At 39.4% G+C, this 144,179-nt stretch overlaps 2 protein-coding genes across 2 annotated transcripts; both read right to left on the minus strand.

Moving 5' to 3' along the window:
- Window positions 1–2,121: 2,121 nt before the first annotated feature.
- Window positions 2,122–86,542, minus strand: C5 (complement C5). The gene is made up of 41 exons (XM_047099723.1): window positions 86,478–86,542; window positions 82,646–82,838; window positions 79,753–79,915; window positions 75,660–75,730; window positions 72,429–72,520; window positions 69,103–69,185; window positions 66,362–66,452; window positions 63,996–64,110; window positions 62,072–62,198; window positions 59,900–60,015; window positions 58,340–58,525; window positions 56,857–57,060; window positions 54,890–55,099; window positions 54,611–54,763; window positions 53,426–53,555; window positions 52,102–52,164; window positions 50,498–50,695; window positions 48,059–48,149; window positions 45,980–46,053; window positions 45,143–45,282; window positions 42,927–43,154; window positions 41,421–41,481; window positions 37,272–37,361; window positions 35,183–35,395; window positions 34,639–34,714; window positions 31,119–31,278; window positions 28,840–28,935; window positions 27,388–27,559; window positions 24,708–24,913; window positions 23,264–23,416; window positions 20,813–20,875; window positions 18,942–19,023; window positions 18,359–18,416; window positions 13,319–13,421; window positions 12,847–12,921; window positions 12,625–12,730; window positions 11,690–11,773; window positions 10,673–10,762; window positions 8,411–8,494; window positions 2,842–2,980; window positions 2,122–2,260 (listed from the first exon to the last, which is right to left on the minus strand). The coding sequence occupies exons 1-41, from the start codon at window positions 86,540–86,542 to the stop codon at window positions 2,122–2,124; spliced, it is 5,043 nt and encodes a 1,680-aa protein (XP_046955679.1).
- Window positions 86,543–100,104: 13,562 nt separating this feature from the next.
- LOC124524586 (complement C5-like) lies at window positions 100,105–139,068 on the minus strand. The gene is made up of 20 exons (XM_047096912.1): window positions 139,004–139,068; window positions 138,235–138,427; window positions 136,677–136,839; window positions 134,803–134,873; window positions 133,229–133,320; window positions 131,282–131,364; window positions 126,378–126,468; window positions 125,336–125,450; window positions 124,683–124,809; window positions 123,788–123,903; window positions 123,160–123,345; window positions 120,581–120,784; window positions 119,363–119,572; window positions 119,119–119,268; window positions 117,535–117,664; window positions 109,946–110,008; window positions 107,260–107,454; window positions 104,276–104,360; window positions 102,282–102,355; window positions 100,105–100,190 (listed from the first exon to the last, which is right to left on the minus strand). Exons 1-20 carry the CDS (start codon window positions 139,066–139,068, stop codon window positions 100,105–100,107), a joined length of 2,499 nt encoding a protein of 832 aa, XP_046952868.1.
- Between the last annotated feature and the right edge of the window lie 5,111 nt (window positions 139,069–144,179).

The following is a 144,179-nucleotide window of genomic DNA, read 5'->3' on the forward strand; positions in this document are numbered from 1 at the left end:
AAGTCCCTGCAGGGGCAAAGCCAAGACTAGAATTTGGGCTTTCTGATGCCCCATACTCGGCGGGAATCCGCAGATACTTAATGAGTCCCTGTGACACGTCCAGCATTGTGCCAGGCACCAGAGACAGCGGTGAACAGAACAGATCCAGACTTGCCCACACAGAGCTGACGGTGGAGCTAGGAAGCTGCACGCTGAATAAACAATATACCTGCTTGGAGACATAGTTGCAAGTGCCTTGGAAGAGCTGCTCAGGGTGGAGCAGGGACCCCAGCCCGTTTGGGGGGTTGTGAAAGCCTCACTAAAGAAGTATGCTGGTGGATTTCTAAAGGGTGGCGGGCTAACTCAGAAAGTTTTGATTTGATGTTTGAAAGCTCTGAGGTATCGTGGGTTAATTAGGCCACTGTGGCCCAACCTATTTGCCACAGTGCTTGGGGAAGAGAGAGACCCGTGCCTCCCAGCACTGCAGCGGTCGGCTCCATACATCCTGCATTGGGCAGGAGGGGGACAGGAGACGCTTCAGGTCAGCTCCGGAGGGGGGCCTCATCCCTTGCTGGCAGAGTCGGGGCATGGTTGTTTTTGCCAAGGGAGTGCCCACAATGTGAGCCTTGACATTAACGAAAATAAATTCTCAGCTCCTGGAAGTGGAAAATCTTAGTATTACTTACAAGGCACACTGCAAGCCTCGTGTAGTTCTGCCTAACTGGCAAAATGCAGATTTTACAAAAAGGGAATGTGTTACAGTCATTGTTACTGTTACAGCCAGAGTTTATCTTCCTGTTTCCTGGTGAGATTTCAATGGAGTTCGTTAAACTATACCTAAGAAACTCCAACTGCATCCTACCTTGGTCTTAGAAAATTAAACCTGACAAGCAATGTGATGGTCATGATGTGGAAGAGGGATGTGTCTGGACAGAGGGAAAGCCTTGGGGCTTGGTCTCCACTGCTGCCCCTTACCAGGCTGGGAAAATTGCTTCACTTTTCTGAGCTTCCATTTCCTCCTCCATAAATTGGGGATAATAATAATCCCTGTACCTTGTGAGATTATTGAGACATTAAATGGGAATCTATTGGGAAAATTCTTTCCTAAGATCTAAAGGTCACTTAGGGGCACCTGGGTGGCTCAGTCGGTTAAGCGGGCCACTTTGGCTCAGGTCATGATCTCTCAGATCGTGGGTTCGAGCCCCATGTCGGGCTCTGTGCTGACAGCTCGGAATCTGGAGCCTGTTTCGGATTCTGTGTCTCCCTCTGTCTCTACCCCTCCCCTGCTTGTGCTCTGTCTCTTTCTCTCTCAAAAAATAGACATTAAAAAAGAAAAAAAAGAAATGAACATCCTGTTATAGACCCTCTTTTAGAAAAGCTCAAACACGGCTCCAAGACCTGGTTAGGGCCCAGCAGGAAGGTCTCCTGATCACCACTTGGCTTCTCCTCACCAGGTGCTGCACTACGGGCTGCCTCCCAGGGTGATTATTGCTGAGGGAGACCCTGGGGGAAACGGACAGGTGCTGGGAGGGAGCGGAGGGAGTCGTGGGACCCCCACGGGGGGAAGGGGAGCCACAGGGGCAAATGCTCCCACCTTCTCAGTTTGCTGAGGACTCTGAGGCTGGGCCTTCTCAGGTCTCTGCCTCTCAACTTGCCCATCTGTGTGGGTCCAGCTGGCCTCGCATAAAATAATAGGCCTCTTCGCTTTTTCCCACATTTTGAAAGCAAAGTCAGGTTTTAATGACCAGCTCTCTGCCCCTCGGTATTTTCTTTCAAGCAAAGGCCATGTTATTGTAAGATACTCCATTTCAATGGGGGCTATTCTTTGGTCCCCGGCAGACATTCCTGAGCGGTAGGTTTTAGGAGGTGGTCCAATTTTTATTGCTTCTGGTGTCCGATAACCTTGGAACGGGTGTCTGTCTCCATGCCCCCTAAGGCCGTGTTTTTTCAGAAAGTTACAGCTCTTAAAATCATCCTCTACTAAAAGTAAAGTGCCACTAATTCTAAGTAAAGTGAGCTTTCCAAATAAGACCAGCTGTGAATGTTAAAAAGAAGAAGAAGAAGAAGAAGAAGAAACAAAAGAAAAGGAAGACACTTCCACAACAGGAGTCCACAGCGAAAACCCTACATGGTTGAACTTCCTCAGGGGTTTTCGCAGCCATTTAGAAAAATGTCTTCAGCAAACTCATCTAAATTAGCCAAGAACGCCTGGCATGATGGGCACATTGCGTTTGTAGGCCAATATTCAATCCAGGTGGACGAATCCAAAGGGTAGAGGTACCTGCCGAGAAAAAGGGAAAATGAATAGCGAAGAGCCCAATTCAAAGGCACTCAGGCTACTCACCCCATGTGTCAGCCGGACTCTGCTGGGCCGGCCTCCCCCCGGGAAGGGCCACAAACCCTCAAATCTCATGAAGCTGCTTGGGGCCCCACGATTAAAGGCGGGAATGGCATCTGTTTCAAGATCTATTTTTTTAAGAAGAGATCATAAGATGCATATTTAAACATCTCCCTCTGTACAAACAGAACAGTCTGAGAACTTATTGAGGGGGCAGATGTGGCGGAGAGGGGATCGGAGGGGCGCCTTCAGAAACACCTACACACCCAGGTGCTCACTCGGTTTATCCATCAGTGAGTTCCCAGCTACCCTGATGGTTATAAGTAGTTCTTTGTTTCCAATTCTCATTGTTTCATTGCTTCTTGGCCTTTTGGCTAAGGTCAAGTGTAAATTCACGTTATTTTATTTATGCTCCTAATGGTTTGTTGGTTAACAGCAGGACACATGAGAAACATATAGTGTATTTAAGAATAAATTACACCTAGTTTTGAAGGAAAGATCAAAGGGACTCCAAAATGACTTACTTGAAACTGAAATTGTATTTTATCTGGAGGGCTTCTTTACCCATAATCAAATATTGTCTTCCTTTTTCCAGATCAGCGTTAGCACATGTTGCCTTTTTAATGAAGGTGACTTCAGAGTCTTTCTGGGCAACAGCTTCTCCTGAGAGGCACACACATGTACGGTTATCACATTCATGTTATAATGTCACGATTATAAACTCTCGCAATTCCAGTACCTCGTGGCTATTTATCAAGAGTATATGTTTATCTCGAGTGGCAATTGGAAAGTGACAATGTCTATATGGTTAAGACTCTGGAATCTGGAATCAGGCTCTCTGGGACAAACCTCAGCTCTGCTACTTGCTGGCTGTGTGGACCTGGACAAATGAGGCTCAGATCCCTCATCTGAAAGATGGGAGTGACGATAAAACCCACCTTGGGAAACTGATGTGAGATTAAATGGGTTAACATATATATGAAAAGTGATTAGAACACAACAAGTGCTATATAAGTGCTTGTTACTGTAACTCCTGTAGAAACAGGAATTAAAAGAACGTCTCTATAGTTAAACAATATTAATCCCCAAAATACCAAAAAAGTATTTGGTAGCTGGCAATGGACAACTTTGTAGAAAAATGTAAGACGTGTGAAGGACTTGGAAAATTTTAAGGAGGATAACTTGGGATTCCCAAAGAACTCAAAGATTGGCAAGAAGCTATCTCTCCTACCTGGAATGCATTCCTCCCCATGTTGTCCTGTTAAGTTTCTACCCATCCTCAAACACATCATCAATTCTTAAGGTTTCCAGTAAACACTCCCAGAGGCTCTTTCTCATAAATATCTCTCTGTCTCTCCCTTACTCCCATTATACTTGAGCTTCTATCACAGTATTTCACCCCACATGTATCTTTAGCTAGGCTGGAAGCTTCTTGAAGCAGGGACTGGGCCTGATTCATTGCTATAGATTCAGGACTGATGATCAGTTATTAAACTCTGGCAGAGTTATCCTGTACATAATAGCACATACATCATAATACATAATGTACATAATAGTAACTACATCAATAGCAAACTTTAATTAGTGTTCTTTAACTAGTGTGCACACATCAGCTATCCTGATGACCATTAAAACATACATGACTTCCCCTGGCAGCAATATCTAAACAATATTCCCAGCACTGTTTACCAACTCAGCCCCTGTCACGGCCTTATCATTATTTTTAAAAGCCTCTGGTTATGGAAAGTTTCAAGCATATTCAGAAAGGGAATAATTAACCTTGGCTCAACAATCACTGATCTTTTTTTTTTTTTTTTCCATTTATATCTTCACTCCAAGCACCCTGTGTTTTAGGGGAAACACCAACTTGTCATTATCCTTGAACTGTATAATTGCTCTCTGTTTTAAATAGTTTAGGTCTTAGTTTGGCTTATTGTTAGTGTGCAGCAATTCTTGGGTAAGTGGTAAATGTGTGATGTTTTGATATTTATAGACATTTAAAATTTGTATATATTAAAAAATAAACACCCAGAAAGAAGAGATAATAAATTATGCAAAATTTTCTTAACATTTCCTTTTAAATGTCATAAATGTGAATCTTCTGAATGGACAGGACAACAGAAAAGAAATGATATTAAAAAGAACTACAGCTTGGGGGGCACCTGGGTGGCTCAGTTAGTTAAGTGCCTGACTTTGGCTCAGGTTATGGTCTCATCAGGCTCTGTGCTGACAGCTTAGAGCCTGGAGCTGTTTCGGATTCTGTGTCTCCCTCTCTCTCTCATTGCTCTCTGCCTCTCAAAAATAAACATTAGGGGCACCTGGGTGGCTCAGTTGGTATTGTGTCTGACTTGGGCTCAGGTCATGGTCTTGTGGTCCGTGAGTTTGAGCCCTGCATTGGGCTCTGCTCTGTGCTGACAGCTCAGAGCCTGGAGCCTACTTTGGATTCTGTGTCTCCCTCTTTCTCTGCCTCTCCCCGCTTATGCTCTGTCTCTGTCTCTGTCTCTCTCAAAAATAAATGTAAAAAACAAAAAAAAATTTAAATAAATAAGAATAAATAAACATTAAAAAAATTTAAAAGAACTATAGCTTGGGAATCATCTGAAACTGCACAAAATTGAGAACAGTCTGGAATGTCTTTTGATTCTGTGCAAGAATCGGTGCAAAATAAAACATATAACTTGCATTTCTGGAATGAAAAGCACTTGATTATTTCAGTAAAAATAGGAATGGCTTATTATTGCTTATAATGTGAAAGCTGGATGCAATTGGTGCTCAAAAGTTGGGCTGTGAAACGATTGAAGTGCTAAACACCTGTTTTGTCAGAATGACGATCATGGTTCAAATAAACAAACTTTGTGATCATCAATGAGAAAAAAACAGAATAACATGCTAAATCAATTTCATACAGTGAAATATTTGAAACAATAAAAACCAGAAAAGCATTTTATCAGAGTATTGATCTACCAAATAAATATTTGGAAAGTATTATTAGAATCCAACTCTAGTCTATGGCTAACAATGATCAACCATTTTCAGACTCAAAACTCTTGATAGAATATCAAAAGAGAAAGAAAATCAATATAAACATATTGCAATTTAGATTTATGGTCCTACTTATTGTAAAATTTATATCTACTGAAATGAGAGCACAGCTTTTTGGAAAATCTAAATAAGGTGATAAAATTAAATTCCAATATTTTTTTATTAAACTCTTTTTTAAAATGTTAGTTAATTAATTAATTAATTAATTAATTTAGAGAGCACATGAGAGTGGGGGAGGGGCAGAGAGAGAGGGAGACTCCCAAGCAGACTTTGCACTGTCAGCACACAGCCCGATGTGGGGCTTGATCCCATGAAACATGAGATCATGACTTGAGCTGAAATCAAGAGTCAGACGCTTAACTGACTGAGCCACCCAGGCGCCCCTTAAATTTCAATAATTATTGAGAAAATCAAGTACTTAACATCAAAAGTGTTTAACATAATGTAAAAAAAAAACCTGCCGACTTCGAAGACTGCTTAATGGGTTTTATTGCTATCAAGGTACTGGAAGGAATAACTGAACAACTGTTTGAGAGAATGGAGTCAATGAGGAATATTCATGTGAACTCCTTACTGGTGCAGATGCAATGCCAAAGAGGAGTCTGGGCTTCAGCAAAAATTTGGAAGTTCCCAGCTGTTCAATTTGGCTTTGACTGAATTATGTATCAAGTAGATATCAAGTGTCTCTGGACAATATAAAGATACGAGCCAAGCAAAAGATCACTTTAAATATTGTCTTGATAAATTTAGTGTTTACTACCACATATCTAATACACACTAGACAGAAGTAAGTAATAAGAAAGCTTTAAAAATTGTAATAATGAAAACAATTGCAATAATCAAAATTGGAAAAATATTGGGATTTTGATGGGCAGCTGGTAGTGCTAGAATCGTGAAGGCAGTTTGGAAATTATGAGTTTGATAGATTCACTTTGATACATAATTATGTACACAATTGTGTTATAGGAGCAAATATTTAGAAAGTGGATAGATATACTTTTTGGTGATTTGCTTATGATAGTCTAGCAATTTTGTCAATACCATCTTTAGCTGTTCAAGAAAAGATATTTCAGTTTTGATAAGCTCACAGATTACAGAATGATAAAACCATATAAAAATAAGTAAAGGAAGCTACAAAAGTGGAACAAGAGCTGTTATAAAATCAAGAATGATCATAAATTTGATATAAAACAAAATAAAGTCAACTTAAGGGAAAAGCAAATTTATGAAAATATTTTTGTTTTAGTGACAAGAGTTAAAAATATGACAAACTTTTCAGTTTTTTAAAAAGTTTATGAAGTCTACATTTTTTGCCTTTGACATTTGGAAAACTGAGGGTTGAAGGGGAATAAAAATGAAGAAAATTGGGAAAGCTAAATATGGCATTTCAATAAATTGTTTTTATGATTTAGCTGATAATAGAGATATGTTGAATATGTAAAAATGTCAGACAGTATCCAAAGGACTAGAAACATTTTGAATGTAATTACTACCAATTTAGCTTGAGCTGAGAGAGACTTCATTACCATGAACAATACTGTCACTATAGGAGAAATTACTTATTGAGATTATAGGTTGTGTAAAGACTATCAATGCAATAAAGATGTAATTGGAAATGTTTGAGGTGGTTCCTCATTGTCAAATCAAAGCTCAGATGGGCAATTCTGTAGTGAGGCAAGCAAAATAAAACTGACAATTTCTAAAAATAAAAAACTTATTTGGAATTATTAGAATGATTTAATGGGGGCGCCTGTGTGGCTCAGTTGGTTAAGCATCCACTCTTGATTTCGGCTCAGGTCATGATCTCACGGTCCTGAGGTTGAGCCCCACATCAGATTCTGAGCTGATAGCACAGAGCCTGCTTGGGATTCTCTCTCTCCCTCTCTCTGCTCCTCCTCAGCTTGTGCGTGTGCACATACTCTCACTTTCTCTCTCAAAATAAATAAATAAACATTTAAAAAAGAATGATTTAATGAATCATTTGTGTGGTAATTTATGTAATCTGACAAGCAGCATTATAACATTTATAGCTTAGTTTAATTAGAGAATAAAAGGGAACATATTTTTAAATGTTTTATGTGTTATTTTACATACAAGTTCATTTTATTCTATTGGTTATTGAAACTCTCATTTATCTTCACTGAGCCTCTAACCCAAGCCTTTGCACTTCACAGATGTCCTTAACTGGTTTCCCTCTTTCTATTTGTGTTCCCTCCAACAGAAGAAAGCCAGAGTTATCTTTTCTTTTCTTTTTTTTTTTCAATTTTTTAAATGTTTATTTATTTTTGAGAGAGAGAGAGAGCCAGAAACAGAGTATAAGCAGGGGAGGGGCAGAGAGAGCCAGAGACGCAGAATCTGAAACAGGCTCCAGGCTCTGAGTTGTCAGCACAGAGCCTGACACAGGCTTGAACTCACAAACAGTGAGATCATGACCTGAGCCGAAGTCGGATGCTCAACCGACTGAGCCACCCAGGCACCCCCAGAGTGATCTTTTAAAATCATAAATCAGATCATGCTATTTGCCTACCTCAAACCTTTTATTAGCTTCCCTTTGGACTTCTAGAATAAAATCCAAATTTCTTGCCATGCCTTATAAATCCCTGTATGACCCAGCTCCTGCCCATCTCTCAGCGTCTTCTCACGCTAGGCTCTCCCTGTCTCATTATAGCCCAGTCACCCCCTGGGGTTCATCAGTTCCCTGATGGTGCCTAGTTGCTTGCTGTCTCGGGCCTTTGCATATTTGGTTCCCTCTCTGCCCCATCACTTTAATGGCTACACCCCTAAACGATGCCGTCTGTTATCACAATACAGAAGCTTCCCACACTAATTCCATATCTCAAATATAGTGCTGGCTATGATTAATAATTGTTTAATTTGTTTTTTTCATTTCCTTTTTAAAAACACGTGTCTCCTTATATTATGGAATATAAGGTTTATGAAGGCAGGAACTCTGGTTGTGTTATTCAAGTTGTTTTCTCTGTGTCTAATAAAATGGCCCATAGTAAGTACTAAATATTGGTGGAGTGAAAGAATAAATGAATGAATTCTCACCAGCTTTGTAGATATCCAGGAGGGTTGCCGTGTACTTAACAAAGACATTTTCTTTGGTGATGGATGTGATACGAACTTTATAAGCTGGTAGAAGAAACAACACAAGAATTCGTGCTTAATATCACTAATGCCGTGTCCAGTAGAAGCCAGAGTTTGTCAAACAAATGAGAAAGGAAGCACAGCAAGCTTTTACGGGCACCCTGAGGTAAATCTCATTTCTTCCAAAAGCCCTTCCTAGATTCTGATAATGACTCATGGTTCCATTCTACTTAGAACCATTTGCCCTTGCCACTGTTACAGAACGGGCTGATTGGGATAAGAGCAATATTAAATTAAAAGACAGAAGCACACTAAACAGACAAAAATATGCCTTTGTTAGATGGAGTGTTCAGATTCTGATCCTTTACGATTAGTGGGATCATGCCCATGGGGAACGTGGAGGAGATCCTTCTCCATAGGCCCACAGAGGGTTTATCTACCATTCAGGCCTGCCCTGTGGGCCTCCTGTCTCCTTGCCTTGATCCCTTGCCTACCTCCACTGGCTTTGATCTTTGGGTTTTGACAGGATTCCGTTTTCTGACTCATCTTTGCTTCTGACACGAGACATTCTCTATCCTGGTTTCTCTTCCTTCAGGCATTACCTTTTAATCCATGGTATTTGATCTCACTTTTGGAATGGGAAGCTTAAAGAGATCTATCCCATCTATGTGGCCTAAGAAAAGATCTCATTTTTGCTTTGGGTGGGGTTGAAGTGAATGATCTGAAAGGTTTGCCCATTTTGGGGATTCTAGCTAGTGAGCTAGATGAACGAACTCATTGTGCCAGAACAAAAGCTGAGTGAAATAGTAGTTTAAAACAGATTTTAAAATGTCCCGAATTTCAGATTTATGTCTCTATGGTGCATATGGGCAACGTACCTGCTCTGGACATAGGTGGAGAGAGGGAAATATTTTATTTCGTTTTTATTTTATTATTCTAATATCAACCCATAGTCTTCAAAAAAGCCAGATAAGCCTTTTCTTGAGAATAATAAACTACATCCAGATTGCATTTATTCTATGTGTTAAAACAGGTTTTTGATATTCAAGAGTTAAAATAGTTCTAAAATGGAGGGAAGAAATAATTTGGTGAAATTTTTATTTATTAAACAATATAGTATTCAAATCTTAATGTGTTTTAAAACCTGCAGTGGGTCTTGGCTGAGTTAGGCAGCTTTTTTCGCTTTTTTAAAAAATCAAGGTGAATTCTAAAAAAAGAAAGACTATAAACCATACCCAATTCATCCTGAGATGCTGCATTTCCACTAAGAGAGGTCAGTATAATATAATGGAAATGACACTGGAGACCAGGATGCATCCTCATTTTCCTACTGACTTCTTGCATAAATTTGAACAAATTACTGAGCCTCCCTGAGCCTCAGTTTCTTCACTGGCAAAATATAGATAATTCTCTGTTACCTCAAAGAAGTCTTAGGGGGCCCCACTGAGGAGCCATATATGAAAACAGTTGGTAAACACAAAATGCTGAATTAGATGTACTTATCTTTCATTTATAAATAACACCCTACTTACACACACACATGGTTTGAGATAGTGTACAAAATGCTCTCTTTCTCTCTCAAAACACACACACACACACACACACACACACACACACCAGAAATAAATAAACATTAGAAACTATGGATAGAAAACAAGACTACAACCATACTGGGCATCAGATTTAGCTCTGTGCTCCGGGTTACCAGAAGGAGATGCTCCTTTTGAAGTGAAAGATTGCAGTTCTGCATACATTTAAAATGATTTAGTACCGATATTTTTACCTTGTCTTTAAAGGGAGTTTGAAAAAACTCCAAGCCCCCGAACCACCTTTGTCTCTCCCTCTGCTCTATTGACTGGAAGAATATGCTAGTGAAATCTTACATCTTCCTGGCTTCTCAAAAGTTTTCTTTAACTATATTTTAGTTCAGTTTAATTCAATATGTTTAATTCAATGTGATCTATTGGAGTAAAGTGTCTTGGCCAGGTGTGTACATCACTCCAATCATTTTAAATGAAAGTTACATTTCTTTCCTGAAGGATGAATGATTTTGCATGTTAATGCCAAAAATCGATGGCATTTTCCTTCAAGGGAACACATGGAGTACAGTATTCACAGATATAATCATTGTGAAAGGTTGTTGATCTTTCTAACTGATCACGTATTCCTAACATCTCATGTTTAATGGAACATTAAACCTCTACATTGAACCTTTGAACTTACCATAGGCAATGTCTGGTTTACATGCTGTTTCTTTTCTAGTATCTGCAGAGATTGTCAGATCCAATTCTGTCTGCATCTGTCCGCAGTCAGCTGGATTTTGCGAAAAGTGCTAAAAGTTAGGTTAACGTAAAGAAGCAGCCACTCCCTTTGCATTAAACACAGTTCTCATGAGTCCTGAGACAATCCAGTATAACCTTACAAATACCAGACACCTACAACCTGTCCATTTTCTCCTCTTCCACAAAGTAAAACATTATGCAAAGCAAAAACAAAACAGACACAAGCACAAACAAAATCTTGAACATGAAGGCTTAGAATGGGCAGTCACTCCACATTCAGTTCTTTAGAAATGTATATGTTTTCACGGAAGAAAGGAGGAAAATTTTCCCATTCCCTTCCTGCCTTGAAGGAACCAAGATGATATCTGGACTGATTTACGGTTATAAAATGGTATAGTAGGTACCTAAGAAATGTATAGATGTTAAGGTTTCTGAAAAACAAAATTAACCCCAAACCAGCTCAGACCCACATGGAATCGGTTGTTGACTGTTGTTGGGTTCTGGGTCTTTTTCTTGACCAAGAAGACTGTCTTAGGTTTACAGAAGACTGAAGGTAACTGAACAATAAACAGAGATGTCACAAAGTGGGAAGGACAAGGGAAAAAAAAAGAAAGAGGAGCTAGTGGCTCAGTCTTGAGCCTCTGTTCTCTTAGGTTGTGGTCCTATTACATTAAAAAGACCATGTGAAAAGTAAAAATTTCGCATCATGCTATCCTCTGATATCCAACAATTGTCTAGATGGTGTTTCTCCCGCTCTGTACAGTAGAAGCTATCAGGATGTTCACGAGTTGCTGAGAAGTAGTTTTATCATATTAAAGGAATCAGCTTTCGGTCAGCTGAGATTATATGTCTACTTCTGAGAAATGAGTTTGTCAAATAGCTTCCCCCAGATTAGCCCTGGATTATGAGTGGCTGCTTTAAATAAGCATGCAGCCTAAACATGTTAAATGAAGTTTACCTTCTATGCATTTGCATGTTACTCCTTCACAGACTTTCTGCAGTCTGGCATCGAATGGGTTATAGAACATGGTGCACTGCTTATCTGTGGCAATGAAAACATAGTTAGTTAGGAGAGGTGGCTTGATTAACTCTCAATACATTCATGGATCAGTGAGTCTCCCATGGGAACTTGGAGATCACGTATCCCAAACCTTTCGATTTTGTAACTTAGGTGCAGGGAGGTTAAATTGTGAATTGCCTCTCCTGGCATGGGCCCCTTCCACCCTCCCTCAAAGACTTCCCTTTCTATGCTTGAAACTTACTGTTCCATATTTATTTCTTAGAATTAAAATATTTGGTGCTTCCATAAATGAGAGGAAATAAATTGTGTTACACGAGAGCCAGTCGAAAGAGCTGTAATTGTTTAGGCTGGAGAAGAACAGGGGAAGTGGGGCTTAGTATGTTCCATGTGATTCCAGAAGACACAACTAGAATGAATGGATATGAGAGTTTGGTTCATTTTAAGTTTTTTTTTTTTTTGGAATAAGTAGAACTGCTTAATGTGGACTTGTCTGCCCTGTGACCCAAAGAGCTCTCCAATCACTTAGTATTAGAGGCTGAGTGATCAAAAGTGGGGGTCATTCACTCAACATTTATCAATATGTGTTATATACTGAACACTGAGTTAGATGCTAGGGGCACAAGGACGAAAGCCTTCCATCTGGGTTTGGTGAGAAAGACATGCAAACAGATAACAACAAAGCAATGTGACAACTGCTACAACGGAGCCCTTGGCAAAATGTGATGAGAATATCAGTGGACAAGGTGATTCTTGGAGGATGAAAGTAATAGGGGGGCGGGGGAAATGGGCTTCTCCAAAAACGAGAGATGCGGTGAGTAGTGTAACGAAGGCAAAGTCATCCTCTGCAGAAATCTTCGAGTCAAGCTGATTACCTGGTCTGTGGTATTCATACACCGTGAAAGTAGCAGGATTCAGAAACCCAACTTGAAACAGCTCAAATATCCGGAACCGAACACAAAGGAACTCATCAGAAGGAATCTGTCCGACAAATTCAAGGTTTGAGGAAATTAATGGGAGAGAAGAGACTCAGCATTTTTAGCCTGTAGATTTTGGATAGTGATTGGAAACGGAGAACGGTGGGAGGTGGAACTTACCGAATTCAGTTGCAGGATAATATGTCCATCTTTGATTTGGTAATCAGCTAATAGTTGGTCTACCCTTTCCACAAGCTAAGAGAGGAAAGGGAAGGCTTGAATTTAATTTCATGATCTTTAAAAAAATTTTTTTCTCAAAGTTGATCTTTTTGTTTAAATGCTTTCATCCAATATTGGGATGTTAGACATGGGGATGTAATCCACTATTCAAAAAAGCTGAAAAGCAGCTCCTCTTCTTGAAGAAGTCTGGACATGTTATCATATGAACTCACATTTTGTTCAGACCATGCACACATATGTCCCCACTTTACTTCGGAAAATCAAAGCTTAGGTAGATTGTTGGTTTGGAAAGAATATTCTAGGTGGTTCCATGAAAGTGATATATTAAAAGGAAAGAAAATAGCTTTATCTGTAAAATAATGCAGTAAAGAAAACCAAACATCCATAACCATATGTAAAAGACAACATTTACAGCTTTTAAGTCTTCCTGGTTTGCACCGATTCCAGTAGGCAAAGAGATATCCATCACTGCATGGGAAGATCCCGATGATGATTCTTCTTTGCTGGGCTTGTAGCTAAAACAAATTAGAGATTAGGAAATGCAATAGATATGTGGACAAGATTCTTCAAGAAAAGGTCTTATTTCTTAGTAGGCTTTACTTTTTAATTTGGGTCTCCACTTCCTTGCCTCTCTATAATACATGCGTTGCAATCTCTAAAGTTTAGAGTTGCAAGAGACTTTTGAGTCATCTATTCTAACTTTTGCTCACTTGGCAAATACTTTAAATGGACCACCATTCTGGAGCTGGAAAACATCATAGAAGTCATTCAGTCCAAGCTCTTTAACTAGTTGAGGAAACTGAGGATGAGAGTAAGGTACTTGTTCAAGGTCACATGACTAGTTCACCCCAGAGCTGCATAAACCTTTTGATTTCTATTCTAGTTCTTTTTTTCTAACAGAGCACATTTGAAAAAGAAAATTAGTTCTATATTGGAAAAAGAGTCAATAAGCATGTTTAGGAAAAGACTGGAAGGAAATACCTAAAATGTTAGCAGCTACTTTCTCTGGATGGTGAGATTGTAAGTGATGATCTCTTTTTCTTACCCATGCTTTTCTGTGTTTTCTAAATTTTCCACAATAGATAATTTATTCTTTAAAAAATTTTTTAATGTGCATTCATTTTTAAGAGAGAGAGAGAGAGAGAGAGAGCGCACAAGCATGGGAGGGGCAGAGAGAGGGAGACACAGAATCTGAAGCAGGCTCCAGGCTCTGAGCTGTCAGCATAGAGCCTGATGCATGGCTCAAACCCATAAACCACGAGATCATGACCTGAGCTGAAGTCAGGTGCTTAACCAACTGAGCCACTCAGGTGCCCCAATAGATAATTTATTTTAAAAAAGTGTTTGAGGACTATCCTTTGCTAGGAATTGTGTTTGGGAGGAAGCTAAGGAAAAAGGCAAAGGGGGTAAAATGGGAGATTTAGTGTTTAAGTTTTTTTTGTTTTTCTGATAAGAGAGAGAGAAAAAAAACACTGAACTGGGGAATCAGGAAACTTGGGATTCACCCAGTTCTGCTGAGACATTTCCACAAATTGTTCTCCCTTTCTAGAGCTCATTTTCTTATTTGTAAAATAAACTGTGAAGAAGAATGAACTTGTGTGTTAGTTTTATCTTTATAATTCCAAGGCTTCATTTTGAGTGGCAGAGGTTGATGCTACCATTAAGCAGAATTAGAAGATTTAAAAGGGGCAAGTTGGCAGGTCCGGGACTGGGGCCCAGGGACAGGGGCAGAGTGTGGTTCTGCAAAGGTTGAGTTTCAGGTCCCGGCTTCACCTCAAGATGCTTGACAGGTAGCCAGACTTTTGAGAGTGGAGCTTAAAGATCAATCAGGATTAAAGGAAGAAACAGGGGACACAGTGTCGTAGGGGGGCAGATAAATTGATCTCACCTGAAGGAATGAGTTTTAATTAAATGGGAGGTTTTATTTGAGATAGAGGTGGTAAGGGATCTCTTTCCCCCACTTGCACCTAATCAGGGCAGACCCCATTAGATGTCTTGCATGTAATAGTTACTGTAAAAGATATTATAAAATCTCTGGTTAAAGAAATTTAACCCCATTCTTCACCAAATTAACAATTAACAACAGACTGTAAGACAATGTGGAATTGTAAAATGATATCTGGACATCTCCCCGTAACTGGGCGGGTGAGTATCACCAGAAGCAGAGACCTCTTGCTCACAGATGCAAATACTCTGTCAACAGAATGGAAAAGGGCCTCCTGAATGGAGAATGTCTATGAAAAGTTGCTGGAGCCTTGATGACTGGTTGCCATGGTGACTGTTTCAACCACGGAACAGAAACCTTCCTTTCAAGAAGCCCCTTGCCTGCTGCCAAAGACAGCAATCTCCCCCAAAGGCATTTTGTTCAGAGAGGAGAGAAGAGAAATCCTTTTTTTCTTCTCTTATGGATACAACAGAGAGGTTGTAAGAAGCTAAATACAGGAAAGAGACCCCCTGAATACAGAAACTGTATGCTGGTGTGTTTTTTTTTGTTTGTTTGTTTTGTTTTGTTTTTTGTTTTTAATCAGGAGAGAGAATATTGGATGGCAGAGAATTTTTCACATAAATAAGTACTACACAGTTACTTTTGGACTTTATCCAACCTAACTTCAGCTTTACAGAGCCAAAGCATATTCCACCTGGCTTTTTTGAACATTCTGTTCCGAATTTGTAAAAGTCAAAAAATAGAAAATTCAATATTACATCTCCATTTGCCTTCTTTTGTATATTAGCAATCTGGAATTAGGCCTCCTGTCAATGAATTCAAATGAGTGAGTTTGGTTTTTTTAAGTTTAAATTTTTGAAAGTGAGAGAGAAAGCACGAGCAGGGGAGAGGGACAGAGAGAGAGAGGGAGAGAGAGAGTCCCAAGCAGGCTCCATGGTATCAGTGCAGAGCCTGATGTGGGGCTTGAACCCACAAACTGTGAGATCACGACCTGAGCTGAAATCAAGAGTCGGAAGCTTACCGGACTGAGCCACACAGGTGCCCCTCTAATGAATGAGGTTTTGATAAGAGCCTCTGTAGGTATTGCACAGCTGTGGAACATAAGAACTGGAAAACACTTGGGGATGAGCTAGTTCAGTATCCTTGCCCTACAGAAGAGGCCCAGAGAAGTGAGCTGGTTTGCTACAGGTCACACGAGGACTTTGCAGCAGAGGCTACCCTCCCCCAGGTGGCCTCCTCCACTATCAGAGAGCCCTCCTTTGCGCCCACTATAGGGTCCCACGCCGTGACTCTGGCTTTGCCCTGAACAAGTTTGCTCACCTCTCCCTGTGACAAGTATTGTGAATATAAAGACAACTCCCCCAGAAGAGAGGTACCCAAGAGCAGAAATGGCAGTTAGGAGGAAGGGAAAGGGGAACGTTCTTAGCAGAAAGACATGAGGGAATGAGGAAGGATGTTTGAGAGGGAACAGAGGGCAGAGACTGGACAGGGATGGAAGGAGATATCGTGAGCAGACTGGCCAGGGAGGGAATCCTGAAGAGAGAGAGATTGGGCAAGCATTGGCAATGGCTGGGAAAGAGGCAGTGGGAAGCAGTGTGCTGTTCCCTGAGGTCAGTGGGCTCAGGTTATACTGATTGGAGGAGGTGGCTCAGATCCTGGACTGGGTGTCAGGGTCTGCGGCTTGAGGCCCTGGCTTTGCCACCAACTCTGTGACAACTTGGCGGGTTACCTCACCTCTTTGTGTCTCTGTCTCTTTATTTCTAAACTTTTTTTTAAGTTAATTTATTTATTTGGAGAGAAAGAGAGAGAGCATGAGCAGGGGAGGGGCAGAGAGAGAGAGAGAGAGAGAGAGAGAGAGAGAGAGAGAGAGAGAATCCCAAGCAGGCCCAGCACTGTCAGTGCAGAGCCTGATGCAGGGCTCAAAGTCACAAACCGTGAGATCATGACCTGAGTCGAAACCAAGAGTCGGAGGCTTAACGGACAGAGCCACCCAGGTGCCCCTCTTTATTTCTAAAATAAGGGATTACGATATCATCCCTAAAATCCTTTACATCTCAAATCTATAACACAACTCGATGGAATTTCTGAGTTATCCATACTGAGTGCTTTGACATCACATGTGATGATCAGTAAAATCAGCAGAGTACCAACCACAGAAATCAGTTATTGAGAATATGAAGAATAAGGAAACAGAGCCCAACAGGAAGTGCTGATGGGGTAATGAAAGGAAGAAGGCAGAAGCCTGCGCTCTAACATGGCTTTGCCACTGACTGATTCACTCTATGTGAGCACTAAGATACGTACACATATTCTCAAAAGCCTACACTTTTAGAAGTGTTTTAGGATGGTGGATGTGGTGAGCAGAATAATGGCCCCTGAAGATGTCCACGTCCTAATTCCCTGAACCTGTGAATACGTTACCTTATGCAGCAAAAGGGACTTGCAGATGTGATTAATTTAAGGGTCTTGCAATCAAGAGATTATTCTGGATTATCTGGGGGGGGGGCAGTGTAATCACTAGGGTCTTTATAAGGGAAAGAAGCAGGGGAGATGGTTGCCTCCAGCATCTGGAAGAGGCGAGGAAGTGGATTCTCCCCTAGAGCCTCTAGGAGGAAGGTAGCCCATTGATTTCAGGCAGGACTTCTGACCTCCAGAATTGTAAGAGGAATAAATCTGGGCTTCGTAACCATTAAGTTTCTGGTAAATTGTTACCAAGGAGCAACAGGAAACTGTTACAGTGGCCAGTTCGGGGCTCTGGAGTTAGCCTGTGGAGGGCTGGTGGCTCTCGACGCTGGCTGCCATCAGGATAACCTCTGGGGGTGAGGCTAGAGTTTTGGATAGTTCTTTTTTTTTTTTTTTAATTTTTTTTTAACGTTTATTTATTTTTGAGACAGAGAGAGACAGAGCATGAACAGGGGAGGGACAGAGAGAGAGGGAGACACAGAATCTGAAGCAGGCTCCAGGCTCTGAGCCGTCAGCCCAGAGCCCGACGCGGGGCTTGAACTCATGGGCCGTGAGATCATGACCTGAGTCGAAGTCGGACGCTTAACCGACCAAGCCACCCAGGCGCCCCGAGTTTTGGATAGTTCTAAAAGCTCTCCAGCTGACTTCCATGTGCAGCCTGAGTTGAGAACCACTGGCTGATAATGGCTAGGGAATTTTCTGGGGGAATGGGATCTAAGTAAGAGAGTAGAAGCTGCTTATAAGAAAATCTTTTGCTTTTTCTTTTCCTCATCCTTCTATCTCCTCTCTACCTTTCTGGAAGACAGAAAAAATCGCTATTATACTGTTTGAATTAGAAGAAGGCCAAATGTGGGAGGGAAAACTATGAGCAAAAATGAAGCTGTTCTACAAAGTAGCTAAGAATACCCATTATGTTCTGCATTTTAACAAGCGCACAATTTTGCATCTTCCGGCCATCTTAAAACTCCAAAAGATGTAAAGAGATAATACCACGGCACAAGTGAGGCCCTGAGTCTGTGCTCCCCTCTGTGGAAACAGGCTTACCTGGCACATGCTACTATGCGTTTGTAATCTGAGTCGCTGTAGCGTCTGTAGCTGGAAGCTGCGCATACAAAAAACAAGCAAACAAAAAATGAGAGTAAACCATTCTTAGCTGTTTTGTGCCCTGTCGCAACCGAATAATTAACGAAAAGGTCCCTGAACACATTTAAACATGAGTTTTGATTTGGAAGCTGGCGCTGCTGGTGAGTTTAATGGCAATTCATGGCTGCTGACAATACCAATAGCCGTAACAGTTCCCTGCTCTCAAAGAAGTTATGATTTAAGGAAGGAGTTATTGAAGGTAACGTGTTTGCAGAAGGTTGGAGGGAGAAAGGGCCGATGCTTGGATTCACTGGTGGCCGGAAAGTGTCCTGGAGGAACAGGCCTTTGAGCCGCAAATGGAAGCTATCAGGGCAGAGGAGAGCAGGTACCCTGACCCCAGAGCCAAGGTTAGAGGGGTACTTCAGGGTGCAAGGGGGCTTGCTTCTGGAGTGGAGGAGAGAACCAACCCACCAGGAGAGGGATGTGAAGGCCACAGGTAGAAAAAAAAAGGCACACAATTACAGCGTGTATCGTTCTGTTTTACCTTCTATGTCTTGGGCTTCAATTTTCAAATGAAAGCTGCAGATTTCCTCAGAAGTACTGGTTTTCTGAACCACAGTTGTTACCTACGTTGGGACATGTGAACAACAGTCTATTTAAAACAGGACAGGGCAGCCACTCTGGAAAACAGTGTAGAGGTTCTTCCAAAAATTAAAACGAGAACTACCCTATGCCCCAGCAATTGCACTACTAGGAATTCATCCAAAGGGATGAATTCATCCAAAGGGATACAGGAGTGCTGATTCAAAGGGGCATATGCACCCCAATGTTTATAGAAGCACTATCAACAATAGCCAAAGTACAGAAAGGGCCCAAATGTCTATCAACTGATAAAGAAGATGTGGTATGTATACACACACACACACACACACACACACACAAATATATATAATGGAATACTACTTGGTGATGAAAAAGAATGAAATCTTGCCATTTGCAACAACATGGATGGAACTGGAGGATATTATGCTAAGTGAAATAAGTCAGAGAAAGACATATATCACATGACTTCACTCAAATGTGGAATTTGAGAAACTTAACAGATGACTATGGGGGAAAGGGAAGGAAAAATAAGATAAAAACAGAGAGGGAGGCAAACCATAAGAGAGACTCTTAAATACAGAGAACAAACTGAGGGTTGATGGGGATGGGCTAAATGGGTGATGGGCATTAAGGAGGACACTTGTGTCGTATGTAAGTGGGATCACTGGGTTCTACTCCTGAAGCCAAGACTACACTGTATGTTAACTAACTTAAGAATAAAAAACAAAAAACAGGACAGTGGGGAAGGCATCATGGCTGTACTGTTGCTGCAGGTGAAATGCCCAAAGTATTGATTCCACAATCCAGTACAAATGGGGTATGGCAAAGACTCATTTCCCAACAGCTGGACTTTCAGCGAACTCTATAATTTGAAACATACCTGAGAAGCCCAAGTAGGCAAAAAAAAAAAAAAAAAAAAAAAAAAAAGATGACATCTAGCCAGGCAGAATCTTGCCAAATCCCATGTGGTCAAATCTGAGTACTTTACTGTATAGAAAAGTTCCTAAGCCTCTTGTCCTGGAACCTGTTTACTCTAATTTCATGCAAAACACTTCAAGGCCAGGAAGTATGGTTTTCTCCTAACCCCCATGCCACCGTAGTAAATGACAAATTACAGGTGTGCAGGGAAGGACAGAGGTGCTTCCAGAAGTAGATAAACTGAGAGCAACTAGAAGTGACAGAGAAATGCACAGTCTGTCTCCCCCACCAACCCAACCATGCAATCTCATAAAGTCTTAGACGGAATGGACATGCCAAAGATAAGAGCGTAACTGAAATCATAAGTAGAGTGTTAATTGATGCTTAGAATATGTAGTTCATCTTAGCCATTCGGCAGTCAGTCACACGTTTCTCTAAGCTGTTTGTGTATGTGCATGCAGTCTGCAGTTAAAATAATAGAAACTTAAGTCCTTACATATATTCATCAATCTGCAATGATGCTGGAGAATTGCGATGTGACTATGTTACTAACCATAGAAAGCAGGGATATGTATGTGTGTATAATCACACACATGCGTCATACGCACATACAACTACAGAACCATAAAATTATATATATATGTATAATTATATATATAATTTCCACAAATACAAAGACTATATACGTACAAGGATTAATGTAGCCATCTGCAAAAAGAAATTGTGAGGATTGCTACTGAGACAGCTAAAAAGAACGAGTAAATGAATCCTACTTTAGTCCTGGTTGCCCAAGCCTAGATCTCTGTAACTTTGTGGCAAAGTCCCTAACTTTCTTTCATGTTACTTAGTACAAGCAGACATATGGTTGAAATCGGCTCTCAATGAAATACTTACGTGCACCGTAGCCACACCATTGTTATACCCAGTACTGACGACGAGGTCATCATCGAGGGGCACCTGGAAAGGTGGATGAGAAACTGTGCTTTGTTTTCTTCTTCAATAGGGAGGGAGGACAGAACAATGAAAAGTAGCCTGACACCTGCCAGCTTCCTCTCTCTGGGCTTCTGTGAGATTCAATGGGTAAGACAGTGGAGATCCTGTGCACACAGACGCTAGAAGTGCTGGAAATTCCTTTTCCCTTGTCCGTATGAATACCACGTCTTGAGCTCTCCTGAGCAAGCCCGCAAAACCAACACAGCAGAGGCCACTTTGGGTTATGTTTTCATTTATATATGGTTATGATAGAACTGGATCTTCATCTCCTTTTGCCAATGGAATAAATCCCTTTCAGTGCCTCAGGAGGAGGCTCATCTCCTCCACTTCCACTGGTCTTTTATTCAAACCCCGTTGCCCCATCCGGCACCTCACTTAAGCCTGCCAGATCCTTAGGTGCTGACACTCTTCTTCTGTCCTTCCAGGAGGAGAGCGAAGGTCAGGACTGGGTTAAGAAAGCCTCCCCTCCGGAGAAGCTCTGTTGTACAAAGCTCCCTGATGTGTGGACGGCGTGGGAGAGGCCATCCTGAGCAAGAGGCCCAAAGAGTAGGTTTCTTGCTCGCTCCAAGGCTGCGGGCTGCCCCTTCCCTCACTTAGCACACTAGTGCAAAGGGGATTCAGTGTGCATGAAGAGTTGTCAGCCCTTCCTCTAGATTTTAGTAAATGTAGATAACAAGGCAATTCTCTTGTTCTCCCTGATGGAAGATAGCAGCATTTACTGAAAAGCCAGTGCATCAAGATGCTGCATGAGGAATGGGTTCTATGAACTTGAGTGACAGGTTTGGGAAATGAATACTGTTGCCCTGCCCCCATCCCCATGTCCCTCCATTGCCCGTTCTTCCCCAGGGTCACCACAATTACTCATATACATATGAAGGGTGGGGTAGGAATCCTCTATGAACAAACTTGATTAACTTCATTTAAACTAGAGTGTCCCACACTAACTTGACCACCAAACCTTTGTTAGGTAATGCATTTCAGGAAATGCTGGCATAGAGATATTCCAGACTAGATACTCATAGCCTGAGTTTTATACAAAGACAGCGTCATGGGCTGAGTTTTAGTTATTTAAAAATGGCAAGAGGCCCTTACAGCATTAGCCCTGTAGAGAAGAATTAACTGCAGTTACATCTCCGGTGGGCCTACCTTGCCGCTCAGGTCAAGAACTCCTCATGAGATCTTAGACCATTGGCTTGGAATGTGAACCTCTGGTGAAGTCTACACGCTCCCAGAGAAAGGAGACACATTACCAACCCTGGGGCCATAAGCACACGTGCCTGCAGAGGCCCAGGCACCAAGCAAGGGCACACAAAGGACACACACACACACACACACACACACACACACACGTCACGTGACTGCCGGAAACTGGGACCAACTGAAGAGTGCTTGCTGTGGCCAACACCCTGTTGCCTGATTGTCCGGTTTTTTAAGAGTTTGGAGGCAGATTTTTATTTGAGGTCTCTGGACTTTCAAGTGTTGGAATATGTCTATATCTCTGTCTATATATCCATATCCATACCTATCTTTTTTTTTTTATCTGTGGGCCAATTGTTTTTAATTTTCACGTTCAATTTTATTTCTCATGCCTACTTACTTCTCCCAAACATGGATTTGTAGAGCATGTAGACAGTTAAAAACTATTTCCAGTCATCTGTGTATTTAAATATGACCTAAAATAATCTGAAATGTGGTAATTAGAAAAATATATGTTGGCAGCCGTTTACTAGCAGCTACTCTTATTGACACAGAAACTAGTTCTTCCAACGTGTCCTTTACTTTGGGAAATTTTCACAGGCCATTGAGGTTTTCATAAAAAAAAAAATCCAGCAGGGGTACATGGGGTAAGCTGTCAGGGGACCGAAAGGCCAATCCCTCAGTTTGGCCATACTTTGTGTGTATGACAGGCCCACGTGGAACCACTGGTGGATGTCCACGCGTGTCTTCCCTCTCACTCCTACCACTGCACCTTTGTGCATACTGTTCTCTTTGACTAGAATGTTTTCCCCCTTTTCTTCACCTTGCTAACTCATCCTGATTCTCCCAGATTTAACCTGTGCATCTGGACGCACTTGACAAATTCCTACCTCTCACCTTGGGTCAGGAGACCCTGCTCTGTCCTTCCATGTCCCTACCAAGGCTCTTATTTTTTTTCTGTCTGTTAAAACAGCAGTCTCCCCGAGTACCCAGTTTCTTCATACACTTTGCTTTTGAATTCCCAGTGCCCGGGACATAGCAGGTACTCAATGTATTTTTAAGTAGTAAATAGATACATTTGTAAAGTAAGAGGGGAACACATGACTTCAAAGGGCCCACCCAGTTATAAAATTTTATAAAAAGTCCTTAATTTACCTCTATTGGCCTCCCAAGGAAATTCGTCTCTGTCATCTTATAACGGTGGAGGTCACCTTTATGCTTGTAAGAGACATTGATGTCCATGTTCAAGTGGAGTTGTTTCACCAGGAGTGAATATTCCGTCAGGCCCTCGATGGCATTAATCGTATCCTGTCAGCAATCAGCAAGGCACAAAAACAGGTTTAGCTCATTTATACCTTCCCTGTATTTACAAATCTGCTTTCTTATGAGAGAGTGAGGATGCACTGACCAGTGGGGAAACTCCAGCTGACTGAGTGAAATTGGTGAAGGGCTCCTAGGTGGAGGTCTCTCCCTCCCCAGTAAGGATGCTGCTGTTGGCAGGGAGAGGAAGGAAGTGTGGCCTCAGTTCCAGGCTCTCCAGGTGTCCTGGGTGCATGACCTCAGGCCAGTCACTCTTTGCAGAATGCCTCCTAATCCTTGCATGACTGTCTCCTTTTTATCCTTAAGTCTCACCTTAGATAACTCCACAGTGAGGCCATAAATACGTTCTCCCTCTCTATTATTCTGTTTTCATTTTCTGCTTCTACCACTGTAATGTAAGATTTCTTGGCATCCATTACATTTAGTAGCTACTGAACAAGTATTTGTTGAAGGAATGAATGGGTGAACTTTATTTTTCTAGGTCTCATCTTCCTCATGTGCAAGATTGGGAAATGTGACTGACTAGATCAGAGGCGTCAAACACGTGGCTACTCCGTCTGCCTGTGACATGGCATGATGATCAATGGGACACTCTTCCCTGCTAAGCCTACACTTGTCTCCAAGATGAAATTCATTTGCCTCCTCAGATTAGATAATCACTAAAGTAACCTTAAAGGACCCCTCTAGCTCTAAATTTTATAAACACATAGAAACACATTCTACGATCATCCAAACATTCAAGGAACAGAGAAGATGCTAACGTTTGAGCTCATCTTTGAAAACAGAGCACATTATACAACTACATAATAACTACAAAACATACATACATAAATGAGTTTACACTGGTAGCTAGGCAAACCGTAACAGTCAGTATTTGTCTCACTTTTTACTCATTTTGGGGGGGGAGGGAATATCAGTACTTTGGTCCACACGGTGGCCTCTGTTCATTACATAGGATGTGATGGAATCACTGATAACCTTACTAGCCCTTCGTGATCATTAAGAATCATAGAGGAAGTACTGGATTTAGAGTCAGGAGATGTGAGTTTTGATTTTGGCTGTGCCACTAACTCCATGAACGAACCTCTTGGGGCTGACTTCCTCCGATGTAGGAGAAGGGTGTCACTGCAGATAATCTCTAAGGGTCTTTTGACTCTAGTCATTTATTCAGATCTTGGCGGGAGGACGAAAGCATGGGCGACAGAATGAATGTGGCACATGTCGTGCAGGAGGAGGGCAAATGTCTTCAGGAGGGTAAAACCAGACAGAGAAATGTTACCTGGGTTGAATAAAAGCCGCCTCCGTACCTCTGCTCTTCAGATAGCCATCTGATGATTGGGTTAACGTAATTTATGTCTTTCAAGCTCAGACTGGTGAGTAAAGCGTAGGCAGTGGTTTCTACCACGTGTGCTGTACTGGGGTTAGGTGTGGATGTGCTTTCCTGTTGAAGATCATCTTTCCAAAAGCGATAAATGACTGGATCGCCTGAACATCAACAAATCACATTCATTAATGTGATTAAAAATGTGAATTTGAGGGGTGCCTGGGTGGCTCAGTTAGTTAAGTGTCTGACTCTTGATTTTAGCTCAGGTCATGATCTCACAGTTTGTGAGATGAAGCCCCACGTCGGGCTCTGTGCTGACAGTGCGGAGCCTGCTTGGGATTCTCTCTCTCCCTCTCTCTCTCTGCCCCTCTCCTACTCATGCTTGTGCTCTCTCGCTCTCTCTCCCTCTCTCAAAATAAATAAATAAATTTAAAAAAATACATGTGAATTTGATATACTTCTAGCAGGTTTCTAGATGTTTTTACTGGTAGTGGCCTTCTGATTTCTAGAAGTTTCTTACTCTTTTGTAAGAAGAACTTCTTCAAGGTGACCAGTACATAATAAGATCTCTTAATACAGTGCTCTCTGTCTTTACTCAAAAAGGTCATCATGCAAAGTCCGCATGTACTGGGGAGAAGCAGTACTGTAAAGGGAGAAGTGTAACCAACTGGTAACCGGTACACCCAGGTTCTAGTCTCTGCTCTACTAGGAAATGACCATGTCATTTTGGAAGAATTCTGTTTTGTTCTGTGGGACTCATTTTCTAATACCTTAAAGTGTACGTAGTACTTATTTCCTTGCAGTGAAACTCAGATGAGATACCAAATGTAACTTTTGTCAACCAGAGAGCACCATACACATAGAAAGCTTTATTGTTATTATTGACACGGTGAGATAAATTGGAGAACTTTTCTCCCTGACAGAAAAAAAATCTACAACCTAGAAATTGAGATCACACCCAAAATCTTAGTTCATTCTTTTTTAATCTCTTCGAGTTTAAAGCACTAAAGATAATTTCATATATGTAGCACTTTTCATAAATTAGGTTCTAAATTATATTTGTTATTACTGTAGTAATTTAAACTGTCACTTTAAGTCCTTTTTTGCGCAAATTATATTCTAAAAAACAGTGAGGCATATTTGGAAATTATTTTTGAAGATTAGTCAAAATTTTGATGTATCTGTTTACAATTCATAATTACATTATTTACATGACTTTGGGTAATGCTTCCCCTCCCTCTCAGAGACTCATATTTGCTGTATTCAGAATAAAAGATTTGGTTTTTAAAGATACTTGCAGCTCAAACATTATTTGAATTATTAAGATCTCTTCTAGCTCTTCAATTCTATGATTTTATGATCCCTATCTTACAAGACCCAAGACATTTCTTTTGTGTTATTTTAAAAGCACTGTACAAGTGGTTTCGAGGTATATTTTATGATTCAGTCATTTTTAAACGATGACAGAAATAAAATCTTGTAAACAGTGACACACCTCGTGTTAGATTTATTAAGCTTTCAGAAAACCTCAGCCAGAAGAGGGCTCAGAAGTACCCAATCATATCCATGCTGGTACGGGCACACTGGCCAATGATCACTGCTACCCTCTTTCCATTTCTTTACTCTTGACCTATAGGAAGTGGTATCTTTATGTTTCAAAATGAAATACATATATAGCCAACTCAGTACAATATAAGCCAGAGTGGAAAGTGCAATAAACTGGTAATCAGTACACCTCTGATAAAAAATCCTCCAATGCCTTCCCTTTTCACTCAAAGCAGAAGTTAAAGGTTTAGTGCTTCCACTGCCCCCCTCCCCTCCACCCACCCAGTACCTTGATGTGAATGAGACACAGGCACCTTTTGCTCTGGGCAGAAGCAGACCCAAACTAGGATGCATGGCTAGGGGGATGCACGGGCTGGATTTCAGCCTCAGTTCACTGGCTTGGGTGGGGGCTGTCTACATTGCACAACTGTATACAGGGGTCTTGCAGAGCTCCTGTGATGACCTCCAAGGCTGTATATGACCTTCCTTGTCATTCATGGAGCTCCAGGCACCCTCCTGCCTCAGGCATTTGCACATGCGGCTTCTCCATCAGGAACATTCCTCAAGATATCCACCAGCTTGCTTCCTCACCTCCTTCAGGTCTCTACTCAAGTACCACCTTCTCAGTGAGGCTCAAGCCTGACCACTGTATCTAAAATTACAACCTACCCCTTCTCCTTGTCTCCTTTCCCTGCTTTATTTTGCTTCCTATCAATCATCCAACCTATTCACTGTATGCAGTATTTTACTTACCATGTTTGTCTGTCTCTCCATAACTAGAATGTAAGTTTCACAAGGACCTGGATTTTTTTTTTTTTGCTTTGTTTTGTTTTATTATGGTCTGTTGCTTTATCCCCAGAACCTGGAACAGTATCTGGTACATAGGAGGTACTCAGTACATAAGCTGCGTGAATGAATAACAGCACTTAATATATCGTATTGTGATGGTTGGTTTCTCGAGGGCAGACACCATGCCTTACTCAACTTTGCCTGCCCTAACCTCCTTCACAGAATTAGCATGCTTAAACGCTTACTGAAAATCTACATGCTTAAACGCTTGCTGAAAAAAATTGTGTGAAATAAGTCATACCTTTAACCAAAGCTTTCTTCTTCAGGGCTGAGACAATTGAACGAAACTGCGGGTGGGTTTTATCTCCCAGGGAAAGAGCGTAAGCAGCAATGGCCAGTGTAAAGGTGCTCTGGGCTGAGAGGGTATTTTCAAGCAGAAAGGTGTCAGCTTTAGTGATAGCCGTGTTGATTTTCTGGAAACAAGAGCAGAGGGTACCTAAGTTTGTCAAGCCTCAACCTGTCAACTGATGCGAACCACCCCCGGGGTGGGGGCACCATCCTGGGGCAGGCAAGGCGAAGGGTGGAAAGAAGACTGTCCTCATAGAAGTGGATGGTGTCTCACTGGAACAAATCCCTCTGGGAGAAGGAGCAGAGCCTAATCTCAGAAGGGAAAACGTGCTCGTCCAAACTGGGTTAGGCCTTTTGCCCCTGGCAAAGGGCATCTCTGGAGACGTTTTCGCCTTTAGTTTCTGCTTCCCGCAGCAGATGCAGCCCCTGGGAAGGAGAAGCCAGGCCTAGACTTTCACCACTCCGCCTCGGCAGAGCTGGGACAGACTCACATTTTCAAACAGAGTTTTACTAAAGAAAACCATAAATAGCAGGAAAAGAACCAAAAGCTACCAAAGTGCTTTTTGATCCTAAGAATTCCTGGGAACATCGTCTCTATTACTCGGTCCCGACTTAAGTGCGTGAGGAGGAAGCCGGAGTGATGTCGTGGTCATCTCTCCTGGCTCCTCCCGTCCCAGCTCCACTGCCCCTCCCTCACGCACCAGTGGGTGTCAGCTTGTCCTCTAGGCCCCTGGGAACTTGTCCTTGTTGACTGTTTTGCCTCGTTAAGTATAAATAACAATTCTCTTGGAAAAAACTACAAACATTATTTTGTTCTGTGGCTGAGACCCTATAACTCCCTTTGGGATTTTCCATGTCTGTTCTCTATGCTGGTTTGAAGGACATGTCTCATTCGCTTCCGATTTGTAAGCAGGCACATTTGACCTCAGTGTGGGATGGTCTCTCCCCCGATCAGGGAAGCTCCTGCTCCCTTGGAGTCCTTCACATTGATCCACGGAGGCGAATCCTCTCCTCTCTCCCCACAACTTCCAAGCAAATGAAATGGCACAGCCCAAAGAAGCAGACAGGCTATCGTGTGTTCTCAGAGGTTCCACAATACGAGATGCCTTGGGTGTAGGGTAACAGTCACATCCGCATCAGAACATTACCAGAGATGCAGGCAGGAGGCAGAGGAGACACCGCCATTTTCCCATGTCAGCCAAAAGTTACTGGTTCTACTGTCAGCTCCACAGTTTGCTGGCCTGTGACACTGGACAACTGAATTCACCTTACCCAGGGTCTCTACTACCTATCATAATTCTGAAATCCTTTGATCCTGAAACTAAATTTATTTTCAAGGTGGCCCCTCCCACTAAATGGTTAGGAAACAGAGGATGGGTGTTGGAGAAAGGAAACTCTTACTTACCACCAGGGAGCATATATCAAAAGCCTTTCTAATTCCAATCACAGCAAAGGCTGTCAGATATAAGGTGTTCTCCCGGGCTTCGACAGGCAAGGTACCCTACAAGTAAGCAATGTTTTAAAAACAGAATGAAATGGCATCCTCACAGTAAAATGACCTGGGTCTAATCTCCGTTTTGAGCCTAATCTCGCCCTCTCCCTTCATCATCAGTCCTGCAGGACTGCTTGCCATTTCTCAGCAAGATCTGGGTCTTTCTTACTTGCATATGTTCACGTGACTTTCTCCTCCTCATCTCCCCCCTCTGAAGCTCCAATTCATACCTCTTCACCACAAACTCTCCCCCTCCTTCAAGACTCTGTGAGGGACACCTGGGTGGCTTGGTTGCTTGAGTGACCGACTTGAGCTCAGGTCATGATCTTGCGATTCATGGGTTTGAGCCCAGCGTTGGGCTCTGTGCTGACAGCTCAGAGCCTGGAGCCTGCTTCGGATTCTGTGTCTCTCTCTTTCTGCCCCCTCTCCGCCCCGCTCGCACTCTGTGTGTGTGTGTCTCTCTCTCTCAAAACAATAAACATTGAAAAAAAAGTTAATGGGGCGCCTGGGTGGCTCAGTCGAGTAAGCATCGGCTTTGGCTCAGGTCATGATTTCATGGTTGGTGAGTTCGAGCCCCATGTCTAGCTGTGTGCGGACAGCTCAGAGCCTGGAGCCTGCTTCAGATTCTGTGTCTCCCTCTCTGCCCCTCCCCTGCTTACACTCTGTTTCTCTCTCTCTCTCTCTCAAAAATAAATAAACATTAGAAAAATTTCAAAAACTATTTAAAAAAAAAAGACCCTGTGAAAATGCCACCTCCTCTCTGCGGCACTATCCAGCCTCTGTTCTCCCATGCTATTTCCTCTTAGGGCAGTAACATTCCAATGCGATGCTTATAAGACCTTCCAAAGTGCCCTCTATTTACCTCTCCAGCATTATTTCACGCCACTCACCCCCTAGCTCTCTCAGCCCCAGTTATTTGGGTGAACCTCCCTCCCTCTCCACCTCAAAATGCCAGGCACACTGTTTGCGTCAGATGGAACATTCTTCCTGCCTCCCTCCTACGTATTTCCCAGGGTCCTGGCCAAGTCATTTTCTTCAATTCCCCCACACCAGATTAGATCCCCGGCTTTCAGTGAAACTGTATTTCCCTTTTCTTAACATGCATCACACACTTGAAATAACTTGCTCGTGTCTGACTTCTCTGCTAGACCATAAGCTTTATGGCCTCAGCGACCACATTAGTTTAGTTCACTGTTGTGTCTCTACCATGCAGCCCTTAGTTCCCATTCAGTAAGTGTTTCTCGTATGAATAAATGAACACACACAGTTATATGTAGATTAGTGTTGTGAGTATGTAGAGCCTACTTTCCTTACCAGCGTGTGAGCTTCTCTGTGGCGGGCCATCCTTCCCACACCTCCTCCCAGATTGTGCTCAAAATAGACCCTTGCCTGTATTAGGTGCTCAGTGAATGGTTGTCGAATAAATATGGATAGATGGATGGATGGATGGATAGGTGGGCATCTTAAGTAAAACATTGTTGTAGTATTTTACTCTTCAAATAGCACCTGCATGGTGTCAGTTGCCCTCCATTTCTTGTGGGAGTCCTAATCTGCTATTGGTGCAGCAGAGTACCATTATGAGCCCCATGTTAGCCAGGGAGGGATTGGGTTAGGGCAGGCAAAAAAATATAAAATAAAATAAAATAAAATAAAAAAAAGGCTGTTGAATCTTAAAGGAACATTCTAAGGAGCAGAAGATACTGTAATGACATTTTGGAGAGATACTATAATTGCTTTGTAATTCAAGTTTATAAGTAGATTCTAATCTTAAACAACACTTTTGTTGCAGTTTAACAAACTGACCCCAATCTCTCTTACTAACAGGATGTAAATAGAGTCTCGCCTTTCATGACAACACCTTGCAGCCTTGACCTGTAAGAGGGCTCTGAACTTCACATACAGGTTCTCTACCAAGGGTGTGGGGACATATTAGTACATTTTACCTGTTCTGAGATCTCTAGCACTTACACCCCATGAGCCACCAATGCCTGTTGCACAAGATGATGTCAAAGACATCACTCACGTGACCTATACTGAATTTTCTGAACTTTCATATTCTTTGCTTGTACATGACAGGAGTTTCTTAAAGGGTTACGTATGTTTTCTCTTCTTGAAACTCCTAAAATAGGATGAGAACAAAACTCAAACTTGTAAATTAAACTGTTGCTAATCTGTATACTTGGTTTCCTTACCTGTAATTTTATTGGTTGATAGTCCGAATTCTCCTTGAAAGATCCATTTTCTAGTTGACAATTCTCCACCAGCCACAATAAAGTATTACAAATTGAATTTTGGTTCTGTTCTATGTATTTATTTAATTGTCCAAGCACTCTTAAAGCAAAGGCTGTTAACCTTTAAGACAAAATCACATGACGAATATTTAGATGTTCAATCCCTATGGGCTCCCAATTTATAGTGTGTTTTAGTTAATACAATATTTATTCTTTAAAAGAAAATAATATTTTTAGTCATACAGTTCTGAAGTAAGTTGTCACCATTGCACAGAGGAAGAGAAGATTTTAGGAAGATCTCCAAAAGCATTCAGTCAACAAATGTGAACAGCACATCTTTTGTGATTGCAATATTGTTGACCAGCACACAAACTAAAAAGTGGTGCCTGATGATTAAAAACAAAATTACTCTAAAGTTAAAGACAATAGTGGTGAAGCAAATAGTTTTGAGTCAGGGCATGGACACATGAACTTGAGACATTGAGGAGCAAAATCCTAAAACTCTAGATTGTAAAATGGGTAAAGCTGTCTAATCTAAAGTCTTGTCCAAAGCCTGAATTTTCCTCCTCAACATTCATGGGAGTGTTTGCCTCGCTTCTCCTTGAGCCATGCCATTGATGCAGAACTCACCACCTCACAAGGAATCTTGAACTATCATGATCACTGAGGTGTTTTGGTTTTTTTGTTTTGTTTTGTTTTTGCTTTTTGAAGCAATGTCAGTCTTTACTAAGATCTCTCAAATAATACGTAAGAGTATCTAATTCATAAGCCCACAACGCCTCTACTCCCTCCTCCCGCTCCCGTTCTCTCTCTCCGAGCTGCCAAGAGCTGCCCACTCTTCGGCCCCTCAGGTGCTTTTGAAAGTCAGCCCACTTGACTTTCACCCTCACTTAAGAAATTTATTTTCATTTTTCTTTCTACAAGGAATGATGCATTATTTATTCTACATACTTTTTTTGTATCTTCGTTATATTTCTCAAAAAAATATTTTGAAAGTATTCAAGTACTGACCATTTTCTTCTGTGTATATGTTTCTCTCAAGGAACTTGTAGAGTTGGGTCTGGGAAAGTACCCAAATATTTTTGTGTTTCTGGCTGAACTCAGGCTTGCCTAGAACTCTTGAGAGGTATTTACTGAGAGGTGTCTACTGAGAGGTTATTGTATCTTCTGGGGGGAAAGGGGATTTTCTGTTCTCCAGGCATTTAGTCCCCAGCTGCTGCTGTGCTGGTTTCCAGTCTCACCAACACCAACCCCTTGCATCCTGGTTGGTATCCTCCAGTCGGCATGTTCCAGGGGTCTATGTGTCTTTTAAAATGTGCCACCCACACATGGTTAGACCCACTTCTAAGGTACAATCCATGGGACTTGATCACTGATTGGATATAGAACAAAAAGGAAAGGGAAGATTCAAACTTTAGTATAGAGTATTGCTGCCCACATATTAAGGAAACAAAAACAAAAGAATAAATTTGGCATGGATTATGTCTGAAGGGCTTTGATTCCCAGATCCCTAGAAATATGGATCTGGAGCTTAGGAAAAAAGTTAGGCCTTGAGACATTAATTAGGGAATCACCTGTGTAGAAATTATGGAAATCATGGGTTAGGATGAGATTGCACAATGAGAAACTACAGAAAATAAGAGGGTCAAGAATGAAATCCTGGGGACTGTCAGTAGTTAAAAGGGCATAATATAAAAGTCAGTTATTCCAGATTGTAAAGTTCTTTTTTTTTAATTTTTAAATGTTTATTTATTTTTGAGAGAGAGAAGACAGAGTGTGAGCAGGGGAGGGGCAGAGAGGGAAGGAGACACAGAATTGGAAGCAGGCTCCAGGCTCCAAGCTGTCAGCACAGAACCCATGAACCGTGAGATCATGACCTGAGCAAAAGTTGGACACTTGACAGACTGAGCCACCCAGGCGCCCCGTAGATTGTCAGATCCTTAAAAGTGTTTCACACAGTTGAATCTACAAGGCACCTGGAACACCATGTTTTCATTAAATATTTCGTCAGCACATGATAGCATTTTTTTGAAAGCAGATTGCCTTGTAGCCTTTCAATTAATTTCAATGGTCTTTCCTTCAAATCATCAGAAATAAGGAGGTTATCATGCTTCACTAAATAAGCACTTCGTGAGCACCTGCTATGTGTCAGGTATGTACCAGGCACGAAGAACACTTGGAACTGCCCATGTGGAGAGTACATTCTAGCGGCAAGATAGACTACACGTGAGATAAGTAAGAGTGTTAGTGACAAATTTTAAGGAGAAAAGGAAAGCTTGGGATGAAATGTTGGGATGAGAATGAGATTAGAATGATTAGCAGAGGCCTCGCTGAGAAGGTGACTTTTGGTAAAGACCTGAGGGAGGTAAGGGAACTAGGCACTGATGCCTGGGGAGGAGCATCTCAGACAGAGGGAACAGTCAGTGCAAAGGCCCTAAAGTGGAAGCATCCCGCTAGGTTCAAGGAACATCGAAGAGGCCAGTAGGGCTTGCGTGGAATAAAAGAGAGAAGTGAGGGATGCAGTTGGAGAGGTGAGGCGAGGCCAGACCAGGTAGGGTAGTTCACAGTAAGAAGTCTGGTTTTTACCCAGGGTAAGTTGGGAAGCTCCTGAACCGTTTCGAGTGATGTGACCTAACTTATGTTTTAACAGGGTCACTCCAGCAGCTGTGTTCAGCATAGACAAAGAAGGGCAAGGGCTGAAGACAAAAGACAAGGGGAGGCTAGTGCAATAACCCAGGTAAGAAATGATATATTACTTGGTCATCAAAAAGAATGAAATCTTGCCATTTGCAACAACATGGATGGAACTAGAGTGTATCATGCTAAGCAAATTAAGTCAGAGAAGAGTAAATATTGTATGATTTCACTCATATGTGGAATTTAAGAAACACAACAGATGAACATAGGGGAAGGGAAGGAAAATTCAGATAAAAACAGAGAGGGAGGCAAACCATGAGAGACACTTGAATACAGAGAACAAACTGAGGGTTGTTGGAGGGGAGGTGGGTGAGGGGATGGGCATTAAGGAGGGCACTTGTTGGGATGAGCACTGGGGGTCGTACATAAGTGATGAATCACTAAATTCTACTCCTGAAACCATTATTACACTATATGTTAACTAACTTGGATTTAAATAAAGTTAGAAAAAGAAAGAAAGAAAGAAAGAAAGAAAGAAAGAAAGAAAGAAAGAAAGAAAGGAAGGAAGGAAGAAAGAAAGAAAGAAAGAAAGAAACAAGAGTGGCTTGGACCAGGATGGTGTGATGGGGTTGGTGAGAAGCAGCCAACTTCAGGATATGTTTTGAAGGTACAGCCAAAAGTATTTGCTGGATCGGATGTGGCTTGTAAGAGAAAGAGGGCAATGAAAAATTACTAGACTTTTAGCCTGAGCAACTGGATGAATGGACTTTCCATTAAGACCGTTATTCTTTAGTTAGTTAGGCAACCATTTTATGAAAATGCAAATCAAAACCTTTATACTCACCAAGTGCTAGCACTGCCACCCTTCCACATGCTGTAAGAAGAGTCAGCATTTCTGTAGGACATGATGCTCACCATCCCTACGAGGCACCAGAGAAAGAACACAGTGCTTCACTGACCTCTATCTCTACTCACAGAGTGCTTTATTAGCTCCTGGGAATGGTAAACTTCCTTCGGTGTTGGGCAGCACGCATGTGCTCTGTGGCCAACGTTAAATTTCTCAAAAGAAGTATGTGAACTGCTTGAATGGGGAATTATTAAGTAGAACATTCTGAGCTCATTCAAGAAGTAAGGAAGTGCTCTGTAGAGGTTGGAAGGCAGATGTCTTGTCTCTCGTCCAGGCATTTTGGTAAGTTAAGCCAAAATGCTACAGAAAATAGTGTTTATTTATGTAGTTGCATCTACCTCACGATTCTCTTTTTGTAGAAATGCTTTTACAATCATGTGTTTGTATAATTCATAAAATTATATATTGGTTTAATGGCACCATTGGTTTAAGAACCACAAGATGTTTAGGTATAATGTGTAAAATGGATTTTTTTTTTTACCTTCTTTTAATTTTTTCCTCAGGTTCTGGTTTTGAATAAGTGAATTAGTAGAAAAAATGTTCCAATTTTTTCCTGCTTCCAGGTAGTGAAAAACATAGAATACTGGGACAATGCTCATCAGTTCTGCTTCTGCATTCCCCTTGGGGAGGTGGGTAAGAATGTCAATGCCTTCCTGACTCAGAACTGTAGACATGACCTCTCCTATAAGCAGTCCTGTAATAGACAAACAAACAAAAACTCAAGGTAGACGAAATCAATTGCTATCAACTTCTGAGTAATGGTATATTTTAAACAGAGAGCAGACTTGGGGTGTCTGGGTGGCTCAGTAGGTTAAGCGTCCAACTTCGGTTCAGGTCATGATTTCATGATTCATGAATTTGAGCCCCATGTCGAGCTCTGTGCTGACAGTTCAGAGCCTGGAGCCTGCTTTAGGATCTGTGTCTCCCTCTTTCTTTCTCTCCCCCTCCCCCCACACACTCTGTCTCTCTCTCTCTCTCAAAAATAAACACTAAAATTAAAAAAAATTTTTTTTAAATACAGAGAAGAGCAACTCTCTCTGTTCTTTCCTTTTTATCTAAGCAATTGAATTCCTTCTTAGCTGGGGAGAGACAAAAAAGATCTGGTCAGGAATATGGATTTAAAAGAAACACCAAGGAGCACCCAGGTGGCTCAGGTGATTGAGTGTCCGACTCTTGATTTTGTCTCAGGTCATGATCCCAGGGTCATGGGATTGAGCCCCACCTGGGGCTCTACTGAACATAGAGCCTGCTTAAGATTCTCTCTCTGCCCCTCCCCTGCTCTCTCTTTAAAATAAAATACATTAAAAAAATTAAAAAAGAAAGAAACATGAAGAATAGCCTTAAAAATAACCACTCAAATATGGTGGTAAGATGGTATAATGTAGTGGGCAGATTACTGCATAGAGGACATGGAAAATTAGTTGTCGTTCAACCTGATAGCTTTAGACATTGTAGACCCTATTAATCAATTGCTCCCACAAAGGAAAGCAAAAGCCTGGACTGTGAGGGCTTTGTCCATAACTCACCATGCAATGTTGGGCAAACCAGTATTTACACATCCAATAGGATCGCACATGATTAGAAAAGTTGTTCCCTGGGGTGCCTGGGTAGCTCAGTCTGTTAAACATCTGACTTTTTTTTTTCTTTTAATGTTTATTTATTTTTGAGATAAATAAAGAGAGAGAAAGACAGACATACAGACAGACAGAATCCAAAGCAGGCTCTAGGCTCTGAGCTGTCAGCACAGAGCCCGATGCGGGGCTTGAACTCATGTACTACAAGATCATGACCTGAGCCAAAGTTGGAAGCTTAACCGACTGAGCCACCCATGTGCCCCTAAACATCTGACTCTTGATTTCAGCTCAGGTCATGATCTCAAGTTTTGTGAGATTGAGCCCTGTGTCGGTGCTGATAGCGTGGAGCCTGCTTGGGATTCTCTCTCTCTCTCTCTCTCTCTCTCTCTCTCTCTCTCTCTGCCCTTCCCACCCTCACACTCACTTGCACGCTCTCTCTCTCTCAAAATAAATAAATAAACTTAAAAGTTTTCTCCAGTACTAACATTCTGTGAGTCCAGGGCTCTCTCTGAGCTAAAATGTAGTCGGAACATTCTATTATTTTAATGATATGTTATTGACTTATAAAGGCTAGGGACGAGGGAAAGCCCACCAAAGCTTCCCCTTCCGCCAATGTACCAGAAGGAAGAGAACCCCTTTGGGACTGATGTTGTGTTTCAGTAGAGCAGTGCACCCCTGGTGAGGCCACGTGTATGTCGAAGAGCCTTGTCTGGTGCAAGAGTGGTCGCTAAGATCATGGAAAGTTTTAGAGAAGTCTTTGGGTCAATGACAGCCCCCCCACCCTCCATCATGGGAGCATGAACCTCTATTTAAATCAGGCCAGTGGAAGAAGACGGTTGGAAAAGTGGTTGGAGGTTTGAAGGTGGAAGGGGTAGAGATGGATTTGTATATGCTGCTGAGGATAGAGGAGGAGAAACAGAATAATCACGAGGATATTTGATGGTAGTGCGAAGCATAAAGTGAAATGAGAAATAAAAATGGCATATGTCAATTTACCTTTTACGCTCACGATCCTTTTGACTTTTGTTTTGGGGACCAAATCTAACGGTATCCTGTATGGGAACTCTTTTCGTCTACTAACGACACCTGAAAATTAAAAAAAAAAAAAAATTAGATTGGGGTGGTTGGGCGGATCAGCTAGTTAAGCATCTGACTCTTGATTTTGGCTTAGTTTGTGATCCCATGGTTCATGACATTGAGTTCTGCATTGGGCTCTCTCTCTGCCCCTCCCTCCCTCTCTCTCTCAAAATAAATAAATAAACATTTAAAAAAATTATTGGATTTACACAGAATTCCTGAGGGAGCACCAGTAGCAGATTATTTATAATATACCAGCTTCCAAGGAATTGTTTTAAAAGACTCTTTTATAATAACATTAAAATCTAAAAAGGAAATTAAAAATAATCAAGGATTTTTATCAAACCCTAGGCTTATATAATCTCTTTAAATAGAGCATTCAATTTAACTGTAAGCTTCCTGGTCATTACAAGATAGGAAATAAATAGGATATATAAATTTTATCCACCAGAAAAAAGGAGCACGCCGTTTTGTCCAAAGAGAGAAAATTATTCTCAGAACTGAAAGCTAAAAATAACTAAAGTAATTCCTTAGTCAAGGGTACATGAGATTATCTCCTTTGGGAAACATGCCCTGAAATTCTTTCCAATCTCGCTTGATTTAACTTAGACACTTTTGCTCTATGCGCAATAACAGAGTTTTAGCATACCTGTATCAGAGCATTTTTCTACTTTAATCGTTGGTTTATTTCACAAAAATGACATTTATCATTCTATTGGTAGAACAAGCACTCTGCCGAGCTCTTAAATGCATTGTTATACTGGATCTTACAACAATCCTGTATGCCAAGTCTATTGTCATTATTTTTATTTTATAGATGAGGAAACTGAGGTTTGGAAAGCAACTTGCTCAAGGTCACAGAGCTGTGCAGATGGGGCTTGGATCTGAGCTCAGGAAGTTTTACTGCAGAGCCCACAGCAGTCACCACAAAGAGACCCCCACCCCCCGACACACACACACTATTGTCTTTCCAAGAAAGCTCTGAGGGCAGGAACCATCTCTTATTATAAATGTTGTAATCCCAGCATTTAGCACAGTCCCTGGCACAGGGCAGATGTTAACAGAAAATAGTGACCTTTTGCCATTCAATGGACAAGCCAGAGGACTTTGCAGAAGAGACAGGAATGTTCCTCAGGTAACTTCTTTCTTCACTAACCTTTAATAAATGCCGAGGATATAATATTGAAATAAAACTCAGTGAAGACATTTAAGAGGTTTGCGGTGTGGTTGAAAGAGCATGGGGTTCAGAAGGAGCTCACTCTATACGTGACACCGGGCAGGACACTTCAGCTTTCTATGCCTCACTGTGCTCCTCAGTTCAACAGAGGCAATCACATTTTCCTCCAAGGGTTTTTATGAGGGCGAAAGTAATACAGACAAAGAGCCTGGCAAACAGTTCATGCTCAATACATTGTACTTAATGACAGTAGGCTCTCTGAAATTATCTAAATTCGATCCCCCACTATTTTTCCACTGATGCCCACTCTTGACTATGTCAATTCTCATTAGCAACTGTGCTCCCAGATGGAAAAGGTACAGAAGAGAAAACTAAAACTAAGAGAAGTAAATTTTACTCTTTGTCAGAAAGCATGATAGAAGACTCATCAAGACATCACATAAGAAGCTGGATGCCAGAGGTGGGGCCCCTGGGAGGCACAGTCGGTTAAGCGTCCTACTTCAGCTCAGATAGTGATCACAGTTCCTGAGTTCGAGCCCTGCGTCAGGCTCTGTGCTGACAGCTCAGAGCCTGGAGCTGTTTTGGATTCTGTGTCTCCCTTTCTCTCTGCACCTCCCCCACTTGTGCTCTGTCTCTCTCAAAACTAAATAAACATTAGAAAAATTGTAAAAAAAAAAAAAAAAAAGGTAGATGCCAGAGAGATTAAAACATTTACGAGTTAAATCTGTAAAACCAATAGGATACAACATTATCTTTGTGAACTAAGGGTGGGGAAAGACTTCTTAAAGATTACCCCCCAAATATATAACAGCCTTAAGGTAAAATTATAATGAATTTGACCGTATCAGAGTAAAGGATTCCTGTTAAAATTATTGCTCAAAAAAGTACACCAGGGACAAAAATCTTAGTATATGTGCTACCAAAGCAAGCACATCAGAGACAAAAATCAATAGACGAGAAAACCCAAATGGCAAATAGGAAATAGGGCAAAAGATAAGAATAGGTAATTCACAGAATAGGAAGCGCAAATGGCCCATAAACATATGGAGAAAGGTTAAAAATCATTTGTAATCAGAAGACTCCACATTAAAGCAACGAGATATTGTATGCCCAAGCGGCACATTTTATAGATGCAGGTAATAATACCAAGTGTTGGTAAGGATATAGGCAGATGACAAGCTCTATGCAATGCTGGTGGATCTGAAAGCAGCACAGTGGTTCTGAAGACCGATATGACAGCCGTAAATAATATTCAGGATATGTATGCCCTTTGACAAACAAACAAACACTTAAAAAATGGAATTCTATAAAGTATCATACTGGTATAGAAATTCCAATATATAAATATTGGAAGTATTTAATAAAATCTCCAAACTCAACTGGACAGAATTACTTGTCATCTTTACCCTATTTAGCTCTCCAGAAAGTAACAAAGCTGCTTAAATCTAAATTGTCTCAAACAATAAGGGAAAAAAATCAGATGGCAAGATTGGAAAGAGACATAGACATATTATATATTTGATCAAGATGTTTGATGGAGAGATTTATCTCCAGATAAAAGATCATTCCCATCGTGTGGCCCTGATGTCCATGCCTGGGATGTGTAAGACAGGGCCATTTTGGGTACAGGAGGCATTAAAGGTACAAAGGAAGGAAAGCCCAAGGACACAGTGGCTCTGAGGCTTGATTTATCTGCACGAGGCCCCAAACCTCAGGATTTGTAATATCTCTACCCACAGATCCTTCACAATGGACAGGCTGGAAGAAGGTCTGTGGGAAGATAAAATTAAAGAAAAAAGTTAGCATATGCATGTAGGATGAATTTTTCTTTTTGTTACTCTGTTGAAGTCATCCTTAGTATGCTTATGATTCTCAGCTGATTTAAATGTAAACGTCTGAATTCTTTGCTTTCTCAGAGGAAATGGCTTTCTTGATGTGTAAGTAAACTTTTTTTCTCATTGCTATATCACTGAAAGAAAAGGAAAATGATTTGATGCAATAATAAGGTAAATTTTAACCATTTACTAAGGACTATGGAAGGCTGTCTTCTTTGTTGTTGAAAAGAATTGTTAGTTGAACACATTCTAAATTTCATATATATATATTATAAATATAAGTATTTATATTTACATATTTATTTCATGTATGTATATACTTAGGCCTTGATTAGATGCTCAAATGTTTGCAAAATTCTAACTGTGAGAAGATTCAGAATATCTTTATTGATGGGTAAAATCAGGGAAGCAGGAACAACGAGGAATGGGTTAGTTAAGTGATTAATCAGCATTTTTGTGTTTTCACATCATGCATGTTAAATTAGCACATAGATGACTTTTTCTTAGGTGTTCTTTGGGTTGATGGCTCTATAAGAAGGTATTGTAAATTATTATTGTGATAGATACAAAATGACTAATATATAAGAGAAATCATGCAATTATTACTATTTCAATGCTTTGCACTAAAACGAATGGAATTATTTTTCTTTGTTCTAAACACGTTCAGATTACAGTATAACACATGCTATCAAGAATGTCAATGAACTAAGAAGTGGTATTTCTGATCCCAGACAATTAACATTAAAAAAATTTTTTTAATGTTTATTTTTGAGAGACAGAGTGCAAGCAGGAGAGGGGCAGAGAGAGAGGGAGACACAGAATCTGAAGCAGGATCCAGGCTCTGCACTACCAGCACAGAGCCCGACGTGGGGCTCGAACTCACAAATTGTGAGATCGTGAGATCGTGACCTGAGCCGAAGTCGGTTGCTCAAACAACTGAGCCACCCAGGAACCCCCAGACAATTAACATTTTAAAAAACAGTGTTTCAGGTTACCTATACACTTGAATTTCTAGGGCAAAAGATAACATATAAAATACAAAATCATTTTGCCTACCATAAATACCCCTTGGGTCCAGAGTAACACCAGCATAACTTTCCTTTTTGACACCTTCTGGCTAAAAAGGCAGAAAACATTCAGTCAAGAATATAATTAAACTTAACTCCCTCAGTTAACTTGTTCCTCATTTAACTGTAACTTAATTTGTTCACTGGATTTTGGATGCCCCCTTCAAATGACAAAACAACATAATTAAATATATATGACCTGAATTCGTGGATCAACTTGACCACTTTCTGATTGAAAAATCATTTTTAAAGGTCAAATATGCTTAAATATTTACATTCATACATGCAAGGATAAGATTTTCTGGCTATTTTCATAATAGAGCAAATACGTAAATAGAAGTTATTATAAGCCAGGTAATTGATCTAAGTGCTTTGTATGTATTAGCTCATTTAACCTCAAAAAATACTCTATGAAGTAGATGATATTATTACTCCCATTTGATAGATGAGGAAAATGACACATAGAGAAATCAAGAAACTTATCCAATGTCACACCGCTTGTAAGCAGTAGAGCCAGGATTCAAACCCAGAGAGCCTGTCTTCAGAGTCTGTGCATGGAAACACCATGCAAGGATGCATAGAGCATGCCTTGGACAAAATAGGTCAGTACATGTTTACTGAAGTGATTTCATGGCTTAAAACAGAAATCAGAGAATGAAGACCCAAGAAGGCCCAGTTCTGTCATTAACTAGCCATGTGACTCTTGGTGAGAATCTTAATCTTAGGAAAATAACATGAAAATATTCAACAGACTATGTGGGTAAATAGTACTTTAATAAATGATAGTTTCCTTTTTTACCCTGTTTACTCATTTGTAAATGGAAAATTTCTGTAGACTATAAATCCTAAACTGTAAATGCATGGGCTGTATCTTATCTACTGTTATATCTCCAATACCTGGCATAATGTCTGGCACATAGATTTTAAGACCTTCTGAATGTGCTAGGGGGAAAAAGCTTGAAAGGCTATATACCAAATTGTTAAAGCTGTATATCTCTGGGTGTGGGAGTTATCAGTGATTTAATTTTCTTCTCTGTGGTTTTTCAGTATTCTATATTTTCTACAATAAGCAAGTATCATTGTTTTCTTTACATTTTAAAACACTATGTCAGACTTAAGGAAAAGTTATGATAATAGTAAAAAAAAAATCTGAGATAACCTCCCCCCCAGTTTCCCACAAATGTTACCATTTTATTACATTTACATTATTCTTCTCTGTGTTCTTTCTGAACCACTTAGTGATAAGTTGCTGACATTTTTTTTCAGACTGAAAAAAGTTGGTTTTTTTTGTTGTTATTGTTCTTTTCCTTTCTTTTTAAAAATTTTAATTCCAGTGTAATCAACATACATCATTATATTAGTTCCAGGTGTACAATATAGTGATTCAACAATTCTATACATTACTCAGTGCTCATCACGGTTAAATGTACTCTTAATTCCCTTTCTATGAAAAAAGTGTTTTTAAAAAGAATCAGAAAAAGCGTATTTTTCTTACCACCACTCGTAATGTTTTTACTAAGATTTCTTTTCCAAGTGAAGTCTCCAGTGAAAAGTTGATGTTGTGGAGGCCGATTTCCAGGGGAAGCACGCTGAAGGTCACCAAATGACTGGAGGAACCTTCTACTCTCTGGGACAGACATTTGGAGGGATTTATGCCCTGGTGGCCAATGGCTTGGCTTCCGGATGTACAGATTCCCTCCACGGTAGACATTTTAACACAGAACTGAAATATCACCAGTAAACAGTTACATTAAAACACTTTATGATAAGGAAAGTATGCCTGGACCATGTTTGTCTGGATACAAACTCTCCCTGATATTTTTACAGTGTTAAATAATCCCTTAGATTCTAAGGCAGAGGAGAAATGTGTATCAAAATCCTTATACAATTTAAACTAAATCCTCAAGCAATTACTTGACACTTGGGGTCTTATAATCATAGAATTTAAATATATTTCAATGTCAGCGGCACCTGGGTGGCTCAGTTGGTTAATCTTGGTTTCAGCTTGGGTCTTGATCTCATGGCTCATGAGTTCTAGCCCCCATTGGGCTCCATGCTGACAGTGTGGAGCCTGCTTGGGATTGTCTCTCTCTCCCTCTCTCTGCTCCCTCACAGCTTGTGCTCACTGTCTCTCTTTCTCTGCCTCTGCCCCTACCCTGCTCATGCTCTCTCTCCCTCAAAATAAATAAATAAACTTAAAAAAATATTTTGATTTCAAATATCTACTTTTTTTGCATCATAGTATGAGGGTGATCAATAGAAAACATTCAAGCATAGCATATACAACATTAGGAGAGTGAAATGGAAATATGTGTTCACAGAGGAATTGGTATTTAATCTGTTGGTAATTACAGTTTATTTGGGTATATTAAAACGGAATTTTATGGCATTTAGATTCTGCTATATACATTTAGAAATTTGATATAACCATTTAATTAAAATATTAATATTTAAATATTCCAAAAGTTATAGATTAGCATATTTTTTGAACTTATGATAAAAAATTTTAGAAGCTAATTCAAAATATGTCAATGGGGTACATAGCTTTCCCCTCAGCATTTAGAGAGCATGTAAGCAAACTTTTTGGAAACCGCTGAGAATGAAATTAGAGCTTTTTAAAAAATATAGTTATTATGTGGATGGAACTGGAGGGTATCATGCTAAGCAAAATTAGTCAGAGAAAGACAAATACATGACTTCACTCATATGAGGAATTTAAAATACAAAACAGATGAACATAAGAGAAAGGAAACAAAAATGATATAAAAACAGGGAAGGGGACAAAACATAAAAGACTCTTAAATATAGAGAACAAACAGGGTTACTGGAGGGGTTTGGGGAGGGGGGATGGGCTAAATGGGTAAGGGGCATTCAGGAATCTACTCCTGTAATCACTGTTGCACCATATGCTAACTAACTTGGATGCAAATTAAATAATACATAAATTTAAAAAAATAAATAAAAACTATAGTTAGATTTTTGGACACATTGAGTTCCCATATAAAGTTTTGTGACTGTGATTTTCAAATGAAATCAGTCACCCTATTGCGTAATTCTCTATTTAGCTGTGTGCTGGCAAAAGGAAGAGAAATGGTGGGTCCAACCATGGTTGGAGTTTTTCAGGGAGTGTACCCAGGAGTGAGAGAGAATTAAGGGAATTAACATGACTTTAACTAGTGTGGTTTATGATTATAGTGGTAGTTTATGGATTCTAACCTGAACAAGGAGCGAAGTAAAGACAGCAGAGGGCTAATGGATAACAAAGGAGTGACGAAGTCAAGGGATTGGAGGTTTCAGTGATGTGCAGACCTGTAGCTACAAAGTAACGGTGCGATGTCTGAAATAACTTTCAGAGGGGACCCGGACATCTACAAAGCAAAGATGAGCATGACTGGTAAAGACAGAGAGAGGGAAAGGGCTGTTAGATGCAAGACGATGAAGAAACTCAGAATCCAGGGACATAAATGAACTGCCTGTGAAGCCCTTTCTCTGAGCCTCCACAGTATACTGATTATCTTACAGACTTGTATTCCTCTTTAAATTGGAGTTATAAGAATACGTGTCTTAAGTCTGCCTTTCTTCATCCCTTCACTGAGCTGAATTTTTCTGTTTTTGTGTGTGTATGTGATCATTCCATGAATAGAATTCATATAAAATCAGAGAATTCTTCCTTTTTCCATTTATCTGAACATACCATAAATACCTACTCACCCGCATACCAGACATTCTATAGTTGTAAACAGTTCCTTTCAACTGGATCTGCTCCCCTCGTACAACAGAATATGGTATATTCATTTCCAGGAAGACGTCTTTGAACACCTGTGCCTTGAGAGTATCAGCAACACATATACCTTTGGTCCAAAGGGAAAGCAAAGTAGAGGCATATTAGGGAATTCCTATTAATGCCTTATTAGTACTACTACGTCTAAGAATTGCTTTCCTTCAAGGAAAAAGGAATACTGTATCATATTTTTCTCTGTACTGTCATGTCCTTGAATTTTCCACTCATTGATCTTTATTTCAATAATTGTTGGTATTAACAGAAAACTTCATTTCCCCAACAAATATTTAATTCTATTTAAGGCATGAGGATGTTTATCAACTCAAGTACCAAATCTCTTTTTGGATATGCATTATTGGCTCTATTTAATGGGTATAAAATTTTGATTGTGGAAACCACGATTTTAAAGAAATAAAAAATACAAACAGATGAAACCAACCCTGAAGTGATTTATAAAGTACCTCCACTAAATCACCACAAAAGGGAATTAGCCCAAGGGAAAAGTAATACATTTGCTTCTAACTCTACTCAAGCTCCCAGTCACTGAGAAAAACAAAGGAAATGGGAAATAGACATTAGCATTTATAAAATGCTCGTCAATATGGTCAGAGATATGGGCATATCCAAGTCTTTTTGTAGTATATTAAAAAGATATTTAACAAATGACACCACTGAAGTCCTGGGTGAGTTTATAAATTATAACAAAAAAACCACATTTTGCTAACAAAATCACTCCTTAAATGAGCATACAACTTAAGTTTGCTTACCACTATTTGAAATGCCAACACCTTGAATTTCCCAGGTGGTTAGAGAATCAGGTAGCACAAATTGCAATTGGCTTCTGAAAATTAATGTGTTAATATTCAAATACAGTGAAACATTGAGTAGCCCAATTTGCCCCCATTCGCTAAACAGAATGTTTGCTGCCTACTATTTTAGAAGAAAGAAAAAATTCACAATAAAGCAAAATGACATCAGGTGTTAAGGAAAAATCAAACCAGAAAAATAGATTCATTAACTCTCCTACTTGTTGCTTGTTTTTAAATATTTCACTTGTATGAGAATTCAAATTCAGAAAGATGCCTTGGCAACACCGCAAACTCAAAACATACAGAAAAAATATTTATCGTGTGCTATGTTCTAAAATAGGGAAGAAAGGTAATGCATCTTAACGGTGCTCATAACAAAGTCAACATAAGTAAGAATTTCTTTTTTTAATATATATTTAGGGAGAGAGGGCAGGGTGGGGGAGGGAGGTAGAGAGAATCCCAAACAGGCTCTGCTGTGTCAACATGGAGCTCGACTAGGGCCCAATCCTGAACCATGCATGACCTGAGCTGAACTCAAGAGTCAGATGCCCCACCGACTGAGCCACCCAGGTGCCCCCATAATGAAAACATTCTGATTAAGATTAAGCTTATACATTTATTTCTTTGACCCAACAAACAGCTGTTGTCCACCAACTTTGAGTCAGGCATAGCACTAAATACTGAATATGCAGCACTTACGAGATAAAAACCTATTCTCAAATAGTTTATAGTCTAGTAGAAGAAACAGTTAAGTGAATACATTGTAGTTCATTGTAATAACTGTACCAATAAATCATTTAAAAAGTTCAGAGCCAGTGTGCATTGATTCAACACATTTGTTTGAGTGCCTCTAACAAGCTGGACCCTATGCCAGGTCTGGAATATAAAACAGTAATCTGAATTTAGTCTTTGCCCTGAAAGAATCCTTCTCATGTGGGAGACAGCAGGTAGACAGGCCATTATAACACTGTATGATATAGGCAACAGGGTTGATTGGGAGGGGTAATTACCCCAGTCACTGATAGGGTGGGGGAGAGTGGTGGGAAGGCTTACCAGAGGAAGTGCTAGCCCCGGGGGAATGTCAGCTGCAATGGGTGACGCTGTGGAGGGAAAATTAGAGAAGACGAGGGTAGAGACGAGGAGACCCATTTTAAGACTGATGCCAGTGTTGGGCCTTGGGGCTTGAAAAGTCGATGCCTTGAGCCCCCAAGGAACAGTGATGCTCAGGGACTCAGCACTGTTCATCACTGTTTCCAATGCCTGGGATAGAGTAGGCATTCCCTAAGAGTGTGTTGAAAAACAAGAAGAGAATCTTTCTTCTTATTAATCAGTATTTATTTCCTAATACAGATATTTCAGGATGAAAATGCCTGCTTAATTCTCTCTCTGCCTCTCCTCTATTCTCTCTCTCTCTCTCTCTGTCACAAAAATAAATATAAAGAAAGAAAGAAAGAAAGAAAGAAAGAAAGAAAGAAAGAAAGAAAATGGGGCACCTGGGTGGCTCAGTTAGTTAAGCATCTGACTCTTGATTTCAGCTCAGGTCATGATCTCAGGGTTTGTGAGTTTGAGCCCCGTGTTGGGCTCTGCACTGTCAGCATGGAGCCTGCTTGGGATTCTCTCTCTCTTTCTCTATCTGTCTCTTCCCTGCTCTCTCCCCGCCCCCCCAAAAAAAAGAAGAGGGAGAAGAAGAAGAAAAAGAAGAAAGAAAGAACAGAAAAGAAAAGACAAGACAAGATGATGGCTGCTCACTGCAGCATATAGCACACATTTGAGCAAAGGCTTACTGAAGCGGGATGAAATTAAATAGAATAGTACCCTTCCTTACCAAGAGTTAATTTTGCCCTGGAAGTAATGACTAGAGCAAAGCACACAGTTAAAAAAAAAAAAAGGTAAAGCAAATAAAACAAAATTTAACCAAATGGTAATATTGCCTTAACTCTTAAATAAACTATTCGGAAATGGGTAGTTTCCAGATTTTTGGCCATAATATTTGCATTTTCCCACATTTTTCAGAGGAAAGTCAAAGAAGTATAATACCTTCTGGGGACATGATGAACTTCCCATAACCAGCTTTCTGGAAAATAGCTCCTTATTTCTGGCTTGCTCACTGGTAACAGGGTCTTTATATCTGGGGGGGAAAAGTATATGTGATTATGAAAAAACAACACGCATTTTATTTAGAGCCAAATTTTAAAACGTGGACAGACATTAATCTATAACTTAAATACTTTTTGAAAGGTCAATGAAACATTTTGTTTAGCGATTTTCAAATAGAGCTTTATTAATTTTTTTAATGCTTATTTATTTTTGAGAGAGAGAGAGAAAGAGAGACAGAAAGCAAGCGGGGAAGGGACAGAGAAAGAGGGAGACACAGAATCTGAAGCAGGCCCCAGGCTCTGAGCTGTCAGCCCAGAGCCCAACACAGGGCTTGAACCCACAAACCGTGAGATCATGACCTGAGCCAGTCAGACGCTTAACCAAGTGAGCCACCCAGGTGCCCCCCAAAATAGAACTTTATTTATTTTTTAATAAAGTTCATTCATTTATTTTGAGAAAGAGAGGGTGCAAGCAGGGTAGGCACAGAGAGAGAGAGGAGAGAGAGAGAATCCCAAGCAGGCTCTGCACTGTCAGCACAGAGCCCAATGCAAGGCTTGAACTCATGAACCGTGAGATCGTGACCTGAGCTGAAGTTGGACGTTTAATGGGCTGAGCCATCCGGGCGCCCCACAAAATAGAACTTTAAAGGTCTTGGAATTTCTCCACTAATAGTACTGAGAGAACAAATAAAGCACAAAAATATCTTCAATGATTTGTTTCTTAAATTGCTAAATGTTTAGTGTTCCTGAGATTATAGAAGATACTCATCAATCTATAAAGTTATTTGCATTTTTACTATTACAGTAATTGTGTTTATATTATAAAGTAAAGAAGGTTTACCTAAGGGAAATTTATTTCTACTTCCCTTAATAAAATGGACAGAATTTCTGCTTCTGTCCAAGATGCACTGATAAGAGTTACTCTTTTGCCTTAAAAAAATAAAATCAAGAAAGAAAAAAACCCCAGGAACTAAAAACACCAGGCACGTTATATAAAACAACAGTTTTCAGACATTAGAGCATAAGTGACCCAGGGCCATGATTCCTGAGAGAAGGGACACTGGGTTGGTGAACCCTGAAATTGTCTGGGTTTACTGTCTGCAGGCAGTTTTCAGGCTGCAGAGCAGGGGAAGAAACCCATGTAGACCTTTGCAGAGTTGCAAAACCCATAGGAGTTTTGGGAGGCCAACCTGTCTAGAATGAGGGGCAGAGCGGAGCACCAGAGAGGTGGGGTGGATTGCGGGCAATAGCAGAAACTCAGTTCCATGCAGTGGAAGTCCAACCAGATGGTTATAGTTGAAAAACCGGACGATGAAAAATATGTGTACTAGGTGGCTTGTGAAAATGCTCCTTGAAATAAGCAAACATCTGAAAACAACCTAAATATATCTAATAACACGGTTTTTAAGAAATGACCACAAAAATTTACGTTTGCAGAAATATATCCATTCGGATGGACGCTGTTGAAGACACACTGTTAAGAGAAACAGATTCTGAAAACAGGAGCTGTCATTCTGCTTTTGTTCCTTTTGTTTTGATTAGATATAGATGCAGTGAAAGTCCTGAAAGTTCTGGAAACATATCAGTGAGAGTTTTCTAAATCCTGAAAATATATTTTATTGAAATGGAAGATTTAATCTTTTGTGTAAGTACACTTAACCTCATGCTAGGTTTAGAAATTATTTGCTATATTTGGTCAACATAGGCATCAACAAAATTTTTAATGGTTGTAATATCACAGAACCCTAGAATTCTAGAACTCAAAGGCATGTTGGAGATCATCTAAGCCTACACTTCTTGCTTTAAAAATGAGGAGGTTGAGGCTCAGAGGAGATACATAATGATTCAAGTTTATAGAAAGAGCTGGCCTTACACTTGCCCTTGGGTCTTGACTGTGGCCCTGTGCGCTCTGTTCTCTACTACATATGCCTCCTTTGATTCCCCAAAACAATAACTGATTTTCTTCTAATGGGCATTTTTTTTCCTAATTTCAATTAAAAATTTTGTTCTTTTTTTATGTTTATTTATTTTTGAGAGAGAGGGAGAGAGAGAGAGAGAGAGCATGAGCAGGGGAGGGGCAGAGAGAGAGAGAGAGAGAGAGCATGAGCAGGGGTGGGGTTAGAGAGAGAGGGAGACCCAGAATCTGAAACACGCTCCAGGCTCCCAGATGTCAGCACAGAGCCCAACGTGGGGCTCAAACTCATGAGCTGTGAGATAGTGACTTGAGCCAAAGTTGGCCGCTTAACTGACTGAGCCACCCAGGAGCCCCAGTCTAATTTCAATTTTAAATAAAACATGAAAACTGTCCTTTTTTAGCAGAACAGGATCACACAAGATTCCCCATACTGAGCAGAATTCTGCTAGAAAATGTCAAACTCACGCAGCCTTCCCAGCTGGATGTTTTTAAGAGGATCCTCATCACGGTGCTTCTTTGCAATAAGACAACATTCCTTGAAGATCCTGACGCATCTGGGACCTATTGTAATGCGGGCAGCACGCTGCTCACAGTCCTCATCTTCGTTACGGTAGGCTCCGTCGTAGCAACATTTCTTCATTACTGTGTGTTTGTATTTAGCAACTGAAATAGTAATGATGCAAAGTCCTTGATTATGCACAGAGTCGTAGCACCCCAGGGGCAGAAGGGATCCTGAGGGGTCCTTGGGTCTACGGCCACATGACCCTGCCCCCACCCCCGGACCCCTAGCAACAGCCAAGGCTAGGTGAGTGACCCCCCACACTCAGCTGGGTACTCCAGGAATGGGGAGAATGTGGTCTCATAAGGCAGATCATTCTCATTCATATTAAATGTTTTTAAAGAGCTTCTTGCAATTAAGCTAAATACTGACTTTTGACACTGGCACCTTGGGTTCAGCACCCTTTGAGTGAAATAAGTTAATGGAGAAGCCTTCAAATGTTTGAAGATGGCTATCAGCACTGTATAAGTGCTTCCTTCTTTAAGCCACATATCCTGCTTTTTAAAACTTTTCTTATAGGATGTGGTTTGTGGAACTCCACTGGTGGCATCGTAAGAGCTAATATTTAAAAAAATATTTTTAATGAATATAAATTTGAATGTATAAAAATGAATATGAATAAAAATGTTTTAATGTTTATTTATTTTTGAGAGAGACAGAGCATGAGGTGGGGGGGGGGGTGGCGGTGCAGAGGGAGAGGGAGACACAGAATCTGAAGCAGGCTCCAGGCTCTGAGCTGTCAGCACAGAGCTCGCCTTGGGGCTTGAACTCACCAACCATGAGATCGTGACCTGAGCCGAAGTTGGACACTTAACCAACTGAGCCATGCAGGCGTCCCAATAAGTGCTCATATTTTATCATAAGTGCCCAAACTACTCAGTGTCTTTCATATTGTTAGAACTTAGAACTAGGGTTGGAATTAAAATAACTCCTATATAGATGGAAGGAATTCTTATCTTACCCTAAGCATGATTATTAGTTGAACTCTGGCCACCGACTTTCAGTTCAACATTCTTCCTCTTTTAATATCACCAGTGATCATATTTCCATTTAAATAATTGTTCAAAAATAATTTCTGTTAGACTGATTTCCCAAAGAATAATCCAAAATACTATCAGCTGTTAAATACACGGAATAGAAGAAATAGGTTTCTAGGTACACTCCAAAGTTAATCAAATCATGATTTTGGTCAGAAGAAAATGGAAGAATATAATTTTAATTGCCAAATGAAGTCTATGCAGAGGAAATATTTGTAACAAGTAAAAAGTTAACCTTTTAACTTTAGAGATAGAAATAATACTTATTTTCCTCAGACTGAGGTTATGCCAAATGAAGTTGTAGAGTTATTTGGATTAATATTTCTGAGAGAGGTAAGCTAAGACATCTGTACATATCTTTCTTTTCATCCATTCCATTTGGATTAGGAATAATTAGATAATGGTTCGTTCTCTCCAGCTTTTGAATAATAGGATCATAACCTTTTTATAATTGCATCAAACTTTTAGAGTACCTTCCTCCTGTATTTTCTTTTGCAGCATTCTCTTTGGCCTGAGAATTTCTTTGCAGGGCTTATCTGTTAAAGGAAGAAGAAGAAGGAGAAGGAGAAGGAGGAGAAGAAGGAGGAGAAGGAGAAGGAGAAGGAGAAGGAGAAGGAGAAGAAAAAGAAGAAGAAGACAAGAAGAAGAAGACAAGAAGAAGAAAAGAAGAAGAAGAAGAAGAAGAAGAAGAAGAAGAAGAAGACAAGAAGAAGAAGAAGAAGAGAAGAAGAAGAAGAAGAAGAAGAAGAAGAAGAGGAAGAAGAAGAAGAAGGAAAAGGAGAAGGAGGAGGAGGAGAAGGAGGAGGGGAAGAAGAAGAAGGAAAAAAGAGTTAAAATGACAAAAAAGAAAATTCCATGAAATTCTTTAAGTACTTAAAACATTCATAAGTCATTCATGTATTCCACAAATTCTGAGAGCCTGTGTTTGACTAGGCACCGTACACAACACATCTTAACATTTATCTTACCTTAGAGGAGCTCATGATCTAGTGTCCTCTAGTTTGACTTGTTTGATCCAAGTTTGGCTTTGAATCCTGCAACCTCTTTGACCCACTGATTACAGAGAAATATCTAAGCATTTAAAGTGAGCAAAGTTTTTGTTGGGTATGCTACTTTTATTATTTGCTCTTTGTGCTCTGTTATTATGAATAATAGGTCAAATATAATTATGAACAGTTTTATAGCCACAGAAAGAATATGATTAAGATGTGGTCCTTGTCCTTCAAGAGCTCACAGTGCATTGGCTGAGGCAAAATACATAACGAAATGGAAGAATATTCAGTGATGCCCTGCTACTGTGTTACTTATAAATAGAGCTAGTCCCCACAGTATTCTCTCTGTGAAAGGAGGAGGGAATGATCAATTCTGTATGGGGAAGAAACCTTATTGAGGAGGGGATTCTTTTATCGGCTTCTCCAGGCTAATACAAGGGAAAGCAGTCCTGATGGGGAAAGGCCTAAAGGTATAAAATAAAATAGCAGAGAGCCACCCCTAGAACTACACTTGGGTCTGCACAGCTTAAACCTCAGGTAAGATAGAGCAAGACAAAAGATAATTGGAGAGAGCTGGGGAGAAGACCGTGGAAGATCCCTGAGGACTACACTAAAGATTTTGTACTTTATCTTGATGGCCAGTAAAACATTTTGTACTGGGGCGTTACGTAGTCATGTCTCTCTAAGATCAGTGTAGAGAATTTGTGGAAGACAATTACAAAAATGGTATCAATGTGAATTGATCAATGTAAATTTCAGTAATCATTTTGAAGAATAAACCAAAAAAAAAAGCTGAACATTTTACCATCTTCTCGGGTGTCATCTACATTTGCGTTGGTGAGAAAGAGGAGTCCAGCCAGATGGAATACATCTGCATTGTTGCGGCCACCACCTGCCCCACAGCCCAGGTCGCTCGTCTCTAAGACTTGAAATACCTGTCCAGAGGTGGTTAGCTAATTTAATAATTCTTAGGAATTAACTCAAGGCAAAATGTGGAGTCTACTTAGATGTATAAATTGTTTCCCTGAAGAATTAAAGGTACTGGCTGTCACATGGGTAGAACAAATCAGGCCATCGTTCATCTGTCAAATGGCCAAAGACCAGATTTCCCAATTTCATTATTTTAGTGTGTCCTTTTATATTTATAAATACACACACATTCAATATTAAAACAAGAACTAAGTTTTACGCTTTGGTGAGAAGATTCTTAGGAACTAACCCATGGTGTGTTGGACATAGAATGAATGCTGTGGTCAATATAAGATCCAAACAAACAAACAAATAAATAAATGCATGAATGACTAAATTAACAGACAAATTAATTTTTAAGTTGCTAAAAAGAAATGAGCACAACCTCTTATGTTTAGAGGAAGAAGGCTCTAGGTTCTAAGTGGGTGAGAACTTGTTTGGGGAAGCTTATTCCAGTTTTAATTTTGATCCCAAATGTTTTTTTTTTTCTTTTCTGAATAGTTTTAACTGTATACTTATCTTTGTTTTTTGTTCAAAGAAATTCAAGCCTACAAAATAGTTAGCAGGGCATAGGGGAGATAAATGGGAACTTAGGGGAAGTGAATAATTCTCACATTCTTTTGTTCCAGATTTTAATGAGAGTAAAAAAGAAAACAAAAAACAGAAAAGTCTCCATAGGCTGCCTATCCAGTCTTCCATTATGCTGCCACTTTATAAAGCCCCCCGCCTCCAGGTTCAATCTCAAAATCGTCCAAATTGATGGCACTTTTGCCCCAGGAATATAATTGCCATTATGGTCATATGCTACACTTGGAAAAACAAAAAAGGATGAATCAACGTTTTAGAGACTAACATGAGGATAGCTTACCTTCCTAAGAGCCATTGTTTTGAGTATATTTACAGAAGAGCAGATCCAGTCTTCCCTAATTCTTCCCCACAACCTACCCTTGGGGCCACACTTTGTGAAGCATTATACAGAGCCACCCCAAGACCCAGCAACCAAGGCCATGCACCACTTAACTCTTTCCAGAGGTTTCTTGGCTCTTCTCTGGACTCCATATATAGCACTGTCCACTGCTGATAAAGCCACCCAGGAATTTGACTCAGTTGCCATATTAAGAGATACATGTTGGCTTGGAGAATACGACGCATCTGCACTTGGAGACAGATGAACCTAAAAGATCATTTGAAAAAGAAAAGACAAGGTTATTTGCATGAGACAAAACTTCACAAGTAGTTATATTTATAGTCTCCTTTATTCAGAAGAAAATTTGATTGTGACTCATAATTTGTGGCTTACCTGGAGCTGATTGCCACACTTTTCTTCGATATTTAACCAGACTGAATCAGACACCAACTCTGCTGTCTGCTCTCCTGTGACGATGTAATAGACCAGGAGACGGGCTGAAGGAACCATGTTTTGTGTCACTGGAATGTTTATGTTTTGATAGGATGAATCTGGAAGTTTCTCTCTTGTGCCAAAGTGGACAATTTTGCCCTTAGATAAAATCTAAAAATAAACAGCAGTAGTGACCATGTTAAAAAACAAAAGTTTTGCTTTCAATATGGAGCTTGGAGATGGAGTAGAAAGTATGTTAAAGAGAAAGAAAGGTTCCTGGTTGACAGGAACCAGGAAAGGTCAGGAACCTTTCCGTTTACTTAATTCTTTTCTTTCTCACAAGTCAGTTGGATAGGAATATTACGCCCACTGTGTAGATAGATAAAGGGACTGGGGCTTGGGAATTAACTAAATGTCATACTGATTTTAGCTCAAAATCACATAACTAGGAAATCAGAGAGCTAAGAGTTGACCCCAAATCTATTTAAAGTCATCATGCTGTCACTAAAATCTCTTTTGTTTTATTGATTAAAACAAAATAGATGCATGAATAGAGTGCATCTTATTTGGGACTTAAGGGTTTTTTTTTAATTAAAAAAATTTTTCTTTTAATGTTTATTTATTTTTGAGAAAAAGAGAGAGACAGTGCAAGTAGGGGAGGGGCAAAGGGAGGGAGACAGAATTTGAAACAGGCACCAGGCTCTGAGCTATCAACACAGAGCCTGATGCTGGGCTGGAACTCGGGAACGGTGAGATCATGACCTAGGCCGAAATTGGATGCTTAACCAACTGAGCCACTCAGGCGCCCTTTTTTAAAAATTTTTTAATGTTATTTACTTTTGAGACAGAGAGACAGACAGAGTGCAAGCAGCGGAGGGGCAGAGAGAGAGGGAAACACAGAATCCCAAGCGGACTCCAAGCTCTGTGCTGTCAGCACGGAGCCTGATGCGGGGTCCGAACCCATAAGCCGTGAGATCATGACCTGAGCCAAAGTCGAATGCTTAATCAACTGAACCACCCAGGCACCCCTGGGAATTAAGTTTTAAAGCCAGAGATTAGGTTCTGTATTGGAGGCATATGGCTAAAAAACAAGTTACAAATCACATGAACCCAAAATGTTCTCAAACTTAAATTGTCCTCAAACTTAAATAGACTGCATATGTGGTTTTGGTACATAGTTCCTAAACAGGTCCCATAATTCTTCATCCATCAATATGATCTGTGTTCCTCATTTATTTTTTTAAACTTCTTTCTCAAAAATGTTGAAAAAGCTATCACCACCTGTTTGGCCTGGCCACTGGAATAATTCATTCCATTTCTTTGGCAATGTCAGGAAGCCCTTAAGATCTCCCCCACCTTCTGTCCTAGGTTTCACCTGTAGGCTTGATTGGCCACCTTTGTTTAATATAAGGGATGTAATAGGGCTGTTGCTAAAGGGTAGAATTGGGGTAGATATCATATGACTCAACTCTTAAGAGCAGGATTTGAGTCTCCCTTTTATGCCAATGAAATGCACATACTTGAAATAGGTTTAGGCCTGTAATCTTTGGCCATGAAATAGAGCAGAGGTAATGTGAAAATTTAATCAGTCTCTGTGGAGTAATCAGGCTCTCTTAGGCGAAGGGCATATCAGATAAGGAGTCAGAGGTTCCCAGTTCAAATAAAAAAATATTCCTCTTCCAAGCTGAGTGACCATGGTGAGCGTTTTAACCTCTCCGTTCCTCAGTTTCCTCATCTGGGAAATGGTCATGAAAATCATGACCCATCTCAAAGGTTTTTGAAAAAACTGATTATCAAATTGAATTATGTCCTTGAAAGTACCTTGTAAAAACAAATATAAGGGGTCATTCTAGTGTTCCTCTGTAAGCAAAGAGAAATGTTCAAGGTAGGGGAATAGATAGTTTTAAATCTATCATTACTGTACTTACCAAGTAATTATAGTGAGTTATTTTGTTAATATATGGACTTCTGGGGGTAACAATAATATTCAGATATTCTCCCACAAGCAAAGGTTTATAGTTTCCAGTCCAGTCAATATAAAGGTAACTTTGGCTGAGAGATGAATATGCTATTGCTTGGTAAACTTTGCCGGCTTGATTTTCTTCTGGAAGATCTGGGTCATCAGTCTTGACCTGAAAAGGGAAATTTCAAAAAAGATATGTGGACTGTGATGAAATATTTTTTTTGAAACATACCTTGTAAATTTCTCTCTTTGCTTTATAAATTTCTAACTTTCACAACACCAGATGCTAAAGAGGAAAAAAACAAAACCCTCCACTACTCCAATGTTTGTACAGCTGTGATATCAAGTAACTTTACAAAGACTATGGACAATAATTGGAATAATATGGGGTTATGAGCCATGGTGGGAAAGTCTGGTGAAGGGGAGAGGCAAAGATGCTTCCGGAACAAATATTGGCACCTTTCCTGAAATGTCCTGGCAAGTTGGGGACTCCTCTTCCCATGGGTTGGCAGGGATTGGGGGTAGGAGAAGGGTGGCAAGAGGAGGCCTTGAGGACTGGGGACAGGAGTGAACATCGCACAGACTTTCTGGTCCAGTTTCATTGTAAAGTAGCATCACGGAAGTGTACTTATAAATATGGAATGGGGCAGAAATGATATCATGGCTAATAACCCCTTTGCTATCAAAGGGGTTATTAGCTCACACTCTGGAGTGAGCTATGCATTGGTTTGCATCCCAGAGCCACCATTTATTAACTCTGGATAAGTTAATCACAAGAGAGGTTAGAAGCCTATATTTCCACAGCTGCAAAATGGCAAAAATAATATTCTCTAATTCATAGAGCTGACTAACTGGGTATTAAATGCGTTCAACAGAAAGCTCTTAGCATTTCCTAAGTGCTTTGTAGATGATAGTGAATGTATGCATGTCACTGTCATTAATGTGCATTAACCAATCATTTATGGGGCGGGGGCGGGGCGGATTGGGAACTTAAACATTAGTTGCTGAGAGAGAAGCCTGTTAACTGAGCTCTAAAGTAGAGTGGCTTATGCAGCTAGGAAAAAGGGAGACTTCCATGTGTGACCCCTTTGTGTCCTTGAAAAAAGATAAGAAGTGGGGGTGAGGGAGAGAATGTTTCTACCGCTGACTTCCACTGCTATACTTATTCCGAAGCTATACCTATTCTAATAAAGTCTTGCTAATGTAAGAGAAAATCATTAATTCCCAAATAGGAAATGATAGATTTATCTTCCTCAAGAACCAGGCAATGGATTAGCATATTGCCTCTGGTGCCTTCCCCCCCCCCCCCCCGCCTTTGAATGCAAAATTGCGATCTGTTCTCTGGACTCATGTTTAAAATCTGCTGCATCTGTTCTGCACACTAGCCAAAACACACAGTCAAAAAGCACACATTGTCCCAGAAAGTCCAACAGGAGAATTCAGCTCACGTTAAACTCCAACATCCTTGCTCCAGATGGAAGATTAACCATAAACGAAGCTACTCCATCACTGGAACGTGTTACACTTTTCTTCGACTCCAAGTTAGACATCTCTTGGTTTACATCGACCGTTTGTGCGCTCAGGGTCACCGGGACCCCTCCTACCAATTGGTCAAATGAATTCTTAACCTGCACCTGTTTGCCAGAACAGTCCAGATCCATTTCAGCAGCTCATCACTTTTTTTTTTTAAAGCGGAACAATTCTGAAATAATTTTTCTTCTTCCCCACCAAAGTATAAATTATTCACATTTAACTCAGTAGAGAGAGGCATGGCCTTAGATTATAGAACGGCGTAATTCTATTTAGATACTTTAAGCCATACAAAACTTGCTTTAGCTTGGTAAATCTTTCTCTCTTAAAAGCCAGTGACCCACAGTGAATATTAAGTAACACATTTTAATTATACTAAAGTTGATTTTTAATAGCAACACATTTTCAAAGAATAAAAAAGTAAAACACTCTGTTCTAGCTTTCTAAGCTAAGAACAGGGAACAAAAATTTTCATCTTAAAAATGATTATATTTTTTATATTATAAATGATAACATGTACTATATATAGTGAAATATAAAACACTAAATAAAATATAATTAGAAAGTCAAATGAACACATTAACGCTATACTACCAATAATTTAAAAAGGAAAAGTAGAGGGAGGAGAGAAAATAGTAAAAAGGAAGGAAGAAGCAAACAGAGAGAGAGAGAGAAAGAAACAGAGAAGCAAGGACAGAAAGAGCCAAAATGGAAAGGATGGCGAATAACACAGAGAGAGGTGAGACAGGTGTATACAAAGACCACAGGGGCAGACTGAAAAGCACAGAAATGCAAACTCAGATAAGACACATGGCAAGTAGAAAATGGGGAGAGAAAGGGGTTTTATTTTCAAGGAGTGATATTTCTGTTTTAAGGCTTTTGAAGAACATGCCACCAAATAATTTTAAATGTTAGCATTATTTTTACTTTTTAAAAATTTTTACTTTTTATTTATTTTTGAGAGAGAGAGAGAGAGAGAGGACATGAGCAGGGGAGGAGCAGAGAGAGGAAGACACAGAATGTGAAGCAGGCTCCAGGTTCCAGGAGCTCTGAGCTGTCAGTACAGAGCCTGACGTGGGTTTTGAACTCACGGACTCTGAGATCATGACCTGAGCTAAAGTCAGACACTTAACCTACTGAGTCACCCAGGCGCCCCAAATGTTGGCATTTTTTTTTAACTATAAACTTACGGTGTTTTATTTACATATAACTTAATGCAATGCTTTTTAAGGGAATGCCTAGCACAGGCTACCTGACTACATGCTAAATACCGGCACTTGCCCTACAGGCTGAAATCACTCTGAGGCTGAAGCTGGCCAGCATTTTCCCACCTTCTTGTGCATCTTAAGGAGCAGGTTTTACAAATGAATTCCCTCTGTGATTCCCTTCTCCAGCTTCCCTCCCCTGTTTGCCATCCCCATGCTCTCTGTAAACAGAAAAAGAGAACCATATTCAGCAACCTTCCCTCCTTCATCTACCTTGATAGAATATGGAATCCCGGGCTTCATGAAAAGAGGAGTAGCAACCAAATTCAGTTTGTAGGGAGAGAGGACATATTTGATGCCAGGAATTTCTGCCTCTTCAGAAAATCCACCTAAAGAAATGACATGCATCACGTTGACCTTTTTTAAGAATATGCCAATCCCTACGGGGGGGCGGGGATCTGTTTGACCTGTGTATGTCTCCACAGACTTATTCACTTCCTTGCTCCATTCCTGCACTCATTCATTTATCAGTAGTCTTGGTTCAAAGGGGGTAGTGCAGAGAAAAGTTTAGACCTCAGGTGTTTTCCAAAGCCTTATATCCAAGGCTTGTGCAAGGAGAGCTACAGGGTTGGACTGGGGAGGAAGGTGAGGAAGGGCCACCACTTTTTGTCAGTGGCCTGAGTTTCAGTTGAATATGTACAAGGGATTATGGAGAGAGGGAAAGGACTAGGCACTAAGCTTTGCAGGGATTCACCTGTAGAGCACAGGGATATGGAGAGATGTGGAGAGGAAAACAGAAAAAGAGTGCCTGAGGTAGAGGGAGTCCTGAGAGTCCACTGGCAGGGGCCCAATAACATACAAAGCTCCAGTATCCCCAAAGTCCTTTCCAATATTACATCCGTAACATCCATATGCATATCCTATACTTCGGCCAACTGGGCAATCAGCCAGATAATCTCAAAGATCAAGTCCTGCCTGCTACCTGTGGTATGTCCTCAATATGGATGGTGTCCCACGTCTCCCCATCTACCATCCCTGCCTCAAAACCCTACTTATCCTTCAAGAGTGATTACATTCAGGGTGCTATTCTTGGTTGCTCAGCAATCATCTAGGAGCTCACCTACCTCTGAAGGTCAGTAGCATTCAGAACTTTGCCTAGAGGGCAAATAGAATTCCTGCTTATAACAGAATTCTTCGTTTACCTGTCTTACAGCCGATGCTAGTTTGTAAGCCACTTGAATGCTGGGATTACACACATTCATATTTGTAAGCCTGTATGTTTAGCAACACTCTTTGAATATCTCATAAATGTAGCTTAAACTGAATTTATTTGAAATAAATTGAGAAAGAATAAAAGTAAAAAACAAACATTAAAATAACGGCAAAAGTAATATCCTGGGCAAGGAGTATCATTCTCCAACATCTATCAACCATTTGATAAATACAAGGTACTCAATAACTGGATAATTATTGCCATTCTTCATTCTACTACCCTTCAAGGACAAACACAAAGAGGCGGAAGGGGCCTTAGGGATCATGTGGTCTAACTCTCATTTCACCACAAAAAGGAGGGGCTAGTGCTGTTACATAACTTGTTCAAGTTAGTTTGGGGGTTTAATACAAACCTGAAAATATAAAGAACATCAGTAATCAAGACACCAGAAGTAAGACAAATTGACTGAATTTGGAGTAATAATTAATGACTATTACAAACCACTGGAGTCGGGGTTGAGAGCACTAGACAGTTTTAAGGATGCTAAGAAAGTAATAAGTGGAAAGAAGGAGGAGGAGGAGGAAAAGGAGAAGAGGGAGCAGGAGAGGAAGAAGGAGGGAGGGAGGAGAAAAGAAGATAGAGGGGAAGGGGGAGGAGGGGGGCTAACACCTTATATGGTATTCACTAGCTGACAGGTATTATTTTAAGTGCTTTGCATATATTGACTCTCTGATCCTCACCACAACCCTATATGTATGCTATTATTGTACCCATTTTAAAACCATTATCTCTGAGTTTAGATAGAATTCCTGAATATTACAGCTGAGAGGGGCTTTAGGTTGTATATAGTTCAACACCATCGTTGTACGGATAAGGAGACTAAATGATAATGCAGTATCTTCCATTTGCATAGCATTTTATCAAACATTTGTACATACCTAATGTCATTTAGATTTTTATTCTTACCAGGTGAGAACATTGGGGTGCTACATGTTCAAGTCACATAGCCTGCTAGGCTACTCAAGATGTCAACTGGGCAGTGCTATCCCATTTTTGCACATGGGGTGATAGAGACCCAATGATAGAGTGGCAGAGCTCTACTCTAATCTGTTTTTAATGATATGAAAAGGAATATTTAGCTATGGAAGAAAATAAAATATGAAAGAATTTTAGAAATTATTTATACTTTTAATATGCTGTCTAAATATTATTCAAGGAAAAAGAAAACTTACCTGTAGACTCTATGACTGTGACACCAATATAAAGGTACTTGTCGTTTAAATCTTCCAGACTTTCATAGGACAGTTCCTTAGTTGCCATTTCAGAGTTAAATGTGACTTGAGCAATTCCATTGATCAACTTTTTGAAAAGGGAAAATGAAAGAGGTATTTCAGAGAAGAAAGAGGTATTTCAGAGAAAATGAAAGAGGTATTTTCAGAAAGAGGTATTTCAGTTTGGTGGGGCACCTGGGTGGCTCAGTCAGTTAAGCGTCCGACATCAGAGAAGGGAAAAATTAACAAAATCTGCCTTTATTAGCTTCTAAATAGAAGGCAACTATCAGAGGAGTAGTTTATTGTCACCAGTAGAGTGAATGATTGAGTCTACAGTTGAGCCCAGAATACTATTTTCTAACTTAATTTGGGTAGACGTATAGCAAGAGTCTTAAACACTATATGGTTCAACAAGGTTGGTTGTTGTTGGTTTTTTGTTCTTTATACTAGCTGACACAGATTCCTTCTTCTAATCTTTGAGTTGTCACCCATGTTTCTGGGCCTGCTTTTAGTTCACTTTTGCTCCTGAGAGTTTGTTGGGTTCTATGATATTTAATTTGGACTTCACTGCGTACACATGGAAACACTAACTTAAAAACACCCAATGGGTAAAGGGACATAGAGTTAAGTCATATCATATTATTTAATTATTAACCACAACAGTGAAATAGATGTTGCCTTATTTTTCTTCTAAAATCCAGTAGCTTGAGGCCAGGGACTTTTGTCTTATTTACCTTCAAATCTCAGGGTCCAGCATAAAATCTTACATTAAAAAGAGGTGTCTGATTTATAACTTGAATAAATAGAACTCTTTGGAAAAACATAGGCTAAATACAAACCACAAGATGATACAAACCACAAGAATATACAAGAATGAGTAGAATGTATACAAGAATATACAAGAATCAGTAGAAAGACATGAGCCCTTATCATCTGAGGTATAGTGTCAAGAACACTGAACAAGGGATAACGGGACCAGGGCTCTAATCTGAGCTCCGGCAACCAGTAGCTCTTGACCATGAACAAATAACTTCCCAATGAGTTCATTCACTCAGAAATATTCATAGAGCACCTGCCATTTGCAAGGAACCAGGTTGGCTTTGGGCATATAATGGGAACAATTCAGACCCACAAAGGGTTCAGTGTAGAGGATGAGAGAGAAGCAACTAAACCATTGCAGTAAAGAAGGGCTTCTCAATCTCAGCCCTGTTGACATTTTGGACAGCATAACTTGTTGTTAGGGCTGCTCTGCACATTGCGGGAATTTGGCAACATGCTGGCCTCTATTCACTAAATGCCAGTAGTACCCCCCTCCTTCCCAGCTGTGACAACCACAAATGTTTTCTGGACATTGCCAAATGTGCCCTTGGGGGTAAACAACGTCTCTGGTTGAGAACACTGTAATAAAGTACAAAACATACTCCAGTAAGGGAGGCTCGAGAGCTGGCAGGGGCAGCCAACCTAATTGACGGGAGTCAGGGAAGACTTCTCAGAGAAAGGGTGTTAACACTGAGATTTAAAGAGTAGGAAGGGATTAGCCAGGCCACAAAGAGGCAGAAGCCACAAAGGGACAGAGCATTCCCAGGCAGGAGCGGCACTGCAAACACCTGGAGACAAGAGAGACTAGTGAGAGTTCCAGGAACTAGTGACCCGAACAGGAGAGAGGGAAAGGGGAAAGAGCAGGAGACAGGCTGGTGAGGGAGACTGATGTCACACAAAGTGGACTTCATCCTGAGGCCCAGGAGAAGCCAAGTGAGCATTTTAGCTTCGACTTGCACACCTGTGTAAAATGGGGGGTTGGACTAGATGATTTGGAAGTGACTTTTCTCCAGCCTTTGTGATGCATCTTTAGGTACGAGTGAACGCACGTGTCTTAACGTCTTACCATTGTGTTTTGCAAGGCTTTTTGCATCATTTCTTTTTGATCCTCTTTTAAGTCGTCTCTTATTCCGAAAGTGATATAAACTTCAGCCTCAGTGACAACTTTATTATAAAAATATCTGCCAAACAATAATGCCATAAAATTGTTTTGCTAACATGGTTACAATAATAAAATTCAGATCAAATGTAACAACTCGAAATTACATAAAGCACTCGATACACTTTAAAGTGTCTTCCATCCCCTATTATATCTCATCCTCATAAAGCTATAATAATAAAGCCGAAGTGCGGATTTTTATGACTCTGTGCTAGATGAAAAAAAACGGATCTTGCTTGAGGAGATCAAAAGACCTCAGGTCCGGGATCAGGAAACACTGCTTCCTTGATGATTTTGGTATCAGTGAAGCACTGTGCCCCACCTTCTTTTACACCTTTAGAAGCAGCACGCTCAATCTCATTGTTAGAGGAGATAAGTTCTTTTTTAACATTCTAACTTTGTATTTCCTTTTTTTTAGTTTAGAACTAAAGAGAGGCTAAAGGAAACTTGCTGCATAGAAAACAATACTATAGCTAGAGCTAACCTCCCTTATCTGTGGTCTGCACACATAAAGTAAGTTCCTCCATTAAAAGAAGTCAGTTTGTTGGGGCGCCCGGGTGGCTGAGTCAGTTAAGCGTCCGACATCAGCTCAGGTCATGATATCGCAGTTCATGGGTTCAAGCCCCACATAGGGTTCTGTGCTAACAGCTCGGAGCCTGCAGCCTGCTGTGGATTCCACATTTCCCTCTCTCTCTGCCCCTTCCCAGCTCGTACCCTGTCTCTCTGTCCCTCAAAAATAAATAAAACATTAAAAAAATAAACTACAAGAAGTCACTTTGTTAATTCTCTGTCAAATGAGTCTTTATGTTGGTTTAGACTAAGTAACACTCTATTTTAGGAATAAATGCTACCAAGAAAGGCAGTGTAGGATAGTGTTGAAAGGCCTGAACCCTGAAACCAGACAGACCATGGGACTTCCTAGCTGTGAGATCTTGGGCAAATTACTTAACAGTTATGTACCTCTGTTTCTTCATTTGTAATATGGGGACAGAAATAGTAACTATCTCATAGAGATTTCATAAGGATTAAGTAAGCTAATATATACAGAGTACTTAGAAAGATGCCCAACACATATAGTTATGCAAATTGGTTAATGATATTATATTGTCATTTTTAAATGACCTGAGCTTTTGTGGGAGATTGCTTGCAAAACTAACTCCAGTTCTCCACTGCCCCATATATCTACCACCTTTGGAGCTCCTTGTGGGTAAAAGGTATAAAAGAAATCTGTTTCCTTTGGGCTGGTCTTGTAACTTGCTTTGGACAAATAACGTGGTAGAAGTGATGGACTTTTATGCTTCTATATTCTTTCCCTGAGCATTGCTGCTACTACAGACAAACCTGCTGCATGATGAAAGATACACAGAGTCCAATTATCTTTGTACTTTCAGCCAATCTAAGTCAACTGCCAGGCATGAAAATAAGACCTCCCTAGACCAGCCAGCCCCCAGGTGAGCTGCCAACTGACCCCAGGCACACGGGTGAGCACCGCTTACATTCAGCCTGGCCCAGATCAGCAGAACTGCCCAGCTGTGTTGTAAATGGTTGTGGTTTTAAAGCATTGGGTCTTGAAGAGGTCATGCAGCATTAGCTGGTTGATTAAGCCATTAAAAAATGACGAGAGGGGCGCCTGGGTGGCGCAGTCGGTTAAGCGTCCGACTTCAGCCAGGTCACGATCTTGCGGTCCGTGAGTTCGAGCCCCGCGTCAGGCTCTGGGCTGATGGCTCGGAGCCTGGAGCCTGTTTCCGATTCTGTGTCTCCCTCTCTCTCTGTCCCTCCCCCGTTCATGCTCTGTCTCTCTCTGTCCCAAAAATAAATAAAAACGTTGAAAAAAAAATTTTAAAATAAAAAAAAAAATGACGAGAAATAAAGTCTTCACATTCAACCCCAATATCCTTATGTCACGCTGGTTCCTAAACACACACATTGAACTTAAAACTTTAGGAGTTTTTGCTGTTGAGTAACCAACAAAACTAAAATCAGAATCAGCAAAAAATCAAAACAAATAAACTATAGGCCCGATGTTTCCTCAGTCAATCCCAAAGTCACGAAAAACACTGCCAGTAAATCACAGATCTCTGCAATATATATGCAAATTAGATCAACACATTGTACACCTTAAACTTGCACAATGTTACATGTCAACAATATCTCAATAAAGTGGATGGAGGAATCACACTTCTCACTTCGGGCAACTATCACCAACAAGAGTTAGCACTCAATTTAAGTGGATAATCTGAAAAAAAAAAAAAGAAAAAAGAAAACTTTCTTACCTTGCTTTGATAGTAATTTCAAAATCATTGAAGTCCTTATAGCCAATGAAACTATTTTCTGGTTCTATTGAGACAGAAAAATGTGGCAACACTGAAAATAAAAACAAAGAGGCAATTTTACCATTTAAATTAGAGTAGCCTTCTTTCCGGTATAGTTAGACAAGCTGTGACATCAATACAACATCCACCTTGCCATCGTCATCCTCCTTCTCATCACTGTCAGCAATATCTCTGGGACACCTCCTACTCTACCCATCAGAGGTTTATCCAGCTCTGTGTACCACAAGCACTTTGTTTATACTTTGATTACAGCATTTATTCACTAAAGTATAAGGTCCTTGAAAACCGAAAAGGCTATACTCTATGTATCTTTGTATCTCTCCCCCTCCCACGCTTCTCATGAGTCTTAAACATAGTATATGCTCCATGAGTTTTGTTAAGTTTAAAATAGAAGAGGAAAATTCTGGCTGATTTAACAGTTCCCTTTTTTGTCTTATAGATAAACCCATCCAGTCTCCATATTCCAACATAAAACTTTGACTTTAGTCAAGAAGAGAAAGCTTATAATTAGCTAAAAGAAAGAACATTCATGCAAAATTTAAAATTAGGGTAGACAGGAAGGAGTTCTTTCCCTCTCTCTGTCTCTCTCTGTCTCTCTCTGGTATCTTGATTGCTCAAGAAAAAAGAATTTCACCTGTCAAAAGGGCACTGCCTTCTCTTTATACTAAAGCTGTGTACCAGGGCTTATGGATTCTTTATTAATTTTTTCTTGAGGGAGAGAGAAAGAGAGAGTGCTCGAGTGGGGGAGGAGCAGAGAGAGAGAGAGAGAGAGAGAGAGAGAGAGAGAGAGGGAGAGAGAGAATCCCAAGTAGGCTCTATGCCCAGTGCAGAGCCCAGTGTGGGGCTTGATCCCATGACCATGAGATAATGACCTGAGCTAAAATCAAGAGTTCAACGCTCAGCCAACTGAGCCACCCAGGGGTCCCATAGATTCTAGTTCTATTAACCAGTGAAACTGTTAATAGAAAATTGGGTAATTGGGGCGCCTGGGTGGCTCAGTCAGTTAAGTGTTCAACTCTCGGTTTCGGCTCAGATCATGATCTCATGGTTCATGGGATTGAGCCTGACGTTGGGCTCTGTGCTGACAACATGGAAATAAAGAGGAATGCACTTTGTTGCTCTAGGGTGCATTCCCTATTTTACCAAAGATGAAGGCAGGTGTGTTCTCTCTGATATGACGTGGAGGAAAACATTTCATCCTTTCATCTAATACCTACTTGCTATGTGGCAGGCATACTCCTATTGACAAGGATATCCCAGTGAACAGAAAGATACAAACCTTGTCCTTAATGAGCTCATTAGTCAAGCAGTAAAGACAGTGGTAAGCAAATAATTACACAGAAAAACACCTATACCACAGTTATGAAAACCAATATACATTACAGGGAATCCTTCCTAGGAAAGAGAAGTTAGGAACAGATTTGCTGAATAAATGGCTTTTCAGCTGAGACTTGAAACATGAGTAGGAGTTGGCTAGGTAGTGGGGGAGGGGAAGAGTGTTCTGGGCAGGTGGAACATTGTGTCCAAAGTCACCACTGCTGGAGGGAAATAAGAGGATGAATGGCATAAAATGAGGCTGCAGAGGAGGTAGGCAGGGGCCAGCTCAAAATAAGGATTTTGATTTCGATTAGCAAAGGAACGAGGAGCTGTTGGGGACTTTTCAATAGAGAAATAACATGATGAGATTTGCATTTCAAGATTATTTTGGCCAATACCAAGTGAGAATAGCTTGGAAGAAGGGACAGCAATTAGGAGACTTTTGCAGTAGTCGGGGGGGGGGGGGGGCGGGGGGAGGAGCCTGGTGATGAATGGATGAGGATGGCCTCAGATGGTAAGAGGTGGATGAATTCTAGATATACAGGAGAAGCAGCAAACATACTCGGAGGGAGTGGGACCAGGTAGGCTTATAGGTTATTGAGAGGCTAGAACCTTTGAAATTGTTTCAGCATAACAAGTTATTTTTTGTCACTGTTTTGTTTGCCAATTGTTAACATCTGTGGATTTATTCTCCATATTATTATGAGTCTCCTGGAGGAATAAAAAATGACTTCAAGCAAAACAAAGTTAAATTTGATATCAAAGCACATAAATACTCTAGTAAACAACCATAAGAATGGAAAGATAAGCTATTTATATGTTAATTATTAGTCCATTAATACGATTGATTCCGAAATAAGAATATCTTAAGTTTTCAGATAAATATATTAGGGATTAGTGAGCCAGAAGGAAAATAGCACTGAACTTGGGGGATGCAAACCCAATTGCTCTCGTTCTCGCACCAGTTGGTTTTAATGACTTGAGTAAATCATTCGTCTTACTGGGTTCTGCTCACTTCATCTCAGCCTACTTAAGTTTCTCCTAAAATCATAATTTTTGACTGTCATTAGTCAAGCTCCCTGGGGGACTAGGTCTCTTCTGGCTCTCTGATGAGGAACACAAGTCCAGAGAGGTTTGTGAGCTTATTGGAGGGTAACAAAGGCATGCTAGAGCCAGAGCCTAGGCCTTCCAACAATGAGCACACCCCCCCTCCCCCCACCCCCCTCCCCAGCCACTGTTTACAACCATGCCAGCCGGGCTGCCTCTTCATCTGGGACTGATTCTGCCGTAAGTTCACTAACGGAAAGCATTAGTGCACAAACACTAATTTTTTTACAGGTAAGCTTTTAATTATCACAAATTACCATATTCTTTAATCTCAAAATATGCGGTTGCAGTCGTTGAAAAGTCCTCTTTATATTTAGCTCGGATTGTCCACACACCGTATCTGTGGAAGCAAAATATTTAAAATTATGAAAGTCATCAGGTAGTTTTAATTTGCCCAGAGGAAATCCAATCGATTCGTGTTTTAAAGAGGAGAAAATGGGGCGCCTGGGTGGCTCAGTCAGTTAAGTGTCCGACTTTGGCTCAGGTCATGATCTCACGGTTTGTGAGTTTGAGCCCTGCGTGGGGCTCTGTGCTGACAGCTCAGAGCATGGAGCCTGCCTCAGATGCTGTGTCTCCCTCTCTCTCTGACCCTCCCCTGCTCATGCTCTGTCTCTCTCTGTCTCAAAAATAAATAAATGTTAAAAAAAAAAATAAAGAGGAGAAAGTAAGTAGAGATGCATTTAGCCTACGTAATGTATTTTATTTGTGTAGAACTTTAAGTAACAAACAAATAATTGAGCATTTTCAGGACAATAGAAATTGTTTGGTAATTAGTTCTTCATATATTGTTATTTTTTTCAGGAATTTTGTCTTAATCTAGTCAATGGCTTTGATTTGAAGAGCTTGTGAAACTTGAGGATTAACTTAATTAATCTAAACCATAATTATACTAACATAATACTAAAATCCGCACTATAGTAGGACAATGTTTGTAGAAAGATACAAGTCGAGCTTACCCAGATGATACCGCGCACACCTCACATAAAAGAAGTTATGGTTAGAGACAAAGCATGGTTCATTTAAAGAGGAAAATGACCTGGGTTTAATTAACAACCTCTATTTAAAAATATTTACTGAGCACTGGAGAAGCAACTGGAGATAAAAATGAACAAAATGGAAGAATTTGTCTTCATAGAGCTACAGTCCAAGAGATTTGTAATTCCCACTTTTCCATTTACTGGCAAATTGGATTTGGGCAAGTTGCTTAACCTCATTTGTGAAATGAGAAAAATGCTATTTATCTTGCATGTTGGTTATGTAATCAATGTACTTAATATTGTGACTATCATCATCATCATCATCATCGATTCAATGAATATTTGCCAAGTGCCTGTTATGTTGAAGTGCTAACGATGCAACAGTGGGCAAAAACAGACAATAAAGAGGCAAATAAATAAATGTAACATTGAGGTAAGTACCATGAAGTAAATAAATAAGAGAGTAAAAAAAAAAGAGAAAGAGAGAGGGACTACATTAGATGGTGCATCCAGGAATAGCCTCTTCGAAAAGGGAGCATTTACTTTGTGTCCCAAAGAATGAGAGGAAGCCAGCCTTGTGAAGAGCGAGGTGAAGCACATTCTAAGCAGAGGGAACACCATGTGCAAAGGTACTGGGGTAGAAAAGTAGTGATCGTGAGGGGCTACCATGTCTGATAGAAATAAAATCTGTTAGGGAGCAAATGGCACAAGATGAAGTTGGAGAAATGATAATAGTTATAAAATAATAAGATCAGTTCCGTGTGATAGAGCATGTAATATTTTCAAGGAAGTATGCATTATAAAAATTAAATCCCCAACTTCACTCACATTTCTAGAACATCTTCAGTGAATTAATTGCAAACAGCAAATTAACTGCAAACTCCCTTCCAGAGGTCAGAAAAATGACTATAAGGAGATTTTGCTTTAAAGTTATATTTAGCCATTTATTTTTTTTAACTTTCAAATTGATTTTATTTTTTTTAATATGAAATTTATTGTCAAATTGGTTTCCATACAACATCCAGTGATCCTCCCAACAGGTGCCCTCCTCAATGCCCATCACTCACCCTCCCCTCCCTCCCTCCCCCCCATCAACCCTCAGTTTATTCTCAGTTTTTAAGAGTCTCTTATGGTTTGACTCCCTCCCTCTCTAACTTTTTTTCTCCCCTTCCCCTCCCCCATGGTCTTCTGTCAAGTTTCTCAGGATCCACATAAGAGTGAAAATATAGGGTATCTGTCTTTCTCTGTATGACTTATTTCACTTAGCATCACACTCTCCAGTTCCATCCACGTTGCTACAAAGGGCCATATTTCATTCTTTCTCATTGCCAAGTAGTATTCCATTGTATATATAAACCACAACTTATTTATCCATTCATCAGTTGATGGACATTTAGGCTCTTTCCATAATTCGGCTACTGTTGAAAGGGCTGCTATAAACATTGGGGTACAAGTGCCCCTATGCATCAGCACTCCTGTATTCCTTGGGTAAATTCCTAGCAGTGCTATTGCTGGGTCATAGGGTGGATATAAGTACACTTATTTGTCTTACTCTATTATAATTTCCATGAAGACACGGACTGTGGATTATTCATTTCCATTTTGTGTATTCATTCTTTATGTGCTTTGCACATATCAGGAAGATGCTCACTAAATATTTATTACATTGAATTCATTTTATTACATTGAGCAGTTTAAACTGTTCTTACATCCATTTTTAAAATGTTTACTTATTTATTTTGAGAGAGAGAAAGAGAGAGAGGGAGCATGGGAGGAGAAGCAGAGAGAGAGAAGGAGAAACAGAGAATTCCAAGTAGGCTCTGCACATGGGGTTTGAACCCATGAACATGAGATCATGACCTGAGCTGAAATCAAGAGTCAGATGCTTAACCACCTGAGCCACCTAGGTGCCACCTTAAATCCTTTTCACATGAGGCCTAAATAAATAAAGAAAGAAAAGAAAAAAGAAAAGAAATGGCTCTGAGAACACTCTCCCTCTTGAAATCTGTCTTCTGGTAGTCTACACAGACAAAGACTACGGAGGACTAATATTTTTATAACTCTCAGAGCAAGGCAAGGGACCATACCAGCCTTTTAGACTGATAGTCTCTTAGGTTCCTTGAAGGGTAGAGGGTTGATGGTTTTAATGAAAAAAAAAAAAAAATCCTGGGGACTATTTTTGTCTCTCCCAAATTTTTATTTCTATATATAAAGAGGATTGATGAGAAGTGGGAGGTTTTTGTTTGCCAGAAACTGAGCCTCACTTCTCATTAGACTTACATTTTGTTTCAAACTTACGTTGTGCCCTTTTTGTTGAAGAACATTTTTTAGGGTCTTTCTACTTTTTCATTATTTATTTTATTTTAATTCCAGTTAGTTAACACGCAGCGTTATAGTAGTTTCAGTGTATAACATAGTGATTCAACACTTCCATGCATCACCCGGTGCTCATGACAAGGGCACTGTTTTGCACAGCCTCCTTTCTTTCACGCCTACGCCATTTGTTAGCACTAGGTGGCTCCATTTGACTGGTTATCTGCCTCACAACCAAAAGTTCCAGATGTGCTTTTTCGAGAAAACTTATATTAACAAATACTTTAAAGTACTTAGGATTGGACGGAATCTTGAAGTCAGGAAAAGAGATGATTCCGGTATAATCATTTTCTTCCATAATGTCCACTTCTGATCCTTCAGGATCCTTTGAATAAAAACAAACAAACTCAAATCACATAAGCCACATTAAACAAGTCAATTGATTTATATTATCTTTGACTTATGGAAATATTTACTAACGAATATCTATGTCTCCAAATTAAATATGAAGGAGGAAGATCACTTAAATGTTGTGAAAGGCAAATATGGTTCATTTAAGCTCCCTCTTTTTAACCTCTCCTCCATGTCCTGCCACAGGGAGAGGGAGGGAGGGAGAGAGGGAGAGAGAGTCAAAGAGAGAGAGGAAAGGAGGGAAAGAAGAGGGAGGGAGGACAGAGAGAGAGAGAGAGAGAGAGAGAGAGGTTTATATTGGTGTTCGGCATATCCTAGTCTCAATTATCTGGAAGAGATTCAACTTTCTGTTGTATAACTAAAAAAAGTGTAACAATAACTGATGTTATAACTAACCAAATGTGAACTTACAGGTTTTATAGGTACCACAACCCAAATTCCATATCTGTTCATGTGAAGTTTTCCAAAGCAAACATGCTATAAAATGCTTTTATTAGCAAGACATTTTAGAATTGTGCTCTATGGACATTTTGAACTTGATTAAACACCCAAAATGGTTAATCAAACTTGAAAGTTTTCGTAAAGCTTCCCCCATAAATTTCCTTCTATGTGTGGGTTTGAAAATTATTGAAAGGAGGTTTTTTTTATTTTCTTTGGACTACATGTAGAGGTCCATTTTGACCTTAATCCAGAAATTTACCACCATGTGCCATGACTGTGAAATTCACAGCCAGGATTTTAAGGTGTTTTTCCCTCGAGGTACAAAGGCCTAATCTGAACAAGAATCAGGATGGCAGCTAAATATCTTCTGCGTTGTTCTTTATCCCTGGAGTTCGCCCCACCCAGTGCTTCCATGATGATCTCTCTTGAGCACTATTTTCGGGACACTTCCTGTATACAGATTTTCTGTGGCTCTGGGATCAGATTCCTCAATCCTCTCTTCTTGGGGCAGCTCATACATGGGATGACTGGCATCCAGTCTCCCTTGTGCCAGGATTTTTCAGCACTGAAGCTCGACTGAGAGAAATAAAATAAAAAGCATCTGTCCACATCCTCTTGTGTTTTCTGACAGAAAAAGGGCATTTGAGCTGACACTGCCTCTCCTCACTCTGTCCCCTCCCAGACTCCCAATACCACTTGGCCAGTTTATTTGTGATCTCATTTCTTACTCCTTCCTGCTGCCATTGGAAAACTCATCCTGTTCCCTACCTAGGAAGTTCTCCACTACTTTTACAAATCTGTGTCTATTCTTTTAATTGAAACCTGTTCTATTCCAGAAAAGGATCACTTCAGCCCTCCCTCTCACCTCCATTTAGCCTTCCCTCTGATCTCATGTGCCATTGGCCCTACTGTATCATTAGTTTGGTTTATACTCCAGTGTGGTTTTGTCCTGTAGTATCTACTCAGTATGTATAGCTATTCCTCAAGTCTTGGTTCCAGAGGAAAAGGCTCATAGTTTTAGGACAAGCCAGCCCACACAGACCCATTATAAACTGGTAAATTCACATGGGCTTCCTAGTGGCTGTCAATGCCACTCTCACTGGCTTCCTCTCCTCACCCTCATTCAGGCAGTCTGAGGGGCCTCTCTCTGCATTTCTTCTACTGCTGCTACCACACCTCTCCCTGCACCTAGGTTTCTGCAGCAGCCCAGCCTGGGATTCTCTTACTGCACATCCCTTCACTTCTACTATAGTGGTGCTCATGACTACACATTTGCCCTCCATTCTTTTCCCTGGTCTCTTCAGTAAATCCGCAGGGGTTCCTCCCTACAACCTGCTACATCAACTCTCAACTTCCAGGTCTGGTTATTCAAGCCTCTGGTGCCCTGTTCTAACTTTCAGATCTTATTGACCCCTCTCTTCCCAGGGATGCCTCTGCTCTGGAATCAGATTGCTTTCTTCCTGTCCAATTCCTTTCACCTCTGATTCTGTTCTCGGTTGTTCCTTTCTAGCAACCTGCCCATGTCTTCTCCACCACTCTCAATTTGGCTCAATTGTTACAGGCCTAGTCCAAATCTCACTTCTTCCTTGACCCATCCCTTGGCCATCCTAAACTCTTTTCTGGACTGCTGGAGTTTACAGTCTATATCAATAGTTATCAGCCACAGTCTTGGCACACTCTGATGTTTCACAAGTAAATCATTATAACATAGTCAGAGGTTAAAGTTTATTAAAGGTTTATGATTTTTGTAAGCTATACAGCATTCCAAGTTATCCCTGTAGTTCACTCCTTCTTGTGTTCTGGTAAGGTTTTCATCTTACAGGGTTTTTTAGTAGGAGAAAAGGGGCTGCAGCCTACTGTGAAAGACCATGACTAATATACCTGCTGTTAATGGGTGAGTGTTACTTCCTCACAAAGGCTTTATAGGGCTGTGACACAAACTGGTAAGACCACAGGAGGCATGTCTTCTATTATGCATGTTATGGCTGATAAAGGGTTGATAACTACTGATCCTTACTTATCTCATGTTTTAACACGATTTTTTGCATGTGTTAGTATGTTACTAAACTCTAAGGTGTTTTTTTTTTTTTAATGTTTACCTATTTTGAGAGAGAGAGAGCAAGTTGTGGAGAGGCAAAGAGAGAGTGAGAGGGAGGATCCCAAGCAGTCTCCCCACTGCCAGCGCAGAGCCTGACGCGGGGCTCGATCTCACGAACCACGAGAGATCATGACCTGAGCTGAAATCCAGAGTTGAATGCTGAACTGACTGAGCCACCCACGCGCCCCTAAACTCTAAGTTTCTTAAGTGTAAGTGGCCCAGATTATAATTCTTTATCGTGAATGGTACAAATAAAAAATCTCAGATGTAATATTCAATTAATAGTCAACCAACTCTTAGTGGTTGATTGATGCTTTTTAAGAAAGGAATCATGAAGGATATATTTAAAGCGTTTAGCTCAAAGTCATAACTGCTGAAAGTTAATTTTCATGAGTTTTTTTTACATATATCTATTGTCGAGGTATAGACTTACAATGTGATACTTACAGACGATGTTCAATAACCGTTTACCAAACATTGAATGAGTTAGTGTGGGGTTAGGACAGAGTTTTGGAACCACATACCTAATCCTGAAGATGAGCTAAATTATTATTTAAATAAATAACATACTTACGATGTAAGTTAAGACAGTTTCTCTTTTGGCTGGTTTCAGGTCATCATTCAGTGAATAAACTCTAACCTTTACTGTAAGAATAATTGATATTATCAAAACTTCCATTAAACACAAGAGTATTTTGATTTTTTTACAATAATCATCCTTAAAAGAGATGAGTATAATGAAAAAAAACTCAATCACAAAAATCTACACAGAAAAAATCCATATTTAGAAGAAAGAAAAAGTTAGTTTACAGACATATACATTACTGAAGATTATTTTCTTTTAAAGAGAATTCTCTTGGATGTCTTTAAAGAGCTACTTTTCCTAGTGAAAGTAAAGTACAGGTCATTTTGTTAAAATATATATCCATACAACTTTTTGGGGAGCACACATTAGGCCACTGTTTATCAAGAATTTCATGGTAAATAAAAAAAGAATTTCATAGTGATCTCTACCATATGGTTATATGGGAATATAATGTCTCGTATAAGAGTTGAAGATTTCAGTGGAAAATGAGGTAGTTTGATTTCAACATTATACACTTTTGCACTTATAAAAACCAGCAAGGCCCCCAAAGTATCCCTGTTGCTAATGGCAGCTTTGAATTGTGTGGTATTATTAGATTCATTGAGCCAGATCCTACCATTGTTCTGTCATTGTTGAATGTGTAATGGCAAGGGCTCAGGAACAATTAGTTCTCTTCATTTGTTTCCACCAGCTAATAGATCCTTCCCTGCCTTTTAAGCAAATGCATCTGCTTAGAATTGAACTCTTAACTGCCTGAGACCTGCTGATCTAGTTCCTTCCCATACGACATATTGTAATTTCCCTGATGTTCATTTACTGATGCTCAAATCATTTCATGGCCAAAACTTTAGCCACAAAATAAAATTGAAGTGGAGCCATAATCCTTTTAAAGGGTTAGTATTATGCAAAGCTCTACATAAAGAAGCCACATTAAGCTCTCTAAAATTGGTTTCAATAAGGTCAAAGCAAAATGTTCAGTAAATCTGCCCCCCCCCGCCACCCCCCTCCCACCCCCCACCCCCCTACCCCCCCCCCCCCCCCCGCCATGCACACTCTGCTGTCCCCCTTGCCCTCATCCCCCTTCTGCCTCGTGTCCTCCCTTCTGCATTAGGGACATACCCAGTTCAGACTGAGTGTCACTGGGATGCTGCCAGATGCAGTATGTCACAAAAAGTTAAGAGCTCAGGCCCTGGAGACTCTGGGGGTCAAAACTTTGGTTTCATTCCTGGGAAGGTCGCTTCCTAGCACGCCCCGGAGTGAGAGACTTAATCCCTCTAAATCTTAGTTCCCTCATCTGTAAAACAGAACTGCTCGTATCCATTCTGTAGCATTGTGAGGGCCAAATGAGACAAAGCTGTTACACAGCCTGGAGCATCAAAACTACTCAACGAGTGCTTATTACTTTTATTTTAGTATTGTTATTTCTACAACTGCTACATATCTACTTTTTACCCAGTTGGAGTCTAGATTAGAAAATTAATCTTGTATTCATGGCAACAGTGTATTGGAGGCAAGATCAATATAATTCTTTAGTACCAAAGATAATGGCTTCTTAGGTTTTGAAAAAAGCGTATTGAATGCCTTCTATGTGTCGACACGATGCTAGACTTGGAGATAGGGCTGTAAGAAAATCAGACACGGAGTGGAGGAGAGAGCGAACCCGTGATATCACAAGTGTATGTGCAATCCAGGGTGAGAAGCACTACAAAGACACTGCCTGGCTTTCTGAGAGCATAGAAGAGGGGGATCTGAAGCAGTCATAGAGGTCAGAGAAGGCTGTGCTCTATGGATGACGTGTGGGAATCGAGTGGGTGTTAATAAGGCAGGCGGGGGCGAGGGGCATGCATGTACCAGGCAGAGATATACAGGCTTTAATACATACAGGCAGGAACGTAGTGTGAGAAAGCAGCTAGAAAGAGGTCAGTTTGACTGGTTTCCACAGATGAGGGGGAGCATGGTGGGTGATAAAGCTGGAGGGGAAGGCAGGACACAGGTTGTATGGAATTGAAGGATTTTTGTTAATATTCTGAAGTCCTTAACCTACAAAGCCTCGAAGACTTAAGCCTTTAGCCTTAAAGATGGTTACACTAAATCCCTCAAGGATCTTCAGATTAAATGTGTGGATCAAGACATGAGAGCTAGAAATAACAAGATTTAATCAGTTCTACTAAGAGAATGACTTAAGTAATTTTTTTTCTTCTGTGTAAATGAGGCTTTGTGCTATTCCACAGATCAAATAGTAATGGAAACACTTCCCTAGTGCTTACTCTGAGCTAGGCATTGTCTTAAGTGCTTTATCCATATGAATTCACTTATCTCTTACAACGATTCTGTGAGGTAAGTTCTAGTATTATCTCTATTCTACAGATGAGGAAAGTGGGGCTCAGAGAGGTTGAGTAACACGTGCAGGGTCATAGAGCTCACAACAGCCCAAGCTGGGGTTTGAACCCAGACAATCTGGCTCCAGAGTGTCTAATCTCCTAGATTAGTCCTTTGATATAAGAGGAGGACAAGGGCAAAGATATGTCTGTTTCTAGGTATGATTATGTTTTAAAGTTTGTTTTTGAGAGAGAGAGAGAGAGAGACAGAGTGTGAGCGGGTGAGGGGCAGAGAGAGAGGGAGACACAGAATTCGAAGCAGGCTCCAGGCTCCGAGCTTCTAGCACAGAGCCAGATGTGGGGCTCGAACTCACGGACTTCAAGATCATGACCTGAGCTGAAGTCGGTCGCTTAACCGACTGAGCCACCCAGGCACCCCAAGGTATGATTACGTTTTAAAGGGCCCAAGCTTTATGGGCTCTATGTACATACTAAGTCCTCTTCCTGGAGTCAAGAGATGCTATTACTCTGCCAATGACAATCTGTCCAAGCTGACAGCAATATCCCACCCTTTCTAGGCCTTTCCTTTCTGAGCTTGTCTGAACAGGAACTCCTGCTGCAGTGGTCATGGTTAGGCCTGTTCCTTCCTACTACTGTCATCACCAAAGTCAACCAACATTTAGCAAGTATGCACTGTGTGAAAAGTGTTTCCACAAAGCTGGCTGGTCCCTCTACCCTTCCCCCTGTCCTTCACCAACAATAACATTATTGAAAGTCCATAAACTCCCCTCCCACATGTAACTCTCTTATAATGCTATCTTTGATGTACTCAAAAGTTAACGATGGTGAGAAGAAGATACAGAGGAGTCAACTGACTGCAGACATGTGACCTTTATTCATTTTTGAGAGACAGAGCGCAAGCAGGGGTGGGGCAGAGAGAGAGGGAGACACAAAATCCGAAGCAGGCTCCAGGCTCTGAGCTGTCAGCACAGAGCCTGACACGGGGCTTGAACTCACGAGCTGTGAGATCATGACCTGAGCCAAAGTCAGACACCCAACCAAATGAGCCACTCAGGCACCCCTACACTTTTTTGAGTTTTACTTTTGGTTCACTGGGAATAAATCCAGTCATCTATCAGTCATAGAATGTTGCCTGCTATCCTGCCCTTTCTCCCACTAACAGAGGAACCACGAATATGAAGCAATATTCTATTAGAAACTTTCTTAAGTAGAGTCCCTCAGAAAATTAATATCCATATATCTGTTATCTAATTTATTCTTTGCTGAATCATCTGATTCCCTAGGGTTGGATTTGTTTTCTGAATTTGAGGAATAGCTCTAAAGTCAAAGGAACTTTTTAAAAAATGAACATGGCTCCATAATAAATTATTTTCTCATTTCCAAAATTATATTTGCAATTACATCTTCTACTTGTTTAATAAATAAAATATAACACAATATTTCGAAATTTTTAAAAAAGCTTTTTTCTCCATGGAAACAACTAATGGGGCAGATTATATAATGGTTCATTTTGTACTTTCCATACAAATTTAAAATTTATACTTACATGGTGTATTTAGTAATTTCTATATAAATTTTAGATTAAAATGCTATTTATAAGTATAGAAGTCATTGGGAATTGAGACTCTTTTGATCAAGTGGGAAACTTGTGTCCATTTAATTTCAAGTGTAAAAAAAAACTCTACAGTATAATGTTAATCCCCCCCTCTCCACCACAGAGGAAGAGGCATCTTATACCCTACCTGACTGTTGTGGAGTGTAAACAGGCTTGTCTGTATGAATGAAGAGAAATCCATTGTCATAGGTTATTGGCACTTTTTTTGATCTTGAAAAATGCTTCGATACAACTTCCAAATACACATGTGAAACTGGGTTCTGTCCTCCAGACAACTGTTTGGGTTGTACCTGTTAAAGAAAATGTTGATGGACTATAGTTTTTAGGTTATAAAAACTGTTGGTTTTCTGAGTCCTACTGTCATTTCAATAGAACAAAAAAATGGGTATGAGTATTAAACCATTTAAAAGTCGTAGAGGAGCCAGAATACTGAATAAATTTTACCCAAAGTGTGTCACTGTCAAATATCATAGTCAGGATTTAGCCTTAAGCAATTAAAAGTCTTTTGGTTTCCATGTTTCCTAAATTTTATATACCTTTAATAAAGCTGCTACTATAGAAGCTTCTTAACAAAACGTTCATTTCATCAGCTCACTGGATTAGCCCATGCTCTCCACTCCCTCAGTGCCACATCCTGCCTGATATTCAGGACACTTTGTACTCTCTCTATCCTTCTGCCCCCACGGGTTGACCTGCCTGCTTTCTCATTTGGTGTATGTAATTGTAATTACTTTACATACGTTTGCATGATATGCAAATATAATACATAAAGAGTAATAAAAGAAAGAAAAGTGTTTCTATGAAAACTCAGGCTTTGGTAACATGGGGTAAAAGTTAATCCCTAAAACCAACAGCCGTGGAATTAAATCTGTGAGATCACTGTCAAAGTTTGGAAGACAGTAAAAACCTATAAAGACTCTGCACTCAGATTGCTTTACAAGTGTCTTTACATTCTTTCTCCGCTTTAAAGAAACAGAAACTGTAAACAAAGATGATTTCTTAAAGGTGCAACGCATAATAAATAAGATTTGACACTCCAACCAGGGTGTCCATGCTTAAAGAAAAGACCTTGGCACAACATCAAACAATTGGCAAACAAAGATACATTACAATGTAAAATTAAATGCCGAAGATATGCATCAAGTTTTATGATTGCCTACTTAATCTACTCTTTCAATTAACTATCTAAGTCTGGTCAAGTCATGAGCACTTTCTGTGATGATGGAAATGTTCAATATCTACATTGTCCGATATGGTAGCCGCCAGTCACATGTGGCTATTTGAGCACTTGGAATGTGGTTATTGTGACTGATGAACTGAATTTTTTATTGCAGTTAAATTTGATTGATTTAAATTTAAAGGTAACAGCCACACATGTGTGGCCAGTGACATCAGATATAAGAGTGTCTACTGAAATTAATTGGGAAATTAATTTTAATTCTTAATAAACCTAGTAACTGGAAGTATTTAAGAGATTAGAGGATTTGCAATCAAGAACATTAATGAAAAACTTCCTACATTTGGTTACAATTTATTTAGATCAGTGTTTCTCAAATTTGAATAATATACAGACTCCATTTAAAGGATAAAATGTGGGGTGCCTGGGTGGCTCAGTCAGTTAAGCATCCAACTCTGTTTTGGCTCAGGTCATTATCTCATGGTTTGTGAGTTCAAGCCCCACATCGGGTTCCGTGCTGACAGTGCGGAGCCTGCTTGAGATTCTCTCTTTCCCTCTCTCTCTGTCCCTCCCCCTCTCACTCTCTCTGTCTCTCTGTCTCTCAAAAATAAATAAATAAACTTAAAAAATTTTATAACGGATAAAATGTTCTGGAGGACTCTCAGTGCTGACTTTTTATTGTTTATAATATAGAATATCAATATAATTCTCATCTTAAGCTCTTTTGTTTTTTATTTTTATTTTTTTTTAATTTTATTATTTTTAAGTAATCTCCACACCCAGCGTGGGGCTTGAACTCATAACCCCGAGACCACAAGTGCACAATCTACCGACCGAGCCAGCCAGGCACCCCTCTAATCTTAAGCTCTTTTAAAATTTCAAATATAGATTATTTTTTAAGGAGCTCATTTTAAAGAAACACTGGTCTAAATGAGCTTCAGAGCCCCTTCCATGTCTAGTTGTCTTTGATTTTCTGGTTGTTTACTTTTTTTTTTACTTTTTTTTTTCAACGTTTATTTATTTTTGGGACAGAGAGAGACAGAGCATGAATGGGGGAGAGGCAGAGAGAGGGAGACACAGAATGGGAAACAGGCTCCAGGCTCTGAGCCATCAGCCCAGAGCCTGACGCGGGGCTCGAACTCACGGACCGCGAGATCGTGACCTGGCTGAAGTCGGACGCTTAACCGACTGCGCCACCCAGGCGCCCCTGGTTGTTTACTTTTGAATCTATATCAGAATTTAAAACAGCATTTTGAGCAGGAAGTAATTTTTAGTTAGAATTTTAAATAAGAAATGGCTGCAAACACTACTCTAACCAAGGTACACTACAATATCTTCATAGAAGGAAAAGTTATTTGATCCAGAATGATACAGTTTGTCAATGGGAGCTGTTCACTCAGGTAACCAATAATTTTATTAGTTTGGGAAGCTATAATTGCAGAATATTGGAGTTCAAGCTAACAAATGTTCTATAGCATCGTTGGGGTTTTGTAGGCAGTGCATTACAGATCAAGATGCATATTCATATTTTTCAATTTCTTTGTAATGGTAATTTTCACAGTTAGCTAGTATTTTCACTTCATTTCCAAATATTTTTGCATTAGTACAATTTTACTTTTCAATACGATCATTACAATTTACATGCATTGCTCAAAAAGCAGATACAACTCTTCCATTTAGAGTTTTCTGTTTCATCTATATTATCAGGGGTGACTGACATCATTTAATAATTACACGGTGGTGAGTGATAATAAATGGCCAAATCTCTACAACATTCAAAGTTGGTACACATTTTGTTGAGAATATTCTGTATGTATAAAGAAGATGAAGAATAAATACATACTGTTAAGACTGCAGAGTTTTGGAATTTGTTCTCCATGGATAAAGTAACATAGCCTGAAGAGTAACTAAATTTTTTATCAGGATAACTTTTAAGAGAGATTGTTGCATCAAATGCTTCGGTGTATCCATAAACTTGAATTACAATATTTTCAGATGCTCCAACACGGAATATTTTTGGCGCTGAAATGACATACCTGTTGAAACAGGATAAAAAAAGGGCCGTTATCTTTAGGTGATTGCATTTTGTCGTGTTTCTTATTTTTTCATCTCACGTGAGAAATTCAAATAGGCACATTTTCTCAAAAGTGGTATTTTTAAATCAAAGTTTATTAGTGATCTATGATAATTTCAGCATGGCTTCCAAGAAGAAGCTTGGAATTAAGACTTGAGAAACAGAGCTGGAGATTTAGTTAGCATTTAGAAAGGTACTAATAACACTTTCCCTGAGCCGCGGTAGCAAAGAGAGACTTTGAATGCTGTTGGCTGGAATATGTACCTAAGGTCAATATATTTACTCAATGAAGAAGAAGGCGACAAAGGCACCAGGGATTGAATTCCAGTCTGTCATCTACTGGTTGAGTGACCATGGTAAAGTCACTAACCCTTTCTAAGACCAAAATAATTTACCTGTGAAAATATCACCTTCTTTACCAGCTTGCAGTAAGGACTAAATGAGAATATGTATATGAAAACACCTAGCATGCTTAGTACTCGATAAATGTTAAGTTTCCTTAATTTGACTAAAATGAGTTAAAAGCTATTCCCAGTATTTTTTTTCACATGGTTTATACAAGAATGCAAATGAGTCTATATAGGTTTTTGAAATAAATTGTTTAAATGTGTGTATTTTCATTGGTTTATTAAAAGAACACTTACAAATATAAACTCTTAGTTATATTTCATGAAAGTGGCTAATTTGGATAGTGAGAGCCATGTGTGTGATTACACAGGAAAAGAAAAGTGTGCTCCAACCCAAAAGGTCACAGTGACGGACTAATTCAAGTGGCCGAACAGGCCTGGAGGCCACCTGCCACGGCACCTGGCAGAATTATTGCGGGCCCCTGTCAACAATATGACGTTTAAAAAGTCAGGAAGTCTTTGGTAACAAATGAAATTAATTTGGAAACAATTAAGTCCTTTTAAAGCATCTGGCAGCAAACAAATTGTAAAAGAGGGAAAAGATCTCCAGATTTCCAACCATCATCTGAATTCCTCAAATGCTTACCCAGGAAGAGGAGGAAATGAGAAAAGTTAAGTTTTGCTGATAATAAGATACATTTCCTGAAATCTGTGCCAGGTACTGTTTTAACAACTAGATAGATAGATAGGTAGATAGATATACTCACTTTGTGCTACAACCACTCTGTGAGGAAGATCTTATTATTACTCCCATTTTACAGATGAAGAAACTGATAATTTACTTGCCGAAGGTCACACAGTTAAGTTACAGAATTAGGAATTGAACCCAAGCAGCCCGTTTCCTGGGTTAACAATTTCAATTGCTATACTAAACTAGATAGCAAGAGTCATGCAATCTGAAAAATCTAGAAAAATACGCTATTTTAATTTCAGCATTCTCGTAAGTTTTATCTTTTTCAGTTTAATATTGTTTTAATTTTGAATTGTCCATGTGGTGGTGGTGGTGGTGATAAAACATAAAGTATTCAGTATTTAGAAGTCCCTAAAAAATGGCTTTGGAATCACCCTTCATACAGATTCTAGTCTTTATTGGCTTATCAGTACCACAATCTGTTTACATAAAAAAATCATTCTTAAAAAAATATATCCTACTTTTCTTATTTTCTTTCAACAGTTTAAGAGGGTCAGGCCAGGGACGCCTGGGTGGCTCAATTGGTTAAGTGTCTGGCTCTTGGTTTTGGCCCAGGTCATGATCTCATGGTTTGTGAGTTTGAGCACCACATTGGACTCTCCACTGACAGTGGAGAGCCTGCTTGGGATTCTCTCTTCCCCTGCCACTACCCCACTCGCTCTCTCTGTCTCTCTCAAAATAAAGAAATTAATTGAAAATATTTTAAAAAGAAAAGAAGATCAGGCCACTGAGCTTGCAGAGAGGCAAAAATATGACTTTGGCCTCTACCTGGAATACTCTTTCCCCAGATATTTGCATAATTTGCTTCCTCTCACTTTCTACAACTTTGGGGTAAGGCCCCATCATTTCTTTATCCTCTGACTCTATTTTTTTCTTCCTTGTACTGATAGCCACCTAATATTATTCATTCATTCATTGGTTCATTCATCCACCCATCATTTGCTTCTCCCACTAGAATGCAAGCTTTATACCACCTATTACATCCCTAGTGCCTATCACATGGTAGGTGCTCAATAAATTTTGTTGAATCAATCAGTCAAATTAAGTATATTGTTCGCTATGCTGTAAATAGCACACTGTCATTTTTTCAGAGAAAGAGAGGAGGTGCTTATTAAGGGCCAGTACGGTGTAGTAGAAAGAATTCAGAATCATGAGACCCAGGTTCTAGTCCGAATTCTACTACTAATTTGAAGTCACTTAATCTCAATCTCCCTGAACTTTTGCCACTTGCCTCTCAAAAGCGAGTATATAAAAACTACCGAGGGAAGGGGGTAAGATTGTGGCCATGTAAGAAACTCAGATAGGGGTGGGAGAGTGTTGTAAATTTATGACATCCTGAGTATACATTTATATTTATATTTTCAATATTTATGTATACATTTATGACAAAATGAAAAAAAGGAAAAAGCAAACCAAAGTGGAAAAAAAAAAGAATCCTTAATACAAGCCCTGCTTTTGTCTCCCTCCAGCAGCATGATCTTTGGCAAGTCACTTTCCCCTCTGTCTGGGTTTATCCTTATATGTGAAATAAGTAGGTTCAATTAGATACTTTCCAGTTCCTTTTCAGTACTAAAATGCTATTTCTAGATACAAAATCATTTATTTATTCATTTATTTATTTATTTATTTAGAGGGAGTGAGAGTGAGCACGAGCGGGAGAGGGACAGAGAGGGAGACAGAATCCCAAGCAGGTTCCACGCTGTCAGTGCAGAGCCTGACCCATAACCTGAGTTGAAATCAAGAGTTGGATGCTTCACTGAGCCACCCAGGTGCCCCCAAAATCAGTATTTTTTTTTAACATTTATTTATTTTTGAGTGGCAGAGTGAGACAGAGCATGAGCAGGGGAGGGGAAAAAAGAGAGGGGGACACAGAATCTGAGGCAGGCTCCAGGCTCTGAGCTGTCAGCACAGAGCCTGACATGGGGCTTGAACGCATGAACCTCGAGATCGTGACCTGAGCCGAAGTCAGATGCTTTACTGAATGAGTCCCCCAGGCGCCCCCAAACCAGTATTTTTTAAGAAATACTTTAAAATGCACAATATTTCTATAACACCAAAATTTGTGAAGAATTAATTCATAAATTTAGAAACAGTTACAATAGGTTTTCAAATCATAGTATTAGAATTGACCTCAAAGTAACATGTGCTTTACTATGTACAATAAGTACATGGAATATACAAAGAAAATTATGAACCAAATAGAAATAAGCAATCAATGGCAAGAAAGTTTATTATCTTGAGTTTATTTTCTGCTCTTCTGAAGAGGAATTCAAACAATCACTTATGTAGATTTTTATAAATAACAATCCCATAAAGCTGCTGTGTTGTAAGCCACTCCTCAAATCAAAATGCTTCCATGACTTTCTCATTCAGAGGTGAGACTATTCACCAGGTGCTCTAGGAAGTAGAAAGTTATTTTCAAATTCGCACCATCTACTGAATTTATTTTTCACTCATCACAACTAAGATGCATTGATAAATGAAGATGGGTTCTTTTACTTACGTTTGTTCCTGTCCCCAACTTTTACCCAGGAAGATTAAAAAAACAAGTATGCCCCAAAGGCCCATGGCTGGAGGTATCAGTAAACCATGGATATAACCTTTTTGAAGATACTCTCCTTTTAAATAAACTGAGATTGAAGAATTTGGGTACATTAGTTTACTGGTTAATTATTAATGTCAGAAAGAGGGACTTTTAAGTCGGAAAACTAAAATCAGAACTGAAAAACACCCTTTAATGCCCAGATGCAGAGGTAGGAGATCTTTTAGAAAGGGATTTACACCTAGAGATTTATTTTGATTAATACAAATAAGGAGATTCTAACATGGGAATTTGACAGTAGAATGAATGGCTCAAAGCTAGAAGCCAGTAGATCTCTTTGCCTTTGGCCTTATTCCTTTTGACCAGGACACCTGCTCTGAAGTTGTATCAATCTGTGAGCATGCCTCTGATAAATCTATATGCTGTGATACTGACAGAGACCCACCAGGATTCAGTTTCAAAATGAGATGATTTTAGGATAGCTCTGGTTTACACAAGGCTCATGAAGTAATCTTTCTAGAGAAATCCTGAGTGGTCGTGTCATTGGCACTGGAAATGGCCTAAGGATAAGACAGATCTTCAGAGAAGCTCTATGGAATTGTTCCTTGGTCTGTCCCAGTCTACAGAAGATGCTGAACATTAGGTAGAGGAAAGATTGTGATAGGCAATGAAAATGCCATGCTGAGGACACTGGCATTGTTTTCTAGGAAATAACCCATCAAATACTTTTCTATTTAGCAGGGAATGGATATCCTCCAATATCTATTAATTCATATGACACAAATTCCAAATTTGCATTCATTCAGATGCAGAATATCTTTTTTTAAAAATAAACTCATGTTTATACCTTTCAATGAAGATTTTAATAATTTTAATAGAAGAGCTGAAGAAAAAAAAAGCTTCCTATAACAAACAAGTCTATTAACTTAGAATGAAATAAAATTTTATCCTTGAGATTTGTATGTTTTATGTTTGCTAGAAAAAATTTTATGTACAATCTTCCTTATATTTGTACTCATCTACCTTAGTACCTAATAGGTACTTTATTCTAAAGTAACAGAACCAATTTCTCTAGACATTTTTCAATTATTCAGATGTTTTAGGGTCACATTGGCATTCCTTGCTTTGAATTAATAAGGTTTTAACCTTACCAACATTTTAGTACTAAACTCATTAGAAAAATGTCACACAAAAGAGAATTTGATATACAAATTTCACTAAAGATATTTCTTGCATGTTATTGAGGTGATAAAAAAAATCTTCCATGATTGTCTGACAATCTAGTACATTTATTTCAAAAGGGAATCTGTGAAATGATTAAACTGGGTTACGAAAGATGGGTCAAGTTAAAACAAACAAAGTCCTTTTGCCATCATTTTCGGGAAAAGATACTTAGGAGAAAGCAAGAATACTCAAATCATTGTAGATATCTGTGTTTTAAGCCCAAGGAAGTTTGCTTGTATTATAGAATCAATAGTGATAAATGATATTTGCAAACATTTGCAAACATTTCCAAACATATTGGCATATTTCTGTGAAAGAAAACACTTTTTATTTTTTTTCAATTTAAAAAAAAATTTTTTTTAACCTTTATTTATTTTTGAGACAGAGAGAGACAGAGCATGAACAGGGGAGGGCCAGAGAGAGGGAGACACAGAATCCGAAGCAGGCTCCAGGCTCCGAGCTGTCAGCACAGAGCCCGACACGGGGCTCGAACCCACGGACCGTGAGATCATGACCTGAGCCGAAGTCAGATGCTTAACCGACTGAGCCACCCAGGCACCCTGAAAACGCTTTTTAAAATAATGGATCTCAGAGGTCCCCACTAAAACCAAAATTCAATTCACAGATTTTCAAGTGTGTTTGAAACTTTTTAACTGCCATTTAAACATGGCTCAGAGGTGGATTCTTCTTCACAATGTTGACTTTCGGGGGTAGTTTTTAGCTTTTATACAAATATGCAACTCTAAAAGAGGAGAATCCAAGTCTGGCAGAAACTTTGCTGGTCATCTGGGCTTCCTGCTAATGCCATGTTGATTCTACCCTCAGGACAGAGCCCACATGACTTCACTTAGTTCACAAGGCCCCTCCTGATCTGGATTCTACTTGATTCTTCAGCCTCAGTGTTGCCCTTCTTCACTCCAGTCAAATAGCGTAATTCCTTATTATTATTCTCGGAAGTCACCATGATATGAAGGTGTTCCTACCACCTAAATAGTCAGCCCAATACTATCACTATTATTCTTACCTTATTTATATCCTCAAGTTGGTGTGTCATCAGAAATATGGGATATATATGGGTTAGTGCTACCAGCACTGAAGAATGCAGCCCACTCAGTCTATTTATAACAGCCACGTGAGAGGGAATATTGGGGTACAAACTACAACTAATTGGGAACCTCATATATAAATATCCCTCCTTAGTCACTTGTCTTCCTATATATTTAAATGGATTTTTAAAAGTTTATTTATTTATTTTGAGAAAGAGAGAGAGTGAGCATGAGTGGGGAAGGGGCAGAGAGGAAGAGAGGGAGAATTCCAAGCAGATGTGGGGCTCGAACTCACAAGCCCTGAGATCGTGACCTGAGCTGAAACCAAGAGCTGGGCACTTAACTGACTGAGCCATCCAGGTGCTCCTACTTAAATGGATTAAAAAAAACCACTTAGCTACAATAGTTTACTGAAACAAAGTCTTGCCAAAAATTCCAATGTGTAAAATAGTTGGAGTAGAGGTGCTTTGAGAGAAGCACAGTGGGGTGCAGGCTGTCTGCCTGTCTCCCCCAGGTGCACCCCCAGGTGGCCCTTGAGGAGGCTTAATGGGAACTCTGGGGTCCCTGGGCACATGGTTTAAAAATTGTTGACTTGAAGTACCAACAACCTCTTCCAAGCGTTCTTGCTTCACTTGGTCCTTTCCCGTTACTTCTACTAACATCTCCAAGTCCAGCTTGAAATTAGTTTTTCAGTTGATCAGGCCAAAGGAGAAACTAATCTCTTTTTCATCTTGTGCCCAAGAGCCACTGCTTTAGCTGCAAATTAAAATTCCTCTCCCAAGTGACTTGGGCTGTCAACACCAAGTCCTCTATAAGTCCCTTGTTCCTTCACAATCTTGTGCTTGTATCCTACAGCCAAGACCCCAGTACCCCAACATTGCTCAGCAATTCACCACAAGCTCCAAGAGGCCTGGTAGAGGATAATGGAAAGGTCGAAACTCTAGGTATATACCCCAGAAAATGTGCACACATTTGCCTAAAGAGACTAGCACGGGAAGGCTCTTTGTAGCATTATTTGTCATAGCAAAATTTGGCAGCAACCTAGAACAATAGAAAAACGGTAAATACATGACTGTATTTTCATGCAATGGAAAGCAATGTTGGCTGATAAAACCAACCTACAAAATGACACAAAGACCATAATAACATGAACATAAATTAAAAAAAAATGCAAAGCAATGTTATGGCCTATAGACATTTACATCAGTAGTAATAACATAAACATGATTGTGAAAGATAAATACTGCATCAGGATAAACGGTAATGTCTGGGAAGGGAAGGAGAATGGGGGAAGGGGTAGGAAAAAGGTACACAGACTGTATCCCTTATGTTTTGTTTTAAAGGAAGATCTGAAGTCAGTATGGCAATATTTTACAAATAATTCAGGGGAGTTTTGCTGGTAGTTATACTGGTGTTTGATACATCACTCACTGTACTTTACTAAAAGTTTGAAATATTTCATTGAAAAAAAAGAAAGGATGGTTTGAAGTGAGGCAGGCTTGAACTCAAATCCTGACTGCCTATCTAGGGATGGGATCTTGACCAAATCAAGATCCACTTTCATTGCCTATAAAATCAAATGATAATTCTTCATAGAGCCGATGGGAGAATGATATGAAACATGTATGTAGTTCTTGACACATAGCGTGAATCCGAGAATGGTCACTGTTCTTCTTATTGGCTAGGACAGACTTATGACCCTCTACTCTTTTTTTGGAAATATGTGCACAGCATCATGGCAATCTGTATTTGATACAGTTTTATTTTCCTGGCCGCTGCTGGGCAGACCACAACACCAATGGTAGCATGACTCTCAGGATGAAAGGTTATCTTTATCATCGAACACAGCAGATTTTGCTTCCCACTTCTTTTGTTTGTCAACTGTCAATTAAAGGTCTGGGATTAGATGACTAACATCTTAAGAATCTATCTAATTGGGGCGCCTGGGTGGCGCAGTCGGTTAAGCGTCCGACTTCAGCCAGGTCACGATCTCGCGGTCCGTGAGTTCGAGCCCCGCGTCAGGCTCTGGGCTGATGGCTCAGAGCCTGGAGCCTGTTTCCGATTCTGTGTCTCCCTCTCTCTCTGCCCCTCCCCCGTTCATGCTCTGTCTCTCTCTGTCCCAAAAATAAATAAACGTTGAAAAAAAAATTAAAAAAAAAAAAAAGAATCTATCTAATTGCTACATCCTGAGAGTCTGATAGCCTAACTTAGTGAGCAAAGGAGCACAAAAAGGTTTCCATGGACCAGAACCTTTTTAGAAGGCATTTAAAGAAAATTTTCTTTTGTTTATGACATTGATTTCCATTAGCAGATTATGTGTACCCTACTATTTTCCTTATAAACCATAAGAAGTCTTTGCTCAAAAAGGTCCTCCTCACTGTGACCCTTATGAAAGATACTGTTTGAAGCATTTTCTTATTTCGCAGGAGGAGCTTTAGTAATTAAGAAGGAAAGCCATAGGGGCACCTGGGTGGCTCAGTTGGTTAAGTGTCCAACTCTTGATTTCGTCGGCTCAGGTCATGATCTAACAGGTTCATGAGATCGAGCTTCATGTCTCTCTCTCCCTCTCTCTCTGCGCTTCCCCCACCTGTGAGCATGCACACACTCTCTCTCTCTCTCTCAAAATAAGTAAATATTTTTTTTAAAAGGAAGGAAGGGCATAAATGTTAATTCACCATCTCAACAAGACCTATTGAACTCCAGTGAATTTTAATAGGTGCTTTGTGAGAGCCAGACATAGAGGACATGTTCTCAAATTTTAAAGAACTTATCCAAATAATGACAACGTAATAGCCACCGATTACTAGCTCCTAACGTGTATCCATTATTGTGATAATGAAGTTACACAAATGGTCTCTGATCTGCACAACCACTCTGAAGGGTGCTATAACCTTCAGGTCACCAATGAAGAAACTGAGGCTCAGAAAAATATAGTGGTTTGCCTCAGGGAACACATCTAATAACTAGCAGAGATGGGGATTTGATTGTGGTAGGGTCAGTAGGAAAAAGAAGACATACCAAACCAGGCTGCAGTCTTAGCTTCTCTTTGACCCCTCCTCCAGCTATTTGTAATTGATTCTCCATTTTATAAACTCTATAATACTTTATACAGCCTGATCCACACATTCTGATTTTTATTTACACACCATTGTAAATTCTAGACAAAGGCTCAAAGGTACTACATGGGAATAGGTATGACACTAAGTGAAGGACTAATCTGACTTCTGTCCGGTTCTCTCTTCCTCACGGGGTGCTGAGGTAAGACTAGCTGATCAGACAACCAGGCAGATGGTAGACTGGGGAGATGACCTGACAAGGCTAGAGGTAGGCACAGCCAGAGAACAACCAGGTAAGCCACACCCTAGGGAACACGGCGATTCAAATCCAAGGATGGATGATCTTGTATTTAGGTCCTTGAGAGAACCGAAGTCAAAATGACCCAGCTAAGGCATTCCTGAATCCCTGCCATTACCTAGCAACACTAAACTTGTACACTAGAATAGCTGTTTCTCTAAAGATACAATGCTGGGGAAAGCTCCTTGTGCTCAGTACCACCACTAATGGGCACTTGCTTACCAGTCAATAATTCCCAAGCATACTCTTGGGGTGGCTAGGTGGCTCAGTCGGTTAAGCGTTCGACTTCGGCTCAGGTCATGATCTCACAGTCTGTGAGTTCGAGCCCCGCATCGGGCTCTGTGCTGACAGCCTGGAGCCTGCTTTGGATTCTGTGTCTCCCTCTCTCTCTGACCCTACCCCGTTCATGCTCTGTCTCTGTCTCAAAAATAAATAAAAATTAAAAAATAAAAATTCTCAAGCATACTTTAAGTTCTTAAAGAGCAGCAGGTTCAGACAGCTCCTTGAAAGCGCCACCTGCTGGTAGTAACTTAACCGCATCCCAAAGCAGACTGGAATAATTTGTGCTGTGCTGATGGCCAGTGCTAACACATAACACCTTCTCCCAGGTAGATTCAGACTTCCCTTTTCTCGTCCCTTCTGAGAACTAGTTTCTTCAGTTCCTGGAGAGAGCAATGCCTATCTTGCCTTCTTATAGGAATGCTGAAATGTGATATCCCTGAGCATTGGAAAGCATATAAACATGTAAGGAGTTCTTATGATTATTTTTTTAAGCATCTTATCTCTCCTGCTTTATCAACTTCTTTCTTTCTGCCTGCAAACATGCAGAAGTCTCCATTAATTGGACAAAAAAAAAAAAAGCCAAATATCACAGAACTTTTCAATGGATTTTTCTCCAAAAATCACTGCTAAACCTCTCAAAGGCTTAGTCTGCTCCCTTTTTAGAATTTTCTTTTCCTCCATTTATCCATGGACTCCCCCTCACCAGACTGCTGCACAGATATCTTCATGGAAGTTATTTAGAAAGAAAATAAGGAATGAATAAAATGATTGCTCAGCAGCAGAGGCCACTTGATGTTGGTTGGCATGATTTGGCATTGTTCTCATTTTACACACAAAGACCCTGATGATCAGAAAGGGCTCAAAGGAAGGAAGGGGGCCTAGAATCACACAGAAAGAAGTAGCCAAGGCCACCTGTACAATTTGAGGGTCCCAGTGTAAGATGAAAATGTAGACCTGCTTATTCAAAAAGTAAGAAAAGGTGCGGTATTAAAACATAAAAACCTTTTCATTTCTTCTGTGGTCTCTTGCTCAACTTGCAATGGTGTTTTTTACTTGCTATTTTTAATGTCATTCTAAGTCAAGGAAAATCAAAGGTTTAAATTAATGGTGTGAATTTTACCATTCATCTTCATTTAGTGCGATGCTAGTTTTAAATGCTAATACAAGGGCACTTAATTCATATGTGGAATCACCAAGACCACACAGTTTGTTTTTCAGATCTCATACATGCATATATACTTTGTTCTTATCAGAACATTGGAAATGCAGTGCAAAACAAACTCGATTGTTATTTTACTTTTTGACATGTGTGTATTCTACCAACACTCTCTACCTTTGCTTACTGAAGAGTAAGAAAAGCCTGAATGGAAAAGGAGCTATGGGTTATCCTGCATTTCCCCTTCCTTCTGTGTCATCATATTTAGTTTAAGTCATTGGCTAATAACATGAACAAGAAAGAATATGATGAGTTTCCTCTGTCATTTGTGTTTCTTAGAATGCCATTGTGGTTGTTGTTTTTGCATTCAAACCAAGTTCTGGCTCCAAAGGAATATATGGCCTCTAAAGGCTGTCAGCACCCTGCTTGTTGAGTCATAGACATGACATACTTACTTTGTATTCACTTTGAGTCTCCCTAAACTGCATTGTGGGTCCACTGGTATTCTGTGTTCATGGGGTATCGTGAATGCTCTATGTGAATGGGGTGAAAAGGAATGGTGGGCACATGTGTTTGCACATATCTCCTCTGTTCACCTACATGCTCCATTTCCCCATCAGACTTATAAGACACAGGTTCAAAGATATAACTATTAATAAATTCAGAAGTGTGGGCCCTTCTGAGTGCTGGGCCCTCTGTGACTGCACAAGCTGCATGTCCACGAAGCCAGCTCTGGAGTAGCGAAGCCAGGAGCAGAGCCATATATGACTCCAAAGTCTCTTAACATCACATGGAGTCTCTTCAAATAACACAGGGCAAGTAGCAAAGGGATTGCAATCTGGGAGGAGAATGATAAGGATGGGAAGATGGTTGTCAAAAGGACACAATAGCTCAGTTACTTTAGGCAGACGTACAGACTGGCATGAGCTAGGAGATATGACCTGGAAGCAAGCCAGCTCCTACAAGGGTGGAACAGACAGTGTCCTAGCTTGTAGATGCTTAGAAAGCATTCCTTTTGGCAGCCAGCATCTACAGGGCACTTTCAAAACGAGGCAAAAGAGAGGCAGCCAGTATCAGGGGTCTAAGAAAGTAATATCTTAACAGGTAGGTCATGTTGGGATGCGTTCCTCAAGAGGCCAGGCAGAAAATCACATTAAGATGGACTATTGGCAGATAGGTAGGACCTACCTAACTATACGGCTGAGGTCAGGGGATGGCCATGATGGAAGAAGGGTCTCTGATCAAGAAACAGACCAGGAGGGGGAGTCATCATTTAATGGGCACAGAGTTTTTGTTACAAATCATGAAAAGGTTTGGGGTATAAATGATATTGATGGTTACACAACATTGTGAATGTATTTAATGCCACTAGGTTGTATACTTATGAGTGGTTAAAATAATATTATGTTATATATATTTTACTATAATTTTTTTAAGCTGCAAAGAAAAAAGAAAGATAGACCAGGGAGGAGGCAGACATTCAAAGATCAGAATTGAGGCATATGTAATATGAGCAAGGAGAAGTAGATGCCAAATCCTATACCACATGTACTCAGCATTTAATAACATCTTGCCTCTAGACCACATAGAATCACTTCTGGGAGTTCTGCACTTTTCCCTTAAGAAAATAAGATCTTGGGGGATGATGGATGTGATCTGGCTGGGGTGAGGGTAGGGCCTCAAGCTTTTCCCTACTCTGTTAGGGGAGCAAGAAAGGCAGTTCAGTGTGGACATCTCTGGTGTCCTCTTCACTTGCTTGGACAGGTTTCCTCATCTGAGCAGCTACTATGCCAGCTACTGTGGGACAGAACCTGGGGCTGAGACCATAGGGATCTGGGAAAGAGGGAGGGCTAATTCTGCCACATAAGGGGGGGATCCTGTGCACCAAGCCCTGGCACAGGCCATGGGTAAGGGGCACCTTGAGAACTGCTAAGACCATGGTTTGGGCTTGGAATTGTCTCTCAGAATTCCCCAAGGGTCCTTGGAACCCCAGCCCCAGGTGCCACATGGGATCTAGCTTCAAGTGCACTTGGCGAGAAGGCCTGTATTAGCATCCTAGCTCTCCCTTTTAAGAATAATGTCCTTCACCCTTGTGAAATTGGTGGAGTGCACCCCAGGTATCCCTGGCTTAGGAATGAAGGATGTGGTGGACAGGGATGGGAATGTTGCAGGGGGTGGCGAGAGGCTGGGATGAGATAGAGAAATGGCTGGGCTGTCATTAGGGATGGAGAGAGATGAATGATGGCTTAATCAGATGGAGAAGTCTGATAGCAGGAATAATCTATAAAGGATGGAGAAGAGAAAGAGAGAAGAGAGAATTGAGATTTAGGTGTGCCTGCAGTCAACCATTCAACAAATGTTCACTGGGCACCTAAAATGTACCAGACAGTGGTTGGGGCAGCAATGGGGAACTAGACAGGATGTTCAAGGAACTTGGAGTCTAGTGTTGAAGACAGACCATCAAATGAACAGTTGAACCAAACTGTGATGAGCGTTATGACAGGGGAGCTACACAGGGCCAGAGAAAGAAAATGAGTTTATAATAATCAGAATTAGGTTCTGCTGTATATAACACGCAATCAAAATCACTGTTGCCCAAATGAGGTATATGTTTATTTCTTTCTCACATAAAAGAAGTCCAAGGCTACAATGGCATTTCCATATGTCCTCAGAGGCAGGGGCCGTTATTTTTTTGTTCCACCATGCTATCACCTAGCTTCCATCTTCAGTGTTACCTCATGGTCCATGTTGGCTGCTGGAACTCCAGCCATTGTTTGTAGGATGAGGGCTGCAAAAAGGAAGGCAGAAAAGAGACCCCTCCCTGTTGAATCCACTTGCTTTGAGCAGCCTTCTCCAAAGTCCCATACATACATTTCATGAAGAGACTTGGGAATAGGCTGTGCCCAACTTCAAGGGAAATGAAGGCCAGCTAAAATTCAGGTTTTGATAATGAGGAAAGAAAGAATGAATTCCAGGTTAGTTAGTACTCTCTGACACAAGTGTTTTCATCTTTTGCATTCCATATTCCTGAATATCAAAACATGATGTTGAATTCTAGCAGAACTCCCAAAGATTATTATTTTTGGCAATGCAGAGTATTCTTTTGTAAGGAAAGGCAGAATTCATAAATATATTTAAATATTTCATTTTAAGACCTTGAGCTTATGGGGGGTGGGGGGAAGGTGAATTTTTCTGCCGAATGTACTCAACTAAGGAGATCTTTTCTCTGGCCATCAGTAACCAGAGATGAGCAAACCACCACAAAGATACTCAAGGCAAGGGCAAGGACCCGGGGCCAAACAGTACAAATCAGGGTATCAGGTCAAGTTTGGTCAAGCATACCTTGCTATTACAAAATTATCTCAGTTGCAGAAAAAAGGAAATTTCTATATTGACAACAGTGGTAGGTGGTGTTGCGGAATTTTTCTGTTTTTCTGCTTCAGCAGTCACTTCTTATTGCCATCTCAGTGCCCGCCACCTGAGTCAATGCTAATAACTGTGGGCTGAATGAACACTGGCAATGAATTTGTCTGTGAGAGATTCCCTCTTTTTACTTGCTTTAATATAGAATGACTTGAAATCTGTAACTTCAAGTTGCCATAGTATTTCAAAGGAGTCAAGGAGCTGAGTACAAACCTGAAGGTTTAGTTATGGTGCCAGAATTTGGGGTTGATGTCTAGGTTTGGATCTCTACTACAGGGCTTGCTCCAGGGCCCTCACTTCTAATAAAAGCATTAGAAATAAATTAGAAATAAAAGTGGGCACCATAAATAAGAGCAGTTCACTGCTTTTGATTCATCTGTTTAATAACCTCTTTCTTTTTTTAGGTAACCATTTATTTAGTGGGTTTATAATTGGGACAGCCAATCAAAAATGAGTGACCCCATTACTGTTTTTAAAATGGAAATCAATTCCCAAGTAAGGTTAAGTGTGCTTTTATTCTACTTGAGGCCTTAATTAAAAGCATAAATAATACACATAAATCTTGTGAATGCTGAACTCTGAAGGAAATGAAACTGAGCCTATTCCAATATATGAAGGAAGAAGTTAAGATCTATGTGAAGCCTCTGTCCAAAAGGCAATTAGCTATCATTGCTGGCAGGTTACTCAAGCCAGTGAGAATTGTTACCAAATAATGCGTCTCATTGAGACAAATCGTGCCACTGAAAAAGACTTCTATCTGAACTTTTCTTAAAATGCTTTTTTGAGGGGCGCCTGGGTGGTGCAGTCGGTTAAGCGTCCGAATTCAGCCAGGTCACGATTTCGCGGTCTGTGAGTTTGAGCCCCACGTCAGGCTCTGGGCTGATGGCTCAGAGCCTGGAGCCTGTTTCCGATTCTGTGTCTCCCTCTCTCTCTGCCCCTCCCCCATTCATGCTCTGTCTCTCTCTGTCCCAAAAATAAATAAACGTTGAAGGAAAAAAAAAAATTAAAAAAAAATGCTTTTTGAACAAAAGTGAATCCAAATCTATGATTCTCTCAAATAATTAAAGTATTTAGAAGAATACAATTTATGAAGCATCCTTACTATGTCATCCTGTACATTTGTATTTATTTAAACATTCATTCTTGGGGCGCCTGGGTGGCGCAGTCGGTTAAGCGTCCGACTTCAGCCAGGTCACGATCTCGCGGTCTGTGAGTTCGAGCCCCGCGTCAGGCTCTGGGCTGATGGCTCAGAGCCTGGAGCCTGTTTCCGATTCTGTGTCTCCCTCTCTCTCTGCCCCTCCCCTGTTCATGCTCTGTCTCTCTCTGTCCCAAAAATAAATAAACGTTGAAAAAAAAAAATTAAAAAAAAAAAACATTCATTCTTGTCCAAGGTGTTTTCACATCCATGATCTCATTTGGGCTTTACAACTCTAAACATGGTGGTTAGGATAAATGTTGAGTTCAGAGAAGCCAGGTGACTTGCTCAGGCTACACAGCCAAGTATGAGCCATTCCTGAGCTCGCATTGAGACCATGCGTTTGTTTGACAGTCGTGCACACGCTCTGGGCAGGCAGGTGCCGAGGATGCAATCACAGAGACAGTCGCTGCTGCTCTCAGGGAGGAGCTTCAGTGTGTGGACTCGTGAATCAGTCTGCTGGGGCTGGGTCCTGGTTCTGCTACTCACTGTTTGACTTGCACAAATTAATCGCTGTGTGCCTCAGTTTCTCTATCCGTAAAGGGAGAACAAATGAAATATCTACTTCATAGGGTTATGGTGAAAATTAGGTAAATGAATTCTTGCAAAAAGCTTAGGATGGATCTGACCTTGATTAAGTCCTCAGTAAATGTTAGCTCAGATTAGTAGGAGAGACAGACATTAGCTATATAAGCATGCTTATGAGTGTAATGATAGACTTGAGATAAATAGAAAGGAAAGTAACAGTTCTATCAGGGCTTGGGGCTAATAGAAGGTTCCCCAAGAAAATGGCTCTCACTGGAACTCTGAAAGACAAACTGGTGTTAACTATATGGTCATTCCAGACTGAGATTTGGGGTTTTAATTCCTGGATTACATATTCATTTTTAAATATACTGCAACTCTTAGTACAATTTATTTAAGACGAATTTGTTGATCTAAAGCATATGGAATCGATTATTTTCTATAGTGAAAAGAACACAAGCCTAAAAGTCAAAAGACCAAAGTTCTAGGTTTAGGTCTGCCATCAACTCACTGTAAGACTGGGAAGGGTCCTTTAGTCTGCTTCTGGGAATAATTTAGAAGTTCAAAAGAATGTTTACCTCTAAGCCTACTAGGGTCTGGCCGCAATAAACTGTCCATGGTTTCCCCTTTCCATATGTATGCTGTTTTATCATCATAAAATACTCCAGTCGTTATTTCTACTTGTGAAAATCCTACCCATTCTCTGAGATCCATCCCAAATGTCCAGAGTGATGTGGGGGTGGGACAGAGATGATTTCATCTGCCAATCCTCCTACTTTTACAGAGGAGGGGACTTCCACTGCCCTCCCCAACATTAGCTAGTACAAGAAGACTTTTCTTTGTTTTGAGGTGAAATTCATATAAAATTAACCATTTTTAAGTGAACAATTCAGTGGTATTCAGTACATTCACAATATTATGCAATTACTACCTTTATCTAATTCCAAAATATTTTCATTGCTCAAAAAAACAAAACAAAACAAAAAACAAAAAACCCTTACCCATCAGGCAGTTACTCCACATCTCTCGCAGCCCCCAACCCCACCACTGGCAACCACCAGTCTTGTGCTTCTGTGGATTAATTTAAGGAAGACTTCCCTCAACTCCCACCATTCCCAACAAAAATATGACCTTATTCTCACCTAAACTTCCATTCCTTTTCTCTGGTGATACGTTAATTATATACAACTTGAGAGTCTCTCACTCCTTCCCCCTCACCCCAATCCTCCCTGATGTCAGATCCTTTTGCATTAAGGGCAGTGTTCGTGCCACATTAAAGTGAATTGTGTATAGTGGATTTACCATTAGATTTCTCAGCCCTTGACTCTGGTGCCACGTATTTACCTACATACTTAGGAACTTTAGTGTGGGAAACTGTCCCTCTTAATTGACGATTGCCACATGGTTGTCTCCGACCAGGAAACTGTCTTTGTGCACCTGGAGCTGCAGCACATCAGCAACACACAGACCTGTGAGGGGTGACAGCGCACAGAAGCACATTAGGGGGCCCCCAGGGTACTTCTTCTTCTCCAAAATTCTTGTATTTTACTTGGAGGAAGAGAAAAAGACGATATTGAGTTTCCTTTTTTTCCCCCTATATTTCTCTCTTCTTCTTGAAAGTTCTACTTAGTGATGCTTATTTCTCGAATCAATTAATACTTAGTCTACCACCACGGGCCACTGTTCTAGCTAATGCAGATACAATAGTGAACAAGACAGGCAAAATCTTCCCTCTAGTCACGAAGACATAAACAATATGTGATAAACTATGAGGCAGTGACACATATAAAGAAGATAAGGTCCGGTACACAGGTTGGTCAGGGGAAGCCCGGAACCTGTGGCAGAGTGAGCCACGGGGCTATCTGGCGGGCAGGCCTTTGTCTTCAACATTCAAATTATGGCCATAAACAAAGAGGCCTTATTATGATTATTTGTAAAGTTAAAAAAGTACCCTTTTGGTTATAGGAAAAATCAAACTTATATAAACAGTAGAAAGAATGGCATAATGAACCTCCACGTTCCCACTACCCAGCTCAGTGATTATTATCAACTCATGGCCAGTTTTGTTTCCTCTGTACCCATCTCTCCTGAACTTCCTGAAATATCTTGAGGCAAATCTCAGTATCACGTTATTTTCTCTGTCAATATTTCAGCATATATCTCTCAAAGACAATAACTTCCGTTTTTTTAACCTCACTGTCAAAAACAATGAGAGTTTTTAGTATCATCAAATATCCACTCAGTGTTCACATTTGCACCATTAGTTTGTGAACTTCAGCCACCACCACCACAACAAAACATTAGTAACTTCCATTAGCCTGAGAATCATTTCCTTAAGGCACTGGATAAAAATATTAAGTACACACGCACAACATTTTTTTTAGGCACAGTCTGTTCAGCTCCAGGAATAGGCCTGAATGTTCTTAGCTTGCAATGATTGCTAAGTCAGGGAATGATGGCAATGCATCCTGGTGATTCATGTGCACTTTTTCCCCTAACACTTCAATATTTTTGGCCACCATGTAATAGGAGTTGAACACAAGTACATTACTCAGCTGAAAGCAGCCAGCAAACGAGGAACCGAGTACTATGACACAACGTCCATTTGCCCCACATATTTTCATCGGCTCCATTTGGCCATCAGCTTCCCCAGACGTCTACACATTTCTCTATAACTCAGCCACCACAGCCATCCCTCACACAACCTTCTGTTTAGCTACCTTTACTTGTGTTCTTTTTAAAGATTAAAGTACTGTATGTACTATAACATTTTCTGTTAGAATTTAATATCTTTGGAACTTTATCAGACTATTGTTCTTTTGTTGCTGTTGTTAGTGCTCTGGTTACAAAATTGCATAGTTTTTTTTTTTGTTTTTGTTTTTGTTTTTAGCAGTCTGTCTCCATCCTATTTTTCAGTGTAGCCAAAGACATTAATACATTATGGAAACCATTTAATGGGTGAAATATTGAATTATAAAAAATGAAATAACATTTTTTTTTTAATTTGAGAGAGAGAGAAGGTGTGCACAAATGGGGGTGTGTGAGCTGGGGAAAGGGAGAGAGAGAGAAAAAAAAAATCCCAAGTAGGCTCCATGGTCAGGCAGAGCCTGATGTGGGGCTTGATCTCACAACCCTGGAATCACGACCTGAGCTGAAATCAAGAGTCAGATGCTCAACCAACTGAGCCACCCAGGCACCCTTCAAATAAATATCCTTAAAAATAATTTACAAATGATATTGATTTGCATTGTTACCCATAGTTTGAGGGAAAACTCAGTAATGAGTCCTGTTTTTATCCTCCACCTCAACCTCCCAGCAAATCATAACAGTTTTAGGAAAGTAGGAACTTGAAACTGTGGCTCATATAATGATGGCTTACAAAAACATTAAATGAACAAAATATATTCAAAAACATATAGATAAATCTTTTTCATACGAGCTTACAATGAGAGTCTAAAATATGCTATTGCCAAAGTTCTGGATAAACTGTCAATAAAATGATAAACATATTGCAATGAATAAACTGCTCCTTAATTCAGTATATCATACTAGCTGTTTACCTTGATTTGAGATGCCAACACCTTGAATTTCCCAGGTAGTTAGAGAATCAGGTAGCGTCAACTCTATCTGATGCCTAGAAAATAAAATATTTCACAGCTATCACACACAGGTGAGCCTTAGTTAACCTGGAACCAATTTAACATGGTCTATTAATCAGAAATGTTTACAGTTTTTACATATGGGCTCTTGAAGCAAATCACAAGAAAACAAAGTTAAATCAGTGACCATAGGTGGGGAGAAAGTCAAGAAAAGAACAAAGGACAACAAGGGACTCCTACATTCTCAGGATAATTGCCTATACACCAATTAAGTTGAAATATATGAAATCGCTGTGTGGGTCAAGAATGCTTGGTTACAGGCATATACATATGGTTTGGCATAGATTGAATGTTTGCATCCCCCCCAAAATTCATACGTTGAAATATAATCCCCAGTGTGATGGCATTTAGACGGGAGATCTTTGGGAAGTGCTTAGGTCATGAGGGTGGAGCCCTCATGAACTGAATTAGTGTCCTTACAGAAGAGGTCCTGGGGAATTCCCTCATTCCTTCTGTCATGGCTATCCGTGAACCAGAAAGTGGGCTCTCACTGAACATTAAATCTGCCAGTGCCTTGATCTTGGACTTCTCAGCCTCCATAACTATGAGAAATAAATGTCTTGTTTATAAGCCACCCAGTCAGTGGTTTTCTGTTATAGCAGCCCAGATGGATTAAGACATGGTTCAACATACTCCCATGTTTTGTTTTCATTGCCCTACTTTTATAAACTGAAAGGGCTGTGATAAGTTATCAAATTAAAATTATATTATTTTCAGTGAACTCTACTTTTAAGAAAAGTAGAGTAATCAAAAACAATTGAAACAAAAAGGAATTTTCAGAATATCAAAGTCCATTTAGTCTAAACAGTACATTTCCTAAGTGCCTATCATGTGCATGGCACAGTCCTAAGACTAAATACAGGGATAAGTAACAAGCTGTCTGCCTCAAATAACTTATTCTAGAAGAGGAGAGAAATATGTAAACAAATACATGATCACAGAGGTAATAAGGGCTTCAATACAAGCATGTACAAACTACAGTAAGAACGCAGAGAGGTAAGCATTTAATTCTTTGGGGGCCACTTTCTGGTGAACCCAGTGTCTGAGTTGGTTGTCAAATGTGAAATGCCTTTTGTTAGGAGTGGAGGGTTAAGAAAGAGGATTTCCAGGAAAAGGTAAGAAAACTGTACAGACCAAGTACTGCTGGAGCACAGAGGGCACAATAAAGGATAGTGGCAAGGGCTGCTGGGAGATGGGCTGGAGCCATTGGCAAGAGCAGTGGATGAGAGGGTCTTAATCTACATTGATTTTGCCTGATGGGTCATGGAGAAATGGTTTTAGGTGGGGAAATGGCATGATCAGATTTGGATTTTAACATAATCACATGGGTGGCTGTGCTTAGAGAGTGAATCAGAGAAGTGGATAGAGCTGGAATCAGGGAGAGTAAAGGAGGCTGTTGGACATCAGGCAAGTCATGATAACTGAAGAAAAACTGATCATTTCTCAAACCTTATGGATAATCGGTTATTTACAGCGTGTGTTTATAATACAAGGAAAATATTGCCTTCTCTTATTTGTTATGTAGATAAATAGCATTGGAAATACATACCTAAATGGATGATATACATTGTTGGTGTGTTTGTTACACACCAGAGTCTGTTTAGAAGTACTGAAACAACTACACAGAAGTATAATGCCCAGATATCACCCCAAACTACATGCTCAGTATAAGTTCAAGGTAAGTGAAATGGCATTCTTCTACAAAGATCAGTGCTCAGTTAACCCTGCTACTGAGGGAAAAACCAGCCCAACAGCCAACCAAATTAACCTTGATCAAATGTCAGTGCTATCTTTAATAATCAAAGAAACCCTCTGAAGATTGACAGACCACTTATATATCATATTTGAATATTTTTTTAAATTCCTAAGGAAAAGACAATAAAATCTTAGAATACCTTTTAGAGACATGATGTACTTCCCATAACCTGTTTTCTAAAAAAGTGCTTCTTTCAAACATTATTGGGTACCTGCTTGGTGCATCTAAATTAAAAATATGAAAACACAGGGTAAACATAACATACAATAGAGTTACATGTTAAAGCATGATGGCTAACTTTAAATTAAATATTTTAATGAATTTGATCAAACATTTAATTTTTGTAATATCAAAATAGGAAAATAAAATCCTCGATTTAAGGTGTCTAATATGCATTACATGCAAAAAGCAAAATACAGAATGGTAACCTCCCACAGGTATAAAACAAAATGTTATACAGAGATACAGCTACAGGTGTAGACATAAATATTTACATAGGCAGAGAAAATTTCTGGAAAGATAAAAAATTTTAAACAATGGCAATGTCTTACTTAGAAAGCAGGTAGTACAGGGGTCAGGAATTTTTACCTTGTACTTCACACTCTTCTATTACAGTATTGTTTTTGTAATGAAAACTAGTGCAAATTTTTAATAAAAGTGTAAAGAAGGATGTGCCAAAGCAAATCAACAAAAGGTAAGAAAGGATATAAAGAAACAATAAGGAAGCATATTCAATAGAAAATATAAGAGAACATGAATAAGTATAAACTCAACAAACTTGAGTGGGCTTAAAATATCTCATTAAAAGTTAGACATTCTCAAAACAGGTTAAGAAAAGAAAACTGGGGCGCCTGGGTGGCGCAGTCGGCTAAGCGTCCGACTTCAGCCAGGTCACGATCCCGCGGTCCGTGAGTTCGAGCCCCGCGTCGGGCTCTGGGCTGATGGCTCAGAGCCTGGAGCCTGTTTCCGGTTCTGTGTCTCCCTCTCTCTCTGCCCCTCCCCCGTTCATGCTCTGTCTCTCTCTGTCCCAAAAATAAATAAACGTTGAAAAAAAAAATTAAAAAAAAAAAATAAAAATTAAAAAAAAAAAAATAAAAATTAAAAAAAAAAATAAAAAAAAAAAGAAAAGAAAACTTATCTAGAAACAGATTTAAAAGCTATACAACAGCACCAAGTGATAGAGAAAAGTTTAAAATAAAGGGATAGAAAACCATATACAGGCCAAATACTGACAAAAGATAAGCTAGTAGTTAAATAATAACTTCTGATAAAACAATTCAGAACAATTTAAATGGGGTAAAAAAATATTTTATGTGGATAGAGTTATATTTTGCTAAAAAGAAGAGGTAGGCATAAACTATGTACTTAAGAACACAGCTTTGAAGTACATACAGCAAAAACTGTAAAAAATACAAGGAGACACCTGAATCAATAATTCATATGAAAAATAAATGTAATTAACTTACAAAGTTAGAAAAAGAACAATAAAACAAAAAAAAAGTAGAAGGTAGAGATTAATGGACCATATAAAACAGAAAACAATTATAGACGTAATCAACAAAACTAAAAAATTGTTTCTTTAAAAAGATCAATATAATAGAGAAAGCTCTGGCAAGTTTGAGAAGAAAAGAGGACATGAATTAACATGGAAGGCATTATGCTAAGTAAAATAAGTCAGGCTAAGAAGGACAAATATCATATGATTCCACTCATAAATGAAATCTAAACAAAACAAAAACAAAACAGTAAGCAAACAAAAAGCAGGATCAGACCTATAAACACAGAGAACAAACTGATGGTTGCCAGAGGGAAAGGAAGTAAGGAGTTAGAAAAAAATGGGTGAAGGGGAGAGGGAGGTACAGGCCTCTCCAGACAGGCAATGAATAAGTCATGGGAACACAAGGCAGAGCATAAGGAAAACAGTCAACTGACAGAGGTGTTTTTAATGTTTATTCTTAAATATTTTGTTGATTTTCCTCTAAATTTTATTATTTGGCTTTTTTAAGCCTATAGGTTATATTACTTTCATATATTTTTTAACTAATAAAAATATTTCAATCATATGCATTCATAAGTTTAGGAGGATTTCCCAGCAATATCACTATTATTGAAGATTTAAGATAAGTTTTATATTTTAAAATATTTTTCAGAGCTTACTTGTTTATACACTTTTATAAGTTCATGGAAAGGCACAAGGAAGTTATTAAATCCTTTTTTTAAAAAACGTTATTTAACAAGGAAAAAAATTGTAAGTATGAGAGGTAACAGATGTTAACTGAACTTACTGTGGTAAACAGTATTTCACAATATATACATAATCCAAATGATTATGTTGTGCACCTTAAACTTACACAATGTTATATGCCCATTATATCTCAATAAAATTGGAAAAAAACTAAAAATAAAAAATTTAAAAAATTTAAAAGTTACTGACTTTTTAAAGCACCAGATTAAACAAACATTGCAATATTTTTCTTAATTATGATCATGCCTTAACTTGCATGATCTGCACAGTAGGGCAGTTAAGGAGAATTCAGATGAAACCAAGGAAAATAGGTGGAAAAGGTTATTAAAATTAAACAAAATTGTAATAAGTTGTACTCATCAGGATTTTCCACGAAACCATTTGAAATTGAAGTAAAGGAAACTCTTTTCTGTATATACTTACTGGGATTTCTTCTACTTCTAAAATTTCTTATTGGTTATGCTTTGTGGCAGAATCAATAATGATATTTTGATTCTTCAAAGTCTCCTATTGTCTTTTTGCAAGATTTTAAGTATCATGTGTGGTCAATGATGTGTGTACAAAATGAGTATCACAGAATCATTCAGTCAAATATTTCCATTTCACAAACTAGCTCTTAGAGGATAAATAACGACCTGCAAACGCTACACACTGAGTTAGTGAGAAAGCTGGTCAGTGGGACTAGTGGGACTAGTGGTATCCAAACTAGTGTTATTGCCACTGACCACTCTGTTTTTTTCAAGCCAAATTGGCAGGAGTTCATACTTCATCTTTTCTACATTAAGCCAAATTTGGAAGTACTTCTTCCAATGGCAGCACAGACTCTGCTTGGCACCCTCTTACCGTACTGCACACAAAACAGGAGCGCTTACACATACCATCCCTTCCGATCATTACATGGATGTAAGACGACTCCTCCCGCAGTTGATTTGCCAGCTCACAACACTGAGAGAAAGCTCTGGAACAACGTGGGCCAAGGGTAATCTTTGCAGCTCTCTGCTCACAGCTCTCCTCGCTTTTAAAGGCTCCGTCGTAACAGCACTTCTGGATCAATGGGTGTTTGAACGTGGATGCTGAGATAATACAACTGCTCTTAGTCAAGTACAGATTCAAAGTCTTGGGGCTAGGCTCACAGGCTCTGGTTCATCTTCCTCCCTGGTACCCCCGGCTCCACCCCCTCCAGCACCAATGGTCAACCAGCCCCTACTGGAACAGCTATCAGAATGGGAAGCTGCTTCCTCTCCAGGCAACCTGTTCCATTTCAGAGAGCTCTAATTGCTGAAAAACTCTTCCTGACATCTTCTAAATGAAACTCTCACTCCTATTTCTTTATAGGTACTCATGGAATTAATCCTCCTGTGCAGCAAAAGTCACATAACCACCACTTCCTTGAATATTTGAAGACAGTCATCATGACTACCTAAATCTCATCCTTTCTCCAGTAAACATCCCTGAGGCTTTTTTATTTGGACCATGTTTTCACAGGATATGGTTTCAAAGCCCTTGTACAGTCACTCTCCCCTGGACATGCACTTGGCCAAGAAGGTCAAGCCAGCCAGCACAAAGTCTGAGTGAGTGAATAGAAGAGTAAGAACTTTCACTGAGGTTGCCCTCCTGTTTTCTCAAAAACCTCTGAAAGGGACCTTAGACTTGGTCATGTCTTCTCTGTCATTTAGAAAGGAGGAAATAATAGAACAGATAGGGGAAGAGACTTGTCCCAGTGGGTGTAGCTGCTAAGAGGCAGAGCCGGGGTTGGAGCTAAGAGGCAGCATCATGTAGTGAAAAGGCCACTGGGCCACAGAATAGAAGCTCTGACACTTGTGGCTGCCCCACCTCTTCCAGTCATCTGGACTTTGCAACACAGTTCAGTTTTCAGAAACTCATTTTGCCATCATTAAATGATTATAGTTTCTGCCTAGCCTAGGTCAGAGTGTGGCTTTGGTGAGAAAGAGCTTTAAAAAGAATAAAGCACTGGGGCACCTGGGTGGCTCATTTGGTTAAGTATCTGACTTCGGCTCAGATCATGATCTCGCAGTTCGTGGGTTTGAGCCCTGCATCAGGCTGTGTGCTGACAGCTCAGAGCCTGGAGCCTACTTTGGATTCTGTGTCTCCCCCTCTCTGTACCCCCCCCCCCCGCTCATTTTCTCTCTCTCTCTCTCACTCAAAAATAAATAGGCATCAAAAAATTTAAAGCAATAAAAAATAAAAAGAATAAAGCATTAAACATTAGTTCCTCCTAAGCTAAGTGCTTTACCTGTACGATCTCATTCAATTCTCCTAAGAGCAGAGCAGAGAGAAATTATCTCCATTTAACTTGGCAAAGATCACTTAGCTGTAAGTAGTAAGCTGAGACCCAAACCTGGTCTCTAATTCTAAACACATTGTTTTATGTGATGCCTTCTAAATATGCTTTTGTGGCAAATCCCTGCTGGAAATGGGGGGGGGGGCGCTTTATAATAATGCTATTATCATCATTATTCTACTAATAATATTATCGTCATTATTATTAATGACATATACTAATGACAATATTATCATCGTTATTATTAAAGCACAATATCTGTAACTCCTTGACATTATTGATAGTATAACTAAAATGTAAGTGCTATATTAAAATCAGTTCTGTCTCAAAAATAAATAAATGTTAAAAAAAAATTTTAAAAAAAGGGGCGCCTGGGTGGCTCAGTCGGTTGAGCGTCCGACTTCAGCTCGGGTCACGATCTCACGGTCCGTGAGTTCGAGCCCCGCGTCGGGCTCTGGGCTGATGGCTCAGAGCCTGGAGCCTGCTTCCGATTCTGTGTCTCCCTCTCTCTCTGCCCCTCCCCCGTTCATGCTCTGTCTCTCTCTGTCTCAAAAATAAATAAATGTTAAAAAAAAAAATTTAAAATCAGTTCTTTCACACACATCTTCCAAGTGACCCGGACAGGTTCTGAACATCCAAAGGATAGAAGTAGTGCCCAGCAGAGCACAGCAGTCACTAGTGTAGTGGGCTCTGCTGTCAATCTGACCTATGCCACTCACTAGCCCAAGATGTTGGACATGTTACTTATTATTAAATTCTCTGGGCCTTGATGATTTCATCTGGAAAATGGAGGTAATAAGAGTACCTACTGCATGAGATTGGTGTGAGTGTTCAAGGAGAAAATCTGATTATGAGGCATCCACAGTGCCTGGCATGTAGTAAGTCCTCAATTAGCATTAGCTATTATTTCAACCTAAAGTTCATCAGACCTAGCTTCTGTGAGAATGTGGGGGGAAGCTACACATTTAACTGCTGCACCAGCTACTCTGAGAGAGAGGAAGATCTATGAGACAATTAGAAAGCAACTCTATCATCACTATAGAGAATGGCTATGGTGGTGACTTATTTCTTTTAAGTTAAGACTCTGCAAAGTAAATGTGTGTTAATTTAACCAGTTTGCTTCACTCGTATAAAGATCAAAAGCTGGGTGTGCCTACAGATCTTTTCATCTGGTCTACATCAATTAGTTAGAATGAGAAAATGTAGCAGATCCTGGATCACTTCATCATAACCTCTGAAAACAACATGAAACTTTGGAGCACCTAGACTTTCTATTTTCTCTTTTAATTCTCTTCTTGATCTGGGAATTTTCTGCAACAATCCACCTGTTAAAAAACAGAGAGAGAGAGAGAACATACCTCAGAATAATGCTTCCATCAGATTATCTAAATTACCAGTTCACAGAATGGACTGTGTATATTTTATCAGAGATCTGTTCTATTTCCCACAACAATTCTGATCTGTATACCCGTAAAACAGAGATGTACAAGAGCAGAGTAAGCATATTTTTTGGTAGCACTATTATTATTTGTTCTTTGCTAAAGTATGACCTCAAGAAGCTCAAACATAATAAGACAGAAAGTATCAAATACACACATTTTTAAGGTGTTTGTTCATCTGTTTAAAACACTTAGTGAGTGCCTTTTGTCTCCCAGTTAGGAAACAACAAAAATCAGTAAAATCCTGTCCCTATCCTGGATATCACAAAAATCTAAAGACACGAAATATGGTGGCACAAAGACAGACACTCAGATCAATGGAATAGAGAGCCCAGAAATGGACCCACAAACGTATGGCCAACGAGTCTTTGACAAAGCAGGAAAGAATATCCAATGGAATAAAGACAGTCTATTCAGCAAGTAGTGCTGGGAAAACTGGACAGCGACGTGCAGAAGAATGAACCTAGACTACTTTCTTACACCATACACAAAAATAAACTCAAAATGGATGAAAGACCTAAATGTAAGGAAGCCATCAAAATCCTTGAGGAGAAAGCAGGCAAAAACTTCTTTGATCTTGGCCGCAGCAACTTTTTACGCAACATGTCTCCAGAGGCAAGGGAAACAAAAGCAAAAATGAACTATTGGGACCTCATCAAAATAAAAAGTTTCTGCACAGCAAAGAAAACAATCAGCAAACTAAAAGGCAACCAACAGAATGGGAGAAGATATTTGCAAACTACATATCAGATAAAGGGTTAGTATCCAAAATCTATAAAGAACTTACAAACTCAACACCCAAAAAACAAATAATCCAGTGAAGAAATGGGCAAAAGACATGAATAGACACTTCTCCAAAGATGACATCCAGATGGCCAACTGACACATGAAAAAATGCTCCACATCACTCATCATCAGGGAAATACAAATCAAAACCACAATGAGATACCACCTTACACCTGTCAGAATGGCTAACGTTAACAACTCAGGCAACAACAGATGTTGGTGAGGATGTGGAGAAAAAAGATCTCTTTTGCATTGTTGGTGGGACTGCAAGCTGGTGCAGCCACTCTGGAAAACAGTATGGTGGTTCCTCAAAAAATTAAAAATAGAACTACCCTAGACCCAGCAATTGCACTATGAGGTATTTATCCAAGGGATACAGGGATGATGTTTCAAAGGGGCACATGCACCCCAATGTTTATAGCAACACTATCAACAATACCCAATGTATGTAAAGAGCCCAAATGTCCATCGATGTATGAATGGATAAAGAAGGTGCAGTATATATACACAACAGAGTATTACTTGGCAATCAAAAAGAATGAAATCTTGCCATTTGCAACTATGTGGATGGAACTAGATGGTATTATGCTAAGCAAAATTAGTCACTCAGAGAAAGACAAACATCATATGACTTCACTCATATGAGGACTTTAAGACACAGAACAGATGAACATAAGGGAAGGGAAGCAAAAATAATATAAAAACAAGGAGGGGGACAAAACATAAGAGACTTAAATATGGAGAACAAACTGAGGGTTACTGGAGGGGTTGTGGGAGGGGGGAAGGGCTAAATGGGTAAGGGGCATTAAGGAATCTACTCCTGAAATCATTGTTGCACTATATGTTAACTAACTGATATAAATTTAAAAAATAAAATTAAAATTAAAAAAGAATTAAAAAAGAAAGACATGAAATAGGGGTTTCATTCTATTAATATTATAATGTCAGACTGAGTATAAAGGGACTGTTAGGTGCTGAATTCAGTTTTCCTCCACAAATTCATATGTTAAAGTCCTAACCCCCTGTACCTCAAAATATTTGGAGATGAGGTTTTTATTTTTTTTTTTTTAATTTTTTTTTTCAACGTTTATTTATTTTTTGGGACAGAGAGAGACAGAGCATGAACGGGGAAGGGGCAGAGAGAAAGGGAGACACAGAATCGGAAATAGGCTCCAGGCTCCGAGCCATCAGCCCAGAGCCTGACGCGGGGCTCGAACTCACGGACCGCGAGATCGTGACCTGGCTGAAGTCGGACGCTTAACCGACTGCGCCACCCAGGCGCCCCGGAGATGAGGTTTTTAAAGAGGTAATTAAAGTTAAATTAGGTCATTGGGTGGGCCTTAATCCAATATCGGGTGGGTCCTTATAAGAAGAGATTAGAACACAGATACATACAGAAGAAAGACTGTGTGAGGACTCAGGGAGAAAGTGGCCATGTGTAAGCCAAGGAGAGAAGGCTTAGAAGAAATCTATCCTACTGACACCTTGACCTTGAACTTCTAGTCTCTAAAAACTGTGGGGAAACAGTTTCTGTTGTTTAACCCACCTGGTCTGTACTACTTTGTTTTGACAACCCTAGCAAATTAGCACAGGGGGAGAGGTCATTCTCCAAGGCCAGCTTGGGAATGGGGTTGGAAGAAAAGGTGAAGCTTGAGCTTTTATGACAAATGATAGGAGAAAGGCATGCCAGGCAGTGGTTTGACAGAACAAGACCCCCTCTAAGGTGCTCCCCAAGAAGACAAGTGAGGTCTGATCACAGGGCCCTAAAGCAATGCAAGAAAGGAAAAGATCTGGAAGCAGTTTAATCTGACCTAAAACAGACTCTCTTCCTTAGAGGGACTTGGATGCTGGTGGGGGGAGGGGGGGGGTTCATGCAGAGTGCTGACAAGCTTATCAGAAATGTGTTGTGGGAGTACAGGATGGAAAAAGATATCCCATGCAAATGGTAATCAAAAGAGAGCAAGGGCAGCTATACTTAGACAAAATAGACTAAGTCAAAATTGTCACAAGAGACAAAGAAGGATATTATATAACGATAAATAAAGTCAATCTACAGGAATATATAACAACTAAATATGCATTTAACATCAGAACACCTAAATATATAAAGCAAATATTGACAGAACTGAAGGGAGAAATAGGCAGCAATATAGTAATAGGAGGAGACTTCAGTATCACACTTTCAATAATGGGTAGAACATCCAGACAGAAAATCAATAAGGAAACAGAGGACTTAAACAACACTATAGACCAAATAGACCTAACAAACATATACAGAGCATGTGAACCAACAACAGCAGAATATATATTAATCTCAAAGGCACACAATCCTTCTCCAGAATAGGTCATATGTTAGGTCACAAAATAAGTTTTAACAAATTTAAGAAGACTGAAATTATACCAAGTATCTTTTATGACCACAATGGAATGAAACTAGAAATCAATAACAGAAGGAAAACTGGAAAATTCACAAGTATGTGCAAATTAAACAGCATACTCTTGAACAACCATTAGGTCAAAGAAGAAATCAAAAAGGAAATTAGATAATACTTCAAGAAATAAAAACAAAAATTCAACATGCCAAAACTTATAGGATGCAGCAAAAGCAGTACTAAGAGGGAAGTTCATAGCAATAAATGCCTAATTTAAGAAAGAAGACAGATCTCAAATAAACAACCTAATGTTACACCTCAAAGAACTAGAAAAAGACCAAGCCAAATCCAAAGTCAGTAAAAAAAGAAAAAAAAGGGAAAAAAAAGAAAAGAACAAAGATTACAGCAGAAATAAATGAAATATTAAAAAAAAAATCAATGAAACTAAGACTTGGTATTTTGAAAAGATAAACAAAATTGGCAAACCTTTAGCTAGCCTAACTAAGAAAAAAAGAAGACCCAGATAAGTAAAATTAGAAATGAAAAAGGAGACGTTACAACTAATGCCACACAAATAAAAAGGATCATAAGAGACTACTAAGAACAGTTGCATGCTAACAAACTGGATGACTCAGAAGAAATTAAATGGATAAATTCCTAGAAACATAAAACCTACCAAGATTAAATCATGAATAAACAGAAGGACCAAAAAACCCTATAACTAGTACAGATTTTGGGTCAATAATCAAAAACCTCCCTGAAACCAAAAGTCCAGACCAGATGGCTTTACTGGTGAATTCTACCAAACATGTAAAGATAAATTAATTCTAATCCTTCTCAAACTCTTCTCAAAATTAAATAGGAAGGACACTTCCAAACTCATTTAATGAGGCCGAAATTACCATGATACCAAAGACAAAGACACCAACAAGAAAATAAAATTCCTTGATGAATATAAGTACAAAAATCCTCAACAAAATACTAGCAAATAGAATCCAACAGCATAGGAAAAATGCTCAAACACCATGACTAAGTGGGATTTATACCTGGGATGTAAGGGTGGTTCAACATATGAAAATCAATTAATGTGATGCACAGTGATGCACCACATTAACAAATAAAGAAATAAAAGCTACACAATTGTCTCAATAGATACAGAAAAAGCATTTGACAAAATTCATCATTCTTTCATGATAAAAAAGTCTCAACAAACTGGGAATAGAAGGAAAGCACTTGAACATAATAAGGGCCATATATAAAAAGCCCACAGGTAACATCATACTAACATCATACTCAATGGTAAAAAACTGAAAAGGGGGCGCCTGGGTGGCTCAGTCGGTTGAGTGTCCGACTTTGGCTCAGGTCATGATCTCACAGCTCATGACTTCGAGCCCCTTGTCGGGCTCTGTGCCGACAGCTCAGAGCCTGGAGCCTGCTTTGGATTCTGTTTCCTTCTCTCTCTGCCCCTAACCCACTTGCGTTCTGTCTCTGTCTCTTTCAAAAATAAATAAACATTAAAAAAAAAAAAAGAAAAAACTTAAAAGCATTTCCTTTAAGATCAGGAACAAGATAATGATTCCTACTCTCCATCATTTTGATTTAACATACTGCTGGAAGTTCTAGCCAGAGTGATTAGGCAAGAAAAAAAAAAAAAGGCATTCAAACCAGAAAGGAAGAAGTAAAATTGTCCTTGTTTGCAGATAAAATGGTTATATATATAGAAAAAAAAAAAACGGCATAAAAAACTATTACACTAATAAACTTATTCAGTAAAGTTGCAGGATAAAAAAAATCTACATAATCAGTGGTGTTTCTATACAGTAACAATGAACTATCCAAAGATGAAATTATGAAAACAATTTAATTTACAATAGTACCTCTCCATAAAAACCTTAAGAATAAACCTAGTTAAGGAGGTGAAATATGTGCTTGCTGAAAGCTACAAATACTGATTAAAGAAATGAAAGAAGACACAAACAAGTGGAAAGACATCCCATGTTCACAGACTAGAAGACTTAATATTGTTAAAATGTTTGTACTACCAAAAATGATCTACAGATTAGATGCAATCTATCAAAATCCCAATGGCATTTTTTTAATAGAAACAGAAAAAGCAATTCTATAGTTCATATGGAAGCACAAAAGACCATGAATAGCCAAATCAATCCTGAGAAAGGAGAATAAAGCTGGAGGTATCACACTTTCTGATTTCAAGCGATATTACAAAGCTACAGTAATCAAACAGTATGATCCCAATATAAAGACAGACATGCAGACCAATGGAACAGAATAGAGAGCCCAAAACCAAATTCATGCATATATGGCCAACTGATGTTCAGTAAGAGTGCCAAGAGTACACAATGGAGAAAGGAAGTTCTCTAACAAATGGTGTTGGGGAAATAGGATGCCCACATGCAAAAAAATAAAATTGGGCCCTTGTTTTATACCATATACAAAAATCAACTCAAAATGAATACAGATGTAAATGTAAGATTTACAACCCCCAAATTCCTAGAAGAAAACATATGGGAAAAGCTTCATGACATTGGTTATAACAATGATTTCATGGATATGATATCAAAAGCACAGCAACACCATTTGCAATGACATGCAAGGAGCTAGAGTGTATTATGCTAAGTGAAATAAGTCAGAGAAAGACAAATACCATATGATTTCACTCATATGTGGAATTTAAGAAACAAAATAGATGAACATTTGGGAGGGGGGCAAGAAAGAGAGAGAGGGAAACAAGTCATAACAGGCTTTTAACAATAGAGAACAAACAAGGTTGATGGAGGGAGGTGGGTAGAAGATGGGCTAGATGGGTGATGGGTATTGAGGGCACTTGTTATGATGAACACTGGGTGTTGTATGTAAGTGATGAATCACTGGATTCTACTGCTGAAACCAGTATTGCACTGTATGTTAACTAGAATTTAAATAAAAATTTGAAGAAAAAAAATATTTCTGAGGAGCTACAAAATAAAAATAAAACAACAAAAGAACAGCAACAGAAACAATAAACAAGTAGAATTGCATCAAGCTAAAAAGCACAGCAAAGGAAGCAACTAACAGAGTGAACAGACAACCTAGGAAAGGGAAGAAAATATTTGCAAACTATATATGTGATAAAAGGTTAATCTCCAAAATACATAAATAACTCCTACAACTCAATAGCAAAAAACCTAATAACCCAATTGAAAAGTGGGTTAAGGACTCAAATAGACATTTCTCCAAAGAAGATATACAAATGGCCAACAGGTATATGAAAAAATACTCAATGTTACTAATCAGAGAAATGCAAATCAAAACCACAATGAGAAATCACATCTGTCAAACTGGGTATGATGAAAAAAAAAAGATAAATGTTGGCAAGAATGTGGAGAAACTTGAACCCTTACACGCTGTTAGTGGGAATGCAAAGTAAGGCAGTGAAAAACAGTATAGAAGTTCTTCAAAAAATAAAAATAGAACTACCATATGATCCAGCAATCCCACTTCTAGATACTTATCTAAGAAGAACTGAAATCAGGATCTCAAAGAGATGCTAGCACTCCTGTGTTCATTGTAACACCCATTTACAAAAGCCAAGGTATAGAAACAACTTACATGTCCATTAACAGAGGAATAAATAAAGAGTGTGTATGTATAGTATTCCATTGTGTGTATGTATATATACACACACATTATATATATATATACACACACACACACACACAACATATATGTGTGCATATGTATACATGTAATACTATTTAGCCTTAAAGGAGAAGAAAATTCTGCAATATGCACTAACATGGATGAACCTTGAAGATACTAAGCTAAATGAAATAAGCCAGTCACAGAAAGGCAACCAGCATGGTTCCACTTATATGAGCTATCTAAAATAGCCAAGTTCATAGAATCAAAGAGTGGAATGGTGGTTGCCAAGTGCTGGGGAGGAGACAATAGGGAGTCACTAATCAAAAGGAATAAAGTTTCAGTTAAGCAAGACAAATAAGCTCTAGAGATCTGCTGTACAACACTGTACCTATAGTCAACAATAACGTATTTAACACCTCACTTAATTTGTTAGTAGGGTAGATCTCATGTTCGGAGTTTTACCACAATAATATAATTTTTTTTTTTTTTAGTTAAAAAAATTACGCAGTGGAACAGGGAGGATTTGGAGGGAGAATTAGTATGGGTCCAGGAAAAGAGGTGTATTTTCATAACAAGAATATTCAGGTTACTTGGTTGAAAACAGTTAATTACCATCTTGTTGGGAGTCATCTCCATTTGCATTGGTGAGGACAGTGAGTCCTGCTAAGTCAAACACTTCAGCATTATTCCTGCCACCACTTCCTCCACAGTCCTGGCCACTTTTATCAAAAGATTGCAGTATCTGTTGAGAAAGGAAATCATTCCCCACCCCCCAAGAAAAACAGTTAGTGGCCATTATGAGGAATTCTTGAATTGGGGATAATGTTAGTTGTAAGTCTCTCACTTATTAAATGTTAAAATCTAGTTCCCTGGTTTTCCCAAACCCTACTGCATTTCACTGGGTTTCACTTCTTGAATATATACTATCAAAATTCATTCAATATAACTTTGATATGGAAGTTCTTAGGAAACAGCTTACATTCTCCCTTCTTAGAGCTTTGTACAGTACATTGAATTAATAAAATATCCTTTGCATAAATGTATGAGTGAATGAATGAGTAAACAAAACATTCACTACCTCTCATGGTCCTTTTCTAGCTCTAAATTTTGAGGGGGATCAGACCCCAGGTTTTGTTGTTCTACCCAAGATAGGGCAGAGCATTAAAATCAGTTAGGGATACCCAACGAATTATTTTTGATGACGAGGGTTGGCTCCTCTAAAGAGTTTGTGACCATGACCCAAGTGGCCCCTGAGAGTGGCTGGGGAAGGGGCAGGAGCAGACAAAACAACTATTCATGGCCACAGTGTTCATGTGTAGTCACATAGTCTCCCCCCACCCCCTGTTTTTCTGCTCCCCTCTCCATACCTCTTCATTGACTTTAATATATTCAACTCACCAAAACCCCAGCATTTTTATTCATATCCCTGCCCTGGAGTAAGAAATTTAATTTTATAGATTTGCTTAAAAGGTATCCACACACCCATGCTGCTCTCTGAGAGTCAATAATGTTATTTTTAAAAAATGGTTTAGTAAACAAGATGATGTCATCAGTCTCTGAAAGGAAGCTAGTTTGGAATTGATTGCATCTGAAGGTTTCTGAATGTGGATCTAATTACATTTTAGTTTATTCCCAGAGAAAACTGCATTTTAGCATTAACTGAAGATATTCCCAAATAAAGTGTGTTCATATAAAACAAAATAAATTGGAGAGTAAGTTAACTGGATAATTATCCTTTATATGTCTAAAAGGATAACCAAAATGGGTAACTCAGATCAAACAAGTTCACTCGATTATATCCTGTGCTGGGATTCTACTCAGGTCACAAGAAACCTAATCTGTGACTTAGTTTTCCTCATTCATAACACAGGAACTCCACTAATAAGGACTCAATACATTTTAAATATCTTTATTGTTGGTTTTTATCTCATAGGATTGTTGTAAATATTCAATGGTATAATAAATTAAAAGGACTTACAATAATACTCAGCATATAGTGTTCAATGAATGTTAGCTGCTGGTATTACTATCCTTAAATTTAGCTGAGAAGACAGACATTGGTGCAACCATATCTTTTTCCTTTATTTTTCTCCCATGAGTGACCCACAGAACAACGAGAGAACCATGGTGGCCACCTGGCCCCGAGCCATGTAACGACATGTAACGACAGGAATGACAGCATTTATTCTACTTAACTCTTTCCATGTTATTTTTGCTTCTTTCTTGGATGCTATTTATAGCACGGCTCACTGATGATAACGCTACCCACGATTCTGACTGAGTTTCCATAGTGAGAGATACAGTTTCGCCTGGAGAATATATATCTTTATTTGGAGACAGATAGATCTAAAATGAATTGAAAAAAGAAAAAAGTATCTCAAGGTGAAATTAAACAGTTACTCAGGATGACCTCAGGCTAGGGAGAGTATCTGTGGCTCACCTGAAGCTGGTTGCTACATTTTTCTTCAATATTTAGACAGACTGAGTCAGATACTAATTCTGTTATCTGCTGTCCTGTGACAATGTAATATACCAGGAGACGGGCTGTAGGAACCATGTGCTGAGTCACAGAAAGGTTTAAAAGCTGGTAAGATGAACCTGGGAGTTTCTTCTCTGTGCCAAAGTGTATGATTTTGCCCTTAGATGAAATCTAAAAATACATAACAACAAACATTTATCAAAGTGGGCTTAAAGTTGGACTAGTAATTAGGCAGTGATTAAAAAAAAAAAAAAGAATTACTATCCCTTGGGCGTCTACTATGCATTAGGTATATATAGATGGACATATTTAATCCTCACAATTGTATGTTGTGATTTTATTTATCAGCCCATTTAGAAGTTGTAGAAACTGAAGCTCAGAGATGTAAACTGCCCCATTATCTCAAAAGGTTCCTCTCTCAGAATTGATAAGGTTATTGCTTACTCCAACAAATGGCTTAGTAAACAAGATGATGTTATCAGTCACTGAAAATAAGATAGGTTGGAACTATTTGCTTCTAAAGGTTTGTTTTTGAACATGGATTTATCCAGGAAGTGAACTCTGATCTTCCTGACTCAAAGCCCATGTCTTTTTCAATATATCATGCTGCCATCCTTGCTAGTTTGTATTTTAAACAGCAGTGAGCAATGCCTGGAATCACTATATCTGTTCTTGAGCACAGGACTTAAATTCTTCCCTTTGTAAATAGGGCATGTTCTTAAGGAATGTTAGCAAGGCCTAGCAATCTAAAATGTGGTAATGCTCTGGTTGGTCATGAAACATTGCTGAGGTCACTGACTAGTCTGGGGACTGAATGAAGGCTGTGATCAACTCTTGGCATCATGCTGTGCAGAGAATATCAGTCCAAGATTCAGAAGACCTTGAACAAAATCCTAAACATACCACTAAAAACTTGTGCAAATGGCAGGTCATTTGACCTCTCCAATTGGTTCCATTGTCCACCGAGCTCAAAGAAGTGTTGTGAGCTCTGTTATGAGGACGTTTGTGAACGTACTTTACAGATTATAAAGTGCTATGTAAGTTCATCCATTCATTCACTAAATGTCAATTGGGTACTACTTTGTGTCACGTAAGAAATCATTTAAAGGATTATTTGCATAAGTAAAGAAAATGTTGCAAGCAGGGGTCTAGGTGAATGTAAGATATTATTGAGCTTACCAAGTAATTGTAGTGTGTAATCTTGTCAACATATGGACTTTCAGGGGTAATAGTTATGCTCAGATGTTCTCCCACAAGCAAACTCTTGTGACTGTCTGTCCAGCTAAGGGAAAGGAAACTTTGGCTATGTGATGAGTAGGCCACAGCTTGATAGTCATTGCTGGCCTGATATTCTTCTGGAATGTCTGGATCATCAGTTCTGACCTAAAAAGACAGTGTCAAAAAAAGTACAACACTGAGGCTTAACGTGATGATGATGATGAAGATGGTAAATGTTAACACTTTTCTAGTACCCACTTACTGCCAGGTCTGGCTTTTAGCGCTTGACATGTGTGAATGCATCCATATACCTTATACATCTCTCAAGTTTCACAACATCTTATGAAAAGGCAAATTAGTATTCTACTGCCTTAACATCATGGTAAGCCACATTATCAAGAGATTACAGAAAAGGATGTTAATTTTAAAAATAATAAAGTTAACTATGAAAAGCTAGGCTATTGTAGAAGAGTGCAGTGAAGTCAAAGAAAAGATCTTAGATCTAAAGTTGGCTCTCTTTCTTAAGTGACACGCCAGCTTACTGACTCATTTCCTTCTGCCACAGGTTGGCAGGAACTAGGAATTTGGAGAGGGGGAAAATATGGGAAGGGATGTAGCAATAATTCTTTTTATAAAATTTTTTAATATTTATTTTTGAGAGAGAGAGGGAGAGAGAGAGAGAGAGAGAGAGAGCAAGTGAGTTGGGGAGGGGCAGAGAGAGAGGGAGACACAGAATCTGAAGCAGGCTCCAGGCTCTGAGTTGTCATCACAGAGCTGGACATGGGGCCCGAACCCATGAACCGTGAGATCAATAATTCTTAAAAGCTAATAGAGATATTGGTTGTGAATGGAAATGGTGGTGAATAATCTCAATTCTTAGGAGAGTAAACAAGATCTGTTCTTGAGGGTAAAGTTCAGGGTCACAGGGCACTCTTATAAATATATGTGCCATGCTGTGCCAGTTCTTGAACAAGAAATTACAACCACTTATGTTTTCCATGAAGCTGAAGAATTAGATGTCATTTGCTGGGGAAGGTAATTTGATAACACGTGTAAAGGAAAATGGTTCATGCTATTAGAGGAAAGGGAAACTATAACATTTGGCCCTTGTTTAGGTTTGTAAATAGATATACATTCAGCCAATCAATGCTTAGTGGTCCCTAACATGTGTCAGGAACTATGCTAGTTGTGGGGGACACAACGGTGAACAGTATAGACATAGCTCTTGCCCTTAAGAAATTTGAAAACTTGAGGCTTTCAGAGAGTAAAGAATACCTACCCTGATTAGCACAGGGTACTTAGAGAAGGCTTCTTGCAGGACACGATTTAAAAGCTGACCCCCAAATAAGTAGGAGCAAGGGAATCAGAGAAATGGGGTTGGAGAGTCCAGGTAGGGTTACAAAGGCCTTGTGGCAACAGAGCACTGGGTGTTAGGGGGCTGCAAACTTTCCAGTGAAGCTGGAGTTTGAGGAGCCATAGGAACAGTGGCAAGCAATGAGTTTGGAGAAGGGAGCAAGGATAAGGTCAATTGAGGTCCTATTTGTGTCTCAGAAAGATCACTCCACCCCCTTTGCCTCAGTAAGGAGAGTGGGAGGAGAGCGAGGAACTGGTTTGCTGTGGGGCCATTCTCTGAACAGGGCACTGGGAGGAGGTCTAGGTTTGAAGTTGGTAGTGGTCCTCAGTTTTAGATAAAGCAATGTTTAGCTTCTTTGAAATATCCAAGAAAAAAATATGGTGAAAATGGTGTCTGTAGGAATCTTGTAGGATGAGTCTTCAGCACAAGGTATGAGAGCAGATGGAATGACAGAGGAAATATGTCAAATAAAAAATGTGTCACATAAGAAGAAAGGAAGGTCTGAATAGAACCCTAAGGATCACTTCCACTTAGAGGGCAAACTAAGGATTATTAGTCCAAAATGGAGGCTATAAAGAAGGAAGCAAAGAAGAAAAATAAGAAAGAAGAAAATGTGGCATCACAGAGGCCATAACATTGTTTAAAGAAAAAGACAATTGTCAATCACACCAAATGTCTTAGAGATGGAAGAAAGACAAGAACTAAAAACTATCCAGTGGTCATAGCAAATGGCTGATGGATATCTTTGGTGAGAGCAGTTTCAATGATATGGTGGGGGCAGAAGCCAGATCTCAGCAGCCCGAGGAGGTATGGAACGGGGAGAAGAATGTAGGCTGTTCTTTAGCAGAATTAGCATGGGAACTGAGGGAGAGATGATAGCTGGAAATACTGGACAAGAGAAGACTGTATTCTTGTATCCTCCTGGCAATTCTTTTTCTAAACTTTCTAGATTTGAGTAGTATTTTGTTTAGCATAAGAAAAAATTATTTCCTAATTACAAAATTGACAGATTCACACCCTTTATGGAATGTTCAGTACGCTACATGTTATTGCCTGTGCCTATAAGTCAAATGTCTGAGTTGTTCACTAGATTTATGCATAAAATCTCACGTATCTTTCCTGTATACTCATTATGACACAGACTGAGGCGACATTTGAAAATACAACAAATGAGAATTCAGCTCACATTAAACTCCAGCGTTGTCACATCAGAGGGAATGTTAACCACAAATGAAGCTACTCCATCATTGTAATTTGTTGTGCTTTTTATTGGATCCAGTTCTCTCTTCTCCTGAGTTTTACCAACTGTTTTTGCTTTCAAGATTACCGCAATCCCTCCTACGAAATGGGTAGAGGCATCCTTCACCTGTACCTGTTGACCAAATCCATTTCATTGGTTGACATTGATTCTTTACGAAAAGAAAACCCCCAAAATAATCCCCTCCTTCAGTCCCAAGCACAAACTTTGTAGGATTTAATTCAGCAAATGGGGTTCTCTTAAGGTCATGTTTTAACCACTCCAGGCATATATGATATGAATTACATTCAATCAGTGTACAGTTATTGAACATTTAATAAGAACAGAGCACTTCTCCATGTGCCCCATAAGCCATGGGTTGGAAGAAATTATTACCACATCTGGATCAAGACCATTGTTTTCCTCACAGCATTCGTCATTGCCTTGTCTGTTCCTCACCCTCTATTCATGTGTCTGTACTGAAGGTCACAGAGAAGCAAGATCTATCAGACATCCTTTTCCTCTGTCCTCCCACAGACCATAAAATCTACCATATTAGATTTTCTAATCATCTAACCTTGATGCAGTATTGAATTCCAGGCTTCAGGAAAAGAGGAGTAGCAACCAAATCCAGTGTGTAAGGTAAGAGGACGTATTTGATATCAGTCACTTTGGTTTCTTGGAAGAATAAACCTAAGGTAATAAAATGTGTCACTTAGAATTTGGCAAGTTCTACATTGTAGTACATAGACCTGCACAGGTACCCACTCCATTCCTCTGCATTTCTTTATTTGGATAAGGACAAGCTATCCATTCATTCTTTGGTCATTTCACACACAGTTATTAACCCAAGTCTCGATGATTGTTATGGTCGCCCTAGAAGAACCTGGCCACTCCATGACCAGTAAAGCACAGTTTGCAGGAGGTTGGGAAGACGCCCATTCACCAGTTTCAGATAGTGTTCTCCTGTTCCAGACCACTTGTCAGATTATTTATCCCATTTTTAACTTAAAATAACTGAGCAGGGCCTCATGCCCTCAAGGAGTCAATAATCCTGTTAGAAGAGGCACTCACATGTAAAGTGGATGGTTCTCATTTCCAAGGCAACATCCAAACAAATACCAGGTAGTATGGTATAAGATATGTGTAAAATGTTTAAGAATAGGTAAGCAAGCACACAAATGACTCAGGGATGCTTTCATAATGTGAATAATTGTTGCAAGTAAAATTTTCTGGTACCATCATTCTATTCTTTTTGAAACATAAAAGTCTATCCTTAGCATGTGGGAGTAGGGCGTCATCACTTTCATGAGCATTTCCCTTGCACAGAGCTGGTGGACGTGTATTTTGGTGGAGCTCATCTGGCAAAGGCACTTCCCCAAAATGCACCAGTAATAAGCTGCAGATTTCTATTCAAACTTTGTAACAAGAACTGTGAGAAATGAATTTGATAGATTAGTTTAAGAACTCACCTGTACTTTCTTGTACTTCCACAAAAATATTAAGATACTTGTTATTTAAATCTTCTAGACTTTTATATGACAGTTTCTTAATTGCCCTTGAAGTATTAAAATTAATTTGTGCAACTCCATCAATCAGCTGATTTTTTAAGGGGAACAAAAAGGTAGAAGTTATAATATTAGAGAAGAATTCACTGAGAGGGAATAACAAATTCTGCTTTTACCAGCCTGCAAAATCTTCACCTGACAATGACATTGTAGTTACAACTTGTGGTAATACAAAGTATAAGCTTGATTCTATACTTATAACTGATTAATATTCAGGTCATTTCTTTCAAGCCTGAAGCTTCAGGCCATATTGCAGGATCAGAGATGGAACATCTCTGATTCGACATCACGTCTCATCCTATTCAGAATATGAGGCTAGAATTTGGGTACTACTGTCTATCTGATGGAACCTTCTCCAGATTGAAGACAAATATCTCTGTAGCTTATCTGCTTTCACCAGTGGAACTTCTCAAAGCCCGAAGTTCTATTGGTTTTGTTTTGTTCTCTTCTGTTTAATTCCGTGGACTGTTGAGGGTGAAAGCCCACTTTCGGTCTCCATGTGCTGGTGAACTGCCTCAGTTCTCCATGACTGTGAAGGTAGCTCAATCTCTCTTTACCTCTGTCTTCTGTGTTGCTTCATGCATCATTTCTTTTCCACTCCCATGTAAATCTTCTCTTATCCCAAAAAAGACAGAAACTTTAGCCTCTGTTACATTCTCACTATAAGAATATCTGTCAAAATGGAATATAATTAATTGCTTTTTGATAAAGCAGTTATAGTAATGACATACAGATAAAATGCGAAATTTGCTTTGTACTCTTGAACTGTGTACACAGTAGTACATCTCATTGTTACACTCTGCAGGTGCAGGGGAAAGTAAGTGTTTTTATTCCTATTGACAGATGATGAAATTGGTTCCCAGGGGGATAAAACAAACTTGCTCAACTTCCCACGGTTTTAAATTCACAGCAAGTTCATGGAGAAGTGAGCTTAGGACCCAGGTCTTTTTGTAAAGAGCCACCTTCTTCCATGACTGTGGCATGGTGTGGCAACAACAGGGAGCCACTCCCCAGTGCTCCTTTTAGCCAAAGGGGCAATATCACATCCAACCTGGAGACGTGTCATTTTCAGTTTAGCCCAATATTTGCCTTTGAGTCCATGAAAAACACAAACTTTCCCTATTTAAATATAAAACAGGCAAGTCTGTGTTCTCATTAGCTCATCTGCCAAGTATGACTTCTGAGCATTTTCAATCTGTTCTAGAACTGCTTTTGATAATTAAGTTGTATGATCAATTAATATTAATGAGGTCATGAATATAAAGAACTGAATGGTTTTTATATCATATTTTTAATACCTAACCAGTTACAGTCACCCGAATAGTCACCATGACTTCAATCTTTAGGGTTTTTTGCTTACAAGACTGTAGAATAACTACAAGACTGAACTCAGCCAATATACTTCAGGCAATTCTCCTTGAATCCACTTCCCACAGCTATTAGATATTATTAATCACAGTATTTTTTACATTGAACCTCAAAGTCTTTTTCAACATAGGACCTCAGGCAAGCACTACTAATCAGTCAATTTTGACTCTTGAAATTAAAGCTGTTTCACATTCAGGGGCTACATTAATCTGAAAATAGTTATTTTCTTACCTAGCTTTTATAGTAATCTTGAAGTCCTCAAAATTTTTATGGCTAATGAAGTAATTTTCTGGTTCTACTAAGATAAAGAAGTGTGGTTTCACTGAATGTAAATCTAGGCAAAAAAAAAAAAAGATATACAGTTTAAACTATGTTTCAAACAAGAAACTTTTCGGTACAATGGGACTTAACAGTATCAGTCACACAGCCATCCTTCTTTATGACAATCATCAAGCTTCTGAAGCTTCTTTATCCTCAAATCAGGGATCAATCTCATCTTTCTGCTCTAGCAGTGATGCCCTTATTAAAGCACATGTGTTGCTATCAAAGTATGAGCTCCATGAAGACAAGCCCTGATCTTGTTAACCTGTATAAACCTTTGCCCCAAGTGCCTTTCATATAGGGTTTGATAAATGTTTATTAAATTGGAAATTCTTTGCTCCTTTATCATCTAGTGTTTGACTCTTCTTTTCTATTCAGTGTCCAAAATGTAAGTGTAAATCTTCAACTCTCAGGAAAGGCATCTTCTAGTTATTAGCTTTAGAAAATAACTTTCTTACAAAAATGAGAATTAGAACAAAGGGAAGTTTTAGACTGTGCAGCTCTTTGAGGCTATAACTCACAAAGAATCCTTTTTGACTGCTTACAGGACTATGTCTTTCACTTCTGCCCATTCAAGGAGTAACGTTAGGTTTCACAATCCTACTTATGCACTGCTCTGCAGACTGCTTAACCCAAAAGGAGAAGCTGCCTTTCAGAGAGAAGGGAGACTTGGCTCCATGGTGACCAGGACAAATTGGGAGGGGCTGGCTGCAGAAGGGCAAATCAAGTGTCTCACGTTCTGCCTGCCTTTTTTTTGTTGTGGTTGTTAATTTACTTTGAGAGAGAGTGAGAGAGCGTGCATGAGCAGGAGAAGCTCAGAGAGAGAAGGAGAAAGAATCGCAAGCAGCACGGAGTCTGACACAGGGCTGGAACCCACAAACCATGAGATCATGACCTGAACCAAGATCAAGAGTGGGAAGGTCAACCAACTGACCCACCCAGGCTCCCACTGGCTGCTTTTTTGTGTCAGAGAAAAATGCCCTCTGGTAGTGAAAAGATAGAGCAAGGACTTTGTAAAGATGAACAGCGTCTAAGAGTGTCAACAAAGCAACTCTAAAATTCAGTTTAATTGCTTCAGAGGATATTCTGTTGCTGTGGTTTTAGCATGTTTAATAATTCAGATTTTTACATGGGATTGTTCTTCTCTCCTAATTATGAATACCTTTCTGTCTCCTCATCAACCTGGTAAGCAGAGAACATGGTTTAAGTAGTTGAGTAAGAAATTTATAGTCAATGAAGCCAAGAGTTGTTTTTTTGAAAAAATAAACAAAATTGATAAACCTCTAGCCAGGCTTCTCAAAAAGAAAAGGGAGAGGACCCAAATAGATAAAATCATGAATGAAAATGGAATTATTACAACCAATCCCTTAGAAAGACAAGCAATTATCAGGGAATACTATGAAAAATTATATGCCAACAAACTGGACAACCTGGAAGAAATGGACAAATTCCTAAACACCCACACACTTCCAAAACTCAAACAGGAAGAAATAGAAAGCTTGAACAGACCCATAACCAGTGAAGAAATTGAATCGGTTATCAAAAATCTCCCAACAAATAAGAGTCCAGGACCAGATGGCTTCCCAGGGGAATTCTACCAGACATTTAAAGCAGATATAATACCTATCCTTCTCAAGCTATTCCAAAAAATAGAAAGGGAAGGAAAACTTCCAGACTCATTCTATGAAGCCAGCATTCCTTTGATTCCTAAACCAGACAGAGACCCAGTAAAAAAAGAGAACTACAGGCCAATATCCATGATGAATATGGATGTAAAAATTCTCAATAAGATACTAGCAAATCGAATTCAACAGCATATAAAAAGAATTATTCACCATGATCAAGTGGGATTCATTCCTGGGCTGCAAAGCTGGTTCAACACTCGCAAATCAATGTGATACATCACATTAATGAAAGAAAAGATAAGAACCATATGATCCTGTAATCGATGCAGAAAAAGCATTTGACAAAATTCAGCATCCTTTCTTAATAAAAACCCTCGAGAAAGTCGGGATAGAAGGAACATACTTAAACATCATAAAAGCCATTTATGAAAAGCCCACAGCTAATATCATCCTAAATGGGGAAAAACTGAGAGCTTTCTCCCTGAAATCAGGAACACGACAGGGATGTCCACTCTCACCTCTGTTGTTTAACATAGTGTTGGAAGTTCTAGCATCAGCAATCAGACAACAAAAGGAAATCAAAGGCATCAAAATTGGCAAAGATGAAGCTTTCACTTTTTGCAGATTACATGATATTATACACGGAAAATCTGATAGACTCCACCAAAAGTCTGCTAGAACTGATACATGAATTTAGCAAAGTTACAGGATACAAAATCAATGTACAGAAATCAGTTGCATTCTTATACACTAATAATGAAGCAACAGAAAGACAAATAAAGAAACTGATCCCATTCACAATTGCACCAAGAAGCATAAAATACCCAGGAATAAACCTAACCAAAGATGTAAAAGATCTGTATGCTGAAAACTATAGAAAGCTTATGAAGGAAATTGAAGAAGATATAAAGAAATGGAAAAACATTCCGTGCTCGTGGATTGGAAGAATAAATATTGTTAAAATGTCAATATTACCCAAAGCGATCTACACATTCAATGCAATCCCAATCAAAATTGCACCAGCATTCCTCTCGAAGCTAGAACAAGCAATTCTAAAATTTGTATGGAACCACAAAAGGCCCTGAATAGCCAAAGTAATTTTGAAGAAGACCAAAGCAGGAGGTATCCCAATCCCAGACTTTAGCCTCTACTACAAAGCTGTAATCATCAAGACAGCATGGTATCGGCACAAAAACAGACACATAGACCAATGGAATAGAACAGAAACCCCAGAGCTAGACCCACAAAAATATGGCCAACTAATCTTTGACAAAGCAGGAAAGAATATCCAGTGGAAAAAAGACAGTCTTTTTAACAAATGGTGCTGGGAGAACTGGACAGCAACATGCAGAAAGATGAAACTAGACCACTTTCTTACACCATTCACAAAAACAAACTCAAAATGGATAAAGGACCTGAGTGTGAGACAGGAAACCATCAAAACCCTAGAGGAGAAAGCAGGGAAAAACTTCTCTGACCTCAGCCGCAGCAACTTCTTACTTGACACATCCCCAAAGGCAAGGGAATTAAAAGAAAAATGAACTATTGGGACCTCATGAAGATAAAAAGCTTCTGCCCTGCAAAAGAAACAATCAACAAAATTAAAAGGCAACCAACAGAATGGGAAAAGATATTTGCAAATGACATATCGGACAAAGAGCTAGTATCCAAAATCTATAAAAAGCTCACCAAACTCCACACCCAAAACAAATAATCCAGTGAAGAAATGGGCAGAAAACATGAATAGACACTTCTCTAAAGAAGACATCTGGATGGCCAACAGGCACATGAAAAGATGCTCAACGTCGCTCCTCATCAGGGAAATACAAATCAAAACCACACTCAGATATCACCTCACGCCAGTCAGAGTGGCCAAAATGAACAAATCAGGAGATTAAAGATGCTGGAGAGGATGTGGAGAAACGGGAACCCTCTTGCACTGTTGGTGGGAATGCAAATTGGTGCAGCCACTCTGGAAAACAGTGTGGAGGTTCCTCAAAAAATTAAAAATAGACCTACCCCAGCAATAGCACTGCTAGGAATTAACCAAGGGATACAGGACTACTGATGCATAGGGGCACTTGTACCCCAATGTTTATAGCAGCACTCTCAACAATAGCTAAATTATGGAAAGAGCCTAAGTGTCCATCAACTGATGAATGGATAAAGAAATTGTGGTTTATATACACAATGGAATACTACGTGGCAATGAGAAAGAATGAAATATGGCCTTTTGTAGCAACGTGGATGGAACTGGAGACTGTTACATTAAGTGAAATAAGTCATACAGAGAAGGACAGATTCCATATGTTTTCACTCTTATGTGGATCCTGAGAAACTTAACAGAAGACCATGGGGGAGGGGAAGGGAAAAAAAATGGTTAGAGAGGGAGGGAGCCAAAACATAAGAGACTCCTAAAAACTGAGAACAAACTGAGGGTTTATGGAGGGTGGGAGGGAGGGGTGGGTGGGTGATGGGTATTGAGGAGGGCACCTGTTGGGATGAGTGAGCACTGGGTGTTGTATGGAAACCAATTTGACAATAAATTTCATATTTAAAAAAAAAAAGAAATTTACATAAGAGCATACAAATTAATAATCTAGCTCCTATGAGAAATGAACAGAAGGAATTATTAATAAGTTAGTTATTAGTACAATTAATATTTCCAAAGTAAGTTATACTTTATTTTTTTTCTAAACATTGTAATTTTCCAAACACAGCATTGATTTTTACGGCTGATGGGAAGGAGCACTGGCTAAGTCGGAGGTGCCATTCTCCTTGTCGGCCTGGACAAAGTGGTTGTGAAACCTAGACCAGTCTTCCCATTTCTCTGGGCCTGACCCTCCTCACCCGGCCTCATTTTCAGACAAGGGGGTCAGACTAGATGATCCCTAAGAGTGTCAGAGAACCATGTTTCTTGCAAGAACATTATCTAATCCTAGCTCCTTACAGGACTTGATTCTCTGCAGAATGACGACGAGGGAACAAGGTTCAGAGCGTTCAGTGACTGAATTGAGGTGAGCCACACTAAGAGCCCCAGGTCTTTGGCCTTCTGTCCCCCAGTCCACTTCTGTCTACCACTCCTCACTGTTCTGTATTTATTCTTTAATGAGTCTTTAGTCTATGAAATCATTGAGAACAGTTTTCAAAAATACACATTGGAAATCTCAGTAACTTATGAGAAATTACCATGGCTTTTAACTTCAAACATTGCAACTGCTGTTGTTGTGAAGTCCTCTTTGTATTTAGCTTTAATTGTCCATGAACCGTATCTGTGAAAGAAATACATTTAAAACTTTAAGTATCACCAAGTAATGTATCTCTAACTCATCCAATGACTGTAGGTAACATTCAAATGAGCACTTAGTATAGGCCAAACACTGTTTTAAGAGCTTTACATGTATTAACCCATTCAATCCTCAAAAAATACCATAGAACAAGTTATATTATTATCCCCATTTTATCATCAGAGAAATGAGGCTCACAGAGGTGAAGTAACTTACTCAGGGACACAGAGCTAGTAGGTGGTGGGACTGGGATTCAAACTTTGTTACTCTGGCTCCAAAACTCTTGACCACAACTTCATGTTTAGACAACCCTGACAGCAGTTTCAGATTTATGCACCACCTAATTAATATACTATTTTTGAAAGACGTTTTATTTATTTTTGGGACAGAGAGAGACAGAGCATGAACGGGGGAGGGGCAGAGAGAGAGGGAGACACAGAATCGGAAACAGGCTCCAGGCTCCGAGCCATCAGCCCAGAGCCTGACGCGGGGCTCAAACTCACGGACCGCGAGATCGTGACCTGGCTGAAGTCGGACGCTTAACCGACTGCGCCACCCAGGTGCCCCGAAAGACGTTTTAAAATTATAAACAAAAATATGCATTTTGGGTGGAGTTGTAAATATACTGAAATTTATTTTCATATTACTGACTCACTCTCTAGTATATCATAGTATTTAGCTAGAAAATGTTTTTCATTTAAAGGCATTGTTTTTTCATTTGATGAACCAAGCTTAAAGTTTAAACATATTAATATATGTTACACTATATAACATGCCAGAAAGTCAAGGGTACACTTCTAGGACCATTTGATCAGGTGAAACTTATCAAAATGGTACAAATATATAGTTTTGAAAATTTTACAACTGAGGCCAGAGTGAAATTCCTTTTAGAGGGACAGTGTGGTAGAAGGAAAGAGTACGGATGAACCTGGCCAGAGAGATCTGGGTTCCCATTTTAGGTCCACCATTTAAAGTTGGGTGGTTTTGAACAGGCCTAAACATTTATCTGAGCCTTAATTTCTTTATCTTGAAAATGGCAATAAGAAAGAACTTAGCAGAGTGCTTGGTACACAGTAGAGGATCCATAAATGTCAGTTCTTTTACTGCAGTAAAATACTGCTTTGAGGTGTTACATTTTCAAGACGTTATGCAATGTAACTTTCAAATTGGATCTCAAAATACCTTCCAAGTTCTGGGAATAAATGTCAGAGAAAATTCCAAATCCACTATAGAATATTAAACACACGTTAGTGGACATCTTCCTTTTGTACATTTTTTCTTCTTTCTTCTATTGTGCTCTCAGCATTTAGGGGGTAGGGTCTGTCTCCCACAGTGTCTACTGCCTGGACTTTGTTGTAAAAGGTGCTCACTGAACTGAATACAGCAGACTAGCTTGGTGCTTACAGCTGGCATTATTACATCAGGCCCCCTGCCTCAATGCACAAGAGCCCAAGCAGGCTCCACCTTCCTTTCTGTTGGAAGGATACTCAATAGGGCCTGATAAGGATAGCCAGAACAAATCTTTGTGTACATCAGCACCTTTCAGTCACATGTAAATGGTTCCACAGACTGTTCAATTACCCCAGACACCTCCACTGCTTTTAAGAGAAACAACTTTACCCCAAAATAAGTTAAAATACTTAGGATTTCATGAAAACCCACTTGTTTTTAAACACATTGCCCTTCACTTTCATGTAAGAAGATACCAAGAAATAAAACACCTTCTCTTATGTCTGTACATAGTGGTCTCAGCAACTACACAGATCAATTATTCAATAAAAAAAACCATTATCTGCATAAAATAAAATAAAATAAAATAAAATAAAATAAAATAAAATAAAATAAATACTTAGGATTAACTGGAATCTTGAAGTCAGGAAAAGTGATAATTCCAGTATAATTTTTTTCTCCTACCATGGCAACTTCTGACCCTGCTGGATCCTTTGAGTGAAAAGAAAAGCAAGTTTTATTTTTTAAAACAACTATAAATACAGAAGTTACACATAAACATGACATGCGGTTGACAGTCTTATAGAAATATTCAGTAAATGCTAAGGAACTTTGTTGAAATTAAGCACATGCAATGTTGGCCTGGCATTGAGGTGATGACACCTGGTCAGGCTTGTTAACAAAGACTAACTTCTAAGGCACAAAAACATATTTTAAACAGGTGTGTAAGTAGTATAGTAAATATTTAAGATACATTAAGCAACTCCCAGCAAGGCTTTTTTTCCACCACCCTTCTTCCTGAACAGGACTTGTGGATAATCTTCAAACGCTATTTTCATAATGTTGTGCCATGCGCACAAGGCTTCTTTGGCTCCATGTTTCTTCAAGATCAAACCTGAACACATCAGGGCATGCCAAAGCAGCAGCCTCTGCCTGTTCAATGTCTTACCTCCAGGGGGACCTCTGACAAGAGAATGATGGGATTTGTGAAGAATCTCAACAGGTTCACTTGAGTCTGTCTGTCCCCCCACAAGTCCCCAAATGTAAAATAATGCTTCACTGTGGTCACTGTCTCTCCCTAAAGTGTTTCTGGGTCAGTCTGCTGTGGCCAAGCCACTGTCATGGTCATCTCCACATTGTGCTTCTTCCTGGCTCCATGACATCTGAGACATCATCCCACTTCTATCAAACCCTCTCCACGGTTTCCATTAAAACCAGCGCAGGACCAGGCTTTGTCCTTTCAGAAGTCCCTCTAGAATAATTTAGTAATCGTCTCTAGCTTTGCCTCCTGTTCGAGCTGGCCTGTTATTGACAATACATTATCCTTTACTTGGTTTACCATATCATGTATGCTTGTCAGGTTGGCTAAACTCAAATATCCACAGAAAGACACATCCCATAATCCCCCAAACAAATCAAGAGAGCTAAGTGCTAAGGTTCTGGAGACAGACAGACCTGGGTTTTGAATCCTGATTCAACTCATTAGTATCAGTATGATCTCAGTGGTTACTTAACTTCTTTAGCCCTCAGCCTTTTCTTCCATAAAAAGGAAATAATTATATTGATTGTATAAGACTGTTGTAATGATATACTGCATGCCATGCACTTCTCAAGGTACCACAATTTATACTTCTAGAACCCTCACTACATCTGCCCATGCTTCTTCACAGATGGCAAGAGGATACAAACTAACTAACTACATCCACTTTGGAGATGGAGTCACTAAAGGGTGTTTTTTAATGGGGCCATATAAAATATATTTCACTATTTAATTTATACACAAAAATTAGCAATCAGGATAAAAGAAGCATAAGATTACCAGGTTGCACCCACAACAGGTGCTAAATAAATGCCTGCCGCTATACAATACTGAATAAATTAATGCCACATTTGACTTGTGTTATAGTAAGGAAAACTATTCATATAATGAAAATGCCAAGGTTAAAATTTGATTTAAATTAAAGGCATACTCACTATAAAAGTTATGGTAACTTCTCTTTGTGATGGCTTTAAGTCTTCGTCCAATGAATAAATTCTAACTTTTACTACAAGAAAAAAAATTGTCATTATTAGAAACTCTGTTCAACTCTTAAATGCTCTGACAATATCATTAATAACCCAGGGGCGCCTGGGTGGCGCAGTCGGTTAAGCGTCCGACTTCAGCCAGGTCACGATCTCGCGGTCCGTGAGTTCGAGCCCCGCGTCGGGCTCTGGGCTGATGGCTCAGAGCCTGGAGCCTGTTTCCGATTCTGTGTCTCCCTCTCTCTCTGCCCCTCCCCCGTTCATGCTCTGTCTCTCTCTGTCCCAAAAATAAATAAACGTTGAAATAACCCTATAACATGAGGGTCATGAAATCTAGATTAAAATTTAGAAACCCCAAACATAAAATCCTAGTTTAAAGGAAAAGATGAATTAGGGGTGTCTGGTTGGCTTAGTCAGTAGAATCACATGGTTCTTCATCTCAGGGTCGTGAATTCAATTCAAGTCCCACTTTGGGCATAGAGCTTACTTTACCAAAAAAAAAAAAAAAAAAAAGGAAAAGATGAGTTAGAATATTGGATGTGAACTTTAAAGTGAAAAAATAAAAAAATGTTTTTTTACCAAAAATTTCCTGAATGGGTTCTTTTAAATATTCCTCTTTATGTACTTAAGATATGATTCAACTTACTGAGTATTTTCACTCAAACTTTTTTATTTTTTATTTCTTTTTAGTTTATTTTTATTTATTTTGAGAGACAGAGCAAGCAGGAGAGGGGAAGAGAGAGAGGGAGACAGAATACCAAGCAGGCTCCATGCCGTCAGCACAGAGCCTGATGAGGTGTTCAAATTCACAAACCATGAGATCATGACCTGAACAGAAATAAAGAGTTGGACATTTAACCGACTGAGTCACCCAGGCGCCCCATTAACTTTTTGTATTTTTTAACCACTGATAGATAAGAAAGACTGCAGCTCCCTGGTATCTGAAATTATTATAGAATAGAGGAGGAACATAAGTGGTTAATTGTGTCAACAGACCCAGTGAAGCATTCTCTAGCAGAAAAAATGCAGGCAAGAATCTGCATACCTCAAGGTGTAATGAAGTACCTAAATGCATAGCAGGGGGAGAGTCTCATCTCTCCTTAGACACGCAGTGATTTTTGCAACAGGCTTCCAAGAAACAGCTCTGAGTGTCTAAAGAGCAGTTAATGTGTACTGGCAGGGAGCTTGTACTGTTGCTAAAATTATGGAGGTGACCTCCATCCTTGGTCACCTAATTAGCATCATCACCATCGCCATCATCTTTAATGGCAATTCAGAAAGCACTGCAGCATTCAATATACCCGTTACTTCACCTGCCTTCTCTCCCTTTAGATAACTTCTAAAAGGGAATTTACTGGAAGAAGACTAAAGCTGTTTCGAACAGAAACACGGGAGACAAACATTGCTAGGTGCATTTTGTAATTTGGTTCACAATTTTCTACGTTAATGTGAAATTGAAATTCTATTCGTAAAAGAAGAGGATATTGAGAATAAACATGAGATTGTTTTCAAGTTAAAATTCAGCCTCTTGTATTAAGTTCTGTAATACGTCACTTCAAATTAAAAAAAAATTTAAAAGGAGACTTGGTATCATTCTAAGAAAGGTCTTCCTTACCTCCAAATTATATTCATATTTTGCTGACTCTTTGTTTTTATAATGTAAAATTTAACCTTTAGTTTGTCAACTCTAGTTTTGTGTATGGTATAAATTTGGGAATTAATTTCATTCCCCCCCCCCAAAGATAAAATCCATTGGTCTCAATACCATTAATTAGGTCATCCCACTTTTTTTCCCCCCAGAAATTAAGATTCCCTCTCTATTATACCTGACTCATCTGAATTGTAAACAGATTTGTCTGTCTGAATGAGGATAAATCCATTGTCATAGCGGAGTGGAATTTTTGTTGCTTTTGAAAAATGATCACATACAACTTCTAAATATACATATGAAACTGCATTTGGTCCTCCAGACAAATCTTTTGGTTGTATCTGTTTAAAAACAAAGTTAAAGAAGGAATATTATATAATAATCTTAAGATAATAAAAGCATTTATCTTTTAGGTAGCTATGAAAATGAGTTGAATAACTGTTTATTTGTAACAAAAATTTTGTAAAATAAAACAGCAAATACAGAGGTGTTCCTGAAAAAATGTATTTCAGTTTCTTCTCAAATTTAGTTTGAAACAATTACTTCAAAAAATTATCCAGATTTAATGTCTGTTAAAAATGACAATCACTGAACAAAATTCAATTTTTAATAGAACATGTCTATTAAAGGGTGAGGAAAAGGGTTGTGGACATGTCTCTAATTTTCCTTGAACGTTGTTCACAAATCTGTTTGAAAAAACTTACTTGATTCAAATCCAAACTGAAAGTACAAAAAGCCTATGATAGGTATATACTTTAGGAGAAAATTAATTTTGTAGAACAAAGAGGTTAAAACGTTGTACATAATTCAGGAAAACAAATGTTCAAATTGTTCTCCGTTCACTTCTTTGAGTTTTTTAGATCAACAGAGTCAAATCTATGTCTATGTTTCTCTTCCTCTTATTTTTTTCCTCTGAATATATAAAATTTAAGTATTTAATTATTTCTTTCTGGTACAGTTTATCCATGGAGGATACATTACAAGACTAGGTGCCTGAAGCTGTGGATAGTACAAACTCTATAAATATTGTTTTTTTTTCCCTATACATAATACCTATGATAAAGTTTAGTATATAAATTAGGCACAGTAAGAGATTACCATAACTAATAATAAAATAGAATTATAACAATATACTGTAATAAATGTTATACACACGTGGTCTCTTTTTCTCTCAAAATATCTTACTGTACTATACTCACCCTTCTCCTTGTAATGATGTGAGATGATAAAATGCCTATGTGACGGGATGAAGTGAGGTGAACGACGCAAACACATGACATAGTGTTAGACAACTATTGACCTGATGATACATCAGAAGAACGATCATCTGCTTCTGGACACCATGGTTCACCATGGTTAAGTCAAACCACAAAAAATAAAACAGCTGATGGGGCGGGGGGGCACCACTGTATTTATCTTGAAATTTTTTAAGCAGGTATATGTGGTGGCTGATTTTGTTTTCACCTCATGTCATCAAATCTTTTCATATTAATAACCTTGATCTGCTTCATTCACACTTTTACATTTCTTTACATTGCCTGCAAATCAGAAGCAGATTCTTAACATTTCCCACTTACTTACGTGTATAAACATATGACACTTATCTCTTCTCAACTAGTAAATGCACTTAATAGTATGATGTAACACATTTTTATACCTACATGTAAAAAAGGATCAATGTGTGTTTTATAAAGAAACACTTGGCATATAAAAGAAACTATGATAAGAATACATACAGTTAAGTTTACAGAGCTTTGGAATTTATTTTCTGGAGACAAATTAACTTGGCCAAAAGAATATGTAAAACTTTTATCAGGATAACTTTTAATAGCAATGGTCACAGCAAATGAGTCCGTGTATCCATGAACTTGAATTACTACATTTTCAGAGGCTCCAACATAGAATACTTTAGGTGCTGAGACAACATACCTGTTGAAACAGTAAAATTACAGAGTCAGACTGTTAATAAAACATAATTTTTAAAAAACATTTCACTTAGGAGAATCAACTGAAATTAGCACTGTTTCTTATATTTAACAACATATATTTTATTTCTCAATGTTTTATTATCTATGATGAAGCCAGGATAGCTTCCTGAAAGTATCCAAAGGATGAGATTTCAAGGAGGCAGATCCAAGTGGTTTTGATCAGTTGCAGCCAGGGGGGGGATGTAATAGAGTCCACTATAAGAAATGCAAATAGGGATCATGCTTCTGTCTTTTGAAGAACCTTTTTAAATCAAAATACCAATCAGTAAGTTACCCTTCCCCGGAGCAGAGGTAACAGCTTGGGAAAAATACAAAGTTTTTGAATACAAGTCATGTGGTGTTCACAAAGTACTCATACAGAAAACAGAGTAACGGCATTGGACAATAGAGAAAAGAAGAAGCTAACCTGGAGTTTTCAGAAGTAGAAAATTAATTTCATGTGGCAGTGATTGAGTTCTGTTTTCTATAAAAGCATAACCAAAACACGTTGCAAATGAAAACGGGATTTTTCACTTACGTTTGCTCTTGTGCCCAACTTTTTCCCAAGTAGAAAAAAATACAGACTACACTTAAAATGTCCATGCCTGGGGTAGCATTAAGCTGTTGACAACTTTCTGGAAATTGTCCTCCTTTTTGTGAACTCAGCTTGAAAATTTTGGTTAAATTAGTCTTCAGGTTAATTATTAACATTAGATAGTGGGATCACTGAGAAGGAAAGCTAAGAATTTAAATCATAACTTTTGGGGGCGCCTGGGTGGCGCAGTCGGTTAAGCGTCCGACCTCAGCCAGGTCATGATCTCGCGGTCCGTGAGTTCGAGCCCTGCGTCGGGCTCTGGGCTGATGGCTCAGAGCCTGGAGCCTGTTTCCGATTCTGTGTCTCCCTCTCTCTCTGCCCCTCCCCCGTTCATGCTCTGTCTCTCTCTGTCCCAAAAATAAATAAAACGTTGAAAAAAAAATTAAAAAAAAAATAAATCATAATCTTTGAATGTCTACAAGTAATTTGGGAATTTGAAATATAAAGCAGATATTGATGAGTAAAGCAGAAAAGACACCCAAATGGGAGTCTCTAGAAAAATGTGTCAAAGCTGGACACAGATACAAAATACTTGGAGGCTGCTCTGGTCTTGCACATTTTCTGGGTGTAGTAGATGCAGTTGATGCCATGACCAGATCCCCCTTACTGGGCTTGGTGCAACCATTCTTTAGATACCTTGAGTGCTGGCTGTTAAAGTTTCTCACTTGCCCCCTTCTCCAAGTAATTCACCTCAGCCATAGATGACAGCTTGCCCAGAAATGCTTGAGATGTTACATCCTCTGTCTGGGATTGGTTCATAGTCAATAACTGATTGATTCTGGGGGCACAACAGCCTACCTTCCTTGCTTCAAGGTGGGACAACTTCGTGGTAGCATCCATGCTACAGAGCACCCTGGTAGGGTCGGGGTGAAGCTAGACCTCAGCTGATACCACATCTTTGCTTAGTTCTTGCCCTGCCCTGTGCAGCTTCCCTTACTGCTTACAGGTTTCTCTTGAGAGAAGTCTTGTAATAAACTCACTTGCATGGAATGTCTCCCTGTCTCAGGCTCTACATTCTAATTTTAAGGAGCATGGGAAGGGACTATCATCCTGGATCTCAGGTAGAATGTCTCAGATATGGAAGTGGTTCTGAGGCTTCCATGGAATGGGTCTGGTTGAATGGGGCCCACGCGGTCTGTACGGATCCACTTTAGAGCAGGTCTAAAGTCCCAAGGCAGCTCCCCAAATGCTGAAATGTTCCCAGGGAACTCTAGGACTAGAAATGACTCCTCAAGGTCGACAACCAGGGCATGGGCAAGGGAGCAATGAAGCTATTGCTGTCTTAGGCTTCCTTAAGTCTGCATTCAATTGCATGCATGGTCCCATCCTGAACTGCAAGTCTCTAGGTATATTGGGTGGCTAGTAGTTAGGTTATTGGGTTTTGTAATTGCCTCTTCACTTGACTGTTTTTCTCTCTAGACTATAAGTTCCATGAGGACAGGTACTGGGTCTAACATATATAATGGGGATATACCCCAGAACTTATTACACTGTCCAAAGGATACTTAGACACTTAACAAGTTGTTGCCAAATGAATGAATGAAAAGGTGGGCCAAGGAAGATAAAGGCAGGCTGAGGGCAGGTTGTGGATGGCCCTGAATGCCAAGTTAATGAGCCTGGATTTCATTTTGTATGCAACAGGAAACAAAGAATTTCGACATTGCTTCTCTGACCCTGGGGATGTTGCCATCTCCTTATGACTTACTGTTCTTTGTTCCATGGAAATAATAGGTAGTGCATTTTATGCAAAGTATTAGTGAAAATGTTCTCTAAGGTAAAATGCAAGCAGAAATTGATAAAATTCTGAGATGTCAAATGTTCATTCACAACAGCAACTTTAAAAACTGTTCTATCATAACAGTTTTAGATTTTGATAAGCAAGAGGTTTATAGCTGTAATGTTAGACTTTATACTTTTGTCGGGACTAATGGCCTTGTGTGAGTAGTTAATGAATTCTCTCATGAAGTGATGTTGCTGACATACATGTTGTTGCAACACATTTTTTTGAACAGGGGCCTGTAAGCTAATATTTAAACCATTGATTGAGTTCTAAACCATGTCAAGCAGGAGCAATGATAGGAAAATTAGTAAGCAACAATGTATTGAAAAGGATCATTTAGTGTAAAAAGACCTTAAGATTGTAGCTGCATAGATCCAGTCCAGAACATTTTCAAACGAACAGTGTCAAAAACACTCTCATCAGAGATAAGACTAATTTTAGGTTTGTTTTAATTTTTGGCCAACCATCTCAGTTACTGAAGCCATCTGAAAGGAAAAATCACTTTATTTCAAGGGCATATTTAATATATATCTTCTTCTCATATAGGTTCAAAATTTGGGCCACAAAAGGAGAATCTGTGTTACTCGTTTTGTATTCAGTCCCATGCATGGACTCACATGATTACTAAGAAGGAACAAATACAATGACAAAGATCGGGAACGAAAAAAGTGTCAGGTCAAATTTCACACTATTATCACTTTTTTTTTAAGCATTTTAAAATATATTTTTGAGAAACAGAGACAGAGCACGAACAGGGAAGGGGCAGAGAGAGAGGAGACACAGAATCTGAAGCAGACTCCAGGCTCTGAGCGGTCAGCACAGAGCCTGATGCAGGGCTCGAACCCATGAACCATGAGATCATGACCCGAACTGAAGTCGGACACTTGACTGATGCTTGACCAACTGACCCACCCAGGTGCCCCTATTATCAGTACTTCTTAAACCTAAATAGGCCACATACATTTAATATTCCCTAATACTGAAACTTTCAGAGTTTTCTCCCCCCAACCTCGTGATAAATGGGAAGAGAAATTACACAGGTGGAGCTATCTCAAGGCTTCTCAACCACAGCACTACTGACATTTTGGGCAGAGTGAGTATAATGGGCAGCTGCCCTGTACATTGTAGGCTGTTTAGCAGCATGTCTGGCCTCCAATCCCACTAGATATCAGCAGAACCTTCTTCCTAGTCACAGCCACAAAATGTCCCCGACACTACCAAATGTCCCCTGATGGGAAGCAGGGCAAAATGGTCTCTGGTTGAGAATCACTAGATTGCTGTATGTTTTAGTATTTAAGGAGAGAATGAGGAAGGTACTTACTTGTGCCTCTATCAAAGATACAGGGGTGCCTGGGTGGCTCAGTTGGTTAAGCATCTGACTTTGGCTCAGGTCATAATCTCACGGTTTTTGAGTTCAAGCCCTGCATCGGGCTCTGTGCTGACAGCTCAGAGCCTGGAGCTTGCTTTGGATTCTGTCTCCCCCTCTCTCTGTCCCTCCCATGCTCATGCTCTCTCTCTCTCTCAATAATAAATAAACATTAGGAGAAAAAAATTTTTTAATAAAAAAAAAGATACAGAATTCAGTAGGCTCTTCATTTGAGATATTTGGCTACTTTAAGCTACCATGGAAATCTGTAATTCCCTTAGTTTCTTCCACAAACAGGAATGTCATTATTTCATTTCTTAATTAAAAAAAAAATTGTTTTAGAGAGAGAGAGTGCAAGCGGGAAGAGAGGCAGAGGAAGAAAGAGAATCTTAAGCAGGCTCCATGTTCAGTGTGGAGTCCAATGGGGGACTCGATTCCATGACTCTGGGATCATGACCTGAGCTGAAATCAAGAGTCAGACACTCAACAGACTGAGCCACCCAGGCACCACTGGAAAGTCATTATTTCAAAGACCACTGATGGCTTCCAAATTTATATCTCCAATTGATATCTGAATGTTGGAGTGCCCCAGGGTTTGGGCCCTTTTCTACTTTTTTTTATTTAAAAAAAATTTTTTTTTTTTAACATTTATTTATTTTTGAGACAGAGAGAGACAGCGCATGAACGGGGGAGGGTCAGAGAGAGGGAGACACAGAATCTGAAACAGGCTCCAGGCTCTGAGCTGTCAGCACAGAGCCTGACACGGGGCTCGAACTCACGGACCGCGAGATCATGACCTGAGCCGAAGTCGGCTGCTTAACCGACTGAGCCACCCAGGCGTCCCCCTTTTCTACTTTTTAATGTGCATTCACCCACTAAGCAATCTCATCCAATCACATGAATTTGAATACTGTCTACATACACCAATGCACTTAAATTTCATTCTCTGGACCACCCCCCTAAGCCCTAGAGTTGTATATCTAATTGCCTTACTTATAACCTACACTTGGATATCTAATTAGCATCTTAAACTTACTACGTTCACAACAACTTTAAAGATCTCCTTGCTCTACAACAGAATATCAAAAAATTAGGACAGCTTCTAACATATATGATAAGGACTGAAACATTCAGAAAAAAAAAAACTTGGAGGATATACAGGTTATGCAAAGTGAAGAAAACTATTCATCTACCCCCCCCAAAAAAAACCTCCCTTAATATACTCATAAAAAAAAGAGAAAATATTGCAATCATGAAGCAAGAACAGGATACCATAAAAAAGGAACATTCAGAGAACAAAATGAGCTCTTAGGTATTAAAAACATATAAGAAACTTTGGAATATAAAGTTGAGTAAATCTTCAAAAAAGCAAAGAGATGGTAAATAGGAGAAAAAAGGATAAATTGATTAGGATAAGATAAAGAAGGATAAAATAAGAGGATTAGGAGGCCCAGCAGCTGAATAATGAGAAATGAGAGCTCCAGAAAGATAGGAAGGAGCTTATTATCAGTGAAATAATTTAGAAAATTTTCCAGAAAAGGATGGGAGTTGTCAGATTAGAAGATCCTTCCAAGGGCCAAGTAAAAAGATGAAAATATATTGATACCAAGGCACATCATCTGGAACTTTGGAGGCACTGAGGACAAGAAATAGATCCTAATAGTTTCCAAGGAAAGAGAGACAGACAGACAGACACAGAGAGAAATATGACATATAAAGGATTAAGAGTTAGAAGGATTAAGAAGGATTATGAGTTAGAATGGAGAATGGTCTGAACTTTCAATAGCCACAGGGAAGCAAGAAGACAATGGAGGGATACCTTCAAATTTCTAAAGGAAAATTATTTCTAGTTTCTACATTCAATCAAACCATCCATGAGGTGTTAAGGGTAGAATAAAGACATTTTCAGAAATGCAAGGCTTTAAAAAAAATTGCCTCCTATATGTCTGACTTCAATGTGCTAGGAGAATGTG

This window comes from Lynx rufus, unplaced genomic scaffold, assembly GCF_022079265.1.
Source record: "Lynx rufus isolate CCGP_SWC_20201006 ecotype Redwood Valley unplaced genomic scaffold, mLynRuf1.p SCAF_10, whole genome shotgun sequence".
NCBI lineage: Eukaryota > Metazoa > Chordata > Mammalia > Carnivora > Felidae > Lynx > Lynx rufus.

Bases quoted from the DNA above. Each gene is read 5' to 3' on its own strand.
- LOC124524586 (XM_047096912.1), bottom strand. From the start codon at position 139,068: ATGGACATTTTAAGTGTAGTCTGTATTTTTTTCTACTTGGGAAAAAGT. The intron at 138,428-139,003 runs GTAAGTGAAAAA...CTGTTTCAACAG, and splicing joins AGTTGGGCACAAGAGCAAAC to GTATGTTGTCTCAGCACCTA. The intron at 104,361-107,259 runs GTATGTGTAAGC...TTTTTAATTTAG, and splicing joins TGTAATGATCGGAAGGGATG to ATGCACCAAGCAGGTACCCA.
- C5 (XM_047099723.1), bottom strand. From the start codon at position 86,542: ATGGGCCTTTGGGGCATACTTGTTTTTTTAATCTTCCTGGGTAAAAGT. The intron at 37,362-41,420 runs GTAGGCAAAATG...TTTAATTTTCAG, and splicing joins GGACCCAAGGGGTATTTATG to GTGTCGTTAGTAGACGAAAA. The intron at 24,914-27,387 runs GTATGACTTATT...GTTGATGTTCAG, and splicing joins GAAGAAAGCTTTGGTTAAAG to GCGATCCAGTCATTTATCGC.